General features: G+C 44.6%; 1 protein-coding gene and 1 long non-coding RNA gene across 5 annotated transcripts; both read right to left on the reverse strand.

Moving 5' to 3' along the window:
- Window positions 1-9,647: 9,647 nt before the first annotated feature.
- On the reverse strand, window positions 9,648-73,140 carry N4BP1 (NEDD4 binding protein 1). 4 transcript variants are annotated; one of them, XM_055553848.1, is made up of 8 exons: window positions 72,697-73,140; window positions 71,276-71,296; window positions 34,962-36,655; window positions 28,325-28,455; window positions 26,675-26,771; window positions 24,237-24,344; window positions 22,210-22,317; window positions 9,648-13,160 (listed from the first exon to the last, which is right to left on the reverse strand). In XM_055553848.1, the coding sequence occupies exons 1-8, from the start codon at window positions 72,892-72,894 to the stop codon at window positions 12,602-12,604; spliced, it is 2,916 nt and encodes a 971-aa protein (XP_055409823.1). In that variant the 5' UTR covers window positions 72,895-73,140; the 3' UTR covers window positions 9,648-12,601. The 4 variants fall into 4 exon arrangements, with proteins under 4 accessions (XP_055409823.1, XP_055409824.1, XP_055409825.1 ...); XM_055553850.1 differs by lacking the exon at window positions 9,648-13,160 and adding an exon at window positions 17,199-20,437; XM_055553849.1 differs by lacking the exon at window positions 71,276-71,296 and having other exon boundaries at window positions 9,649-13,160.
- Window positions 61,811-68,628, reverse strand: LOC129632339 (uncharacterized). The gene is made up of 4 exons (XR_008704472.1): window positions 66,854-68,628; window positions 63,733-63,833; window positions 62,724-62,792; window positions 61,811-62,424 (listed from the first exon to the last, which is right to left on the reverse strand). It is a non-coding gene; the product is annotated as an uncharacterized LOC129632339 (long non-coding RNA).
- Window positions 73,141-102,099: the final 28,959 nt, after the last annotated feature.

Below are 102,099 nucleotides of genomic sequence, written 5' to 3' on the forward strand. Positions count from 1 at the left end.
CCCCGGCTCCTGGCTCTGAACTAAGCTCCCCTCCGTCTTAGGCAGGGAAATATTCAAGTGACCTCTGCTGTCAGGCTTCACCCAGCTTCAGGGATGCTGTTAGCCGGCCTGACTCCCACCAGCTTGGAGCCCTGACTCCCCACTCCAGAGCAGCCTGGCTGGATGCAGGTCTTCTGGGATCCCTAGGGACTCCAGGGAAGGCCGCCTTGTCTGGCATCTAGGGAGGTGACTTGCAGGGGCAACCAGGTGGTTGGAAAGAGCATGTTGGATTTTGTTTTGTTTTGGGATCGCGTGTGGGAAGACAAGAAACGGCAGCCTTTGTTGGGGAGGTGAACTTTCCCTGGGCGGTGGCTGTCTGAGCTTTGGGAGCCCCTGGGGGTGCTGTCTGCGCCCTGCCCAGCAAGCCTGGGGGAGGGGCTCCCTCTGATGCCATGGCCTCTGCATGTAGCTCTATTGTCCTGGAATCTCAGAGCAGCAGGGCTGGAGGGGATCTCTGAGATCAGGTGGGCCAACAATTCCCTCCACCCTTGGAAAACCTGAGGCCCCACCACGCTGTCCTCTAAGGGCAAAGCAGCCGGAGGATTTATGTAAACATGTAGCCTGGGGTCTGCTCTCCACTGCTGTCTACACTGGAGGATGTCTAAGCATCCCCAGAATGCAGAGGTCAGGTCCGTGACTCACCTGAAGCCCAGGGGAGGAAATGAGTGGCTGTCTGATTTCCAGGCAGAGCTCCTCAGAGAGGCTTTGTGGATGAATAGGGGGCTTTTTGGCAGGACTGCGTGCTAGACGGTCGGCCAAGGAGGGGAGGGGCTGGGCTGTGGGCTTTGAAGGAGGAAGAGGGAGGGGCCCCAGAATGGGAAGCTGGACTTCTGGAGGATGGCGTATTCCCCTCATCCTGGAGAACCGGCTCCAGGAAGCTGCTGGTCCTCTGTGGCCCTACTGTGGAGCCACACTGTTTTTGGCATGCAGACCTGGGTCTAGAGATGTGGGTCTGTCTTTGAATGGCCCTCATCTTCCTAAACCAGGGCCCCCAGCAAGGAACACCCCAGCTGGGTAGTGGGACCTTGTCCCCATGGATCCAGATGGCAACGTTCTGCAGTTCTTGTACAACCAGAGGCAGGGGAAGACACCTTGATCATGGCAGATAATCTGGTCTCTGCAACCTTAGCAAATGGGGCCCCAAAAGGACTTAATTTTATTTAGAAAGACCAAGAGATGTCATCACGAAGTGCCAAGAAATACAGTATTCCTTTTACGCAGGGGGCCTCGGGGGATTTGCACCTGTCAGAGAGATTTTACCAGGTTCTTCACCAGGTCCAGGTCAGGGGATTTCTCGGGGCAGCTCTTAGCTCATGCTTAGCTTAGGTTCCCTTCTGGGATCTCCCTCTTTGCCTGGCACCACCTTGCCCATCCCACCCCCTGCCTTCTCTGGGGGTCTTTTTCGCACCCCTGGGTGGGCTCAGTCCTCACTCCACTACCTCTAGGCAGGTGGTTCTCAGACCAAGGGGCATGGATGCTTCTGTCTCCCATCACCCACTCTTGCCCCATCCAGCCCATCTCCACTCAGCAGCAGATGAAGCCTGTTGGAACATCTGTTTGATTGGGTTACTCCCTGGCTTCACAGTGCCCTCAGGCTCAGAGCCCAAGCCCACACACCCGACCCCAGATCCCTGTGTTCTCTGCCCCACCCACCTTCCTGGCCTCACTTTCTGACCCCGCACACCCTCGTTCTAGGAGCACAGGGCTTCTCCTTGGTGCTCACATGCACTCGACTCCTTTCTACCTCAGAGTGGTCCCTATGCTCTCTCTCTGCCTGGAGTGTTCCTTCCTGGAATCTGGCTGACTCCAGAGCATCCTGCAAGGCTTGCTTCTGGGATGTATTGACTCTTTTCCAAAGAAAGCTGCGTCTATATATCATATACATACATATGTACATTAATATTATATATATATATATATATATATATATATATATAAAATAGGCTTCCCTGATGGCTCAGCTGGTGAAGAATCTGCTTTCTATGCAGGAGACACAGGTTCAATCCTTTGGTTGGGAAGATTTCCTGGAGGAGGAAAATGGCAACCCACTCCAGTATTCTTGCCTGAAAAGTCCCATGGACAGGAAGCCAGGCAGGCTACCGTTCAAAGGGTCACAAAGAGTCAGACTGAATAACTAGGCATGAGCATGCTCTATGTATTATATATATCCATCCCTCAGGTTCTTACCAGATGCCACTGATGCTTCTTTTCCAAGGGGTCAGAGTCTCTGTCTCCTGCACTTAGACCTGGCTCCATCTTTATAACTGCTTCAACCAGAAGAAAATGTCAAAGTGACACTATATGATTTCTGAAGATCCTTTCAGAGCCATGCGGTTTCCTCCTGGCTCTTTCTCTCTTGGGGTGCTTATTCTTAGAACTCGGGTATCATGCTGTGAGGAAGCCCAGGCCTCAGAGAAAGACCACAGGAGTGTCCTAACCAACAAGACAGGCTCACATAAGAGTGAGTGAGCGTTCAGATACTTCCAGCACCCAAGCTTCAAGTCCTCCAGCTGAGTCCCCAGGCATCATAGAGATAGGCCACCCCCACTGGGTCCTTTCTTTCTACATTTCTGATCCAAAGAAACCATGAAAGATAGTAAAAGATCATTGCTGTTTAAGCCACTGTATTTGAGGGTAATTTGCTGTGTAGCAACAGATGCATTGGCCAACTCCGTGGTCCTGCCCTCCCTGTCACGTGCACACAGCAGCGTTGTCAGGATGGCTATTTGCATGCTTTTGTGAGCGATGCTTCCTTTTCCCACTGGAACGTAAGCTCCACGAGGCCAGAACCCTGTCTGCTTTGTCTGTTTTGTCCCCGCAGTGGGCACAGTGCTTGTCTCTGTGTTCACAACATGAGACTTGAACAAAGCTGGTGAGAGGCAGGGACCTGCTCCAGCAAACTCTGGGCAGAATGCCGATGCTTCCAGGAATCTCCTGGGCACCGGCAGGTGACAGTGAGTGAGGAGGTGCCCCAGGATGGCTGGGGACCAGTGGGTGGCAGCAGACGGCAGACCCTGGTGGCCACTGGAGCTGATAGACTTCAGACTCTGGTCCACTTGGCAGCTCCCCCTCATGGCAGAGGATCCTTTGGTCTCTTCCCAGGGCATTGCACAAAACTTGCTGATTCCTGCAGGGGCCTTGGTGCCCCCTCACCCTGGAGTGCTCTGTCCCTCTGCATGCTCCCACAGCCCATGGCTGTTACAGCCTGGCCCAACCCACATGTGTCTTCTCCAGGAAGCCTCCCACCATGGAGTCCCTTATATTTTGGATCACCCTTGTCACTTGTCACAGGATGGTTCATGCACCCAGTGGCCCCTGGTCAACACTAAGGGGAGGCCGGATAAAGTCCTCAGATCATTGTGGGGTACACAACAAGAAAATAGCCTCCCCCAGCATCTTCCCTTGAGACCTTTTCCCAGTCTCCTCTCCTCGGTTGGACCTTGCATCCCCCCATCACCATGGCAACCTGCATCTCATGACAAGCAACAACAGCATCACAGGAGGCCTGGGAGTCGCAGGCCTTTGCCTCCATCTGTCCTCAGAGGTTTCTGCCCCATCTCTTACCTCCAAGGTCTTCCGAATGATTGGATGCCTGCCTGACATCTTGTTTAGGACCAGGGAGAGCACGGTGACCCCTTCTCCTGCATAGTCCCCGTTTTCTTTCTTCTACTTTCCTAGCTTGATGAAGGCCACAGGAAAAAACAAACTGAGATTTACTTTTTGTGATCGTTGAGCCAGCTTTTGTGTCCTTTGGACATTCGAGGAGGAGTCATGGTCCCCACCCCACCCTGCTGCCACCCACTGCCCATCAGGAAGCCAGCTAATCCTTCTATTCTGTTCTTTCAAGGCTGTGCTTATATAGACTTGACTGAATCACCAGCCTGGGAGAGAGGGAGGCAGAGGGTTCTGAGAACCCTGGGGGCTTTGTCCATGAATGAAAAAACACAGGAGGGTGTTTGTTGGGGGGCTGTGTCAGGGACTGATCTGGGTAGATTAGCCAAAGCAGTGTAAAACTCAGCCCCTCTTAAATGGGGAGCCCAGCACCCTCTACCTAACTTTGGTTCCACAGGACCCTTTTGCTCTTCCCTCCACAAATGGTGATACTTGCTTGGCTCATGAGTCGTTCTCTTCAGTTACTTGAGTCCTCCCATCTCCTGGGCCCTGCATCACTCTTGCACACAGACACGCTGCTGAATTCACTCCGCCCGGAGGCCCCTGGGAGCCAGCTGGCGGTGGTGACTCAGGGCAGCACTGCCTATTTCCCCAGAGCATCTTCTCAGAAAGGGACGGCCCTGCCCTTCCCGGGTAGCTTTCTGCACCACCCCCGCCCCAGCTTCTCACACCTGTCTCTGGGTCGCCTCCCAGCCTTCTCAGCGGGGCTTCCGGCAGCTGCAGCTCGCCTGAGCTTGCAGCGCAGCAGGAGTAAGGGCGTGGGGGGGGGGGGGCACCAGAGGACCATGGGATCCCTGGCCTGTGTCCCTCTCCAGGGAACCTCAGAACGATGGCACAAAGGGACTTAGGCACAGAGTTGTGTCTTTCTAATGAGACAGTCACAGCATCTGCATCATCCGGTGTCCCTCCCACGGCCCCACTGGGAGGTGGCAGTGGTTGGCTGAGCTCAGGGGTGGTAACTGAAAGAACGAGGGTGGCATTGAGCCAGGCTGTGCATCCATAGGTTGGTCAGTCACCTACGATGTGGCAAAGAACTCTGATGTCGGGGTGGTGTTAGCGAAACCAATCAGATTTGGACTAGATTAGAGAAAGCAGAAGGACTGGGCAGCTGGGAGCAAGAGGAGACCAGAGATGCCCCCAGAGAGATCCCAGGGCTGAAGCTGCTGCTATTCACGTGACACCTGGGCAGCTCTGGACCTTGAGTCCTAGTGGGTCACAACTGCGCTTCCCTCCATCACTGCCTCTGCCCTGCCCCGTGGCTCCTACCTTGTCCACTGTCTGGCCAGATATACCTGTGTTCAGTGTTTGTTTTATCTGGAAGTTTTATGCTTTTGCATCAAGAGTGGACTTTTGTATATGATATGAGATTTAGGTAGAGGTTTTATTTTTAAAAATTCATTTATCAATGTTGCTGCATGGGCTTTCTCTGGTTGCGGGGAGCAGGGACTACTCTTTGTTGTGTGAGAGCTTCTCATTGTGGCAGTTTCTCTTGTTGCAGAGCACAGGTTCTAGGCACACAGTTTAAGCAGTTGCAGCGTGTGGGCTCAGTAGTTATAGTCATGGGCTTAGCTATTCTGAGACATGTTGGATCTTTCCAGACTAGGGATGGAACCCATGTCTTCAGCATTGGCAGGTAGATTTTTAACCACTGGAGACCACCAGGGAAGTCCAGAGGTTTTATTTTTTGGCTTATGGATTTTCTGTGTTGCATCATAAATTATCACAAAATTAGAGGCTTAAAACAAAACCCATTTATTATCTCACAGTTTCTGTGGGTCAGGAGTCTGAGCTCAACTTAGCTGGGTCATCGTAGGGTCTCGTTGGACTATGTTCTCATCTGGAGGCTTGACTGGAAAGAATATGCTTCCAAGCTCATCCAAATTGTTGGGGGAATTCATCTTGCTGGTGACTCTCAGCTCCTAGAGGCCACCTAGTTCCTAGAAGTCTCTCTCCTGCAGTTCCTGGCTTTGCAGGCTTTCCAAACACAGCTGCCTACTCCATTAAGTCATCAGGGAGAGTCTCTGGAGCAAGTGGGCAGCAAGATGGAGCCTCATACAACATGATGTAGCCATGGGAATGACATCCCATCACTTTGCCATATTCCATTGGTTAGAAGCAAGTCACAGGTACCCATGTACACTCAAGAGGAGGGGTTTACACAAAGGTGTGAACACGAGAAGGCAGGAGTCATGAAGGGCCACCTAAGACTCCATCTGTCACACTGTCATATCATTTAATGAAAACATGATCCTTTCTTCATTGAATTCTGTTTGCACTTTTGTCCAAAATCAGTTGACCATATTTGTGTGAGTCTAGTTCTGGACACTCTTCTATTCCACTGATCTATACGTCTGTCCTTTGGCCAGAGACATAATGTCCTGAGACTAGATTTCTACTAAATCTGGAAATCAGGTATTGAGATTCTTCCAACTTTGTTGTTCTTTTCCAAGATTGTTTTTGGATATTCTAGGTTCTTTTGCTTTTCAACATAAGTTTTAAACTCAGTTTGCAAATTTTTTACCAAAAAAATCCTGCTGGAAGTTTGATTGGAGCTGTTCTGAAGTGATTTATAGAAGTGATAAATCTATAAAAGTGATTTTAAAATGTGACAAGAGTTGAAAACTGATTTGAGTTTACATTGAAAAAACTCCAGATTTCTAGGTTTTCTTGAAAAGCAAAAATAGGAAGATGGGAGCACACCAGGCCTGTAACAACTGCCGCACGGCAACGATCGCCGCTGCTTTGTCCAACGCTCTGCTCCAGCAATGTTGCTGCCCAGCTGGCCCCTTCAGCCCTGGGGTATGTGGTTGCTGCGTTAAGTTCTGGCTTTGGGGAAAGATGCCCTCTTCGATACTCTGCATCTGGTTAATATCTTGCAGTCGTTCAGAACTCAGCTCTAAACTCAGGGTTCCTGAGTGACTCTTCTGGACCTGAACAGGGGGAGGACTCCAGGCTGCTGATCTGGGAGCTCCTTGTGCTTTCTCAGTCCTCGGTCCAGGGCTGAGGGGCTTGTTGGTGTGATTCACGCGGCTCAAGGTCTCTCTCTCACAGAGCTCCCAGAGGGCAGGGACCACGTCTTCTGGTCACTGCTGTACCTTCAGTGCCTGCCATGGTGTCTGCATGGGGAGAGCTCCGTGAACGTCCAATTCAAGGGCAGATGAGCCCTTCTCCTGGGCTGTAGCTAATGAAACTTTAAGCTGCTCCTCACGTCCCTGCTTCCCCTGCACCCCCACCCTCTTGGTCTCACTTGGTGACGTTGTGCCTGTGAAAATGGCCCACCAGGATCCTCGTGCCTCCAGCCTGCGAACTGTTCACTTCTAACAAGACAAACTGGACGCCCAGCCTGCGGCCTCCCTGCCTGACCTAAAGGTTTTAGCTGCTTTTCCTTCTTTTCCTAATTAATTTTTAAATTAAGGCAATATTTATGTACATTAAAACGTAAAAATCTTAATTGTTTAGTCAGTGTTTTGACAGTAGTATACACCTATATACCCACCACTCAAAACAAGATATAAAACAGTTCCAGGGGACTTCCCTGGTGGTCCAGTGGCTTAGACTCCGAGCTCCCAATACAGGAGGCCCAGGTTCCATCCCTGGCCAGATCCTGCATGCCATAGCTAAGATCTGGTGCAGCCAAATAAATATTAATATTAAAAAAAAACAGAGTTCCATTGCCCCAGAAAGTTCCCTCAGGGCTTCCCTTCACCACTACTTTCTGATTGCTACTCCCATAGAGTAGTTTTGCCTGTTCTAGAACTTTCTATATGTAATTCATGCAGCATGTACGCTCCATCTGGCTTTTCTCACTCAGTGTAACGACTGTGGGATTCATACATCCTGCTGCATCACCTGTACAGCCAGAATGGTATTGTCTGAGTATCTGCTGAGTAATATTCCATCGTCTGGATGTTCCACAACTGGTTTGTCACATCACCTTTTGGATGCTTGAACTGCTTCCTGTTTGGGTGATTAGGAATAAGGCTGCTATAGATGTTCTTGTACAAGCCTTTTTGTGGACATATGTGTTCACTCTCTTCAGTAAATACCTAGGACTGCAATTGCTGGACCATAAGGTAGACATTCATTTAACTTTTAAGAAACTTCTGCTTGCTTTCTAAAGAAGTCTCAGTTTATTCTTCCTGCTCTTGGCCTCCTGTTCTCTGGATGAGAAAAACAGATTCCAAGAATCAGCAAAGATCAGACCTGGACAAGTTTTCAGAGGTCAGCCCCCCACTGCTCACCCTGAAGGGGGAGGGGTGAAGTGTGTCCAAGGAAGCCTGGTGAGACCTGGAAGAGCCAGAACTGGACTGGTGCTTACGTGCTAAGTCGCTTCAGTCATATCCAGCTCTTTGCGAAGCTATGCACTGTAGCCCTCCAGGCTCCTCTTTCTCTGTCCATGGGATTCTCCAGGCAAGAATACTAGAGTGGGTTGCCATGCCCTCCTCCAGAGGATCTTCTGGACCCAGGGGTCAAACCCAGGTCTCCTTAATCTCCTGCATTGGCATGTGGGTTCTTTACCACTAGCGCCACCTGGGACTGGTGGCTCCAGAAAAATTTGCTCCTCTTTTCAGCCAGGTTGAGCGCATCTGTTCTTGGAACCAGGTTTCTTGAGAGAAATATATGAATAGAATTGCAAGCTCAAGCTCTGGCCTACTACTCACAGAACACTCACCTGGAAGGAGTAATGGGAGATGCCAGCCAGGTAAGAGACCCAAGCCACAGCTCCAGCAGGACGGATGCCATAGCGCCTTGTGCACAGGTGTGTTCTCCCTGCAGTGCATGTAGGACCTGCTGAATACACAGGACTAGCTGCCAGACGCTGATGTGCTGAGGGACAGGGGCCTTCCTGGGAGACTTCCTGGAAGAGTGGGCATGGAGCTGATGCCTGGAGAACTATCCCTCCCAAATCTTGCAGCAATCTTACTTCCATGGGTCTGTCTCACAGAAGGCCAGTCCAGTAGCAGGGTGGGGGCTCACTTGTTTTACATCTGGGGATACTGATATTCCAAGAGGGAAAGGGACAAGCCCAAGGGAGTTCACAGAAGAGCTGGAACCAGAACTGGTGGTGGTGGTGGTGGTGGTGGTGGTGGAGTTCCTTGACCTGAGAGGAGATGGGCTTGGGAGTGGCAGGGGACTTCCGCCTTCATAGATACCCAGCGAGCAGCCTGCATGGACCTGGAAGTGTGAATTTCCACTCTGGACAGCTGGTTGCAATTACCAAGGGCAGGACGACAGGCAGGCGAGGGGTGCCCTGCCTTCAGAGAAGGGTGAGGGAAGGCAGGGTGCTGAAAAAATGTCCTGGAATGCAAGCCAGCTGGATGGCTCTTCCTTGTATGTTCCAGCTTTTAAAAAAATGAAACTTTGCTACTTTTCTCTGGTCCACACCAATTGGGCATGTGATTCTGAAGACCTCATACAATTTTTAAAAACAAGAAAAAAGTGCTTTTTCTTGGAAAGCAATGGACAAGTGTTTTTCTGTAGATTCACTTGCCAGAGGGGACTCCTGGGTACTCCTGGGCACAGCTGGCTGGAAAAGCCCCAGAGTCCATAGGGCCCCAACCAGCTCTAGGGCACGAGAGTGCACAGGAATCCTGGAAGCCGCCTTTCTGCTCTTTCTCTCCCCTTCTTTTCAAGGGTCCTGGTCTACCCTGTACAGAAGGAAGAGGGTGATGCCTTCTTAAAGCCCATTGGAAGTCAAGGTCGTGGTTACCTTGGTGGGGTGGGGAGGGCACTGGGGGCTCCTGGGAGCTCACGTGTTCTGTTTTTTGTCTGGATGCTGGCGGCATGGTAGCAAACTGACTGTTTATGACTTGTGTGCTTATCTACATGTCAGCCACACTTCAAACAGTTAAAAAAAAAGAAAAAAAACAAGGCCTGAGTTAAATCAATAAATGTTAGCTTCATTTAAAAGAAATAATGTTTCAACATGAAAAAAATCAGATTTAAAATATTTTATTAACAAAAGCTTATCCGAAATCACTTGGTTTGCAAATTTTGCAATGAAACTGCTTTATGAATTAGAGTGATCTCTTTCTTGAGCTTTTTATTTCCCTCATGAATTATATTGAATTTAGTAAAACATGCTGCTTGGCACATAATAAAAACCCAGTAACTTAATAAACAAATGAATTTGGTTAAAACAAAAAAGTTTAAAAAAAGGACAAAGGAATTAAGTCTGTTTGATTAATATAAGGCAGACAACAGGCATTATCTTGCGAAATGGAGATGACCAAAACCGAGGCGTGCAGGAGTTAGGGAGGTTATACACTGTAGTGATTAGGAACGAATCTCTGCCCCTAGAAAAGCCAAATTGCCCTTTTCCCAGAGAGGAGCCAAAGTGCCTTTCTTATACCAGGGAAGGCCCTGCAACTCGGCAGTCACAGGCGGCTGGACAGAACACCCCTCGGTCCTGGCTCTTTAGGGAAGCGACAAATGGAGGGCTCAAGGTGTTGCTGCCCAGCCGTCTTGGGGGAAGGTCCAGGCGTGACCATTTGGTGAAAGGCCACCACATGCTGCTAACAGGTGGGGCTCCTGGGGTGTCTCCTGGGAGCCCAGTGGGGATTCCTTGGGTGGAGCCCATCCCCAGTGACCCCTTCTACCCACCGCAGGAGCAGAGCTGGGTCAGCCAGAAACTTAGGCCAACTTTCCGTTCCAAGAGCCAGGAAGGGCTGGAGCAAGGGCTGTCTGCAAGGTGCGGGTACAGGCTTGGGGAAGGCTTTTCCCAAGAGTGGACTGTGTACCCCAGCTGGCCCCAAATTCAGAGAAATAAGAAGGCAGAACACGTCCCTTAGGACAAAGCAAGCCCTCTTCCCTGATGTCACCAGCCTCCTCTATGGTCTTCCTCTCCAACTGCTGTTCCTCTGCCCTGAGCGCTCTCCATCCACAGCCCCACCCCCTCCACCAGGCTGACCCCCATCCACCACACTCACACTTCTGTCTCTGGTCTCCTCGCCCAGGTAGGCGGTCAGCCCCCTATCATTGCCCATTCCAGCAGAAAAGTCATACTCAGAAGGGACTAGAGACTGACATCAGTGAGTGGATGCATGGACACCCCACTGTGGCTTCCGGAGTCATTCACTGGATAGTCATTCACTGGACAGTTATTCACAGGCGTGTGGACACAAGGGTTCAAGTCTTGGCCCTGCAGGTCTCATCTCAGAACAGCCCTGCCTCCGTTTTCACATCTGTAGGATAGGGGAATCATTTTTGCCTGCCCCAATGGGGAGTTGTAGAGACCCACCCAAGTAGGAAGAGGGTGAACAGCTGCGGATGGGACTGTGAAGGACACCTGGAAAGACCAGACAAATGGGGTCTGGGTTCAATCTGGATGGGGCCGTGGGGAAGGGAGAGGGTCGAGGCTCATGTCGTCAAGTCACTTCCTGTTGGGAGGGCTCTCAACCCCAGGCCTCAGACTTTCCTGGGAGTCACCTTGACAGTGATGGCGGATATGGAGGCCCCAAGGTGGGTGAAGCTGGGACAGTAATTCTGACGGTAATTCTCAGGTGGCAGCGGCAGACGGCTTCGAGCTGGATGCTGAGACTTCCGAGGCAGGAAGCCCCGATGCCACCAGCGCTGTGGCGGATGAGGGCCTCTTCCCATCAGCTGGCTTGTGCCATCAGCCAGTCACCTTCCACTGTCCCCACACAGCACAACTTCCATCTGCTGGTGATGCTCAGACTGATGCTCAAAGCTCATGTTCAGGCCCTGGGCCAAGAAAGCTGGAAGTGTCAGACGACTAGAAACAATCTGAAGGAAGACACCGCCTCTCCCAGCGGGGCAGCAGATGAGATCTGGACGAGGGCTTGCTTCACCTAGCGGCTGGGGGCTGCTGGAGCCCAAGCCCGCTGGCCTCTGCCTGTTGAAATAGGAGGTCTTCATGTGGCGGACTCCTCCTGTCTTCAAGGCATGCATTGACCCTGCTGGGCTCCCAGGCCCTGTCAGCACGTGTGGAGCAGTGACAGGGGTCTACAGGGCGGGTAACGGGTGGCAGGAAGGCCCCTGCTTGGTAGAAAAGAGGCCGATGTGCTAGGAGGTCACCAGGAGCTCCACTCTGTCCTCGTTCAAAACCGTCCCCAGGTGTAAGTAGAGCCGGGAAGCGAGGACACACAGCTGGGCTGGTGGTGGGAGAAATGGCCAAGCCAGCTCCAGCCACTGGTCACAGGAGAGAGGGCCCCATCCCCCCGCTCCCTCTGCTCTCCTCCTGCTCCGAGTGTTGCCTCTGCGGGGCCGAGGATTTGTAAAATACTGGAAGTTGGATGAGACTTTGAGGACGAGCCCTTGCTGGAGCCACATGCGGGAAGGAAGGTGGGTGTCAGGAAAGGGAAGGACTGTCAGGGGCCAGGCCCTTGTCTTGGGATTTCATCCTGGAGGGACCAACTCTTCACAGGATGTCGGTTCTCAGTCAGGGGCTCGCTGGGATCCCTGGGCTTCCATTCACTGATCTCCCCAGTCTGGGGTGAGGCCTGGGCGCCAGCGTATTTACAGCCCTTCCTCCAGGTGGCTCTGATGCACATCAGGATTGAAAACCACCCATTATGAGGGTGGTGCCCTCACTTTTATTCAGAGATGAGGGGACTGGCCTCATCTGAGAGGGTGAGTAACTCCCTCTAGATCACACAGCAAGAAGGGCCAGAGCAGGGCCCACACACCTTCACTGCTAGGGCCGGGGGAGCATGGGGTGCTTTGGAAAGGGCCCTTCTGGCCTCCTCCCCTCCCCCAGCACTGCCCCAGGCACGCAGCGGCTGCTCGGGACAGCTGGGGGACGGGGGAGAGGGGCTGGCAAGCAGAGCAGAGGATTTGGTGCTGGGGCTTCAGCCCTCCGCCCACCACTTACCATGGCCTCAGGTTCCTTAGCCTTAAAATGGGAGTAAGCGGCAGGGCCCTGACCACCTCAGTGGGAAGGGGCTGCAAGGTGGGGGTGGGACCTGCTGTCGCCGTCGAGGGACCCTCTGGTCTGGGAGGTCATGTGAGCCAGTGTCCGTAGCTTCTCCCGGCCAACCACAGGAGGCCCTCTCCTTCCTGCAGCCTTTTTTGGTGGCTGAAACCCTAGACTGATCCCGGAGCCAGACAGGCGGGCAGACAAGCGCATTCTTTTCAGGGGAGGCCCCCTCCTCCTCTCTCTGAGAGCCGCGAGGGGAGAGGGCAGGGCCTGCCCAGGCCTGACCCCAGACTGGGTTTCAGGCTGCGAGGCCAAGTCGGGCTCACTGGGGACCAGTGGAGGGAGTGGGAAGGAAAGCCCCAGAGGCCACTGTCTGCGGCGCGGAGTCTTGTGGGAGGAGGTGGCAGGGGGCTGATTCCAGAAGCCCTGGGGCTCGGGTGCTGCAGCTCCAGGGCTTACTCTGCGTGCTGATGACCAGTTTCTGGGCAAACCCCCTGCCTGCCCAGGCTCCGTTTCCCCGATGACTGTCACCAGCCCTGGAACCACATATGACACGAGACTGGAACCCGAGCTGTAAAAAAGGCTGCTTTCAGTTTCAAAAACCATCAAAGGTCATTCTACTGCTCTGCATCCCCGTAAAGGAAAAGAAAGGAGGGTATGACGCACACAGAGGCGTACTCCAGACAGCGCTTCTACAGTGCTGGTCAACTTAAAACAACAACAACAATGTGTTCCCAGCACCTCCCACAGGAACCAGGCTGGACACGGGCCCCACGCCTCAGGAATGGGGGAGGCAGCTTCCTTCCACAGCCTCCCTCTGGCCAGCGGGCTGACCACCTTGACCCAGGTCACAAGCCCTCTACTCTGGTTACTGGATGGAGGGAGGCAGTCCATCTCGGGTGCCATTCTGGTGGCCAAGTCACCTTGGCGGAGTCTACCTCTTGGGGAGGTGAAATGGCCTGCAGGAATTCAAGTCCTGCATCCTGGAGAGACACACACACACACGAGCCTCCAAGATGGAGACTTCAAAGGAGCGTGGGAGAGGCGGATGAGTCAGGACGCAGCCTGGAGGGGCTGTGTCATCCAGGGGATCAGCGCTCCCTCACTCTGTGGCCAAGCAGTAGTTCTGCTGGCATCCTCCTGTGTCCCTCCCTGCCGAGACCCCACCAGGCACTCAAGGGCACCGAGCGTTATCAGAGGACTGACGTCCTGCCTGGGGGACAGCAGGACCTCTGCGGCCCTGAGGAGGGTCTGGACCACACTCAGGATGAGCTGGCAAGAACAGAGAACATTCAGCATCCGGAAGACAAGGTCTCTGCCTCTGGGATGGCCTACAGGGTGTGAACAGTTTCGTGAAGTGTCCGCCGGGCTGCGGGGCAGAGCCGGTCTTGACTGTCACTGAGGTGGTTCTGTCAGGCGCTGCTCTAGGCCCGTTTCTTCCTCGTGGCAGCCCTGGACTAGCAGGGCTGGCCCCGTCACGGCTGTCTTACCAGTAAGGGCATGGCAGAACATGGAAGGTCTAACTCCCAAGCAGCCGGCCTGGCCTCTGTCCAGATAGGGGACAGAGCAAGGAAATCCACATGAAGGCGTTTGTGAGACACAACCGCAAGAGGATGAAGATGCCCTGGAGGAGCCAGTCTGTGTGAGTGTGGGGGTGGAGTCTCCTGAGATTCCTTGAAAACTGACCAGGGGGACACTTCTGCAGCACCGATGCACTGGTCTTGCTGTGTGTGTGGTCAGTCGCTCAGTTGTGTCTGACTCTTTGTGACCCCCATGGACGGTTGCCCACCAGGTTCCTATGTCCATGGAATTTTCCAGGCAAGAATATTGGAGTGGGTGGCCATTTCCTCCTCCAGGGTGTCTTCCCAACACACGATCAAACCCGGGTCTCCTGCTTGGCAAGTGGATTCTTTACCACTGAGCCACCTGGGGAGCACTGGTCTTTGGGATCTCCCTAAAGATGTGATGAGCCTCCCTTATTTAATCTGCCAAGTGTATGGACACTGATATGTATTTCACTTAAGAGTCTTTGATTTCAAGGGATATAAACCCAACATAAAGAAAAAGTGAAGCATGTCAGGGTAACAGGCTTCTGGGGAAGAGTGTGAGTGCCATCATGTTTCCATGACAACAGGAATCACACTGTCAAGCTTCCGCTTCTCTCCGCCCTGCCTCCCACCCAGGGCAGAAAACAGCCTCCATCAGATCTGAGCATGACACGTCTTAGCCCCCACCACCAGAGGGGGCAATCACAAGGCGTACTCTGACTGGCCTAGATTGGCCACCGTGTGGGCAGCAAGTCAGAGCACACTGTTTGGCTCAGCAGGGGGCAGGTGCCCATTCCCGGACCTGGTGGTGGTAGAGACTTGACAAGAAGGAAAAATGAAGAGTAGTGGGTTCCAGGGAGCAACTGCCGAGAATCTGATACTTGAAGGCCTTGCTGGCTGCTAGATGCCGCTGTCAAGAAGGCACCATCCTCCAGTTCAATTGAGCAGACTTTATTGAGCACCTATTAAGTGCAAGGCACTGCGCTAGGTGCCGTGGGAAACACAGAGAGTGAACACAGAAAGCCCTGCCCACGAGGAGCTCACAGTCTAGAAAGAGAGGTAAGACAGAGCACACAATCAGCCGCAGCGACACCAACCAGAGCGGCAAGTGCCGAAAGCAAGACAAGTGCTGTGGGGTCACAAGACACCATGAGGCTGCTTCTGCTCAGAAGCTTTAGGCAAGGGTACAGAGGACCCAGGGCCGGGCCTTTGAGGGGGAAGCCATCTGGGAGAAAGGGCATTTTTAGCAGAGAAGAGATTCACTCGGAGTGGGAGCCCACAGGTAACTGAGGAAATTGTGCGGCTGCAGTGAGTGGGCAGATGGGCTATACAGAGTGGGCCATCATGTACGACTGGGAGGTAGACTGCCAAGGATACTAAGCTCAGGAAGGTCTAAACTTGATACTCTGGTCAAGAGAGCCACTGGTCACTGCAAGAAGAGGGGTGTGCAGAAGCGTATCTTCAGAAGATAAATCTAGCAGCTGTGCAGTCTCAAGGGGGTAGTTACAGGCAGGAAAGCTGTGAGGTGGGCTGACAGGTCAGAGGCTGATGCCCACAGGGAGGCCATGAGCACAAGATGCGGGGGGGGTGGGGGGGGGCAATGGCCAAAAAGGGACAACGGTGGGTGTGGGGACCTTGTGGCAGAGTGGGTGGGAAAAGACAAGAGAACAGATGCAGGCAGAGGGTCTGGGGGGCAGTGGGTCTGGGGATGTCTCAGGGCTTCTAGGTAGACCTAAATATGCACTCATAAGGGGCAGGGCTGGAGCTGGGAGTCACTTCAGCAAAGAGGGGGCGGTTCGAGTCAAGGAAGTGTGTTGATCTCTAAGGGTGAGCGCGTCTCAAAATGTGGTCCATGGACCACCTGTGTGGGAACCATCCAGGGAATTTGCTGAAATGGCAGATTTCCATGCTTTACGCCAGAGCTACTAAATAAACCTCTCTGGGTAGTGCCCAGTCATCTGTATTAAGAACTGCCCTCCCCATCATGCGTCCCATAGCTGGTCTGAAGTTTGGAAACCACCTGTTGAGCTGGTCTTTCTGCTGAACTGGCCTTTAGGTAAAAGAAGGAAAAGGAATGAAGACTGTTTAGGAGTGAGGGAAATCTCAGAAAATAGGGAAAGTAAGGGTCAACAGATGCAAAGAGTCGGACACGACTGAGGGACTGAACTGAACTACTCCTTGGAAGGAAACTTATGACCAACCTAGATAGCATATTCAAAAGCAGAGACATTACTTTGCCAACAAAGGTCCGTCTAGTCAAGGCTATGGTTTTTCCAGTGGTCATGTACGGATGTGAGAGTTGGACTGTGAAGAAAGCTGAGCACCGAAGAATTGATGCTTTTGAACTGTGGTGTTGGAGAAGACTCTTGAGAATCCCTTAGACTGCAAGGAGATCCAACCAGTCCATTCTAAAGGAGATCAGTCCTGGGTGTTCTTTGGAAGGAATGATGCTAAAGCTGATACTCCAGTACTTTGGCCACCTCATGCGAAGAGTTGACTCATTGGAAAAGACCCTGATGCTAGGAGGGATTGGGGGCAGGAGGAGAAGGGGACGACAGAGGATGAGATAGCTGGAAGGCATCACTGACTCGATGGACATGAGTTTGAATGAACTCTCGGAGTTGGTGATGGACAGGGAGGCCTGGTGTGCTGCGATTCATGGGGTCGCAAAGAATCAGACAGGACTGAGCGACTGAACTGAGCTGAACTGAAGGGTCAACAATGTCATGCTATGGTTACTGAATGTGGACATGCAGATTCAGGATTGGGAAAAGGTTTCTGAATTTGGAAACTGACTGGTCTCCAATGACTTCCCTTGATTCATCCCATGTGATGGGGTGGAGGCCAAGTTTGCAGACACAGAAGTGGAAAGTGGGAAAGGGAAGGAAGGTAGCAATGAACAGAGATCCTTAGGGAAATCAGGTTGTTTTAATCTCAGGATGTGAAATATGTAGGGAATAATGAGAGGTAGATAACGAAGAAATGGAGTAGTCAGAGTAACTAACCAAACAAACTATAGCTGGGAGATGAGAGGAGATGGGCTGAGGGACACAGGATGGAAGAGGACAAGTGGGGACGTAGAAGGGTTGCTGGCGAGGTAGAGGTGGGGAGAAATTCCTTAAGGAAGGCTGTGTCTCAGAGATGTGTGGGAGGCAGGCTGGGCCTGAGTTGGGAGTGGTGCCAAGGCCCAACTCCAGGGTGCCCAGTGCCATTTGCCATGGTGGGGGGAAGGGCATGAGACTCAGTGGGGGTGGGGGTTCAGAGCATCATGGATTCTATGTGAGGATCATATTCCACAAATGCCACAATAAGCCTAAGCAATAAAGCAAGATTATCCCTCCTCTCACTGACACCAAAAGCTACAACAGGTCAGTGGAGTCCCTGGTGACAGTCACACCCTGCTAAGCCTGCCAGAACAATGCTGACCCTTCATCCAGGACGGCTGAGCCTTCTTACTGTTTTTCTAGCCACTGGACTGTAGGGTCTCAAACACTGGCTACTTGACAGAAAGACCAAACCAGTCTTTCTGCTCCCAGGTGGCAGTCTGGGGTGTGGGGAAGAATGTAGGCCCAGAGATCATTCAGCATCACTGCCTACTTATTCTTTTCCGGACAACTTCTCCGAGTCTACTGAAGGAGGGTGGCACCCTCTGCCCTGCCTCCTGCTTCACAGGAATGCCATGGAATACAGGATGCAGAGTCACCTGGAGGAGTTACAGGAAACACTGCTGCAGACAGTCCCCAAGGTGGTTCCAAAAACCTACCAGGGGAGGTAGACCGGGAGTATCAACACTGAGCCTAGTATTAAGAGGAGTCTGAGAACAAATCATGACTTCTTAAAATAATGGTTTGAGAATTGAGCTTTAAAATATTAAATTTAACTATACTTGATAGATTTCAGAAAGAACTGTGGATTCTGTTTCATGTTATAATTTACCAAGGTAAGTAAGTAATGCTTTTCTGAAACTCCTCCCACTTACCTTCTGCACTCTTCCTTCCTGCACCCAAGAAAGAGGAAAGGGGCTGGTGGAGCTCTCAGAGACAATACTAAGATCACAGAGGCTTATGTAATTCAAAGGTCAGGTCACTTCTAGAGCCTAGAAAACTCCTGACCTCTAGTCCTAGCCAGCTCTACCTAGCATCAGTGGTGCCTCAGCCCCCCTCCCAGGAAGACCAGTGGGTAAATCCTGGCAATCAAGGCATGCCCCTCAGGTCCTTCTCTGAACAGGAGCAGTGCTGGATTGGCAAGGCCACTTGACCTGGAAGGTAAAGTCACTGTGAGAGGGACCCAGCCCTCACACCTCTGCTGTTGTTTTTTAAAACCATCATTTGTGAAGCTGAGGCACAGGGGCTGTGACTGAAGTTGCCTTCTGGCCTCCACGTGCACAGCTGGATGACTTGGGTATCCTACCCCCAGATGACAACCAGCTCCACACCAGAATGCATCTTAAAGGCATCCAAGAGAGAAAGTGACTGAAGTCCGAATTTGGCCACCTGAGGACTCTGGACTCACCCCTGGAGGGATGCAGGATCACATGTGCCTAGAGGGAGCACTGGGGGGGAGCCAGCCAGGTCTGCTCATGGCCAACTAAGTCCCTTCACCATGAAGAACAAATCTGCACTGAGTCCTCTGGAATTGTTTCTGGGGGCCACAAGAGATGTGATCTACAAGGCAGATGTGAAACTGATCGTGAGCAGCCTGGGGAAAGAGCAAATATAAAATACAAAGCCCTTTGAAGGTCCAGAGAACAAGAAAGATGTTAACAGTTAATTATCCAGAAAAAGAATTTTCACTGACACAGAATTTAGGCAACACTGAAAACACAATACTAAGATATCAATTCTGAGACAGACCCATAGGAAGGGCAGCTTAGGAGAACACTAAAGAGATTAACACAGGAAAAATAAATACAGGGCTCTGGGCCCCCACAGAAGCTACTAATGCTATTTATTGGCTTGGGTCATTCTTGAGAATAGAAAACCAGTTTTTTGGCAAAGCTGCACAAACTTCACATGGGGCATCTCCCAAGGTTGTGGACACCAAACGACTGTAATAATGATGCTCTTCACTAAACTTCCTCACATCCCACTAGCATCTTCAGAAGCTAAGATGTGACTTCTAGAGTCAGTCAGGGACTGAGTGGTGCGTGTCCCAGCCATGCACGAGGGATCCAGTTCACAGCTGTGGACTTGGGCGCGTCCAGACAGAGGGCACTTGGAGCCTCAGTTCCCTCTTCTGCCAGGTGGGAAGGGAGGAAGGGCTGGACTACGTGGGCTCTCAAGTTTCTCCCAGCTGGATACTCCGTGCGTCTAACTCTGCCCTGGTCATTAACAATGGCTAGGCACAAGGTGCCATCTAGTGGCGTCACTTGTCCACTCTCACAAATGGCTCCAATGAAAGACCCCAGAGGAGCAAAATTAACTCCTACAGACTCTAATTCCAGGGGTGAGGGTAGAGGAGGCCAGGAGGGTGAGCACACTTCATGTCAGTGGACGTGACATAGTCATCTCAAGAAAATATACTTTAAAGAGTTCTTGCTTTCCCTAAGAAAGCAACTTTTTTTTTTTTTAAGAAAGGCTAATCATATTCATTTGTCAATATTTTCAGCATTAAGGAAAATAGTTTAAAAAACATAAAAATGTAAGTGCACTCAAGAGTAACTGCTATTAAACAGTTCTGAACAGGCAGAAAATGTAGACTTTCCTTTTACAGAAAATGTTAAATCCGTAATAGCAGCATAATGTATATATATAAAAAAGCTGGTTTTGAAAACCCAGATTTTTTTTATACACAAAACATCTGTGTTTTTTTTTTCTCCTATACACTACAACAGCATTTCCACTGGGAAATTGGTTTTTTCACATTATGTCACTTCCTGCTGGCACATGCAGATACTAGCTTGAGTGTGTGTCTTCAGCCCAGAGCCCCAGTTCCCAACAGCCTTTAGTCCAATACCATGGCGGAGAGCGCGTTCAGGTCTTTCATGTATGGATGAGCTGCCAAGATCTGGTCGATTTTCAGTTTTTGCTCCGAGTCAGGGAAGATCTTCAGAAGGGCTTCCCTCAGCTCGTTGGTTTCTGCAGGAGATCTCTGTGCTGGCATGGGCAGATTCTGCTGGATGTTGGAAAGGTTGGGCAAAAGTGGGAAGCGGGGTTGCTGAGGAAGCCAGTGGCTGGGTGGGGTGCCCTGAATCCGGGTCGGAGGCTGGTGGCTGGTGCTGGCTGCCTGGGCGCCAGGGACTCTGAAGCTGGGGTCAAACATGCCCACATTTGGCAGGGCGTTGAGTAGGGGCTGCATATCTCTGTGAATGGAAGCAAGCCCTGGTGAGCTAGGTTAGGAGACAAACAAGAAATCTGTCTAAAAATATCTGCTTCTGACTCCAAAACTCAAGGAGCTACTCCCTGGCCTCTGAAGGCAAGAGAAGACTGCAGCCATGGCAGGGAGGGCAACCACCCACAGACAGGCCCGTGGGGATGCCGCTAACACCAAGTCCAGCCCAGTTGTGACAGGGAATGCTGGCTCTTTATGAGCCACTCCACTTCCTGGCCTGCTGCTGTGAGGACTGACCCCATCCAGCTGCTTGGCTCTGAACCAGGGTGTACCAGGAAGCTTTCAAAAGATCTGGACGCAGGACCATACTCTCTTGCAGATTCAGATTCTCTGTGGGGCCAGGCTGATGGGGATCTTTGGGCAGAGAGGCTGCCTCCCCAGCCCCTCAAGTCTGAGTGAGATGTTGGTGTCCACAACTTGAATGCACATGAGTGTGTCTAGGGCATCTCTACCATTAAAAAGACCCCCACCTGATTCTGCTTGCAGTAGAGAAATGGGGCTGCTGAACACTTTTCCCAACTTCAAAAGCTCAGTCCCTCTGTTGGGGGAGGGGGGGTTGCGGCAGGGGGTGCAATGACTAACTTTGTATTCAATGGGTCTTATGTGAGTAGGCAAGACTGACCCTGCTGCCAGGCTGCTGAGGCTGGAGAAGGAGACAGAATTCTCCATTAAATTTGACCCATGGACCCTGATGCTTGCACACAGGCCTGAGGTCTTAAAGCCTAGCAGAGAATTTCCAAGTTAAGACTTTGGAAGAAAAAATAAGATGTATGGCCATTCAGCAGGTGTTTAAAATGGCTACCATTCTCTTGGTGGAGGTAGGTAGAGAAGCAGGACCTTTGGGAACGGAGTGTGTAATAAAACACAAAGGCTCAAAAGAGAAATGATTCACAAGACCTGGGAGTGGAAATCATGCCAGTCTCGTGTGCTGAAGACACTTCTGTGTGAGCCACCTGCCCTTTCCAATCCAAACCCAGAATCCCCCAAAGGCCCTGTCATAAACGGAGAGGATCAGCTCTAAAGTCTCACTGTCTTGAAACGCTGGGGGAGCTGTCTCTCACTTCTTTCAGCTTACACCCCTTTCAGCTGAGAAATACACAGAAATGTAGCTTATTTCACTTTTTAAAAAGAGAAAAGGCCTATCACTGGGGAATATGATCTGTCCACTTAAGAATGGACAATGTCCATTCTTGAGAATTCTGAAAATGGAAACACGTCTTTAAACACACACAAACAAAAAAACCACAATCTACAAGAAAGAAAACCTAAGCTATCAAATTAATTTCAGACAAATATAGAATACTTGCTTCTCTACTCAGTGAGGTAGATAGTAACAGTTTCCCAGGTAGTGATTCCTGAATAGTAAATAAATTCATATAAGCATAAAATATTCAAAGTAAATGACTTGGCAAAATGAATTTAAAAAGATACTCTCACACACACAAAGAACCTAATTAGCATTCACTAGTAAGTGACCCCTAGCAAAATCTGCTCTGTCTTCTTTGGCCTACAGAAAGTCTGGCTCTCCATCCTCTCTTCTGGGATTAAAACCAAATGGACCACAAATGAAGATTTGGTCTCTGGGAGACATTCCACCGATATTTCACCAGCACTAAATTTAAGGCTAGTTTTTAAAATAAAAGACCATTTATAATATTCAGGGAGAGAGTGCACTTGCACTTGAAGCACAAAACAACAAACAAATTTGTAAACACAAGACAATCTGGAAAAGGAAATAAATACCTAAGGAAGACTTCCTTCCGAAGAAATTCTTCTAATCGAGGTCCACTTCTTCCCAGAGGGTCATCAGGAACCATAAATATGTCCCCCACAAAGGTATACTGGAGCAATCTACAACAGGGAGAATAATTACAGTGTGGGAGAAAAAAGTAAATTAAAAGACTGCTTAACCAAATCCATCTGCAATGCAAGAGAGCCCGGTTCAATTCCTGAGTTGGGAAGATCCCCTGGAGAAGGGATAGGCTACCCATCCCTTCTTGGGGTATTCTTCTATCAGTATTTCCTTCTGCCAGTATTCTTGGGCTTCCCTTGTGGCTCAGCTAGTGAAGCATCTGCCTGCAATGTGGGAGACCTGGGTTTGATCCCTGGGCTGAGAAGATCCCCTGGAGAAGGGAAAGGCTACCCACTCCAGTGTTCTGGCCTGGAGAATCCCGTGGACTGTATATGTATAGCGCATGGGGTCACAGAGAGCTGGACGTGACTGAGAGACTCTCACTTAACCACTAAAGCAAAGAAAACCAACACACCCCAGTGAAACCACTTTCTCTTTTGGATACAAATACAACAGAGTAAGAAACTTTTACCTACTGGCTCTCATATTTCTTATCAAGACTTTCAGATTTTTATCTGGGCTTGGGAAGCAGCTTCTTTTCCTAATATAATGTTCAATATAACTTTGAAAAACAAGATGGAAAGACTGTCACCTTAGGATACAATGGGTGCTCAACAAAGGTTTAATTTTTCAATAAGTGAGCTCATAAGCAAACCTACTGATGTCCTTTTAAAAAAGGGAATTAGTGTATGAAGAAATACTGAAGGTCAGTTGAATATGATTTATCAAGTCTAGAAAAATGTTTTAAAAAAAATCCAAATGCCTGATTTGCTGCCTGGATCCTGGTTTCTGCCTTGCTTTATGACTTCTGAAGGCTGGTGTGTGAGGGAGTCTTCACTGCACTTAAACCTTCTATGCACACAGATGAGTGTCCGATAAATACTGACAGTGAGCTCAGGGCACAAATCCAACAGAAACATGTGCTAGAAGATTAATGGCTTGTTAACTGTGCCCAGAAGGTCAAAGACCAATTCTCACTTCAGCTATCACCAAAGTTTCTTAACAGCATATGGGTCAAATGCATATAGTAACTAACTTTCACCTGGGTATCATATTCTAAAACCCTCTAATCAAAAAACATAAATATCAGACAAGAGGCAACCATGAAACCCCCTAGACAGGTAAGTATGTAGTTACACTGGTTATATACCAGTTATACACAATCTCAAGGTATGTTTTTTAGATTTCCGGCATTTATGACTCATCCCTGGCACTACCATAAGACTACTGGTTTTTGGTAAGTACTTGTCAGATGATGCTTGTTTACAGAAAGTCCTGGAAGCCTGTGCTCACTGATCTTAATGTAGCTGAACACACTCAGGGTGTCATCACAAACAGAAAACTTTGTTATTTTGGATATTCAATGTGCTTTCAATTCAGATGACTAAACTTTGATGGTAAAATGCTCAAGAAAAGTATCAGATATTAAAAACTAGAAATATTCTTTCCTTTCCCCAAAGTGAAAACCCAGTCCGCATACTGATTTTGGTACTATCCTCTTGCTGAAATCACAGCTGTTATCAAACTTAGCCTTCATATTTCACTGTTGAGTAAAGCCTGGGGGAGGCCCAATGACTTGCTCAAGTGTCCCTCGGCATCAGGCCACGGTCAAGCTAGGTAGTCATTTCTGCTCCATCACACAGTTAACAGAGTTAACTGGGCCACAAAGATACGCCTCTTGCCAGGGGACACTGGTCTACAGAAGACACCTGTGGGCACCAGAGCACGTTCACACATCACTTGCTGGTGCTGCTCTGTGCCCAGTCCTCCCGCTTCCTGACGGGGGCCAGCTACCCTGTGGATTGGAAGCACAGTCTTATGATACCTTTGGTCTCCTGAACTGCTTCCAAAGTGGACAAAAAACAAACAGTAAACAACAAAAAGCATCTCTGACCAAAGACAAAGAAAAAAGTATTACCTTTTTGTAATTATTTCTCTCCAGGAGACTGACTCGGTCACAAACTCTCTGAAGTTATCATTTGTTACAATTATGCCACCAGTTTTGTCCGCTAAGTGTAGTAGAAACCTATGGTAATGTAAGAGTGGTTAAAACAGGCAAGCAGGCATCCCTGGTTCAGAGTAGCTTTACTATAAAAAACAAAAGGATTTCCTCTCCACAGGGAAATCAAAGAATTTAACCAAGGCTGGGATGCAGAAAAGTTAAGCCCCTGTCAAGTGAACATCAACCTGAAATACTGAACACCTGAAATTACTAGAATGATTATAAATGAAGGCCTGGTTTTCATAAAATCTTTTTAAAAAATAATCTTAAGCATAATTTATACATTTTTCTAGACAAGTTGTATTATCAATAGAGTGGTAATATGATAATGCATGAGGACTAGAGAAGGAGTGACAGAATTGATGCCTGTGAAATCACTATTCAGTTTTCAGTTGCTAAGCTACGGTACTTTGGTTCTAAGATTAGCCTTGCCACAGTCAGCCTTGCATTTTTTTTTTTTAGCCTAAATGCACATTTTCTGCCCTGACTTAAGAAGAGATGTCCAGAACTGCCATTAGGTTTAGTCCAAGTTATAGATCCATGCAAATGAAAATTATGAGAAGATATATGGCGATCATACGGGCTTCCCTGGTGGCTCAGAGGTTAAAGCGTCTGCCTGCAATGCGGGAGACCTGGGTTCAATCCCTGGGTTGGGAAGATCCCCTGGAGAAGGAAATGGCAACCCATTCCAGTATTCCTGCCTGGAAAAGCCCATGGACGGAGGAGCTTGGTGGGCTACAGTCCACAGGGTCATAAAGAGTCAGACACGACTGAGTGACTTCACTTTCACTTTTCACTTTCATATGGTGATCAAAAAGTGTAACAAGTAAACATTACAGAGAATTCTATTTCATTATTCAAGATTATTCATGTTCAAACCCTCTCAATGAGAGATTTGTGAGGACAATATGAGTTTCATCCCCTAGTCAGGATGACCACATTTGTCTGAGGCAATGCAGATAATGAAACAATAAAATAAGTGAAATCACTGAATTAAAGGTGCAAAACAACTGCTTTTATTATCAGTAGGGGGTACTTAAAAGGAGATCAAAAAACAAGCCTCATTAGTTTCAGAAATCTTAGGAAACCTTGATAAGTAAATATGATTTAGCATGAGTATCTTAAATTATTTCTAATTGGCATGAACAGTGAGCAGTAATGTTTGTCCACAAGTATTAACGAAAATAGGCAGTAAAGCTTCTGGGTGTGTACTGTGAATCAGGACACATGTTCACATCCGCTAAAAACCCAGAGAGCCATATAAATTAAGTGAAAACCTAGCTGACATACTTGTGTATGCATTCAAATTCTGTAGGTGTGAGAAGGAAGCTGCTGCGTTAAAAGCATCTGAAGGCACTTCGTGAGCCTGGCAGTCCAACCTGCCTTTTCACGTGAGCTCTCCAGGGTCTCTGCCCAGAATCTCTGGAGCAAGGGTAGTCCCTCCACCCCAATCTTCCAATACTTTCTCACCTATGCCCCTACCCCCAGGTGCCTCCTCCTGCACTCTTTCATGCCATCTCGGATTCTCCCCAGATCTGCTCTCTCATACCAGCCTGGTGAAGGGCAAGGGGTTGTCAGTGAGGAGGCCCTTTGGACCTCTTGCTGAATGTCTGTTCACTCCAAGTTCTCTTCCCCTGCCAAGCTCCTCTTTTCATCTCTCACCCATCTGACCATCATTCACTACCTTGGGTTACAAGCTAAGCACTGTCTTCAACGTGAGGCAGCGCTGTGGTAGAACAATGAGGCAAAAGCCCCAGGAAGCTGTAAGTGCTGGAGGTCAGAGTGAAAGAGGGTGAGGGCAGGAGAGCAAAGAGCAGGAGGCCAGCACTTCAGTTCCCAGACACTCGTCTCAGCACCTGCTATCTGAGCAATGTACCAACCTAAGAAACGCAGCTTATTCCTTTAACATGAGGGGCAGCTGAGACCATCTTCTATTATATGGAAGAAATACTGAGGGCTCAGGCATCACAATGACAGACTAAGTCACCAGCCAGATATAACCAGGAGGAGACAGAGGAAGTGTGAAAAGCACTCTTGAGGCTGCCACACTAAGACAAGACAAACATTACTTCTAGGAAGTATTTAAAAAGACTACAACTCAATATGGGCTTTTTACTTAGAGATTCTCAGCCATGTTTTATTAAAAAAGTTTTTTAACTCAATAGCTTCTTTGGTAATGTCCCTGAGTGTATTAGTATAACCTTAAAGACTATGAATGTTAAAATTCTCAAACTCGGGTCAAGCATGTCCTTTTAAGATGTGGATTCAGGTGCCTGATGAACTGTCTGGTGGAGCAGGTGGCTGGCTCCTCACCACCCCACACCCACTTTAGAAAGGAAAACAGCCTTTCATACCTGTCATCATGAGAAGCAATTCTTTCTCCAAAGACCATCCGTGCAGGAGTTAAAGATAATATTCCAAGCTCCTGGAGCTGGGTTAAGAAGTGCTGTTCTGTTAATGGAATAAGTTGAATACACATTCAGAAAAAGGCTATCTACCCAGATGTTTGAATAAATGAAAGCATCCCCAAATGTTTCACTTGGAGACTTGTGGGTAACTTTTTTTCTATTGACTCACAAAGATTGCATTTTATGAACTTACTGGGAAGGGGGGAAAAATCAAGGAAGACATATTCCAAAACAAATGTAATGTAAAAATTGACTTTAGCTATTTTTTAAACTTAAAAATGTTCAACTTATTTGCTTTGTAAGAAGAATAAACCATAAACCTATACATAAAGGATCTTACTATTAAGAACTTTTTCTCAGCTACATTACAAGCAACAGAGGACAAAGAGAGTGAGGGCCCAAGTCCCTGAGAGAGGGCAGGGGTTGGAATAGAAGAGGGATGCCAGAGAGGCAGACAGACTGTTCTGTCCTGATCCCAAGAAAGGTCTGCTTGGTCCCTATTCCAAAAGTCTGTCAAATCTCCCTCTGATTGCTACCCTATCTAATCTCTTCTCTGTTATTGGTACAAATATTTACTGATTTTCATGGGAGTGGGTCATGACAGAGAATAAAAGAGGGCCAAAACCACAAACGAGTAATAGGCAAAATAGCAGCTACAGGCTCAGGGTCTGAGATTCCCACTACTGCATTCCCTACAATGGTACTCACCACTGACTTAGGCTGAAATGTTCTAACACAGTGCTTTATGGCTCTACAAATGCAAGCACATAAGGCTTACAAGACTCTTTCAGGGATCCTACTGCAAAACGACTGAAATGAGTAGTTCTGCCTCATTCTCAAGGACCCTCTGCTAGGACAAATACACTTCCCCTGAGGAGGGAAGTTGGGATACCTGGGAAGTGTACTTTTACCATTTCTACCTCAACAGCGACTAAGTTTTATTACTTCCTGCTGAATGTGCTGGGTGGGTCCTGTTCTCACCCTTCCTCCTCCCAGTCTACCTTTATTTCCAGGTAGTCTGATGCATCAAGCTGCTTGGCACAACCCTTTCACCAATCTTCCTATTAAGACCCAAGAAAAGAAAAACCTTAACTTTCTCTGGATATTTCAGGATCCACAATAAGTTCAAATCTTTCATGTGTGGCCTGCAGGTCAGCCATGCAGTACCACACAGTGAACATAAATGACTTATATTAAGCTATTAAACAAACTGTTAAAAAGACATCCTATGGGAGGGTTCCAAATTTATCAAATGATCATTTTCAAAAATACTATTTAAAGAGGAAGAAACCTAGCCTCGTAGAAAGACATATTTAATCAACTTTTTAGAAAGTCAAAGAAAATTTTTGTGATATATAATGAAGACTAACTTTTTATATAAACATCTATTAAACTTTCCATCCCTCCCCCAAGTATGTCTTATGCTCTAAAACTCTCTTCAACTGATTTTTTTTTTAAACTGAATGCAACAAATTTAGTTTTGTTTTTAAAGCTGCTGCCTATGGCACATGGCACTATTCTAAGTAGTGTGTGTTGCAATTAAGAGCCAACTGATTACCTAATTATTAGTAACCTGGAAAAATCAGTTTGTCTCACCTGTGACATTAGGATCCCGCCTTGTTCTCCACTGTGGAACAAATACAGTGATGTTTCTGTTGCCGAGCTTCCAAAAATATTCAACCGCAATTGCAATTCCACGACAAGAAAAGAACTTTTTCAGACCATGGCTATATGAAAATAAGTAAAATTTATTTCAGTTGAAAGCATGTTTAAAGCATGTTAAGTTTTACCAGGATAAAGTGAAAAAGTAAAATCCACAAACAACAAAAACAATTAGGACAATATTTCCTTTAATAGTTTGCTGCTTTGCAAAGCCAAGAGAAACCACGACAGGAGATGTGACTCAATAGCTTTATGATTTCGGTTTTATTTTATTCAGTTGATTTGAGTGTGCTTCTGTGGTAGAGGGCAGTTTGAGCTTCGGGGCTATACTTGTTTACTACACCTTTTATGTTTGGTTTTAGATGAAGAGCCCATTCTAGAGAGTCCTAGTTTACTGGCCTCCAAGAATCTTTGATGAATGTTAGAAGGAATTTGTGGCCATAGCAGAAGCAGCTATGATCAGAACGATCCCATGACATGTTCTCACCACCACAGCTTCCAGGGGTTTCAAATATATCTGCCTCCATCCAGGAGGGCTGCATCCCCTCTCTGGACAACTGGGAAACCAACTCAGTTTACAGCTTCCAGGAAACAAGCTGATGGCAAGACTCACATGGAACTACCTGGGGGCCATGGCACATGATTCTTGTGACGGAAGCAGACAGCAAGGGGAAAGTAATTAAACAAGGGACAGTACTGAACACGAGTGAGGGCCAGACACTGCTGCACCACAGAACTGCCAACTCTAAGAGAGGGGCTGGAGCTACGTTCCATGTTTACCAGAACATGGTGGCCAGATCGGGCCCTTACTTTTTAACTCATGGTACAGAGGATTAAAAACTGTTTCCCCACCCCAAAACCAATTTCAAAAGAAATGAAGAAAAATATTTTAAAATTATTCTCCAGCAGTTAAGGAAAAGCAGAGGTTTTAACCCTTTCAACTATCCCCAGTGGTACTGTCCCCAACTAACTCTACGTTTTCATGGAGCAAGAATGGGGTGGACCTGTAACAAGCATCTAACATCCAGAAGAGGGGCTCAGAAATGCCTCCTTTTAGAGGCTAAAACCCACTCTTCTCAGTCAATCATAAATCAGACTCCACAGGCATCAGCTCCACTCCAGGAAATGTACACAAGTAAACAAACCCATTCTTGATGAAATAACTTAGCAGTGGCTTGTTTATCTAAAAGCATTTAAATATGGCAGGAATGTAGCAATATGACATTTGTTACTGGAAAATCGGCTTAAGGCGGGTAGTTTTTGTACAGAGGGTCTTAGTCTTGAGAGACATGCACTAAAAAAGCTTATTAAGTGCCTTCTTAGCTAATTCATCAGACACCAATGTATAAGAACTCTTTTTCCTCTTTTCCTTAAATGTTTCTGTTGACAGCAACAGCAGAAACTAAGTGGAAATAAAGTCTCAGTCCATTCCTTTGGGTCCTGGTGGTTCAGATGGTAAAGAACCTACCTGCAATGCAAGAGACCTGGGTTTAATCCCTGGGACAGGAAGATCCCTGGAGAAGGGATAGCTACCACTCCAGTATTCTTGCGTGGAGAATTTCATGGACAGAGGAGTCTGGTGGGCTACAATCCACAGGGTCACGACGAGTTAGACACGATCAAGCGACTAAAGCTTTTCAAGGAAAAGGAGGGAAATGACAGTAGATAAAATTCTACTGCCCTGGAACTCCTCCCAAGCTTAGAGAGGGAAAGTGGAATTTCTAGAAACATTAGCACGAAAACAAAATTCCAGGGGCTTCCCTGGTGGCTAAGTGGTAAAGAATCCACCTGCCGACACAGAAGACACGGGTTTGATCACTGGTCTGGGAAGACCCCACAAGCCTAGGGGCAACTAGGCTCTTGACCCTGTGCTCTAGAGCCTGGAAGCCACAACTACTGAGCCCATGTGCCAAAACTGTTGAAGCCTGTGTGCTCGAGAGCCTGTGCTCTACGCAACAAGAAAAGCTACCACGAGAAGCCTGCACACTGCAACTAGAGAGTAGCCCTGTTGTCCACAACTAGAGAAAAGCCTGCGCAGCAAAGCCTATCAGCACAGATACAAAAATAAATGAAAAAAACAATAACAACAATTCAAAGGGTTAGCTATCCTCAGTGATAAGAGCAAAACATTTTTAATACCCTGAAAAATTTCTAGAGCTGATTCAGGAATAAATAGCAGTTCAAACTTCTGGTAAAGAACATATGGACTAATTCAGAAGACAAAGCAACAGAAATAAAATCAAGTAGAGCCAAATTATTGGATTTAAAATAATAAGGTCCCACTTTTATTTTCATATCATAATCAAGCAAAAAATGCGCTGTCTCCTAGCCTCTCTGTAATCACAGAAAAGCAACTTGCTGACAGGTAAACACAGACCAAATGTCTTTTTTGACTCAGAGAAAAAGGGTACACATATAATAATACCTCTCTACCCAGGTGAAGGCCAAAGCTCTGGGGCTCCCAGATGCAAATAGAGAATTAACAGATATTAAGCCTGAGAAGCCAGATGTGCAGGCTCTCAAGGGAGATTTAAACTTCTGTTTCCATATACTTGGAGACAAATTACACCATTGTGTTGTTTTCCTCTTCTGTATTATAGCAGACAACTAGAAAGAAGAGGATTCAAAGCAGAGAGGAGATGGGTGATAAATACCTGATAAAACAGATTAAAATGCAGGGCCATCACAGAAGCAGGCAGGGCAGTGTGGGGAAACAGAGAAAAACCCTTTCTGAGATACCCAGGAAAGAGGAATTCTTTTCTGTAGCCTCCATTTAATAACAAGAGCCATGGAACCCTGATATACAAGACTACCATGAAAAAATGGTTACAATATATAGGCAAGTGAACGGACAAACCTCATCTACATGGAAAATGATCTATTCAGATAAGTCAGGTGCTCTTTGCTGAAGTTTCAGACTGACAGAGACGAAATGTTATCTGGCCACTGCGGTGATGTCTAGCCATACACCACATACAATTTCCATTTACTCATCGTTTGACTCATTCACGGTGACAAAGGGGAAAAACCAAGTAGAGATATGCATAATCAGCAGCATTAAATAGGGTATTTCGGAATTTCTCACGGTGTGTTAGAAACTGCAGACATCACACTGGCCTGGCAAATAAATGAGGCTTTGCAGAAACCCAGGGATGAGTGGGCTTGAGTGGCTTTAAGGAAGGGTTCAAACCTATTGCTCAAATACTCAAGTTTCCTTTTTAACTACTTCCCCAACTAGCTGGGTCAAGCTAGTGAGGTTTACTCAGCAGTGCTTAAGCAACTCAGGAGTAATGTATCCAATGGCTCTAAGGTCTAAAAATTTAATCTCAACTTCTGTGGGAAGAGGTGGGGTGTACGATGGCTCTGGAGAACTGTATCATGGGTCAAAATTTTGTAGCTGCATAATCTTGGACAAGATTTTCAAGCCATTTCATGTTATGTATATTACAGATAATTTTTACCTCACAAAACTGGTGTAAAGGTTATGTTTAAAAGATAAAGTCAGTACCTGATATATAACAAGTGTTTCAGTTTTAAGATTCCAAATATTTGTTGAAATGTAATCCAAATTGATTTACTACAGCAACTGGAAGACCAAGCTATAAATAGGTGGTGAAAAGTCATTTAAACAATCCCAATCTTCATTAAGTCTTTAATTCATTCATTCATTCAACACATTGTCACCGAGTGGTTACTATGTGCCAGGCACCATGGACCTTGGGGATAGTTCAGTGAGCCGAATACACATGAATCACTTTTATGGAATTTATAGTCTGTAATTCCCATTTAAACTGAAGCAGCTGATTTAGAATAATTTTTTTTCTGCCTCAAAAAAATTGAGGTGAAATTCACACAATGTAAAATAATCATTTTAAAGTGAATTTAGTATATTCACAATGTTGTGTGACCACCATTTGTATCTTGTTCCAAAACATTTCCATCACTCCAAAAAAAACCCCCTGTACCCATTAAACAGTTTCTTCCCAGAATAAGAGTCAATTTTAATTACTGACATTTTGAGATCTCCATCAAATTAAGTATAAGTCTGTCTGCCTAGGATAATATATCCTTTGTAAAAGAGTTGCTTTTAATTGAGATGTCTATAAATTCAAAGAAAATTAAAATCCTCTCAATCAGCCTATGGTTTCCCTTAGTGCACTAATTCAGTGGTTTTCAAAAGAAATGGCACTGTACTGAACGAGGTTAGGAATTATGTAACAGTGTTTTGGGGTGTCACAATGGCTTGGGAGCATTATGGGCAAAGTAGGAGGGACCAGATATGCAAAAACATCCTGTTCTGTACAGCCAGTGTGACTATAGATTTCAACAGTAGCTCCTCTGAGAAGTACACTAGTTACTACAAAAAGGCTTTTTAAAAGTATCATTATCACCGTTCATTCTATCTTAATTTGCATTTCTTAGTCTTTGAACACCAATTTGGGAAATCTCTCCACATACAGAACAATGAAAAAGGATTAATATTACTCATAATCGTGACCTAAATTTTATATCATCATTAGGCTCAAGAAATTGTAACAATGAGGAACTGCTGTAGGGCTTGGGCTGTGAGTAACTGAAATTGTACTTTACATTTTTACTTAGATAATGCCATACAGTTGTGGGCCATTTGCTGGGTTTCCCCCAAAAGAACTGCCAAAAAACAAAGTGAAATGACAATAAACAGCATTATTTGGAAATGAAGACAACCAGATTACATATTTTTACTGCCTATATTCACTTTTACATGTGAAGTGCTGGCATTTTCTTTTCTTATTTTTGAAAGCAAAGAACAGCACCATTCAAAAAATAAAAATCGAGAATCTTTATATTTAAAAAATAGATACTAAAATATTAAAATATTTATAGATGGAAATGAGATATCTGAAAATTCCTTCAAAATGGGTGAAAGGCAGCAGGTGGGGCACAGATGAAACAAAGTGAAAGGACAGAACGAGACAGGCCTGAGCTGATAATCACTGACGCTAGGAGACGGCACACGCGCATCTCAAATGAATGTGAATCCCAACACGCGTGGAATTTATCATATCATCTTCTTGTGAATTTCTCTGAAAATTGTAACAAAAAATAACAAGTATGTAATAAATGCATAATTTAATAACAGTTTTCAATTCATTTTTCAATTTTAGCAAGTATTCCTGAAAAATCAGGGGATTAATTGATGTTTTAGAACTCCTAGGAAAGAGGTTATATAAGTATCCAGCAATTCAGGAAAGTACATATGACCCTTAAACAACACAAGTTTGAACACAGGGTCCACTTAAACATGGACCTTTTTTCAAGAGTAAATACTACAGTACTAAAAGATATAGAACAGCTTTATGGAGGGCTGACAATAAAGTTAATTCTGACCATGCAGGGGGTCGACAGCCCCCAACCCCACATCATTAGAGGGCCAACTGTATTTCAATTTCTCCTTCATTCCATGTCCAGGTGCCCCTTTTCTTGAATTGCAGCTACTTAAAATGCTAATCCCTTGGACTGCAAAGAGATCCAACCAGTCCATCCTAAAGGAGATCAGTCCTGAGTGTTCATTGGAAGGACTGATGTTGAAGCTGAAACTCCAATACTTTGACCACCTGATGTGAAGAGCTGACTCATTTGAAAAGACCCTGATGCTGGGAGAGATTGAAGGCGGGAGGAGAAGAGAACGACAGAGGATGAGATGGCTGGATGGCATCACCAACTCAATGGACATGAGTTTGAGTGAACTCCGGGAGTTGGTGATGGACAGGGAGGCCTGGCGTGCTGCGGTTCGTGGGGTCACAAAGAGTCAGACACGACTGAGCGACTGAACTGAACTGAACTAAAGGCATCTTCAAAATCAGTAGAGTGACTGGTTTTGAAAACCAGAGAGAGATTTTACCTAGCAGTTGTTGAAACAGCATGATAAAGACGTCCTTTATCTCAGGGCAAAAAGTTGTATCAAGTGAAACCAAGCAGGCTGAAACCCATCTGAGGTCAAACAGCTGGTTCCCAGTGGGCGGAAACCCTGACTCTGACCCCTACATTCTCTTTATATCAAACTGCCCCTTAGAGCTCTAAGACAGGCTAAATAGAAATGATCATTTAACTTAACTATACAAACTTTCAGTAAGAGCAGAGGCCCATAAAGAAACTCAAAACCGAAGAATTCCTTTGAAAGGAAACTGCTGTCACTCTTATCAACAAAAGTATAACAGAAGTACATCATGCCTATTATCACTGCACATTCTAGGGTAAAGACCTGGCATGTTGTACAGAAAAAGAAAAAGAAATCTCATTTTTGTTTTAAGCTTCATCCTTGTATTCAGAACCCAGTGGTGTTAAGACAACATTAAGAACCTGAGGATTTAAGTCTCTATACTGCTTATCACTGGGAAATGCAATGTGAAAAGCCAAATTTTCTATCATTCCCTGTCCTCAGAAATATAGGCTCAGCAGAGTGAAGAAAGAGTCTACAATGCCAGAGAATGGGGTCAACTACACACAGGATAGTTCCTATAAACACTGCAATTCTGAGACACGGCTAAGAGCCCTATTGAAAGCTATAATTTGAAGAGAGTGGACTTACGTAATTGCAACATTGCTTCCATCTATAACAATGTGCTTCAAATCCGTCCTCCCTGGTTCATTTTTTAATTCCAGCTTGTAGGGCACTTTCAGAGTATCTCGAAATCTTTGAACCCCTGTAACTGAGCAATCAATATGCTCAGAAGGTCCCGCCAACCTAGCATCAGTAACTGAAGGTAACAGCTGGGAGAGCGGCATCGGTGGAGAAAGGGGTGGACAGCCGGGCTTAGACTGAGGAGAGCTACAACACCTCGGGCGGTTTTCACAGGCAGACTTCATACTATTTGGAAGCAAAGGTTCTGCTTGCTGCTGCAAACCATTTTCAGGAAAAACCGGAATTCTGGGCTGGTGACTTGAAGCTCCTCTTGAAACAAAACTGACAACTTCTTTGGGACTTGAAGGGACAACAGCGGGTAAAGGGCCATCGGTCTCCAGGTCTATGTTACAAATGTAGTTCTGATTTGAACTCCAGGTTTCTTGTTTCTGTTCTACTGGCACTGTTCTGAAAGTATTAATTTTGCAATTTGAGGTACATGGTTTTGATTCAACTCTGAATGGTAACTGAGAAAAATTTTCCACCATATTTTGCTGTGTGTGAGTTTGTGTTTTCTTTGGAGTGGAATCTGCTGTAAGCTCATTTATGCTGCTACAGACACCTTTATTTTTGGTTCTGCTGGTCTCTGGATACACAGTACCAGGTGAAAGTTCTCTGTCTCCTTGGAATCTTTTATTTTCTTTTTCAATTTCCTCCAAGAGTAATAACGGTTCAGTAGATGGCCCATACTCCCTAATGACCTTTTCAACAATTTCTTGGGAATAGCCCATGGTTTTAAAAAAGTTCACAAGAATGTTGTACTCCATTTCCTCAGTAGTGTCTTTTACGTCTGGACTTAAATTTTCGGCCTCAGTAGAAGAATCAGAGACGTCAATGATTACACTTCCAGCTAATGTCTTACCATCATGTAGAAGCTCTCCCTCTTCAACATTTTCCAAAGAAAACTGTTTCTTGGTATGCCTTTCTTCAGAATCAGAAAACCTCCTTTTGTGACAAACTCTGTCTTTGGAAAGTGCCTCTTCATCTGGCGTTACACCATTTATTGGAACAAAAAGTACATCTTGTGAACTAGAAAAGACTGTGTCCATTTGTTTTGTGAGCTCAGAAACGGGAGTCCCCGCTTTATTTCTTGCATCTTCCTGCAAAACAATTTCATCTCTGGAAATAGTCAGCCCTGTGGCAGCATTCTGCATAAACTCTGCTTGTGTAGAATCTCTAATTTCAACAACATCATCATCTCCTGTTTCAAATAGATTCTCCTCACCTTGGGTGAGTGCCAAGAGTTCTTTTTTCAAGGAAGTGGGTAAAATTAACAAATCCATTGTGTAACTGTCTGCACGGGCTTCAACAAATTGTTTAAATTCCCTTTTTACCTCTGATTCTTTCTGGCTGTTGGGTAGGTTCTCATTATTCTCAAAGAGCTTTACAAACTGCTGAATGTGACTCCGAGCCATGACCACAGCTTCTGCACTTCCTCTGATGCCAAGGAGACCGATGTCGAGAATGCAGAGATCGGCACAGGTGTCCTGAATCAAGCTCTTCAGAAACAGGCTCTGTGCCCCAACAAAAATGCAGTGCATGGCCTTGGGGTAACATTCTCTTTCTTCTAGTTCAGGTTCACAGATTCCTTTAATATATTCCTGTAAAGAGAAGAGAAGAAATTAGATCAATTTATAAAAGCACTTTACAGCACATATGATGTTACATACGAAATACAAATACCAAACCTTACAAAAGTCAAAAGCCTGCTAATATCTTTGAAAAAAATACCATGTTTTTAAAATAAAAGATATAAGCTGTTTAATTGTTTTCAGAGGAACTGAAAACTCTGCATCTAAGCGTAAAAGGCAGGTATTTGTAACATTTTCAATAGTGTATCTTGCAATGCAACCTTTAGGAGTTTGCCCAGCTGCACAGTCGACAATGACCAAGCCTGGATTTATTTACGCCTATAAAGAATAAACATCTTTGCTTGCTACTAGCTGTCATTTATTACTACTATGACATAATTCAGAGAGGACTTAAGTCAAAGGATTTACTCTAAAACAAACCCTGGCTTTTTCTTTGCAACTACTGTTTCCAGATAAAACAGACTGACTTTTGAAGGCATTTAAAACAAGATCAGTTTAACAACAAAAATTTTTCTAGCTGGCTGGAACAATGTATATACCCTATGTAATTTTATGTCTGTTTTCTGTCATTCTTAGATGTAGATCTAAATATAAAGAACCAGAGAATGCTGACTAGTACCACCATTCTCAGATATAAAGCTATAGTTTCTAGTGAAATCTGGTACTGAAAGAGGCCTGTACGAGGTAAGAAAGGGAACTGGGTTCTTGAGCAATTTGGTTGCCAGTGGAAGGAGAAGTGTGAATCAAGTAAACATGTGAGCCCTCAGATCCACAGTGGAACATAGTTGTTAGTAACTTGGGCACTGGAGTCAGTTCCCAGGCTCAAATTGCAGCCATACAACTGGTGACCTTGCTCAAGTTACCTAACCCCTCTCAGCCCGGTTTCTGCAACTATGAAAGAGAGAGAGGGAGGCTAGTGCAATTTCAGAGGTGCTGTGAAGAAATTCAATTTAATAATGAATGTAACGTTCTAACAACAGGGTATCATAAGTGCTTTCCAAATAATAAAAACACTGTTACTTTAAATTACTAGTGAAAGCTTTCTGGACAGACAGCCTGGGGATACCCAATCTAAACTTTAAACTAAAATTAGATTGGTGTTATCCAAAATGATGCCATTTAAAAGTTCAATCTATGTAGTTATGAGGCTTTACAAACCTGCACCCACCATGTATACGTATTACAACGGCCACATAACTTCTACTATAATTTATATACAAATGTGTACATATTCCATGCTTAAACAATTGGAATACAAACATAGGAGATGTTTGTATTCCTGATGAGGAGATGAAACATAGGGAATACAAGGAAAACAACAAGGGGAAAAGCTCGACCTAAGTAGTATAATGTTCAGTCATGAGTTCTTTACTTCCTTAGGTTCCTTTGGATAAACCTGGAATATTTGTGGGCTTGTTAGTAAAGAATAAAAATAACTGATGCTGGACAGAGGAGCCTTAAAAAAAAAAAAAAAAAAGAACAATTTATTAGAGCTACTTTTGTGAGAGCTGAACTATAAAGAAAGCTGAGTGCTGAAGAATTGATGCTTTTGAACTGTGGTGTTGGAGAAGACTCCTGAGGGTCTCTTGGGACTGCAAGAAAATCAAACCAGTCAATCCTAAAGGAAATCAGTTCTGAATATTTCATTGGAAGGACTGAGGCTAAAGCTGAAGCTCCAATACTTTGGCCACCTGATGTGAAGAGCTGACTCCTTGGAAAAGACCCTGATGCTGGGAAAGATTGAAGGCGGGAGGAGAAGGGGATGACAGAAGATAAGATGGTTGGATGGCATGACCGACTCGATGGACATGAGTTTGAGTAAACTCCGGGAGTTGGCAATGGACAGGGAGGCCTGGCGTCCTGCAGTCCATGAGGTTGCAAGGAGTCGGACACAACTGAGTGACTGAACTGACTTTTGTACCATGGTAATTGTGTTAAACACAAAATATAGTTATCAACTGTCCTTTTTCCCTAGATGTACAAGCAGTGTTAAATATTAATGTAAGCGTCTTTTTAAGATTTCCAAATGGGCAACATTTTACTATCACTTGTTTGAACTTATGTTGCATGTAGACTCTGGCCTGAAGTTTTTATTTTGAAATTGCAAAGAAAACTTTATTTTGAAATCTCAAAGGAAGTTGTAAAGATAGTACATAAATGTTCTGTGTACTCTTTACCCAGTTTCCTCCAATTATTACATAATACATATTAATAACTTCAGTACAAAATCAAAACCAGGACATTTACATTTATACGGTGAGTGTATATAGTTCTATGCCATTTTATCACAAGTATTGCTGTTCAGTCACTCAGTTATGTCTGACTCTTTGCAATCCCATAGACTGCAGCACGCCAGGCTTCCCTGTCCTTCACTATCTCCCAGAGTTTGCCCAAACTCATGTCCATTGAGTCAGTGATGTCATTTAACCATCTCATCTCCTGTCGTCACCTTTTCCTCCTGCCTTTAACTGTTCCCAGCATCAGGGTTTTCCCCCCTATTGAGTCAGCTCTTCACATCAGGTGGCCAAAGTATTGGAGCTTCAACTTCAGCATCAGTCCTTCCAATGAATATTTGAGATTGACTTCCTTTAGGATTGACTGGTTTGATCTCCTTGCAGTCCAAGGGACTGTCAAGAGTCTTCTCCAACACCACAGTTTGAAAGCATCAATTCTTTGGCACTCAGCCTTCTTTATGGTCCAACTCTCATATCCATACATGACTAGTAGAAAAACCATAGCTTTGACTATACGGACCTTTGTCAGCAAAGTAATGTCTCTGCTTTTTAATACACTGTCTAGGTTTGTCACAGCTTTTCCTCCAAGGAACAAGCGTCTTTTAATTCACAAGTATAGATTTCATGAAAACATCACTTCAATCAAGATACAGAATTATCACACTACAAAGATTTCCTTCATGTTATCCTTTTATAATCACACTTTACTGTACTTCCATCTACTATCCCTACCCTTGGCAACCATTAATCTGTGATTTTGAGAATGTTATATAAAACAGATTATACCATATGTGACTTTTGAGACTGGCTTTTTTCACTCAATGTAACACTTTAAAGTCCATCCAAGTTGGTGCATGTAAAACCAGTTCATTTCTTGTTAATACTGAGTACTACTGTACAACATAGATTATTTACTTGGTTGCGTCGGGTCTCAGCCATGGGACATGGGATCGTCGTGTCACGTGGGATCTTTTGCTTCAGGCGGCACACAGACTCTTCTAGTTGGCGTATGCAGGGCTTAGCTGCTTTGTGGACCTCCCCTGCATCGCAAGGCAGATTCTTAACTAACGGACCACCAGGGAAGTCCTCTTAACTAGTTTTCTAATCATCTGTCTATTGAGGGACATTTCAGTTACTCCTATTTGGGGCTATTACAAATAAAGATGCTCTGAACAATCATGTACAGGTTTTAATGTGGACCTACATTTTCATTTCTCTGAAATAAACGCTCAGGAGTGCAACTGTTGGGTGGTATGGTAAGTACATGTTTAGTTTTACAAGGAACTGCCAAAGTATGTTCCAGAACGACTAAGCCATTTTATGTTCCTATTAGCAATGTATAAAAGATCCACTTTCTCTGCATCCTTCCCAGAATTTGGTATTGCCACTAGCTTTTATTTTAAAAATTCTAGTAAGAGTTTTTCCCATGTAGTTCAGTTAGTAAAGAATCTGCCTGCAACGCAGGCGAGCTGGGTTCGATCCCTGGATCGGGAAGATTCCCTTGAGGAGGGCATGGCAACCCACTCCAGTATTCTCACCTGGAGAATCCCATGGACAGAGGAGCCTGGCAGTCTACAGTCCATGGGGTCCCAAAGAGTCGGACACAACTTAGCAACTAGACCAAACCAGTAAGAGTGCAGTGTATCTCATCATGGTCTTTGCCATTTCCCTAATGGCAAGTGATGTTGAACATTTTGCATATTCTGTTTACCATCTATAGTCCCTCCTGGGTGAAGTGTTCGCTCATTTCTTTTAGTTCACTTTCTAAAAATGGACTGTGTAGATTTTACTACTGAACTTTGAAAGTTCTTCATGTATTCTAGACATGAATATTTTGTGAAGAGGCTGGCATTTTTCTCTCCTATAGCTTGTGTTTCATCCTCTTAACAGGATCTTTTGTGACGGGAAACATTTTTCATATTAATGAAGTCCGTTTATTGGTTTTTTCCTTTACCAAGCCTTAGCTCCCAAAGACTTCTTGTGTGTTAGCATCTGAAAGTTTTACGTTTAAATCTAGAATCCATTTTGAGTTAATTTTAGTATCAAATGCAAGGTTTAAGCCAAGGTTCATGTTTTTGGTTGTGGATATCTAGCTGCTCTAGCATCATTTCCTGAGAAGACTATCTTTTCTCTGTTAAGTTGCTTTTGTGTGTTCGTCAAATATCAGCTGGCCATACTTGTGTGGGGCTATTTCTGGGTTCCCAATTCTGTTCCATCAACTTATGAATTTATCCCTTCACCAACACTGCACCAATACCACACAGTATCAACTACTGTAATTATATAATGTCTTGAAATTGGGTAGTGACTGCTCCCACATTTTTCTTCTTTTAAAAGTTATTTTCAGCTATTCTACTTCCTTTGCCTTTCCATATCAAATTTTAACTTAATCTTATTTAGCAATTATGTTAAACTTGCACTTTGAGGATAAATTACATCTGTAGACTCTTGCATGAACACGCTGTCTCTTCATTTCTCTAAATCTTTGCTTTCTTTCATCAGTGTTTCATAGTTTTGAGCATACAAGTCCTATACATGTTTTGTGAGGTTTACACCCAAGTTTTTCATGTTTTTGAGTAACTGAACATGGCACTGCATTTTAATTTTGGTTGCTATGTGTTCAGTGCTAATAAACAGAACCATATATCCTGGACCCTGCTGATCCGATTTCTAATTCCAGGAGTTTTCTATATTCCCTGGGGTTTTCCAGTTAGACAGTTACATCATTTAGATTTTTTTTTTTCTCATATGCCTTTTACTTTCCTACCTTGCTGTCCTAGCTAGAACTTTCAGCACTGTGCCAAAGAGCAGTAACGAGAGGTGGCATGCTTCTTTTGATCACAATCTATAAAGAAAACATGCAGTCTTTCACCACTAAGTTAGATTTTTGTATATATTCTTTATCGCATTAAGGACTGTTGTTGTTCAGTTGCTAAGTTGTGTCTGACACTCTTTGATCCCATGGACTGCAGCACACCAGGCTTCCCTGTCCTTCACTATCTTCCAGTTTGCATAAATTCATGTCCATTGAGCTGGTGATGCCATTTAACCATTTCATTCTCTGCCGTCCTCTTCTTTTGCCTTCAATCTTTCCTATAGTCAGGGTCTTTTCCAATGTCAGCTCTTTGAAGCAGGTGGCCAAAATACTGGAGCTTCAGCATCAGACCTTCCAATGAGAATTCAGGGTTGATTTCCTTTAGGATTGACTGGTTTGATCTCCTTGCAGTCCAAGAGACTCTCAAGAGTCTTCTCCAGCACCACAATTCAAAAGCGTCAATTCTTCGGCACTCAGCCTTCTTTATGGTGTTCCGTACACGACTACTGGAAAAACCATAGCTTTGACTAGAGGGACCTGTGTTGGCCAAGTGATGTCCCTGCTTTTTAAAACACTGTCTACATTTGTCATAGCTTTCCTTCCAACGATCAAGTGCCTTTTAATTCCATGGCTGTAGTCACCATCCACAGTGATTTTGGAGCCTAAGAAAGTAAAATCTGTCACTATTTGCACTTTTCACCCCATCTATTTGCCATGAAGTGATGGGACCAGATGGTACCATCTTAGTTTTCTGAATGTTGAGTTTTAAGCCAGTTTTTTTCACTTTCCTCTTTTGCCCTCATCAGGAGGCACTTTAGTTTCTCTTCACTTTCTGCCATTATTAGAGTAGTACCATCTGCATATGCGAGGTTGCTGATATTTCTCCCAGCAATAGTGATTCCACCTTGTGGTTCATCCAGCCCAGCATGTTGTGTGATATACTCTGCATAGAAGTTAAATAAGCAGGGTAATAATTACAGCTTTGTTGTACATCTTTCCCAATTTGGAACCAGTCAGTTGTTCCATGTAGGGTTCTAACTGTTGCTTCTTGATCTGCATTAAGTTTCAAAGGAGGCAGGTAAGGTGATCTGGTATTCCATCTCTTTCAGAATTTTCCACAGTTTGTTGTGATCCACAGAGTCAAAAACTTTAGGGGAGTCAATGAAGCAGATGTTTCTCTGCAATTCCCTTGCTTTCTCTATGATCCAGCGAATGTTGGTAATTTGATCTCTGATTCCTCTGCCTTTTCTAAATCCAGCCTGTACATCTGGAAGTTCTCAGTTCATGTATTGTTGAAGCCTAGCTTGAAGGATTTTTAGTAAGCATAACCTTACTAGCATGTGAAGTGAGCACAACTCTACAATAGAACATTCTTTGGCATTGCCCTTCTTTGGGATTGGAATGAAAACTGACCTTTTCCAGTCCTGTGGCCACTGCTGAGTTTTCCAAATTTGCTGGTATGTTGAGTGCAGCAATTTAACAGAATCATCTTTTCGGATTAGAAATAGCTCATCTGGAATTCCATTATCTCCACTAGCTTTGTTTGTAATTATGCTTCCTAAGGCCCTCTTGACTTCATACTCCAGAAGGTCTGGCTCTATCTGACCAACCACACCATCGTGGTTATCCTAATCATTAAGACCTTTCTTGTATAGTTTCTCTGTGTATTCTTGCCACCTCTTCTTTTTCTTGGGGACAGTTTTAGTCATCATCTCCTGTATAATGCTACAAACCTCTGTCCACAGTTCTCAGGCACTCTGTCTACTAGACCTAATCCCTTGAATCTATTCATCAACTCCACTGTATAATCTGGGGTGCCATCTGCTCCTGGGCAGCAGATTGGTCCTAAAGCAGCGGGCGACAGTGAAGAGGTGAGGTGCCCTCTGCTCCTGGGGAGCAGAATGGCCCAAGGTGGCCAGCAGCAGTTGTGGGGCTGGGGAGCCCTCTGCTCCTGGGCGTCCTCCAATATTGGCCCCAGCCTTCTCCAGATCCCTTCCCGGCGACTCCAGCAGGGCCTCTGCCTCAGCCCCTAGGTGGCACACTGACCAACGCTGAGCGCCAGTGGGGGTTTACGCACTCAAAAAGGCATGGGACAACCAGCGTGCCAGGCATGCCATCTAGCTACATGGAGTAGCTAAAAGGCATGTCCCTGCTAGTCAGGGCCTGATAAAAAACGTGGTCCACTGGAGAAGGGAATGGCAACCACTTCAGTATTCTTGCCTTAAAACCCTATGAAGAGCATGAAAAGGCAAAAAGATACGACACTGAAAGATGAACTCCCCAGATTGGTAGGTGTCCAATATGCTACTGGACGAACCTGCTGGGGAAGAGCAAGAAAACAGCTCCAAAAACAATTAAGAGGCTGAGCCAAAGCGATGACAATGCCCAGCTGTGGATGTGTTTGGTGGTGAAAGTAAAAGTCTGATGTAAAGAACAATACTGCATAGGAACCTGGAATGTTAGGTCCATGAATCAAGGTAAATTGGAAGTGGTCAAACAGAATATGGCAAGAGTGAACATCAATATTTTATGAATCAGTGAACTAAAATGGACAGGAATGAGCAAATTTAATTCAGATAACTATTATGTCTACTACTGTGCGCAAGAATCGCTTAGAAGAAATGAACTAACCCTTATAATTAACAAAAAGAGTCCAAAATGCAGTTCCTGGATGCAATCTCAAAAACAACAGAATGATCTCAGTTCATTTCCAATGCAAACCATTCAACATCACAGTAATCCAAGTCTATCCCCCAACCAGTAATGCCAAAGAAGCTGAAGTTGAACAATTCTCTGAGACCTACAAGACCTCCTAGATCTAACACCAAAAAAAAAAAGATGTCCTTTTCATCATGGAGGACTGGAATACAAAAGTAGAAGTCAAGAGACACCTGGAATAACAGGCAAATTTGGCCTTACAAATTGGTTACAAAATGAAGCAGGTCAAAGGCTAACAGTTTTGCCAACAGAATGCACCGGTCATAGCAAACACCCTCTTCCAGTAACACAAGAGACGACTCTACACATGGACATCACCAGATGATCAATACCAAAATCAGACTGATTATATTCTTTGCAGCCAAAGATGGAGAAGCACTATACAGTCAGCAAAAATAAGACCTGGAGTTGATTGTGGCTCAGATTATCAGCTCCCTATTGCAATATTTAGGCTCAAATTGAAGAAGTAGGGAAAACCACTAGGCCATTCAGGTATGGCCTAAATCAAATCCCTTATGATTATTCGGTGGAGGTAACAAATAGATTCAAGGGACTAGATGTGGTAGACAGAGTGCTGAAGAATTATGGATGGAGGTTTGTACCACTGTACAGGAGGTGGTGACTAAAACCATCCCCAAGAAAAAGAAATGCAAGAAGGTCCAGTGGTTTTCTAAGGAGGCCTTACAAATAGTTGAGAAAAGAAGAAAAGTGAAGGCAAAGGAGAAAGGGAAAGATATACTCAATTGAATGCAGAGTTCCAGAGAATAGCAAAAAGAGATAAAAAAGACTTTCGTGAACAAAGCAAAGAAATAGAGGGAAACAATAGAATGGGAAAGACTAGAGTTCTCTTCAAGAAAACTGGAGATACCCAAGAAACAGTTCCTGCAAAGATCAGCACAATAAAGGACAGAAATACGGCAAGGACCTGAGAGAAGCAAAAGACATTAAGAAAAGGTGGCAAGAATACACAGAAGAAACTGTACAAAAAAGATCTTAACAAACCAGATAACCACAATGGTGTGATCACTCACCTAGAGCCAGACATCCTGGAATGTGAAGTCAAGTGGGCCTTAGGAAGCCTCACTACGAACAAAGCTCATGGAGATGATGGAATTCCAGCTGAGCTATTTCTAATCCTAAAAGATGATGCTGTTAATGTGCTGCACTCCATATATAAAAAAATTTGGAAAACTCCGCAGTGGCCACAGGACTGGAAAAGGTCAGCTTTCATTCAAATCCCAAAGAAGGACAATGCCAAAGATTGTTCAAACTACTGCACAACTGTGCTCATTCCACATGTTAGAAGGTAATGCTCAAAATCCTTCAAGCTAGGCTTCAACAATACATGAACCAAGAACTTCCAGATGTACGAGCTGGATTTAGAAAAGGCAGGGTAAGCAGATCAAACTCCCAATATCCAGTGGATCACAGAAAAAGCAAGGAAATTCCAAACAAAATCTACTTTCGCTTCACTGACTATGCTACAGTCTTTGACTCTGTGGATTGCAACAAACTGTGGAAAATTCTGAAAGAGATGGGAATACCAAACCACCTTACCTGCCTCCTGAGAAACCTGTATGCAGGTCAAAGAACAACAGTTAGAACTGGACATGGAACAATGAATTCATTCAAAATTGAGAGGAGTACATCAAGACTGTATATTGTCACCCTGCTTACTTAACTTCTATGTAGATACATCATGCAAATGCAGGACTGAATGAAGCACAAACTGGAATCAAGATTGCTGGGAGAAAGATCAACAAACTCAGATACAGAGATGATACCACATTAATGGCAGAAAGTGAGGAGGAACTAAAGAGCCTCTTGATGAAGGTAAAAGATGTGTGTGCAAAAGCTGGCTTAAAACTCAACATTCAAAAAACTAGGTCATGTCATCTAGTCCCACCACTTCATGGCAAATAGACTGGGGAAAAGAGAAAACAGCGACAGCTTTCATTTTCTTGGGCTCCAAAATGACTGCAGACAGTGACTGCAGCCACAAAATTAAAAGACGCTTGTTCCTTGGAAGAAAAGCTATGACAAACCTAGTGGCTTCCCTGGTGGCTCAGTGGGTAAAGCGTCTGCCTGCCATGTGGGAGGCCCAGGCTCAGTCTCCGGGTCGGGAGGTTTCCCTGGAGAAGGAAATGGCAAGCCACTCCACTACTTTTGCCTGGAAAATTCCACGGACTGAGGAGCCTGGTAAACTACAGTCCATGGGATTGCAAATAGTCGCACACAACTGAGCAACTTCTCTTGACAAACTTAGATAGTGTATTAAAAAGCAGAGACATCACTCTGCCAACAAAGATCTGTGTAGTCAAAGCTATGGTTTTTCCAGTAGTCATGTACAGATTTGAGAGCTGGACCGTAAGGAAGGCTGAGTGTCAAAGAACTGATGCTTCTGAATTGTGGTGCTGGAGAATACTCTCGACAGTCCCTTGGACAGCAAGGCGACCAAACCAGTCAATCCCAAAGAAAATCAACCCTGAATATTCACAGGAAAGACTGATGCTGAAGCTGAAGCTCCAATACTTTGGACACCTGATGCAAAGAGATGACTCATTGGAAAAGATCCTGATTCTGGGAAAGACTGAGTGCAAGAGGAGAAGGGAGTGACAGAAGATGAAATGGTTGGTTGGCATCACCAACTCAATGGCAATGAGTTTGAGCAAACTCATGGAGACAGTGAAGGACAGAGAAGCCTGGTGTGCTGCAGTTCATGGGGTTGCAAAAAGTCAGACACCACTTAGCAACTAAACAACAGCTACTGTATAATCATAAAGGATTTGTTTCAGGCTGAGTGGCCTAGTAGCTTTCCCCACTTTCTTCAATTTAAGCCTGAATTTTGCAGTAAGGAGCTGATGAGCTGAGCCAGAGTCAGCTCCATGTCTTGTTTTAGCTGACTGTATAAAATTTTTTCATCTTCAGCTACAAAGAACATAATCAATCTGATTTCAGTACTGACTATTTGGTGATGGTAAAGTCATCTCTAAAAGGATCTCCTGTGTTGCTGGGAAAGGGTTTTTGCCACAATCAATGTGTTCTCTTGACAAAACTCTGTTAGCTTTTGCCCTGCTGCATTTTGTACTCCAAGGCCTGGTATCTCTTGACTTCCTATTTTTGCATTCCAATTCCCTATGATATGAAAAGGACATCTTTTTTTAGTGTTAGTTCTAGGAGGTCTTGTAGGTATTTATAGAACTAGTCAACTTCAGCTTCTTCGGCATTAATGGTTGGGGAATAGACTTGGATTACTGTGATGAATGGTTTGCCTTGGAAATGAACTGAGATTATTCTGTCACTTTTGAGATTTGTACCCAAGTACTGCATTTTGGACTCTCCTGTTGACTATGTAGGCTACTCCTTTTCTGCTAAGGGATTCTTGCCCACAGTAGTAGATATAATGGTATCTTATATTCCTACTTGGCTATGAGTATGAACATGAAACTCAAGTGTTGAAACTTGTTAAATGCTTTACTAAATGCACCGATGTAATCATGTCCTGATTTACTTTTTCAGCCTGTTAGCATGATAGATTGCATTAACTGATTTTTCAATACTGAACCAGCCTTGCATCGTGGGATAATCACCATTGGGTCATTGATGTATAATCCTTTTGTAGATTGATGGATTCTACTTGCTATTATTTTGTACCACCTTTGTCTGGTTTGGGCATTGAGAAAACACAGATTGCAAATGAATATAGGAGTCTTCACTCCCCTTGTATTTTCTGCACAAGATTGCATAGAGTTGATGTTAACTCTTAAAAACACCTTGCAGATTTCTCTGCTACAACCTGGGCCCAGTAATTTTTTTTATGAGAATTTTTATATTATTAATTCAATTTCCCTAATAGCTGTAAGTCTATTCAAATGATCTATTTCATATTGGGTAAGTTATGGTAGTTTATACTTTTTTAGGAATTGGCTGATTTCATCTAAGTTGTCAAATTTATGTGTGTAAAGTTATAGGATTTCCTTATCTCTGATGTTTGCAGGGACTGTAGTTGACATTCTGGTATTAGTAATTTACGTCTTCTTCGGTGTTGCTGAAGTCTGTCAGTTTCACTGATCTTTCCCCCAAGAACAAGCTTGTTATTTAATCAAGTTTATCTATTATTTTCAACTTCATTGATCTCCACTCTTTATTTCATTCCGTTTGCTTACTTTGGGTTTATTCTACTCATCTTTTTCCAGTTCCTAGAGGTGAAAGTTAAGATTACTGATTTGAGACTTTTCTTCTTTTCTAATTATGTGTTATATTTCCTTCATCACTGCTTTAGCTACACAGACCTTGTTTCCATAGTGTAGTGGTTATCACATTTGCCTCACATGAAAGGTCCCTGGTTTGAAACTGGGTGGAAACAGACTTTCTCTTTGGGCTTCCCTGGTGGCTCAGAAGGTACAGAATCTGCCTGCAATGCAGGAGACCTGGGTTTGATCCCTGGGTTGGGAAGATCTGCTGGAGAATGGAATGGCTACCCACTCCAGTAATCTGGACTGGAGAATTCCATGGACAGAGGAACCTGGCAGGCTACAATCCATGGGGTCGCAAAGCGTGGGACACGACTGACCGACTTTCACTTTAGCTACCTCTCACAAATTTTGACATATATTATTTTCATTTTCTCTTCAGTTCAATGTATTTTAAAATTTCTCTTCAAATTATCCAATATTTGCTGCTGCTGCTAAGTCACTTCAGTCGTGTCCGACTCTGTGCAACCCCATAGACAGCAGCCCACCAGGCTTCCCCATCCTTGGGATTCTCCAGGCAAGAACACTGGAGTAGGTTGCCATTTCCTTCTCCAATGCATGAAAGTGAAAAGTGAAAGTGAAGTCGCTCAGTCGTGTCTGACTCTGTGCAACCCCATGGACTGCAGCCTACCAGGCTCTTTCGTCCATGGGATTTTCCAGGCAAGAGTACTGGAGTGGGGTGCCATTGCCTTCTCCGTGTCCAATATTTAGAGGTCTGTTGTTGAGTTTTTAAGTATCTGGATATTTTCTTATTATCTTTCTGTTATTCTAGTTTGATTCCTTTGTGATCAGAGAACACATTCCATATGATTTGGTTCTTTCAAATTTGTTAGTTGTGTTATGCCCAGGTTAGGTCTATCTTGATATACATTCTGTAGGCTTTGAAAAAAACGTGTACTGTGCTGTTGCTGGGCAGAATGCTCTATAAACACTGATTAGAACCTTGCTGGTTAACGGTGTTGCGTTCTCCTATATTCTTGCTGATTTTCTGTCTAATGGTTTTATCATTTGTTGAGAAACATGTTGAAGCCTCCAACTCTAACTGTGAATATGTCAATTTCTCCTTTCAGTTCTACCAGTTTTTCATCTTTATTTTGCAGTTATATTATTAGGAATATACACATTTAGCACTGCTATGTATTCTCAGTGAACTGACTCTTCACTCTGAAGGGTATTTTGCCTGAATATTTTATCTGTGTATTGCCACTCCAGCTTTCTTTTGATTAATGTTTACACAGTATATTTTCCCTTTCTTTTAATTTTAACTCACCTGTATCAATGAAACAAGTTTATCCAAGACACCACATAATTTGGTTGTTTTTTAAATCCATTCTGACAATCTCTTTTTAAACTGGTATGTTTAGACTATTTAATTTTAATGAAATTATTGCTAAGTTTGGATTTAAGCCTACCAGTAGTTTGTTTTCAGCTTGTTCTCTATTTTTAATTCCTTTTCCCCTCTCTGGACTTCTTGTGCCTTATACAAACATTTTTTAGTACTACAATTTAATTTATTGCATTCTTTTTTACTGTATCTCTTTATGTAGTTTTTATAATAGTCATGTCAACTACAATATACACTCAATTTTCATAGTCCACTTAAAATCAACATTCTACCACTTCAAGGAGAATGTATAAGCCTTACCACCCATACTATTTTGTTTTTTATTTCCTGTATCTCTATATGTTTTGACATCTTGGGAGGCCTTTCAGACATGGGGAGAGATTCCCCCACCTCCAGCCAGGGTTAGTTGATTCCTTGGAGTTGTGGGCAGCCTGCTTAGAGCTTCCCTTTCACATACACAGGCCCATTTTCCTTATCTAATTCACATACCAAGCCTTGTAACAATCCAAGGCCAGGTACCAAACAACTAAGGACAGCTGCTATGCCCCAAAGCCAACAGGAGTTATCCAGACTCGCCAGTCCTGCTGTGTCTTCCCCTCACTCCTGCTTCCGCATGTGTGCTCAGTTGCGCAGTTGTACCAACTCTGTGACTCCATGAGCTGTAGCCTGCCAGGTTCCTCTGTCCATGGGACTTCCCAGGCAAGAATACAGAAGTGGGTTGCCATTTCCTTCTCCAGAGGATCTTTTTGACCCAGGGATCAAACCTGCATCTCCTACACTGGCAGGCAGGTTCTTTACCGCTGTGGCACCTGGGATTCCATCTCCTGGATATTGTCACCCTGCTTATTTAACTTATATGCAGAGTACATCATGTGAAATGCTGGGCTGGATGGCTCACAAGCTGGAATCAAGATTGCCAGGAGAAATATCAACAACCTCAGATATAAATGATACCACTCTAATGGCAGAAAGTGAAGAGGAACTAAAGAGCCTCTTATGAGGGTGGAAAAAGCTGGCTTAAAACTCAACATTCAAAAAAACAAAGATCATGGCATACAGTCCCATCATTTCATGGCAAATAGATGGGGAAAAAGTGGAAACAGTGATGGATTTTATTTTCCTGGGCTCCAAAATCACTGAGAATGGTGACTGCAGTAATGAAATTAAAAGATACTTGCTCCTTGGAAGAAAAGCTATGACAAACCTAGACACTGTATTAAAAAGCAGAGACATCACTTTGTTGACTAAGGTCCATATAGCCAAAGCTTCGGTTTTTCCACTAGCTGTGTACAGATATGAGAGTTGGACCATAAAAGCTGAGTGCCAACAAATTGATGCTTTAGAACTGTGGTGTTAGAGAAGACTCTTGACAGTCCCTTGGACTGCAAGGAGATCAAACCAGTCAATCCTAAAGGAAATCAATCCCAAATATTCATTGGAAGGACTGATGCTGAAGCTGAACCTCCAATACTTTGGCCACCTGATGTGAAAAGCTGACTCAATAGGGAAAAAAAACCCTGATGCTGGGAAAGACTGAAGGCAGGAGGAGAGGGTGACCACAGAGGATGAGATGGTTTAATGGCATCACCAACTCAATGGACATGAGTTTGAGCAAAGTCCAGGAGACAGTGAAGGACAGGGAAGCCTGGCATGCTGGAGTTGCATGGAGTCACAAAGAGTCAGACATGGCTTAGCGACTGAACAACAGCAGCAACCAAAAATGCCTAGCAAGGGGGAGGCATGCTCTCTTTTCTTGGAAAATGTAAGTAATCAAAATCTTCTTTTAACAGCATTGACTTCTCCATGCCATCACTCTGTCACCTCCATAACTCAAACTCCTGTAGGAACTCATCATATGAGTTCCTTTACCCTTGGTCTACCCTCCTTGTTCTCTTGTATGTTATAGCTATCTCATAAATTACACAAGTATAAAGTTGAAATCCTATCAGACAATGTCATAAATTTCACTTTCAACCACTAACTCAAAGAACTCAAGGGGAGACAGTAATCTATTATATTTACCAGATACAATGTTATCATTTCTGTCTGAAAAGCTTCCTTTAGCAATTCTTTTGTAGCAGGCTACTGGCAATGATTTCCTAGTTTTTTCCTCAGCCAAGAATGCTTTATCATGCTTTATTTTACTTTCATTCTCAAAGAATAATTTCACTGAACAGAGAATTCTTGGTCCTTTTCTTTCACCACTTAAATAATAATGTGCTACTTCTCTGGCCTCCATGGTTTCTGATCATTTACTCACTACAGTTGTTTCCTGAACTTTTTTGTCGCGATGCTTTTTTGATTTTTAATGTCTTCAGTTTTCAGCAGTGTGGTTATGGCATGTCTGGGTGTGGAATTCTTTGAGTTTATTATGCTTGCATTCACAACTTCTTGAATCATTATGTTTACATCTTCTGCCAAATTTGGGAAGTGTTCTGCTATTACTTCTCCAAATATTTTTTTTAGAACCACACTTTGTCCTCTACTCATCTTGTTCAGATTACAAAGTTCACTGAACTCCTCTGTCATCTCCACTTAAAATCTAAGTTCATCCAGAGAGGTGCTATTTAGGTTATTGTAGCTTTCAGTTCTAACCTTTTCATTTGGTTCTTCTTTATGTCTTCTACTTCTTTGCTGAAACTATTTTTCTAATAGCTTTAAGAGTACTTGTGATTAGCCTGTTGAAGCATTTTTATAATACATGTTTTAAATTCTTTGTTAAATAATTTCAACACCTGTGTTGTCTTGGCACTGATGTCCTCTGTCTTTTCTCATGCTGCTGCTGTTGCTAAGTCGCTTCAGTCGTGTCCAACTCTGTATGACCCCATAGACGGCAGCCCACCAGGCTTCCTTGTCCCTGGGATTCTCCAGGTAAGAACACTGGAGTGGGCTGCCATTTCCTTCTCCAATGCATGAAAGTGAAAAGTGAAAGTGAAGTTGCTCAGTCGTGTCCAACTCTTTGCGACCCCATGGACTGCAGCCTACCAGGCTCTTCCATCCATGGGATTTTCCAGGCAAGAGTACTGAAGTGGGTTCCCATTGCCTTCTCCACTTTTCTCATGAGAGCTGACATTTTCGAGGTTCTTCATATGCCAAGTAATTTTGTATTGTATCCATTTTCAATACTGAGTTCTAGCTCATTTAAACAAATCTGTGATGGAAGTCAGCACTTCTGTTCTAGCAGGTATTCAATCTAGTTAGACTCAGGCTGCAAGAGGTACCCAGTCTTCTGTGAGCTGTGGTTCCAATATCAGTTCATTTTTTAAAGCCTTTGCAGCGCTATTTGTATCTGTCCCACAGGTGTGGTACCCAGTGGCCAATCGGGGACCTGGCTGGTGGTTTTCCTATTAGTTCAGTACTCGAAAGTCTTTGCTGTGCTGACAGGGAGTAGATCCACGCATGTGTGTAACTTGGGGATGAGCCTGGGAGATCATAAACAACTATTAGGGAGTCATTTTTCTGAGCTCCTCCCTCTCTGCCATCTTTCTAGTGCTTTCTGGTTCCCTGGGCTCCTCTTTTCAGTCTTCCAGTCAGAAAGCTAGGGCTTTGGTTACCCCATTTTGTTGCACTTCTGCAACTGTGCCTGGGTCCAGCCAAAGGACAGAGAGGGAGAGAAAGCAACAAGACTGGCCCTATCCTCTCAGGACGACAACCCCACCAATCAGAGGGGAAGGTTCTCCTCCCCCAGAATTCTGGCTTCTGCAAGCTACTGCCACCATCATGGGTGTTCAGAACCTGGTATCCAACAGAACGAAGAAAAACATTGGAGTATCTATGATATAGACCTTCACATATCATAGATACTCCATTTACTGTCCCTTGAGTTAAAACTGGAGGGCTTCTCCTGGTGCTCTTTTTATGCCCTAGTGCCCATTTCCGCTTCCAGGTTAGGCTGTCCTGAGTCCAGGATGAGGGATAACAGAGGGGTAAAACTGGTAAACTCACCACTGGTTTGGTTGTACTGTGAACCATGGTCTTCTTTCCCGCTCTGCCTGCTGTTTACTTTTCAGAATTCTCAAGCAGCTGCTCAGTGCATTTTGTCCAAGTTTTAACACTGTATCAGTATGAGTGGCAGGGTGGAGTCTTACTCAGAACTGGAGTTGCTCCCTGCTGCCTGCTAATATGTAAATGCTGCTGCCTATTTAGCATAAGTAAGGTTGAATTCACAGGTGTCAAATATGCTGAGACTACTATGCAGCTACTGGATAAGAAAAAGTTGGTTACATCCACTCAGCAACAGTGAATCAACCTGGAGAGAAGTTTCTTCTCCAGATAACAGACTTCTAAAACAAATATCCTCTTAAACAAGGGCTGATTCTCTACTTGACCTAAAAAGGCCACTTATCAACAGATCCTGCCCAGACACAAAGCTTCCAATCAGTTTTTCAGATTTAATATGAAATATTAAAAAACAAAAAACCTGTCAGAAGAAAGTTTGGCAAACATGAAGACTGAAACGAATAAAGTAGAACACAAAATGGAGGGAAAGTAGGTAATTCAGGGTAGAAAAGAAAACTTCAACAAAATTTTAATTAGTGCTTTCAAACAGATGTAAGATGATAATGAATTCACAAAACAGGAATCAAATGTTTTAAAAAAAAAAGAAAAGAAAAATAATCAGAATAAGAGCATTAGCAAATTAAGAATATGATGGCCAGGGACTTTCCTGGTGGTCTAGTGGTTAAGAATCCACCTTCTAAAGCAGGGGATGTGGTTTGATCCCTGGTTGGGGAACTAAGACCCCACATGCTGAGGGGCAACTAAACCTGTGTCACGACTGGAGATCCCACACGCCACAACTACTGAACCTGTGCGTCTAGAGCCTGTGTGTCAGAGAAGACCCAGTGCAGCCAATTAAATAGTCAAATGTTTTCAAAAAGAGTATAATGGTCAAAATATTAACAGAGTCAATAGAAGAACTGAAAGGCAAAGTGGAAGAGAACCCTCCAAAAGTATCAGAAAAAAATGAGAGAAAAGAAACTTTAAAGGTCTATCAAGGATATCCTAAATCTCAACAACTGGCATTCCAAAAAGACAGGGTGACACTTAATAAAGAAATAACACAAATCATTTCCTTGAACTAAACTATAGAAGACCCCAGGCATAGTTAGTCAAAAAATTACATTAAGTCTTGTTTGGAAGCCAATGCACCCAAATCCCACTTTGAAAGGGTCCACAGAGTATCCAAACATGATGAGTTTTTAAAGGTTCACTAGAGAAAAACCCTGGGTGCAGGGTGGGAACAGGACACGCATAAGAGAATGAACATCAGAATGTCAAATTCTCAATAGCAATTCTGGAAAATTAGGGGAAAAAGGTTAACAATGCATTCAAAACTCTAAGGAAAAATGATTTTCAGTCTATAATGTCCACATTACATACCAAATATAAAGCAGAATAAAAACATTTCTAGCATGCTACAGGCTGAAAAAATTACTCCCACAGATTCTTTTCTTGAGAAACTATTTTAAGATGAAGGCCACCAAAAACATGGGAGATGGAGTAATTAGTAAATTCCATCCAAGAGTAGAATAGAAGTCCACAGATTACAGCCGTGCAGCAGATAAGATGCGCAACCAGTTGACTGGAGGAGGGAAAAGGGCTCTAGGGGTGTTCTCCTGGAAAAAGAGACTCAAAGAATAGTTGATATAAAGGAATATTTATAAACTATTAGAGATGCGCTTAAAGCAAATTTCCTAAGTAGATGAGAAAGGGACAGATAAAAATCCTAGGAAAAAGGCTAAATCAGGAAGAGAACATAATGTAATATATATAGAACTTGCCCTTGCAATGAGTAGTATTCATATATCATAATTATATAAGCTTGCTTTAAGTGAAAAAAAAAAAAGAAAAAAAAGTTGGTTTCTTAGTCTGTTTGAGCTGCTGTAACAAATACCACAGACTGGGTGGCTTATAAACAACGGAAATCTATTTCTCTCAGTTCTGGAGGAGGCTGGAAGTCCAACATCAGGGCACCACCATGCTCAGGTGAGGGCCTTCTTTCAGGCTGTGGACTTCGTGTCCTCATGTGGCGAAGGGCAGTGGAGCTCTCTCAGGCCTATTGTCTAAGGGTATTAATCTCATCCATGGGGGTTCTGTCCTTTTATGACCCAATCACCCGCCAAAAGCCACTCTCCTACCATCACAGCGGGCATTAGAATTTCAACATTCATTAATTTTGAGGAGACACAAATATTCAGACCAGAGAAACTGAGCAAATGGATCTGGTTTTTGCTTCATCATTTTTCTTAAAGAAAGTGAATAATGTCCAATATTGATAAGAAATAGCAGTATATTATTCATAATTATTTAGGTAAACATCAGAGCAAATAGCTAAAAACCGTAGATGCCTTTAGGAAGTTGGGGATGGGGAAGAAACAAAGGGACTGCTATTCTTCACCATAAAAACTTTCAGTAATATCTGATTTATTTTACCCATGTGCAAATATTATTTTATTACCCTCCCTTCTTCCTAATTTTATTTAAAAAATTTAAAAGTGGATATACAACATGCTCTGATGCTGTATGACAAGATTACAGAGGGCCTCAGGAGAGCTCCTGTTGTGTAAGCGCTAGGAAGGCTGGCAGAGACATGCCAATACAAGTAGAGCTGTCTGACATATCCCCAAATAACCGAAACTATTAATGCAAGACTAACTGCATAGGCTTGAGGAAGAACTGTGCTAGGAGCTAATGTGATAGCTTCACCTACCCAAAACTCCTTTCTGTTTGGGTGTTTCCCAAGAGGAATGAGTAGTTATCCTTGAGATTCAGACTCAATTTTTTTTCATAAAAAATTTACTCTTGGGAAATTACTAAGTAGCAACAATTGATTTTTATACTCCAGGAGTGAGAAATAATGTATACAGGCATACAGTGTTATCACATTCTAGACGTTTGGCCATCAGCTGTATTGATAAGAAAGAGTCTGTGGATCCAAGCAGTCATCATTTCCATTTGACTGTATTTGGCATCCGAACATCTCAGTGTTAGTCAAAAACTGTTTTCTTCCATCCTGTAGTGTTAATACTGTTTTACTTTACTCAGGCTTTTAAGGAAAAAAGGTGGGGGGAGAGTATATAATATAATAATATATACAATAGTAACTTCCCTTGCATATGGCAAAATGGATTTCTATTATTCTACTTTCTACAAGTTCAGTTCTTCTTAACTCCATCATAACAATTCATGGATCGGAGAAGCTCCTGGCAACCCCTGCTACTCACAACAGCCAAAAACAGAAAGGATCAAAGTGGCTGTTCCAGAGTATGTGTGCCCTGGGGAAAGGGTTCTTGGCACCACTGTTCACCAGCTACCATCTCTTATTATGGGCACACACTTGAAGGACTTTATCAGCTTGTCTCCCAAATCACATATGGTTTGAAGCAGCTGAATAAAAGTATAAAAGGAACAGCATAGGGTGCTACCTGCAGAGCATGCAACTGCAAATAATTGACAGTACAGGTGCAAAAATAAGGAAGACACAACAGTTGAAAAATGTAGCAACGTGGGATCATCTGTCATGAGTTCGGAGCTGACACACTCTGGCAGGTGCCAGGAGCGTAACTGTGCCCTGGTACAATATAACAGAAGATACACAAGTCAACCACACATCAGTGAGGAAGGAGAAACTACGCAGGCAACGAAGCTTTAATGTACTACGGGCAGAGCTCTAAAATCGTTCCAATCAGCAGTTCTCTACTTTGGCTGTACATTTAAGGATTCTAAAGTTTTCTTGTAACTCAGGATGCTCTTGCATAAATGGTTTGTATGTTATCTCTAAGAGAAAAGAAAGGAGGAAGAGTAATATTTTTAGACACTGACACATGATTCCTACAGAATATATGTAAATTAGAAGCATTAAAATGCCTTGCAGAAAACAAACATTTAATATAAATACCTACAAATCTCTAATGGATCATGATGGAGAGTTCTGACAAATGTGGTCCACTGGAGCAGGGAATGGCAAATTATTTCAGCATTCTGGCCTGGAAAATTCCATGGACTGTATAATCCATGGGGTCACAAAGAGTTGGATACGACTGAGTGACTTTCACTTTCTTCCAACAACACAAGAGATAATTCTACACATGGACACCACCAGATGGTCAATATCAAAATCAGATTGATTATATTCTTTGCAGTCGAAGATGGAGAAGCCCTATACAGTCAGCAAACATAAGACCAGGAGCTGATTGTGGCTCAGATCACAAACTCCTTATTGCAAAATTCAGACTTAAACTGAAGAAAGCAGGGAAAACCACCAGACCATTCACGTATGAGCTAAATCAAATCCCGTATAATTATACGGTGGAAGTGACAAATTGATTCAAGGGATTAGATCTGATAGAGTGCCTGAAGAACTGTGGACAGAGGTTCGTGACACCGTACAGGAGGCAGTGATCAAGACCCTAAGAAAAAGAAATGCAAAGAGGCAAAATGGTTGTCTGAGGAGGCCTTACAAATAGCTGAGAAAAGAAGAGAAGCTAAAAGCAAAAGAGAAAAGGAAAGCTATACCCATCTGAATGCAGAGTTCCAAAAAATAGCAAGGAGAGATAAGAAAGCCTACCTGAGTGATTGATGCAAAGAAATAGAGGAAAACAATAGAATGGGAAAGACTAGAGATCTCTTCAAGAAAAGCAGAGATACCAAGGGAACATTTCATGCAAAGATGGCCACAATAAAGGACAGAAACAGTATGGACCTAACAGAAGCAGAAGATATTAAGAAAAGGTGGCAAGAATACACAGAAGAACTATACAAAAAAAGATCTTAATGACCCAGATAACCAAGACAGTGTGATCACTCATCTAGAGCCAGATATCCTGGAGTCTGAAGTCTAGTGGGCCTTAGTAAGCATCATTACAAACAAAGCTAGATGGAATTCTAGCTGAGTTATTTCAAGTCCTAAAAGATGATGCTGTTAAAGTGCTGTACTCAGTATGCCAACAAATTTGGAAAACTCAGCAGTGGTCACAGGACTGGAAAAGTTCAGTTTTCATTCCAATCCCAAAGAAAGTCAATGCCAAAGAATGTTCAAACTACCACACAACTGCATTCATCTCACACGCTAGCAAAGTAATGCTCACAATTCTCCAAGCGAGGCTTCAACAGTATGTTAACCGCAAACTTCCAGATGTTCAAGCTGGATTTAGAAAAGGCAGAGGAACCAGAGATCAAATTGCCAGAGATCAAACTGATCTGCTGGATCATCGAAAAAGCAAGAGAGGTCCAGAAAAACATCTACTTCTGCTTTATTGACTATGCCAAAGCTTCTGACTGTGTGCATCACAACAAACTGTGGAAAACTCTTAAAGAGATAGGAATACCAGACTACTTTACCTACCTCCTGAGAAATCTGCACACAGGTCCAGAAACAAGTTAGAACTGGACATGGACAATGGACTGGTTCAAAACTGGGAAAGGTGTACGTCAAGGCTGTATACTGTCACCCTGATTATTCAACCTATATGCAGAGTACATCATGCAAAACGCCGGGCTGGAAGAAGCACAAGCTGGAATCAAGATTGCTGGGAGAATCATCAATAACCTCAGATATGCAGATGACACCACCCTTATGGCAGAAAGCAAAGAGGAACTAAAGAGCCTCTTGATGAAAGTTAAAGAAGAGTGAGAAAGTCGCCTTAAAACTCAACTCAAAAAACTAGGATCATGGCATCCAGTCCCATCACTTTATGGCAAATAATTGGGGAAATAATGGAAACAGTGAGACTTTATTTTCTTGGGCTCCAAAATCATTGCAGATGGTGACTGCAGCCATGAAATTAAAAGACACTTGCTCCGTGGAAGAAAAGCTATGACAAACCTAGACAGCGCAGTCCATCTAGTTACCAAAGCTATGGTTTTTCCAGTAGTCATGTATGGATGTGAGAGTTGGACCATAAAGAAAGCTTAGCACTGAAGAACTGATGCTTTTGAACTATGGTGTTGGAGAAGACTCAAGAGTCCCTCGGACTGCAAGGAGATCAAGCCAGTCAATCCTAGAGGAAATCAATCCTGAATATTCATTGGAAGGACTGATGCTGAAGCTGAGGCTCCAATACTTTGGCCCCCTGATGTGAAGAGCTGACTCACTGGAAAAGACCCTGATGCTGGGAAAGATTGAAGGCAGGAGGAGAAGGGGACAAGAGAGGATGAGATGGTTGGATGGCATCAGGACTCGATGGACATGAGTTTAATCAAGCTCTGTGAATTGGTGATGGACAGGGAAGCCTGGTGTGCTACAATCCATGGGTCGCAAAGAGTCGAAACACGACTGAACAACTGAACTGACTCACAAATCTGTAACAGGTTAAGGTAACATTTTAACTTGTTAAGATAACATGTCTCTATCTGACCAGCAACATTAATAATACTGCTAGAGAATTAAAATAACCATTTTAACCATTTTTCCCAGTGCATTTCCAACATTTGCTTTCTGTTCCATCTTTCCTCTCAATTTTATTTCTGAAATGTCTACAAGTTCTTCCCCAGGAGGAGTACCTGAATTACCCTGCAAGGACTTCCTTGCATGCTCACTCTGAGTGTACTTCTAGGGACAGTGCTAGGAGCCACACTTCACCCTAGTGTTCACCCCCATTACAACTGTAGGTCTCTCAAATGCTACAGCTTCCAAAACTGTCAGTTCTCCTGAGCAATTTAATCTTCACTCTTAACCAAGTAAGCTCTTTGGGTCTCCAATGTCATTTCTGTCACTCTCCTTACTCTTAGTAAATGAGCCGGGAATGTATGAATTCCTTTGACTGCCTCTCTGCTTTCATCTAAACATTCTACCTTTCATAAACCCTTCTCCTTTTTTCTCCTTCAAAGCCATGCCATTTTCTTAGACCTTGATTCATCACTCCCCCTTCATCCACCCACCCATGTCCCTCTGTCTACAAACCGGCGTGGGTCTCCTTGATCCTAAAAAAAAAACACTTCCTTCAGCCCAACTGCGCATGCATAGAACCACTCTGTCTTTTCCTCTTCACACTTTCTGAAAAAGTATCCCAAACCCCATTCCCCATCAACCCCTTGAAATCTGGATTCTGCCCCCATTCAAACTGAAACCACTTTCCTGAATGACTAAAGCCTATCTTTCTATCCCCCCAAATCCTTTGCTGCCTTTCCCTACTGTACCTTAAATGCAGATATTACATAAGGTTCTGTCTTGGGCCTCTCCCTCAATTATACTCTAATAGGCTCTTTTAAGTTCCAAAGATAACTTTTACTTCTCTGGCAGTAACTCCAAATGTCCATCTCTAGCCCTTAATACTGTTAGGCTGCAGACTATCCCCTGGGCATTTCCACCTATTCAGTTTCACACATGAATCTAGTCTGTAGGAATCTGATTTTACAATCTGATCACGTGGCAACCTGTCAGGAGGTAACAGGGAACCACTTTTTGTGGCATGACAGACTACAGGAATATCTGGTTTTAGCTTTCTGTTCTTTTGTTTGTGCAAGAACATGTTTCAGGCCCACTGACAGAATAGCCCTTATGAAACCTGTACCAGTTTTGTGGTTTTGGATTACTTTTCGACCTGTGGCTAAGATCAGGGAACCAAAGCTAAAAGTTTTCTGTGTCTCTAAATAAGGTGGAATCAAGACTGCCGGAAGAAATATCAATAACCTCAGATATGCAGATGACACCACCCTTATGGCAGAAAGTGAAGAGGAACTAAAAAGCCTCTTGATGAAAGTGGAAGTGGAGAGTGAAAAAGTTGGCTTAAAGCTCAACATTCAGAAAACGAAGATCATGGCATCCGGTCCCATCACTTCATGGGAAATAGATGGGTAAACAGTGGAAACACTGGCAGACTTTATTTTTTTGGGCTCCAGAATCACTGCAGATGGTGACTGCAGCCATGAAATTAAAAGACGCTTACTCCTTGGAAGAAAAGTTATGACCAACCTAGATAGCATATTCAAAAGCAGAGACATTACTTTGCCAACAAAGGTCCGTCTAGTCAAGGCTATGGTTTTTCCAGTGGTCAGGTATGGATGTGAGAGTTGGACTGTGAAGAAGGCTGAGCGCTGAAGAGTTGATGCTTTTGAACTGTGGTGCTGGAGAAGACTCTTGAGAGTCCCCTGGACTGCAAGGAGATCCAACCAGTCCATTCTGAAGGAGATCAGCCCTGGGATTTCTTTGGAAGGAATGATGCTAAAGCTGAAACTCCAGTACTTTGGCCACCTCATGCAAAGAGCTGAGTCTTTGGAAAAGACTCTGATGCTGGGAGGGATTGGGGGCAGGAGGAGAAGGGGACGACAGAGGATGAGATAGCTGGATGGCATCATTGACTCGATGGACGTGAGTCTGAGTGAACTCCAGGAGTTGGTGATGGACAGGGAGGCCTGGCGTGCTGCGATTCATGGGGTTGCAGAGTCAGACACGACTTAGAGACTGAACTGAACTGAAACGAGAAAAAGAATTTATTTCTTCATGGTGTGAATGTGAAATATATTCCTATCTCCAGGAGTTATTAATAAAGTAGATAATAAAGATTCCTAAAGAACTTCTGTTCAAGTTGGTTTATAGAGAACAACAAGCTTTCACATAAATCTATATTACTCCTAGAAAATAAAGAAACTAAACATCTGAACTTATAATGAGTTAACTTCTTAACGACAAAAACAACCTAAAATGCACAGAGGCTGAAACTGCAAAGGCATTTGTTTTTAGAATATAAATTCATGTTTAAGAAAAACAAACCCTGGTGGTCCAGTGATTAGGACTCAGCACTTTCACTGCCGTGGCCTGGGTTCAGTCCCTGGAAGAGAACTAAGATAATCCAGGTCATATGGCATGGCTAAAAAAAATCCTTATACAAATCTATCTGATTTGATCATTTTAATGCTAACTTAAAAACAGATGTCCTTTCTCTGATTTTATCAGTGCAGAGTACAATGCATGCATAAGTTTTTTTTTTTTTTTTTTTACTTTAAGGTTTTCCTTTCATGAAAAGACTGATTATGCGGAAGAAAAATGTACATATTCAACTACACTGAATTATAACTTTTTTATATATATCAGAAGTTATATGTTGCTCAGTACTTGTCAGTTTAAGCATACTATCCAATATCCTTACTTAACTTTAAGCCCCTGGTTGGACTAACAGTAAATGGTTCCCTAATGGACATTCTTTGGATACATGGCTAATTTCCAAGTGAGAGACGCCAAGCATAGTTTAAACACACACACTACATGTTTTCTTTTTAATATAAGCACAATGTCATTATTGTACCCAACAAAATGAATAATAATTCCTTAGTATCATCTAATACCCAGTCTGTATTTAATGTCTTTTTCCAGTTGTTCTGCTCTAATTAGTCTGATTTTTTTCCCCACCATAATTACACAATTAAGTCTTGCCTTGCCTAGTACGTCACACATATAGAATTAGTATGCACTTGTTTTGTGTAAGACTGTTCTCACTTGGCATAATATTTCTGAGATTCATGCATGTTACTGAATGTCTGAGTAATTTGTTGTTTTCTATTACTTTGTAGTATACCACTCTGAAAGTCTTCTACACCTAAACTATCTTTGATGTTTTGCAAAGGTCACTAGGCAATCAATCACAGAGATTTCTCTTTCACCTCATAAGGATGCTAAAACTATTCCTTTCTTTGGGGCACTCGGAATTTCTTAAATTGCGAACATTTATTAACTGTGTCAAATCAAAAGGGAAACTTGGTCCACTTTTACTGAGTCTCCTCACCTTTCATGGCAATGTAGTTATTTGCACAGGACTGTGAAGAATCTGTCCTTCCTTCTACCAGGGCAAAATCAGACAAATTCATCATGCAACCCAGGCCATACCTACAAGGTCATATTTAAGAATAAATTTCATTTAATCAGGTATGGCAAGGTTACCATTAAAACACAAGGACTGTGGCACACATGCAATATAAAAACAAAAACCCCTTCCTGGTAAGCCAGAAATTCTAGCATATTTTGGAAATCTTGAGGAGAGAAGAATTCATCCAAATGTATAAATGCTACAGGTGAAATATGCAGAAACGATTTTCTTGATTTTTTTTTTTTTTGGGTGAGGTTTGCTTCCTAGCTTTAAAACAGAAGAGCCAAAAGAGGCAATTAAAAACAAAAACAAATAATAAGTACTCGGCTACTGAAAAGGCAACCTAAGGCTCCTTATGAAATTTCCAGAGAGGATAATTCTCTAGTCTTAGCTGTTGCCATATCTCCTGCCATACTCTACATACAATCAGGCTAGTCTGTAAGTATATGCATTCACGTGTGTGATCAAAAGTAATCCTTGAGGCTATTTACGACTAAAAGGGGCACAAATAACACAAATTACAGAAACTCTGGAATTAAGATAAAAGAATAGCTGCAAGCTCTTTCAATGCCATACTAGAGAACTATCTAGCAGCTCTGTCCAACCAAGGGCCATTTAATAGCTGGAGCAGCACCATCCAACAGAACTTACTGTAGTGACACATGTTCTGCATCTGCACGTCCAAATCGGTATTCCACTACTATGTATGGCCACTGAGCACGTGAAATACAATGACGAAATGAGTATTTCATTTCATTAATTAAACAGCCAAATGTGGTAATGGCCACATATTGGACAGTGTAAATCCAGACTTCAAAGTATTTTTGTACAGGCCCAAAGAATTGTTTCTAACTTTTAAAGGGTTGTAAAAAGAAAAAACAAAGAAAAATATGAGACAGAGACCCTGTCTGGTTCACAAAGTCTGAAAATTTATTATCTGGCTCTTTATGGAAAAAGTTTGCCCATGTATGTATGCTCTAGGAGTATGTGTTTTTTTGACATACTATCTTATATTGAAAAAAGCAAGAACACATTAACTTGCAGATTTTTGTCCAGTAAAGGCACAGATGATTTCTGAGATAACCTCCAAAATCACAGTTTCATTATCCTATACGATATGAACAAGTTTTGTATCCAGTCCAGCAGTCTTATTCCAACATTCTTTTTTCAGTACCTCTGATCATATCTTCTGTTTCTTGAACCAGTTCTCCTATGCAGCTAGTTATCTCACAGACAAGTTAAATAAATGTTTGATGTGTGCTCACTTTGTATCTTTAGAAATTACACTTAAAAAAAATGAAACTAAAGTGCTCATTTAAAAAATTCCTATTCATGAAAACAAAACTAAAAAAAACATTGGGGATTCAGGGCGTATTTTAAGAAGTAGATGACATGATGCAGCAGTCCTTCCTATTGTCTACCAATATCCATGTTCTGCTTCTTTAACAACAGAATCCAGATTTTGTTCAGGGCAGTAATGTATCTGGTTAAAACTGAACATTTCCTAGCTCCTTTTCCATATTGGCCATATGACATCATCCTGGCCAACAAGACATAAGGAAAAGTCTGCTGGGATGTTGTTGAAAGCTTGTGTCTTCTTTCTTCCTTCCTGAAACAGAGACGTGGTGGCTGGAGCTGCACAGTTATTTTGTGACCGTAAGGGAAAGGCCAAAAGAACTGCAGAGGCCTTGACCCTGATAGCTCCTAACTACTACTCAGCTTGAATTATTGTTTAAGATTTCTTATTGTGTGAAAGAAAACTAAACCATTTTGTATAGATTTCTGTCACTTCAGCCTAATCTTGATCTATCTATCAGCCTATTAGAGATAATACCATCAGCATTAACCTAAACTATCTTAATTTTAAAAATGCCCTAAAAATAGGGTTAATAATGAAACACATTGTGAACTAAACATGCAGGTTCAAGAATGGATATGGATCCCAGGTGACTGGTAGACAGTTTCGAAGAAAAGGTGCCATAATCACAACTGACTTTTACACAGAAAATTCAGATGTGAATCTACACAGCTCTTACTCATCAATTAATGTAACTAATTCTATTAGCACTAAAATTGAACACAATTTTCTCTAAGTTGAAAGGAAACTCTTAAATTAACAAAAGAAATTATTCTGGACTTCCCTGGTGGTGCAGTGGATAGGAATCTCCTCCAAGGCAGAGGACACAGGTTTGATCCCTGGTCTGGGAAGATTCCACATGCCAAGAAGCAACTAAGCCTGTGCCCCACTAAGCCAGCAAGTCACAAATACTGAAGCCTGAGCACCCAGAGTCTGTGTTCCACAAGAGAAGCCGCCGCAATGAGAAGCCGGCACATCACAGCGACAAGGAAGAGAAGCCACCATTCACTGCAACTAGAGAAAGCGCATACAAAGTAACCAAGACCCAGTGCAGCCAAAAAAAGAGAAATAATTTGGTTTCTTTAAACAAAAGGATTTTCCTATGTTGTTTCCATAAGACATAACTGATTTTTTAAAAAGCAGATCTTTAATTACGGTAAGGATCTTCCCCCATAACTGTTTTTGAAATGCAAGATTTCTAACTTCACCGAACAAAATATCCCTGATTTAATTAAAACCCTACAATACTCTAGCTGGTAAACAAATCAGGAAGAGGAAACTACAGTCATAAGCAATCACTTTGACCCTAGTACGAGCAGTGAGAGTATCCCGTATTTCAACATTCTGGTATAACCCCAAAATATTAACCATTAAAAAGAGAATGAACAAATCACTTTTTCTTAAGAAGATGATTTTCACAACCATAGTCAGTTAAAAATTATCATTCCAGGAAATGCAAAAAGGCCTCCTTTTCTGGTAAAATCAAAACAAAAACTGTCATACCCATTACATCTATGGATTATTTCCTCCATGAACAAATCTATTGTTCAAGAATCCGTTCATGAAACCAGATACCAAATTCCTCTAACAAAAAAGGAAATTAAACAACACAGGGTGCATTTTAACCCTCTGAAGTCAGTGAAGTAATATACACCACTTCTACTGGAATTACATTTTCTTTACCCTTATCTTTCTCCTCTCTTACTCCACAAATATGTGAGCAAAAACTCAAGTAAAGACAATCACCAACTCTTCGTAAGACTCTCTCTTTTTCCTCCCAAATTAAAAGCAGGTTGGATGTTAAGTTTACTTTACCACAGCTTCTCAGGTGTATGTATTTAAGATTGATAAGTCCTCCAAATTACCCTCCTTATAAGTCCTCCAGATTGATGGTTTTGGTAGGCCACTGGCTATGCTTTATGGTGGCTATTCATTGCCATGAAGTAATGCCTGAAATAACACCAACTGATGGGCAGCTGTAGGTAGCAAATTCAGTACCATAAAGGCTCATGGAGAAGTCATACAACAAGCAGCCATGCTGTTTACTTCCAATCACTCCTGTGTTAACCTCCAGGACAGGCTCCTAAGCTCACAAACTAACTCTAGCACCCAACTCCCTGCTATGGACCTCAGTGACCTCAGCACTGCATTATCTCTAGATGTCACACTCGATCATCCTTTAGCCTTTCATTTCTTTCTGTAAGTTAAAAAGAATGCTTTCGCTTTACCTGTGGCCACTGAGGTACCACCCCTTGGTCCTCAGAATCATCCTCAGAAATCTTCCATATCCAAGATTCTGATCTCTGAGCTGCCTCTCTAACGACCACCTCTAGAATTCTTCGACACTGACTGAACTTGTCCTCTGCCTGCAGGATCCCCTGAGTCTAGGAGGGGACTCAGTTGAAGGTCCTGTCCCTTCCTTGATTCTTACAGTTCTTTATGTCCTTTCTGCCTTCACCTCCCTCCTCTCTGGTCTGAATGTCTCAAGCTACTGGTCCACTGATAGTAGAAGGTAAGTCTTAAATTATTCTTGGACTGTCCTAGATGATCATTCAGAAACACTTCTTGGGCCCCCATTTGCTATGCTATGCTAAGTCACTTCAGTCGTGTCCGACTCTGTGCGACCCCATAGACGGCAGCCCACCAGGCTCCCCCGTCCCTGGGATTCTCCAGGCAAGAACACTGGAGTGGGCTTCCATTTCCTTCTCCAATGCATGAAAGTGAAAAGTGAAAGTGAAGTCGCTCAGTCGTGTCCGACTCTCAGCGACCCCATGGATTGCAGCCTACCAGGCTCCTCCATCCATGGGATTTTCCAAGCAAGAGTATTGGAGTGGGGTGCCATTGCCTTCTCCTTGGGCCCCATTTAGCCTTCCTCAATTGCACCTTAGACTCCTGCAGTCTTTATGTGCTGGCTTCATCAACATTCTGAGTGCCAGAAATCATCACCTACTTGAGAATTTCTAGATCAAGTGATACAATAAATTCAAACCATCTAATTTTCCCTGGTCCTTACTTCAATTCCAGTAGTTTTTTGGTTCCTTTCCAATGCACTTCCAACAGTTCCACTGCATCTATGCTAACTTACTGCACTGTCTTCAGGTTCTTACCCTCCCTCTTTGGGTGTAAACTGGTATCCTATTTTACTAAGACAGTACTGCTGCTGCCGCTGCTAAGTCACTTCAGTCGTGTCCGACTCTGCGACCCCACAGACGGCAGCCCACCAGGCTCCTCCGTCCCTGGGATTCTCCAGGCAAGAACACTGGAGTGAGATGCCATTTCCTTCTCCAATGCATGAAAGTGAAAAGTGAAAGTGAAGTCTAAGCCTTCAAATGCCCTCTTTCTCAAATGGAAAAAAATGTGTATCTTTATTCATCTTGTCTCCTACTATCTAAAGCAGAGGTCCTAAAAATGTAATCCAAAAGCTGAACCTGGTCCACTGACATGTTATCCGAGATTGATTTTTATTTTTATTTTTCAGAATATGTACTTTAAAAATATAGTGGTGTAGAACTTTTATTGAGCTGTAATTCACAGCATGTATGGTTTTCAAAACATAGATTAGTTGTCTCTTAAAACAGACTTCCCATTATGAAATGCAGACGTCTGGCTTCCTTTGGGTGAGCAGATCAGACATCACCAGGCCCACACTGTGCACGAGCACCCTGGTTCACCAGTTCCTTCCCACCAACCAGCCACTTCCCCATGCAGTCTCCTCACCTGGTCCCAGGGGCTCTTTGATTTAAAGGAAGGATCTAACTCTTTGCACTCTCGGGAGCTGAGATCTCTTCAGCCTCATGTCTCCCCACCAATGCCAGACTCCAAGGATCCCACCCTTGCTTTGCATCTTTGATTTCTTTGTCAATTGGGCAGCTCATATCAGTGCCTCCACTTCCTCTCTGAGAGTCAATCTCCTTTGTTTCCATGATGTCTGCCACCTTGGACCTCAGTCCCCTCCCACTGGTCCCTTACACACAATGCCCCTTCTGGTTTCCCTCTCACTTTCAGACACTGCTTCTCTAGCCCCTGTAGTACTGTCACATTGCTATAAAAGCTGCTAAACACTTATCCACCAGCAAGTAGTACTAAGCAGCATAAAACAAGTGGTACAAACACTGACGATGCAGGCAATGCTTAGAAATGTAAATCTGAGGGCCTTACACCCCCTTGGGCAGAGCAACCCTTCCTTTCCCCTATTAATATAACACACTGCACATCCACTCTAATAACGTTTCTAACTTTGTCTCCCATATTAGGCTTATTAGGCTGTGGGTTCCTTGAGGTCAAGAGGCAACCTAACATACTTCTTGGCACAGAAGTTTTAAGTATGGGAAAGCTGATCCCACCAACCTACAGATCAAACAATGTATCTGCCATCCATCCTTTCTGCACTGGGGCTTCAAATCTCTCCCTCAGTCCCTACATACACTTAGTTGCCAGTCCTAGTGAAACCTCCTCACCTATTCATGTCTAGTTCTAAATGGGATCAATGTTCTCTCCACAGTTGGGTCTTAACTGTCTTCAAATACAGAGTTTCAAGCAAATCCTTCCTTTCCCTAAATCCTCACTGACTCCCTACTGATAAGGCCCAACTGGCCTGCATTTGGGTCCCTGGAGGGTTCACCTCTCACCTTGACACTTCCTAACCAAACACTCCATGTTTTTCTGGCTTCTAGGTCCTTGCATGCAACCATTTCTACCTGGGAATGTCCTGGTTCTTCAAAGACCAGCTCAAGTGCTACTTCCTCCAACAAATTCCCCTTTGACAAAAGTGGTCACTCCTAGAGCATGTGCCTTTATAAAAAAAAAAACTTCCCAGAACGTTATCACTTTCTACCAGAGGCCACACCTCACTTCTCCATGGAGCCCTAACTAAACCTCCACATTCTCCTTTACCTGAGCATTTGCTGAAGAGTAGCGAATTAACATTTTTAAAGCAGGAAAACAACATGAACCATTTGATGAGACCCAGAAAGTTGCAATTAATCAGAGACTCTACTTCCCTGGTGGCTCAGTGGTAAAAAAAAAAAAAAAAAAAAATCTGCTTGCAAATGCAAGGAGATGCAGGAGACATGGGTTCTAATCCCTGGGTGGGGAAAAGCCCCAAGGAGAAGGAAACAGCACCCCACTCCAGTATTCTTGCCTGGAAAATCCCATGGACAGAGGAGCCTGGTAGACTACAGTCCATACGGTCGCAAAGAGACAGACAGAACTAAGCACATACACATATCAGCTAAAAAAGCTTCAAAAAGTCCTTCCCCTGAATCTTCCTTCTCCTAAATCTTTTCCTCCACAGCTTAACTTAAAATATTGATGTTGAAGTTTGTTCTCCTATTCTTACATTTTTTTGGCTGCACTGCATAACATGCAGTATCCTAGCTCCCTGGCAAGGAATGAACCACGCCCCCTGCCTACAGTGGACACACAGAGCGCTAACTACTGAAACGCCAGGAAGCCCCCGCTCTTAGTTTTTAGAAATCAAGTACATTTTTAAAAAATCAAGTCTTCTCTTCTCAAAAGAAGGTAAAGCAAACTCCAAAACGAATTAACGAGAACAAAGCCTTTGAGTACGGCATTCAACTCTTACCCATAACTCTCAAGGGGGAAAAAAAAAAGTATTTCTTACAAGTGGGAAGGCTGGATTATGCACAACACATATAACAAAGATAAATGGGCAGGTGACACATACTTAAAGGGCAGGTGACACATACTACCAAGATAAGGTAAGACACACCTTTTCCAATTAGCTTATGCTGAGTTGCACAGCAGGGACAGGCAAGAGGACTGGAGCTGGGAGGGTCTGGCAGGGTTTTTCTGCAGAGCAAAAGCAGCACTTTCCAGTGAGCCATGAGGGAAGCTGAACTTGGAGCAGGCAGAGTACGCAATAAAAGCAGTGTAGCAGTCAAACTACAGCTGAGTTTTAAGCTGAGAGATGCTAAGGCAGAAAACTGCAAAAATAAAGTAGGCTTGGATTAATAAGTGTTTTGTAAATCAGAAAAGTTTAGAGTGAAATGAGCTAGGCAATAGGAGACTTCTTGTGGGAAGATTAGTCTCATGCAAGTTGTAGCGGGGAGAGAGGGAAGGCAATGAAATAGAAAGGGCACATACCAAGAAAGAAGGTCTTAAATGCTGCAAAAGTAATGGAAAAGAAAGGAATGAATGCATGGAAGAGACTTCAGAAGTCTATTACACAACTTAGTCATGTCAAACTTTTCAGCCCTGGTGAGTGGGAAGAAACTGAGTAGCTGGAGGAGAAAACCAGGAGAGGACTGGGAAGAAGTTAAGACCAGCTGTCTGAAATCAGGAAAGTAATTAAAAGAAAATCAAGAACAGCAAAGTAAACTTAATTCAACATCTGCAGTGCTTTAAGCTTGGAGAAGAATCATACAGTTAAACGTCCTATCTTCTCTAAACACATTAAAAGCAAGCAACCAGGTTTTTTTTTTTTTTCCCTTTAAGCTAAGAAAAGTCAAGAGTTACAGCTAATCAGATTCTTCAAGGGCATTGTGAAATTTCTGAAGGAGGACACGAACAAAGGATCCCCCCACCCCCAGTGCTCATCATTTTGAAGATGGTATCAAGAACAAGGTCTCTGGAAACAAACTGCCTCTGTCCGAGTTGTGACTCTCCCACTTACTTGATGGGAAAAACTGGAGAAACTTGGCTGGTGGGGGTGGGGTAAGGGTGAGGGGAGGATATACTCTTGCAGTATTTTGGCTTGCGGAGGGAAGGGAGTAGCTGAAGATATCTAAAGTAGGTATAAGTCTGAAATGCTGATTTAGAGAGAAGGTGAGTCACCTCTCCGAAAGTTTCAGTTTCCCCAGCTGTTACAGACAGGAAGATAATAAAATCTACCTCACTGGATTTTTTTTTTAAGGGCTGCAACTGATAATCCTTCTGAAGTATTACACATAACGTCTGATGTGCTATAACCATTCGATAAATGTTAGTGGCACACAAGATCAATACGAGGAATCATGCTATTTTTAGCACCATTATTAAACATTCCTTCTCTTTTTGATGTTCTCTGAGTACTGCACTACTACGATGGTTTTGTCAGATTCTCAGAGGGACTGACATCCCTCGAAGGGTCAGAATCCCTGTAGCGGAGGCCTGGGAAGAGAAGAGTGGCTGAGGTGGTGGGCCCGGAGGTCGCGCGCCCAGCCAGCAGGCCCTACGCACCAGCCCGCGGGCTGAACAACAGGCAACACTCTCGACGCCTTCACTCCGGGCCAGCCTCTGCACATCGCCTAGGCGAATCCTCGCCACAGCCCTTCGAGTCAGGTGCTTTCGTCAACGCCAGTTTACACATAGGGAAACTGAGGCGCCTGGGATGAAACCGCTAGCCAAGGTCACATGGTTCGAGAGCCGAGGCTCGGAACGGCGCTCTCAACACAGCGCCTGGCTGCGGTCGCGCGGGGAAGAAGGGGGTGGGGCGCCCAGGGGACCCCCGATTAACCCAAGGCCGCGCGCGCGGCAGGGGGCCGGACCCGGGAAGGCGATCTGGCGGGGGCGGCGGCCGGACTCACCTTGGCGCTGTGCACCGCCTCCTGCGCCCCGCGGAGCTGCAGCCAGATGCGCGCGGGCAGCGGTTCCTCAGCTCCGAGCGCGCCAAGCACGGCCAGGCTCACGCCGAACAGGCCCTCGATGCGGCCCCGGCTCCTCTCCAGCAGCGCCGCCTTCTCGGCCGGCGCCGTGAACTCGTCCAGCACGGCCCGGGCCGCCATGGCGGGCGCGGCCTCCCGCGGCGGCGCCGGGGGCCGGCGGCGGCGACGCCCCCTCAGCGTGCTGCCGCTGCACCCGAGCCCGTCAGGCGGCGTCGGCCTTTTCGGCCGCCTCGCCCCGGCCCGCGCCCCGCCGCCTGGCCGGAAGGCCAGCTACACCATCCCGCTGCGGCCGCCGCAAGTGGGCAACTGAGGGCAGATAGCCCCTTCACCGCCGCCGCCGCCGCCGCCGCCGCCGCGGGCCGGGCCCCGCCGCCGCGCATGCGCCCCGCCCGCCGCCGTCATTGAGAGTCGCCACCCCCTGGGGGTGGGGGCGGGCGTGGGGGCGGAGGTGATAGAAGTGGACGTCACGCTCAGTCGCCATGTTTGTTGTTGGCACAACGATGGCGCTCGAGAGCCCCGGGTGGTGTTTGGTGAGAGCACTGAGGCTTTTGAGTGGCCTGGTGGCTGGTGAATTAATGGTTTCTCAGATGGGGAAATTGAAGCCCCGAGACAGTACGGGAGACTGACCCAGTGTCACGCTAGGGATTTGGCTTGCTTTCAGACATTTTGAAGCCCAACCTAGGGCTCTAGCAAATTGAGTTATCCAGCTTCTCATGAGTTGATAGATGGTTCTCTTTTCCTCCCTCCTCCTCTCACTCGCCTCTCTCCTCCTCTCCTACCCCCTCCTCCCCGCTTCCTTTGTTTTCCCTCTTTCCGTTGTTATTTCAGTAAAAATGGTAACAGGAAGATAAGAAAGTGGGGATAATGTGTATGGAGAATTGAAAAAGAAAGGAATGATGAAGGAAAAGTCAAAACAGTGTTTTCTTTTGGGAGGGTAGGAGGAAGTGTTATAAGGAGAGGTACAAGACCTGGGGGATTAGGGGCTCCTGTGTGATTTTTTAACGTGGGACGTGGGCAAGGACACTCTAAACCCTCTTGGGCTTTAGAAATCTGAGTTGCTCCCAGGTTATCTCCGAAGTCTTTTCCAGATTTTATGTTCTCTGACTCCATGAAAACAGATTGTGGAAGATAAAGTGGTTTCCTTTCTCTGTCCTAAATGTTGTCATATAATAGAGACTTCGGGACTGTGAGCATATTACTTGTCTAACCCCACATTTTCTCATCTGTCAATGTGCATAGCAACAGTACTTCCTGCTGTTACGAAAATGAATATAGTACCTAAGTGAGCATGCATTATTAGCTATTATTATTGTTAAATTAGCAATATATTTAGGGCTCTATTTTCACAGAAAAGCTTTGTGTGGATTATGCAGCCATGTTGAATTAGTGAGCCTGGGGGCCCCCTTGCTCTGTATGGATTACCCCTTGAGGAGAAAGAAGGGGATCTAAACATGTTGCCGTTGGAAAGGCCAAAGGGGAAAGGTCTTGGTGAGAGGGATTACCCAAGGTAAAACCTCTCAAGAATCCTGGCTGCTGGGGTTTTCCATATGCCTCAGAAGTTCAGACAGGTGTGGCCCCCTGGTACCCCGCCGAAGGATGACTCAGCACAGGGAAGAGAGCCACTAGGCTTAACAGACGCACAACTTCCTGCTCCCCTGGGCTTTTCCCTAGGTATCCGCACAGCCCGCCACCTTCATCCATCAGGTGGATGACCTGAGATTGGCTGAGGCAGGTCAGGTGGAGAGCAGTGGCCTCCCAAATAGACTGCTCTCAGAGCTGGAGTCAGCACAGCGTGTTATTTCCTGTCTTCTCAGTGTCCTCACCTTAAATGGAGTTGCTATTGTTCAGTGATCCGAAAGGGCTTTCCCCGGGTGGTTCCTGTTAGCTCCCAACGACTTCCCTGCTGGTGAGTCTTAATTGCTTGTTAGGACTGAGAGAGACACTGCTTTGAAAAGCATACTACAGCTTCTTCTCTTTCCCCCACCAAAACTCACCCTGAAACAGCTTAAGTAGTGCATACACACAACCATAAAAGAAAGTTGGGCATTTGGACTCTGTTCAGAAGTCATTGGGTTCGTGTATCAGCAGAGATACAGCTTTGGTGTGTGTTTTTTTTTTTTTTCCCCTGGTTAGCAGACTTGCCAGTTCCCATCCTGGTCAGCATTTCCCTTTAGGGAACTCTCAAGGTTTCCTGAGTATAGGGAACAAGGAGAGAGAGAAATCCCCTTTTAAGAAACTCCCTTGCTCCCTGCAGTTTCTGAACCACAACTTCCATCTGTTGGTCAGCCTTGACTACCTGGCTGGTTTCTCTCACCCATGACAACTGGCACCAGGGAAGAGACCTTCATGGAGTCTATTCTACATTACAGATGCTGTAGCAGTTTTTCTCTAGTCTCCATAGCAACCAGTGAGAGGGTGTTGAGGGAATCACTTCTTTCCCTTTGCCACGTTTTCACGGGAGGGGAGGCGGTGTATTCCCCTTTTTTCCAGCAGGGTTGACTGGAAGAACAGACGCAGTGCCACTTGCCCACGCTCCACCAGGGCAGGAGCAGAACTTGTCAGACCCCACCAATTGCCAACTTTCCGAGAAGATCTCTGCTCCCAGAGAGGGTGTGTCTGCTGTCTGTGGTTGCTGACTATGTCAGTGACTGGGTGAAGTATTGTCACCTCAGCCACATCCTCCAGTCCAGCCTCGTCAATAGTAAAGACGACTCTTTGATCTCTACCTGTCTGACACCTGCTTTTATTTCTCAGTTCTGAACGCAAGAGGGGCAGAAAGAGTGTTTATTGGTTTCTGAAAACTCCAGCAGTGGTTGCTATTTTTATCGTGCTTATTTTAAAGATGAGGAAAGAGAAGCATAGAGAGATTCTGGAATGTTCCACAGAGCTGGTAAGTGAAGTAGTAGGAATAGGCATTTGAATCTAGGCAGTCTGACTCTGTACTGAGTGCTGTTATGTGCAATGGGCCCCCTTTTCTGCCCCTATGCAAAAGTAATGAGAAATGAAGTATTTCCTGCCATATCAGTAGACAAGGATATCACCGTCTTCAGTGATTGCAGCCACCACTGATGGTGAGCCCTGAGGGAACTCAAGAAGGAAAGAATACCTGCCACCTAGTAGCCATCAGACCTACAGTGAGCCCTGAGGAAATTCAGGATGTGAAAACAGGATACTGACCCCAGATAGGTGAGGTGCATGTCAAAGGAATGATTCCAGTGAGCCTCCACTCTTGCATCTTCCTTTAATTAACAATCTTTTGATGTTCACATTACCTGCCCTTTGTTGCAGAACTTCTATATAACTTGGTTCCTGCCTTCGCCTCTCTCAGGGCTACTTGAGATGCTGCCTGTCCTAAATATTCCTGCCAAATGAAACTTAACTCTCAGCTTTTAGGTTGTAAATATTTTTTTTACTTTGACAGTAAGCAAGAGAAGACAATATAATCTCATGTGTGTGTGTTAGTTGCTCAGTCATGTCTGATTCTTTGTGACCCCACTGACTGTAGCCTGCCAGGCTCCTCTGTCCATGGAATTCTCCAATCAAGAATATTGAAGTGGGATGCCATTCCCTTCTCCAGGGGATCATCCGAACCCAAGGATTGAACTTGGGTCTCTGCATTGCAGGCAGATTCTCTACTGTCTGAGCTACCAGGGAATCCCACCAACCCCCTAATGTTTCGATCCTTCTTACCTCAGGATGCTGTCAAAATAGACAGACTTACACCTGTCATATTGCTTGGTTCACCCACTAATCTGATAAACAGACTCAAGATGACAGGTCTTCCTGGGTTCTTTACTTTGGTGTAATAACACCCAGGACTTTAGAGTAAGAAACAGGAATACAACTGTGCTTAGCCACACACAAATTTTAATACATTGGCAAATTGTTCAGTGTTTCTGATTTCCCTTGTCACTAGTCCAAGTCATGTCATCTCTCCCATTGACAGTTGTAGGGGCTCCTTCACAATTCTTCCTGGCCTGTCTCTAAATTTCAGGAGCGATGACTGTTACAAGATTGGGAGAAATTATTTACAAGTATTGATGCTGTGTCTAGAGTTCTCTTCTCAAATAGCAAATTTCGTCAGTTAATCTCATGCTTAAGACCTTACAAGAGCTTTGCAATATGCTCAGAGTAAAATTCAAATTTTTTACCTTGATTTGCAGCACTTGCAAGATCCATCTGCTTACTCCTCTGCTCCTCTCTCCACTTGGCCTAGCTTACACTGCCTGGGGGTATTTGCACAAGCCATTACTTCCTCCAGCTTTTTTTCCCACCAAGTTAACTCCTGCCCATCCATCAGATCTCAGTTCTGGAGTGATTTGTTCCATAATTCATTCACTGGTCTCTGATGAGTCAAGTCCCCTGGTCCCAGGCTTCCGGGTCACTGTGGCCCTCTCACAGCACTAGGACCAGTTTTTACACGTATTTGTGTGACATGATTGGCCCATGCCCATCTCCAGGTGTCATCAGACCTTCAGTTTCATGGGGGCAGTGACTTGAGACTGGATTGAGCTGGAAGTAGTCCAGGAATGGTGAGTAGCCCTTCATGGCTGGAGTGTGCTGTGAGGCAGGGGGCACCCACAGGTAAAATAAGGCTGTGCTATGCTGTGCTTAGTTGCTCAGTCATTCAGTTGCATCCAACTCTTTGTGACCCCATGGACTGTAGCCCACCAGGCTCCTCTGTCCATGGGGATTCTCCAGGCAAGAATACTGGAGTGGGTTGCCATGCCCTCCTTCAGTATATCTTCCCAACCCAGGGATTGAACCCATGTCTCCTGCATTGCAGGTAGATTCTTTACCAGCTGAAGCACTAGGGAAGCCCCAAATAAGTTTGGATCCTTCAGAACCTGGTGGGCCAGTTACAGATGCTGTGTTTCATTTTTAAGTGCAGTGGGAAGCCTTCCCAGGTTTTTAAACAGCAAGCGCATTTGTTTTATGTTCCACGATCTCTCGCCTTTCCCTGGGGGAGGAAGCCTGGGGGAAAAGGCAGCGGGGTGAACCTGGGAAAAGCATTCAGGGGATATGGGTCTAGGCATGCTCAGTCACTTCAGTGTCGGACTCTGTACAACCCTATTGACTGTAGCCCGCCAGGCTCCTCTGTTCATGGGATTCTCCAGGCAAGAATACTGGAGTGGGTTGCCAATGCCCTCCTCCAGGGGATCTTCCTAGGGATCAAACCCATGTCTCCTGTGGTTCCTGCTTTGCAAGCGGATTCCTTATCGCTGAGCCAGCGGGGAAGCCATGGGTCTAGGAGGGAGATGACAGTGGCTTGGACCAGGAACACTGGAATGGAGACAGAGAAGGGGAATTTGAGTGGGATTTTGGTGGTGGAATCTTGGCATTAAAATGAAAGGACTTCAGGACTTCCCTGGTTGTCCAGGGGCTAAGACTCCAGTTCCCAATGCAGGGGCCTGTGTTTGATCCCTGATCATGGAACTAGATCCCACATGCCGCAACTGAGAGTTTGTATGCCAAAGCCAAAGGATTCCAAAAGTGAAGTGAAGCTCACTCAGTTGTGTCCGACTCTTTGCGACCCCATGGAATTGTCCATGGAATTGTCCAGCCCAGAATACTGGAGTGGGTAGCCTTTTCCTTCTCCAGGGGATCTTCCCAACCCAGGGATCGAACCTAGGTCTCCCGCATTGCAGGCAGATTCTTTACTGGCTGAGCCACAAGGGAAGTTCCCAAAAGATTCCAAGTGCCACAATAAAGATCAAAGATCTCCTGTGCAGAATCTAAGACCCAGTGCAACCAAATAAATAAATCAGTTCAGTTCAGTCGCTCAGTCATGTCTGACTCTTTGCAACCCCATGGACTGCAGCACACCAGTGTTACTTGTCCATCACCAAATCCCAGAGCTTGCCCAAACTCATGTCCACTGAGTCGGTGATGCCATCCAACCATCTCATCCTCTGTTGTCCCCTTCTCCTGCCTTCAGTCTTTCCCAGCATCAGGGTCTTTTCCAATGAGTCAGTTCATCGCATCAGGTGGCCAAAGCTTCAGCTTCAGCATCAATCCTTCCAATAAATAGATAAAAATAAATATTTTTTTAAAGTGCAAGGGGCTCTTTCCTGCTTCTGCTACTTCTCATCATGTACTTTTCTGCCTCTATAACTCCTTTGCATTTTTATTTTCCATGCTATTGAAGCTCCCTTAACATCAATTTAATGTGCTACAACTGGTACAATATTGAGGAGGAGTTATTTATAAAACTCAGTCATCTTAAGTGGGAACACAATTTCTGGACCATATGCTACTACAAATATTGCCTGCCAGCTCCCAGATGCTCCTAATTCACAGTATTTTCCCATCATTCTTTACAGCAGGGTTTCTCAACAATGACGCAGTCAGTATTTGGGGCAGTTAATTCTTTGTTGTGGGGGCCTATCCTTTGAATTATTAAATGTTTGGTAGCATCCCTGGCCTCACTCACTGGATGCCAGTAGCACCATCCCACCTCACTTGTGACCACAACAAAAGTGTCTCCAGATATATTGCCTGAGGAAGTGTGTGTATGTGTGGTGCGGGGGCTAATCCCACCAGTACCTCTAATGAGAATGACTGGGCTACACAACAAGTTCAGGGAAAGCCCTGTCTCTGGGGCTGAGCTAATGGAAATTCAGATTCCATCTCCTCCTGCCTTCTGCATACTCCCTGTGGGACACACACACACACACACACACACACACACACCCCGAGAGTAATGAAAGCTCCCTGAGTTGCTTTTAATTTGTTCTCCTGTCTGTATCAAATGTAGAACAGCAGAGTTCAAGAGAGTTCTGGTCAGTCATGTGTCCACCAGGCAAGTGGCTGAGCAACTCAGCTCTTATCACTGCATCTCCTCAACTTATCTGTAGAACATGTTCTTGCCAGGACTACCTGCCTTTAAATACAATCTTAAATCGCACTTCTTTCTTGAATTCTTATTGGCCTGTTCAACTTCCTGTAGTTGGTGAGGGCAGTTGCATGACTGTTTAATTCATTCATTCTGCAAATATTTACTGAGCTCCTACGATGTGTCAGGCATTGTTCTGAGTCCTGGGATTACAGCAATCAACAAAGCAACGTGTCTGCTCTCATGAACTTAGTAGAAGGGAAGAGACAATGAATGAATGAATTATTGAATGATACAGTGTGGGGAAGTATCTGTAGGCGTTTGGAGGGCTCAATATTCCATCCGCCATCTGTTGTAAGCAGTCTTCAATTCTGGCTCTTCCCTCCCTGTCTGCATAGACTGCTCTTCACATCAAGACTCTGGGCTGGCTCTGTGCACTGACCCATAGAATTCAGTAGGAGTGATAATCCAGGGCTTCTAGGACCAGTTCTTAAGAAGAGTGTTGGCAGACTTCCCTGGTGGTGCAGTGGATAGGAATCTGCCTGCAAATGAAGGGGGCATGGGTTCGATCCCTGGGCCAGGAAGATTCCACATGCTGTGGGACAACTAAGCCCATGCGCTGCAACAAGAGAAGCCACCACAATAGGAAGCTCAAGCACTGCAACGAAGAAGAGCCCCTACTCACTGCAACTAGAGAAAGCCCGCTCAGAGCCACAAAGACACAGTGCAACCAAAACTAAAAACAAATAAATATGTAAATAAATTAAAAAAAAAAAAAAAGATTGTCGACTTCTACTTCCTTCCTATTTGAACACTTGCTTGTGGAAAAGTCCTTCTTGGAACTTGGTTACCATGCTGAGAGGAAGCCCAAGCAGCTATATGGAGGAAAGCCAAGACCCTCCCCCAGAGCCCCCCATCCAGGCCCAGCAGACAGCTCCAGATGAGTTCCCAGCTAGTGGCTAGTGCCAAATACCAACCATGCAAGTGAGGCCATTTTGGACTTTCCAGCTGGTCCATTGTTCCAACTGACAACCTGGGAAGCAAAAGAACTATCTGGTCAACCCACAGACTCATGAAAAATAGTACATTCTTAATTTAAGCTCCTGAGTTTGGGGTGATTTGTTGTGCAGTGATAGGTAAAAGAAACACATCTAAATCCATAACCAATTGACAGGTCAACATAAGAGCAATAGATACTTAAGCTTATAACTAGCAATGTTGACTGAAGGCTATGTCTAGATGTTGCTTTACTCATGAACTACAGAGTCCAGTGGCTGGCGCGGCTGGATGCCCTCGGGCCTGCTCTTCTTCCCCCTCCATCCGGGGTAGGTGGGAAGCCTCTTTTGTGAGACCGAGACCAGAGAAGAGGGCTTACTTCCTGCAGAAAGGTTGGCTCCCCAAGAAGGGGACAGAGCCGGGCCTCCTCAGTGTCTTCCCCCAAACTCATCCGTCAGGCAACTCAATCCTTCCGTGGGGAACAGGGAGTGACGGGTAGGGCGACAAGCCAAGAGAGATAGTCTGCTGATCTCCCTCCACATGGAAGTATAAAAAATGGAGAAAAAGAGTTTCCCGACAGTGACAAGGATTCTGCAAAGGAGAAGCTGTGTTTGTGCTATTTACACAGCTATGGTTTTTCTAATAGTCATGTATGGATGTGAGATTTGGACCATAAAGAAGGCTGAGTGCCAAAGAATTGATACTTTTGAACTGTGATGCTAAAGAATACTCTTGAGAGTCCCTTGGATAGCAATGAGATCAAATCAGTCAATCCTAAAGGAAATCAGTCCTGAATATTCATTGGAAGGACTGATGCTGAAGCTGAAGCTCCACTACTTTGGCCATCTGATGTGAAGAACCCACTCATTGGAAAAGACCCTGATGGTGGGAAAGATTGAAGGCAGGAGGAGGAGGGGACAACAGAGGATGAGATGGTTGGATGGCATCACCGACTCAATGGACATGAGTTTGAGCAAACTCAGGGAGATAGTGAAGGACAGGGAAGACTGGCGTGTTGCAGTTCATGGTGTCGCAAAGAGTTGGACACGACTTGGTGACAGAACAACAACAACACACAGGCTGGACAGGGAAGGCCTCTTGGAGAGGCTGACATTTGAGCAGAAACATGGATGGGGGTGCCATGGGGACATCTGGAGAAGAGCTTCAGATGTCTATCTTCTAGACAGAGATAGTGGTTAGTGTGTTTGCAGAGCAACAAGAAGACCCGTGTGCCTGAAGCTGGGGAGTAAGGGTGAGAAGAGAAGGGATTGAAGTTGAGAGGTGGGCGGTGGCTGGAGCATGGGGGGCCAAGTGAACCGGGGAAGGATGTTGGATTTTATTTTACATGAGATGGAAAGTCTTCGGAGAATGATCAATGTTCCTTGATAAATGAGGTCTCCAAATCACAGAGGCAAGGGCTTCAGCATCCTGGTAATTAGATTTTCCATTTGTGGGAGGCATGGTTGAGCTGGGGAAGTGGGAGGTAGGAGGGGCTGTAGGGTTCAAGTTCTGGGGAGGCCACCAAGTTGGGGGTTGGATGGGGAGCCTCTGGGTGCTCAACCTTAATCAGGTTTAACACCTGGCTGGTTAGGCTTTCGGAACAAAATGGCCCAACAAAAGGTGTTTGCTTTGTGGGACCTCTGGTCTGAGCTATATGGGCAGTGGAATTTCAGACAAGAAACTTCACACGAGTGCCTGTAATGTTCAGGGTGTTCTACAGGGTGGGAGGGAGGAGGCAGCGATGACTCAAGTGGGCTCTGCTTGTCTTCCTGGAGAAGGAGAGGGAAGTTGATGTCTCCATAGTGGAAGGGAGGGTGCTGTCACCGCCATGAGGGGGTGCTGAGGGGCGCTCAGAGGATGCAGACCACATATGAGGAGGGGATTGGCCGAAATTGCTGTGGCGTGGAAGATACACTATACAAACTTATATGTATATTATATACGCTATTTTTCCAAATACTTCTTGCATGCTTAACCCTACATGAGGAACTGAGCTGTGCACTCAGCACTTAAAATAGTAGGTGTTCTGGAAATTGTTGATTGGCTGACTCTACACAAACAATTCTATTTAGCCCCCACAAACAACTCTAAGAATCAGACATCATGCCCATTTTACAGATGAGGAATCTGAGACTTAGCGAGGTGAAGGAACTCGTCTGGTTTCCATCATGAGGAAGGGATAGAGACAGAACTGGCAGAGCAGGTCTGGAATATTGGAGACTTCTCTGCAGAAGCAGAAGGGTGGAGGCCTGCCTTCATTCCACTCTAACACTCTGGCTGGGCGACTCTAAGGATCTCCTTACCCTGAGATGTTATCTTGCTTTCCATAAGAACTCCAGGGTGGGGCAGGCTCACAGGAAGCCAAGCCTCCACCCTTTTCCTCCAGCTTTCCAGAGTAAAAAAGAACTTGCAGTTTCTGGAAATATGTGCGCACTGCAGGAAGGACATGGGCTATCCATCAAGGCTCTCTTTGTTCTGCATCCGGGTAAAAAGTGTAGCTTCCTCTCTCTCCAGCTCCCCCTGCCTCCTTCTCCCCCATCCCTGCTTCTGTCTCCTCTCATTCAGAATTCCTGGGCTAGCTTGTGCTGGAATCTCAGTTTTTCCTAAAGTGTGGAAAACATGATGCTGCTGCTATGGCAAAAAATTTTCATTGGGGAACAGCCAGACCTCTAAGTAATCATAATTGTTAAGTATTTATTTTTACAGTCCTGTTTTGGCAAGAAATATTGGGCTTCTAGTTATTATAGCAATAAAATGTTTCCTGTATAATTATATTTAACTTTAAAAAGTGAGTTGATTTTAAGACGGATGATAACCAGATAATAACTTGGGTGATGTGGAGATAACGGCCAGAATCAAGAAGAGGGATGTAAAGGGCTGGATGTGGGAACTGCTCATCTTAGTTCAGAACCCAGCACACCTTCCGGTAAGCAGGGATGGGCGAATAGTGGAAATCTTTGAGCCCAGTCGGTGGGTCGTATAGCCTGCTCCATAACTGGAATCTGGGCTCTGCCCTTCCTCTTGGGGGCCCAACTGAGCCTCCCTGTCCTGTGCTGAGTTCCCCTTTTCTGCAATGAGGAGGTTGGCGCCCTTCCAGCCGACGCCTCCTTCTTTCCCTCTCCTGCCAGCTCTAGAGTTTAGACCAGGAGACGGTGTAACGGGAACCGACTTCACGGTTCACATGCACACTGGCTTCCTTTATAAGGTCCCTCCGCACCCGGCAACTCTGCTCTCTCTAGGAAAGGCTGGTACTCAAGGCCTTCTAAAGCACAGGGCGCCACCTGCCGTCTCTATGGCGCAGTGCAACCGCCAATTTCGAGCGCCCTTCCTGCGGAGGCAGAGGATGAAAATCCCAGGGAAATTCCGAGGCGCAGATCTTTTGGGAGCAGGTGGCAAGGCCGAAAGGGAATGCAAAGTAAACAGATCCGGGTGATAGGCAAAAAAGCCTCCCACGGCGGGACGGGCCTCGGAGGGAACCGAAGAAAAGTGGGCGGCAGCAGCAGCAGCAGCCCCGTCCCGCCGTACTTTTCTCTGACATAAACGCTTACACCTGGCACCCGCAGGCGAGCAAGGGGGCACTGGGTCTGTTCCCCACCACATCCTCCGTGTGGAGAGAGAAGCTGGGGAGCTGCACCAGAAGCTCAGTAAGTGGATGATGAATGAATTTAATTGGGACAGTGCATTCTTTTTGCTACTTTAAGTGGAGAGGAAGGCGATGCAAGATCCAAGGTACAGAAACGGCAACCCCCCTCTCCACCCCCGGCAACACACACTGAAATCGTTCCCCAAAGCTCTCTTTCTTAGCAGCCTCAGCTAGCAGGCTGGAACTTCTCTGCATCCAGAGTGACATCTCCATTTCAGTCCGCCTGGGCCTGCCACCTCTTGCCCCGCTCCCCCCAATCCCACCCCCAGCACCCCACCACCTCCACTTAGTGGTAACTTGAGCAAACAGCTCAAAGTCCAGTTAGGTTTTGCAGCTGTAGGCCGGGATGCCCCCGGGAGCACGGGCTTTCCACCTTAGGCGTTCTCTCACTTTGGTCTGAGTTGTGGTGGGGATGGGAGGGTTTGGCATTTCGATGGAATGAGGGTGGGGGGCGGCGGACGTTAGAATTGGAGTGTTCTGGTCTCACCCGTAGATTATGGGGCAGTGGGTTTGGGTCCCGGAAGTCACCCCTGCAATGATTCTTTGCAGTGTCCTCCAAAGTTTGCACACCACTGCACTGGCCTGAAAGGCACTTCTTTGTCCAAGCTTCTTCCAGGTATGGTGAAAAAATAACTGATTGTGGATGGGAAACTTCCTACGAGGTAGTACACCAGGACATTATGAGAATTCTCATTTAAAACTCACCACTGCCCTTTGAAGGGGCTTCCCAGGTGGCTCGGTGATAAAGAATTCGCCTGTCAATGCAGGAGATGCGTGTTTGACTCCTGGGTGGGGAAGATCCCCTGGAAAAGGAAATGTCAACCCACTTGAATATTCTTGCTTAGAGATTCCCCATGGACAGAGGAGCCTGGTGGGCTGCAGTCCACGGGGTCACAAAAGAGTCTGACACGGCTTAGCAACTAAACAACAACTGCCCTTTATGTGGGCACCTTCTTTCTGTACATTTTAAAGAAAGAGGAGATCTAAAGCTTAGAGGATTACTTGATTTGCCCCAGACGAGTAAATGGCAGGGGGAGGCTTGGAATTCAGTTCATTTTGATTTCAAGGCACATGTTCTTTTCCCTCAACTTGTCCCAATACAGTGATTTTCTTTATTCATATTATTTGGGTATAATGATTTTAAAGTTAGTTTTTAAAACAGTCAATACAGGTATGTGGTTCAACAATGTTTTAAAAGATGTATTTATTCGTGTGTCTATGGCTGTGCTGAGTTTTCAGTGCTGCATCGGCTTTTCTCTGGTTGCAGTGAGAGGCCTACTCAGGCTGCTCGCTAGTTGTGGTGTGCGGGCTTCTCGTTTGTTGCGGAGCACGGGCTCTACGGTGCATAGGCCTCAGTGGCTGCAGCTCCTGGAGCTCTAGAGCACAGGCTCAGTAGTTGTGGCACTCAGGCTTACTTGCTCCCAGGCTTCTGGGGTCTTCCGAGACCGGGGATCGAACCCATGTCGCCTGCACTGGCAGGAGGATTTTAACCACTGAGCCACCAGGGAAGCCGTCAGCAATTTTCTGAAGCATTAATACTAAAACGTATTCAGCACATTGCAAAGCAATGTCAATACACTTAACAGTCCTAACCACTGTGCTTGAAAATTTTAAGATGGTGAATTTTATATGTGTTTTTTTTATCTATTCCTTTTTATGTATTTATTTTTTAATATGTGTTTTTTTTTAAACCACAATTTTTAAAAATAAGCATTCTGTGGAAGGATTCTCTCTTGCCATTGTCCCCTGTTGTCTAGTGACCCCTCACCATGGGTAAGCATTGCTGTCAGTTTCATATAAATCTTTCCTTTTTGAAGCACACAGGAGTAAATACAAATACACCCTATTCCTTTCCTTTTTGCACAAAGAATAACAAACTATACATACCAATCTGCATCTTGTTATTGTCCTGGGACACTATGTCTTGGAGATCTTTGTAAATCAGAACAGCAAGGCCCCTCATTCCTTTTTAAAATTAACTAATAATGAAAAAATTTAAATTAAGGTATAACCAACATATTATGTTAGCTTCAGGTGTACAACATAATGATTCAACATCTGTATACATTAACTACAGTAAGTCTATAAGTTAGTTACAATAAGTCTAGTTAACATCCGCCACCTTACAGGAATTTCTTGTGGTGAGGACTTTTAATATTAATTCTCTTAGGGACTTTCATATATGTTCAGTACAGTATTAACTAGAGTTGCCATGCTGTACATTATACCCCTGTGAAAAGTGAAAGCGTTAATCGTTCAGTTGTGCTGATTCTTTTCGACCCCAAGGACTGTAGCCCACCTGGGATTCTCCAGACAAGAATACTGGAGTGGGTTGCCATTCCCTTCTCCAGGGGATCTTCTTGACCCAGTAATCAAACCTGGGAATCCCACATTACAGGCAGATACTGTCTGAGCTACCAGGGAAGCCCCATATCCCCACGACATCTATTTTATAACTGGAAGTTTGTACCTTTTAACCCCCTTTGCCTGTATTTTCCACCCTCCCACTCCCTGCTCTGCAGATATGGGTGTGGTTTTTGTTTTTGTGTTAGATTTCACATATAAGTGAGATCATATGATGTTTGTCTTTCTGACTTATTTCCCTTAGCCTAATACCCTCAAGGTCCACTCACGTCAAATGGCAGGATTTCCTTGTTTTTTTTAATGACTGAGTAGTGTTCCATTGTGTACATACAAATTCACATCTCCTTTATCCATTCATCCATGGACACCTGAGTTGTTTCCACATCTTGGCTATTGTATAATGAATAATGCCGCACTTCCTTGCCTTTGTTAGCTGCTTGAGTTGGTCACTGTACAATGGTTGCTCTCACCACTCCCCTGCCGATGGGCGTTAAGGTTATTTCCAGTTTCCTGAAGACACAAGAAACTAATAACCCAAAGGAACCCATTCAGCTTACCCAGAGTTTAAACCATGACATCAGAATAAAATGTACTGTTTAGACTCACCCTTGAAAATGGACAGGCCCACGTTCAAGCCTTGACCCCTTCCCTCAGTAAATCCCAGGTTGGTTTTCCTCCAGTACTGGAATGGATCACGTGATATAGGGTATCAGCTGTGCCTTTAGGGACCTTGTGGTCCAAACCAAGCGTCTTCACACGGTGCAGTCACCCCACACCATGAGAGGCTTATGCCACAGAGGCTCCTGCAGATTCACAGGCCCCCTCTCAGGCTCTCTCTGGGCTTGTTGTGAGGCAGGAAATAGACGGGTCCTAGGCTGCGCACCAGAATTCATCCCCTGTGGACAGATTGTCTAAAATAGCAGGAGGGAGGAAAAGCTCAGCCCTGCCCAGATAAGAGGTAAAAGACCACATATTCTTCATTCTCAAAGTCAAGGAGACCTTCCTGACCACACAAGTGCAGAAAAGCTCCTTGAAGATCAAAAAGGGAGAAGGTGCCACCCCATAGTAGGTGATGCCAACCTACTCATAGGTCTCTTTCCTAGAATCCGTCTTGGCCAAGAGATGCCCAGGCACACATGGAGGAGCCTGCGTGTGTTAGTCGCTCAGTCGTGTCTGACTTTTTGCGACCCCATGGATTGTATAGTCCATCAGGCTCCTCTGTCCTTGGGATTCTCCAGGCAAGAATACTGGAGTGGGTTGCTATTCCCTTTTCCAGGAGATCTTCCCGAACCAGGAATCGAACCTGGGTCTTCTGCATTGCGGGCAGATTCCTTACAGTCTGAACCACCAGGGATAGACCAAATACAGGCTCAGAACCAGGCAAAGCATGATGATTGGCCAGAGGACACTGGAAGAAATGCCCATAAGTGATTCAAACTATCACAAGAGTGCGGCAAGTCTCTTTTTCTGAGCCCACCCCTGTGAGTTTACCCACGGGTACGCTTTTTCCTCCTAATAAACACTTGTTTCACTACTTTCCATCTCTACGTGGAAATTCATCTCTACACAGCTGATGGGTCATGGTCTTGTCCCTGGCCGTGGATCCCTGGTGTTCTCGTGGTTAGGATGCAGTGCTCTCCCTGCCTTGGCCTGACTTCAATCTCTGGCCAGGAATCGAATCCTGCTTTAAGCCACTGCAGGCCAAGACTGCCAGAGATCAGCTGGGTGGGGTGGTGGGTGGAGTCACTCAAGGTATTAAACGTTTTTTGTAGGGGGAGGATGCACACAAGTGAATTCATATAAACTGCTCACAGACGTGCTGGGGTGCCACCTCTTTCAGTGCCACATGGGGTCACTCCATGAGTGCTCTGATGGCCCTTCCACTAGCACTTTCTTCCACAGCTCCCACTGAACTGTGAGCTCCTAAAAACCTGAAGTGGAGACTCTGTTGTCCCTGCTGTTCTCTCAGCTTTGGAGGAACCACCTGGGCACAGGCAACATTGAGCCCTGATCATGTTCCGGGTGCCTGCTCAGCACCTTATTCAAGCGCCTCACTTTGTCCTTGTAACAACTCCCTGAAATAGGTGCTATCGTTAGCCTCAGTTTTGAAATGAAGAAAATGAGGCACAGAGAGGTCAGGCCACCTGGCAAAGCCACCCAGCTCCTAAGTGGTAGAGCTGAGGTTGTGAGTCTGGGGAGTTTGGCTCCAGAATCCGTGCTCTTCACTGCTCTGCTGCCTCTGTGGCCTCTCCTGTTTGTCCCGGAAAGTGAAGGAGGAAAGCTGGGCCACGTTTAAACTTTGCTTTAGCAAAAGTGTATTGCGAGCCTCGGATCTGGGGCTAATTAGCTGTTATGACTCTGGGATAGTTACCATTTTTGTTTCTCATCCATAAAGGAGGGATGGTAGTACTGATTGCATGGTGCTACTGTGAGGCCTTGAAGAATCAATTCCCATCAGGAGCTTACACACAGTAAGTGCTCAGAGTGTATGCTGCTCTCTTCTCCAGGCAAAGGGCCAGGTCCTTTAGGGTCTTGGTACTCAAGGTTCAGCGGTGCAAGGACCAGCAACGTAGGCATCCCCTGAGAGCTTGTTGTTCAGTTGCTCAGTCGTGTCTGACTCTTTACAACCCTGTGGACTGCAGCACACCAGGCCTCCCCATCTCCCGACACTTGCTCAAACTCATGTCCATTGAGTCGGTGATGCCATCCAACCATCTCATCCTCTGTCATCCCCTTCTCCTCCTGCCCTCAATCTTTCCCAGCATCAGGGTCTTTTCTAATGAGGCAGCTCTTCACATCAGGAGGCCAAAGTATTGGAGTTTCAGCATCAGCATCAGTCCTTCCAAAGAATATTCAGGACTGATCTCCTTTAGGATGGACTGGTTTGATCTCCCTGAAGTCCAAGGGACTCTCAAGAGTTTTCTCCAACACCACAGTTCAAATGCATCAATTCCTCAGCACTCAGCTTTCTTTAGGGTCCAACTCTCACATGCATACATGACTATTGGAAAAACCATAGCTTTGACTAGATGGACCTTTGTTGGCAAAGGAATGGCTCTGCTTTTTAATATGCTGTCTAGATTTGTCATTGCTTTTCTTCCAAGGAGCAAGTGTCTTTTAATTTCATGGCTGCAGTCACTATCTGCAGTGACTTTGGAGCCCAGGAAAATAGTCTGTCACTGATGGGCTTGTTAGAAATGCAGAATTCCAGGTCCCCATTCCCAGACTAGCTGAATCAGAACCTGCATTTTAGCAGGGTCCCCAGGAGATTTGCATATGTATTAATGTTTGTGAGAGGGGCTTCCCTCCTGGTCCAGTGGGGACCTGCTCCGGATGTAGGGGACCTGAGTCTGATCCCTGGTCAAGGAACTAGATCCTGCACACTGAACTAAGTCATATGCCACGACTAAAGATTCCACAAGGAAGATCTTGCATGGCACAGCAAAGATCCATGTGCCATGGCTAAGACCCAACCTGGCGCAGCCAAATAAATAAATAAAGGTAAATATTAAAAGGAAAAAAGAAGAAGAAAAGTCTGAGAGTCTGCTCTGCGGCAGTGTCTTTCAGTCGCCCTTTTCAGTCACCCTTTTCGGTCACCCTTTCGGTCACCCTTTTCCCTCAGACTCCTTCCAGGCCAGACTCCTGACCCCTCACCACAGGGTGTGTGTGTTTGGCGGGGGCGGCTGGACCATCTAGTTTTACCAGCTCCTTCAGCCTTTTCTGAAGCTTGGGGACCAGCCAGTCTTGGGAACATAGTTGTAAGAGCCAGCAGAGATAAATGAATGAAGCAGTTTCTTCACTTTTGATGTGAGCAGATTCTTCACTTTTGGCTGTAGTACCCAGACTTTTTCATCTTTTTCTGTGTGTCTTTCATCCTTGCCCAATCTGGCATTTTGAGAAATGAAGCTTTATCTGTGACTCAGGAAAGAATGGAGGCCAGAGACAAGAGTGCCACCCTGTGGCAAGAGCCTGGCATTACCGCTCAGAATGCCACTGGGGAGAATGAAGTCGGTCTGTGGTAACAGGATAGTTGATAGCTACATCCTACTGAGCCTTTCGTATACGTCATACTCTGTGCCAGGTCCTCCTCGTGGATTAGCTTATTTGAAGCAGGTACTGTTGCAACAGGTAATGTAGCAGGGCTGCGGGAGCAGAGATGAAGAGGGATGAAGCAATTTGCTCAGGCTCCCTGGGAGGTGAAGGCCGGATCTAGGCGGGAACTCAGGGTAGCCTGGCTCCAGAGCAAACAATTCTTACAGTTGTTTGTTTGTTTTTGTTTTTTTGAATGCTTATGTATTTATTTGTGTGGGGTCTTGGTTGTGGCACACAGGACCTTCAATCTTCTTTGCAGCATGCAGGATCTTTTTTTTTTTTTCTTCTTCTTCTTCAGTTGCCACACATGATCTTTAGTTGAGACATGTGGGATCGAGTTCTCTGGCCAGGGATTGAACCCTGGCCCCCTGCAGTGGTAGCATGGAATCTTAGCCTCTGGACCCCAGGGAAGTCCCCAGTTCTAACAGTTTTTGATATATTCCCTCTGTAGCAAGAGAAGGAGGCCTTTCCGGTGTCGACCCCCCCATTTTAGACTGTCATTAGACCTGTGCTATTCTATTTACTGGAGCCATACCGTGAGCACTGGGCCAGGAGTCAGAGACCTGGGTTCTGGCATGAGTGCCCTTCTCTCCTACCCAGGGAGTCGCAGGCAAGTCATTCACCTGATCTTTCTGAGTTTGTAGGACAGCGGGTAATAAATACTATTTGAGCTGTTGACCTCATAGAATCTCTCCCTGTTCCACAGGAAGGCAGCATCCACACACCAAGGCGAGAGGCCTCAGGAGAAATCAGCACCCGCCAACAACTTGATCTCAGACTTACAGAACTGTGAGGAAATACACTTCTGTTGTTTAAGCCTTCCAGGCTGTGGTAATTGGTTATGGCAGCCCTAGCAGACTAATATAAGCCCCCAAAGCAAAAACCTCAGTCTAGACAGAGCATGTACAGTGGAAGCTCTATTTGAAAAATGAGAAAATGTGTTATTAACACATATACCCATGATTTTGTGGTTATTATTGTTTAGAGTACATTAAGTTAAAAACTAATAAACTGGAGACTTCTCTGTCCAAATGGCTAAGACTCTGTGCTCCCAAGGCAGATGGCCTGGGTTTGACTCCTGGTCAGAGAATTAAATCCACATGCTGCAACTAAAGATCCTTGTATGCTGCAACTAAGACCTGGTGTGGTCAAGTAAATCGATATTAAAAAAATAATAAATTGATATGAAGTTGATTTAAAGAAAATTAGGTTAGTTGGAGTCCAAAGTCAAGTGGGTCTTATGAAGCACCACTATGAACAAAGCTAGTGGAGGTGATAGCATTCCAGCTGAGCTATTTCTCATCCTAAAAGATGATGCTGTAAAAGTGCTGCATTCAATATATCAGCAAATTTGGTGGCTCAGACAGTAAAGAGTCTGCTTGCAATGTGGGAGACTGGGGTTTGATCCCTGGGTTGGGAAGATCCCCTGGAGAAGGGAGGGGCAACCCACTCCAGTATTCTTGCCTGGAAAATCCCATGGATAGAGGAGCCTGGTGGGCTACAGTTCATGGGGTTGCAAGGAGTTAGACATGACTGAGCAACTTCACTTTCTTCTAGCAGTGGCTGCAGGACTGGAAAAGGTCAGTTTTCATTCCAGTCCCAAAGAAAGGTAGTGCCAAAGAATGTTCAACCTACCACACAATTGCACTTATTTCACATGCCAGCAAAGCAATGCTCAAAATTCTCCAAGCTAGGCTTCCACAGTACGTGAACCAAGAACTTCCATATGTTTAAGCTGGATTTAGAAAAGGCAGAGGAACCAGAGATTCAATTGCCAACTTCCGCTGGATCACAGAAAAAGCAAGAGAATTTCAGAAAAACATCTACTTCTGCTTCATTAATTACACTAAAATCTTGACTGTGTGGATCACAACAAACTGTAGAAAATTCTTCAAGACATGGGAATACCAGACCACCTTACCTGCCTCCTGAGAAATCTGTATGCAGGTCAAAAAATAACAGTTATAACTGTTTATGGAACAATGGACTGGTTCGAAATTGGGAAAGGAGTATGTCAAAGCTGTATCTTGTCATCCTGCCTATTTAACTTATATGCAGAGTACATCATGCAAAATGCAAGGCTGGATGAAGCACAAGCTGGAATCAAGATTGCCAGGAAAAATATCAATAACCTCAGATATGCAGATGATACCACCCATCTAGTCAAGGCTATGGTTTTTCCAGTGGTCATGTATGGATGTGAGAGTTGGACTGTGAAGAAATCTGAGAGCCGAAGAATTGATGCTTTTGAATTGTGGTGTTGGAGAAGACTCTTGAGAGTCCCCTGGACTTCAAGGAGATCCAACCAGTCTATTCTAAAGGAGATCAGTCCTGGGTGTTCTTTGGAAGGACTGATACTAAAGCTGAAACTCCAATACTTTGGCCACCTCATGCGAAGAGTTAACTCATTGAAAAAGACTCTGATGCTGGGAGGGATCGGGGGCAGGAGGAGAAGGGGATGACAGAGGATGAGATGGCTGGATGGTATCACCGACTCGATGGACATGAGTTTGAGTGAACTCTGGGAGTTGGTGATGGATAGGGAGGCCTGGCACGCTGCAGTTCATGGGGTCGCAAAGAGTTGTACATGACTGAGCGACTGAACTGACTGACCACCCTTACGGCAGAAAGCAAAGAGGAACTACAGAGCCTCTTGATGAGGGTGAAAGAGGAGAGTGAAAAAATTAGCTTAAAACTCAACATTCAGAAAACTAAGTTCATGGCATCTGGTCCTATTACTTCAGGGCAAATAGATGGGGAAACCATGGAAACAGTGGCAGACTTTATTTTCTTGGGCTCCAAAATCAGTGCAGATAGTGACTATAGCCATGAAATTAAAAGACGCTTACTCCTTGGAAGAAAAGCTATGACAAACCTAGACAGCATATTACAAAGCAGAGCCATTCCTTTGCCAACAAATGTCCATCTAGTCAAAACTATGGTTTTTCCAGTGGTCATGTATGGATGTGAGAGTTGGACCCTAAAGAAGGCTGAATGCCAAAGAATTGATGCTTTTGAAGTGTGGTGTTGGAGAAGACTCTTGAGAGTCCCTTGGACTGCAAGGAGATCAAACCAGTGAATGCTAAAGGAAATCAACCCTGAATATTCTTTGGAAGGACTGATGCTAATGTTGAAGCTCCGATATTTTGGCCACCTGATGCGAAGAGCTGACTCATTAGAAAAGACCCTGATGCTGGGAAAGATTGAAGGCAGGAGGAGAAGGGGACAACAGAGGATGAGATGGTTTGATGGTATCACCAACTCAATGGACAAGTTTGAGCAAGCTCTGGGAGATGGTGTAGGACAGGGAAGCCTGGCGTGCTGCAGTCCATGGCGTCGCAAAGGACTGAGCGACTAAGTGCAATACAAGGGAATATGCAATAGCAGTTCAGCAGGATAAGGAAGGTGTATTCACATGACTGCCGCCGGAATGCTAAGCTGAGGACTGGCTGTTTCTCTGAGAGGCTTAGTGTCGAGTTGTGCCCTCCCCCACAAAGGGCTACATCTCTGCTTATGGGTCTGAATGAAATTGAATATTAAAATGATTGAATACAATGAATGTATCGAAGCTGCTTCAAACTGCCAATTCCACCATAGACTGGATTATACAGAAAAGAGGAAACAAGGCCAAAGAAAAGGACTTGGAGTGTTAGAAAGGGAATTCCTGTGAAATAAGGTGCCTGCTCCATGTGCAGGCACACGCATCAAGGGAGGAGAAAACTGTCCTGTCAAGATCCGTTGAGGAAACAAGCTAAGAGAGAAAATGCAGGAGGAGTGGGGCAAAATGCCAATCTTTTACAATTGCTTGTGCTAGTCGCTTAGTCATGTCTGACTCTTTGGGACCCCATGGACTGCAGCCCACCAGGCTCCTCTGTCCGTGGGATTCTCCAGGCAAGAATACTGTAGTGGGTCACCATTCACGTCTCCAGGGAATCTTTCTGACCCAGAGACTGAACCTGGATCTCCTGCATTGCAAGCAGATTCTGTACCATTCGAGCCACTAGGCTCTTCACAATTGACAAAGGGCCCACAGGTCTGTTTTCTTTATTTTTTAAAAGAATTGACTTATTTATTTAATTTATTTGATTGTGCCGGGTCTTAACTGAAGCATGTGGAATCCAATTCTCTGACCAGGGATCAAACCCTGGCCCCCTGCATTGGGAGCGAAGAGTCTTAGCCACTGGCCCATCACAGAAGTCCCAACTGTTTTCTTGACTGGATTCATCGGTATTAATCCCCTGAATTAAGAACCGTGAGTTCTGTGGTTAAGCTGGATGAGACGGGAACACAGAGCACTGTGCTCTCCTGCACCTCCCTTCTCAGTCCCCTTGGTCCAGCTCCAGCCTTGTCACTCCAGCAAGCTGTCCTCTCCAAGTCACGAGGGCTTTTACAGACGAGAAGCCAAGGGCCACAGAGTAAAGCGCCTTCCTTGACTAAGGCTGCCCAGCTGGGGGTGGGAGGTGGGTGGTTAACGCTGAGGGGATTTTGGTTCCTCACTCTAGGTCTTGTTGCTGCTGCTGCTACTGCTAAGTCACTTCAGTCGTGTCCGACTCTGTGTGACCCCATAGACAGCAGCCCACCAGGCTCCCCCGTCCCTGGGATTCTCCAGGCAAGAATACTGGAGTGAGTTGCCATTTCCTTCTCCAATGCATGAAATTGAAAAGTGAAAGTGAAGTCGCTCGGTCGTGTCCGACCCTCACCGACCCCATGGACTGCAGCCCACCAGACTCCTCCATCCATGGGATTTTCCAGGCAAGAGCAGTGGAGTGGGGTGCCATTGCCTTCTCCACTAGGTCTTGTTACAACCTAGTATTTTCCTTTCTTTACATATTTGCAAGACAATTTTTTTTTCTTTTTTTTGGCTGTCCCACTGGAATTATATGACTTTAACTCCAGGAATTGAACCCATGCCCTCAGTGTGAAAGTACAGAGTCCTAACCACTGGACTGTTAGAGAATTGGCTGCAGGACTACTTGTATGGATGAGACACTCCACTGTCTGGGCAGCTGGAAAATCTGGACTCACTGGGAGAAAAGGCCAGAAGAGGGTGGAGGTTGCAGGAGAAGGTAGGGCCAGAGGCAAGTTTCAACTCTCTTATCTCAGAAAGGAAGTTGTCCTGACTTCCTTTTTTATTTCAGTGGCGTCATGCTTTAAGTCTCCGGGCCTGAGATATTTTTAAAGCCAGCTTTATTGAGGTGTAGTATTCATACAATAACATGCATCCCTTCTCTGTGTGCAGTTCCACGGGTGTTGGCCACTGTTTACACCCAGGCGTCCACTGCCACCATACTCAGATATAGAACACTGACATCACTCCACACCTCCTTGTGTTCACGGATCTCCTTTCTGCTACTGAAGATGTGATTTGCCATTTCTAGAGCTTCTGTAAGGAGAATCCTGCATAACGTACTCTTTTATGGCTGGCTTTACTTTCCCAGCATGTTTTGAGACTCATATAGATCCTGTGTGTTCATTTTGTTTCTGACTGGATTCTGTTGTATTTTTCTAATTTGTTTATTCATTTATTTCTTGGTAGGCATTTAGGTTGTTTCCAGTTTTTAGACAATATGAGTGAAGCTGTCATGACCATTCCTTGTTTAAGATCTTGCGTGGACACGCACTTCCATTTCTCTTAGGTAGGTACCGAGGAGACATATGATAACAGGTAGCCTTTAAGGAAAATGCGAAACTACATTCCAAGGAGACTTTTTTGCATTTCCATGAGCAATGTATAAGAATCTTGGATTGCTCCACATCCATACTGATGGTGCGTAATGTTGGTCTTCCCTCCCCCCCATTCCGCCCTGCTTTTATTTATTTGGTTTGGCCATGCTGCACTGGCATGTGGCATCTTAGTTCCCTGACCAGGAATTGAACCTGCCCCACCCTCCACTGCCCCCTGCCCCCTGGCCCCGGCACCCCCGGCCCACCGCCCTGCCCATCCCCTGCCAGAGGAAGTTCAGAAGTCCCCAGTCTTTTTAGTATTAGCTGTTTTATTGAATGTGCACTGATATCTTTCCATTTTGATTTTAATTTGGACTTGCTTGATGACTAATGATATTGAGTATCTTTTTGTGGGCTTATTGGTTATTTTTATGTCTTTTTTTGTGGTGTGTTTACTCACATTTTTTTTTTGGCTCAGTTTTTATTGGGCATTGTTTTATTACTGAGTTGTACGCAACTTCACTTTCACTTTTCACTTTCATGCATTGGAGAAGGAAATGGCAACCCACTCCAGTGTTCTTGCCTGGAGAATCCCAGGGACAGGGGAGCCTGGTGGGCTGCCGTCTATGGGGTCACACAGGGTCAGACATGACCGAAGTGACTTAGCAGCAGGAATTTTTTAAAACATTCAGTTCAGTTCAGTTCAGTCACTCAGTCGTGTCCTACTCTTTGCGACCCCATGAATCGCAGCACGCCAGGCCTCCCTGTCCATCACCAACTCCCGGAGTTTATTCAAACTCATGTCCATCAAGTTGGTGATGCCATCCAGCCATCTCATCCTCTGTTGTCCCCTTCTCCTCCTGCCCCCAATCCCTCCCAGCATCAGGGTCTTTTAAACTCTTCACACGAGGTGGCCAAAGTATTGGAGTTTCAGCTTTAGCATTAGTCCTTCCAATGAACACCCAGAACTGATCTCCTGTAGAATGGACTGGTTGGATCTCCTTGCAGATCCTTGGGACTCTCAAGAGTCGTCTCCAACACCACAGTTCAAAAGCATCCATTCTTTGACGCTCAGTTTTCTTCACAGTCCAATTCTCACACCCATACATGACTACTGGAAAAGCCATAGCCTTGACTAGATGGACCTTTGTTGGCAAAGTAATGTCTCTGCTTTTGAATATGCTATCTAGGTTGGTCATAACTTTCCTTCCGAGGAGTAAGCGCCTTTTAATTTCATGGCTGCAATCACCATCTGCAGTGATTTTGGAGCCCCCCCCCCAAAATAAAGTCTGACACTGTTTCCACTGTTTCCCCATCTATTTCCCATGAAGTGATGGGACCAGATGCCATGATCTTTAAAACATTATCTGGATACTAATCCTTTTTCAAATATATATACTGTATTTTCTCTCACTCTGTGGCTTGCACTTTCATTTTTTAAAAAATATCTTTAGAGGAGCAGGAGTTAAAATGTTTCTTTTCTTTTGCCAAGTGGATTCTCAAGATTTTATTTTCACATTTTCTTTGGGTGTTTAGGAAGCGGGAAGGCTATTTATTTTGTCACATAACATGCTCTGGTCCCCAGTCGTCCTCTGGCCAAGTCCCCTTTGCTGTAAGTGTTTCACTGCACTGTGTGGGAGGGAGCCATCTGTCCCCCTGACTCTCTCCTGGTCAGTAATGCCAGCTAGGAAGTGCCTTGGCCCAGACATCTTGGCTGCAGAGGAGAGGGACCAAAGATGAGTCCTGGGTCAGCAGGGTAGGCTCCTTCCCTGCTGGGGCCCTACCTTTGCAACATCTGACACTGACACTGTGGATCAAAATAGAAACATCCTCTTCTTTTTCTCCATAGCACTTGTGCTGATTTTGTAATCTTATCTTGGTGGGTTTGTGTATCTGTCTTTCCCCCCTTGACTGTCTCTGAGGACAGGGACCTTGTCTATTTTTATTTTTATTTATTTGGCTGTACCAGGTCTTAGTTGAAACATGTGGAATCTTCTCTCTTCATTGTGGTATATGGACTCTCTAGTGCAGCGTGTGGGATCTAGTTCTCTGACCAGGGATCAGACTCTGGCCCCCTGCATTGGGAGTGCAAAGTCTTAGACACTGGACAACCAGGGAAGCCTTCCTTGTCTGTTTTAATGTCCAAAAATTTGCAGAATAGTAGTGAGTTTCACAGCCCTACTTGCCTAGCACTGTGGTAAGCAGGCTGACAGTTCCCATTCTCAAAGTCCACAAGGAGTTCTGACTTGTGACTGAGAAGGGTCCCTCGTTTTTCTCTGTCCTTAGACCAGGGCACACATGCTTGTCATTTATAAGCAGGAGTCAGGGAGAACCCCACCTCTTGGGCATGTGCCTGGGGTCCTTTCCTTGGGAAACACTGATTTTCATCTTTCCCCTTTTCCCCTTGTGGATCCCCTGCTGGTCTGTTAGGTGATGAAGGGTCTCATCACACTTATTTGCTCTTTCCCCGTCCTCTGTCTCCACTCTTCTTTTTGTCTTTCTTCTGGGGTCTTTTCCTGCCTGCAGCAACTCCTTGCTTCCCTCTTTCCAGCTATAAGATGTGAGGAAGACCTCAAAGACCCACCAGTAGACAAATTCATTTGCAAAGACAATAAATTTAAGCATGGATGACTATATGTACAAATTCCAAAAGGATTATTCATTCTTTTCAAAGCAACCAATTAAACAGTGTTCCTTGCCTGTATTATTAACTTCCTTAAAATTTATTGCCATCTGTTACAGTGCAAATGTCAGCCTCAAATTTCACATCAAGTGCACAGGGCTGAGACTTAGACTTTCTGGGTGGGTTAACCTCAAGTAATTCCAAAGAACTTCAGAAATGGAAAGTGAAGGCATATCTAAGGAATTTTTACATAACCCTGGAGGAGTTTTTAATTTTGATGAAGTTTAATATTATCTTTTTTTTTTCTTTTAAGATTTGTATCCTATTGAAAAAAAATTTGCCAATTTACTTCAAAATTATCCATGTCTTCTTTTAGAGCTAATGATCTATTTCAGGTTATTTTTTTGTGAATTTTGTGAGGTTGCCTTTTCGTTTTGTTGATTGTTTCTTTTGTTTACAGAAACTTTTTAGTTTGATGTAGTTCCACTTGTTTATTTTTGCTTTTCTTTGCTGTGCTTTTGGTGCCATATCCAATAAATCATTGATAAGACCCAAGGAGATTTTCCCCTGTATTCTTCTAGGAGTTCTGTGGTTTCAGGTCTTACATTTAAGGCTTTAAATTATTTTGGATTACTTTTTGTGTATTATAAGGTCTAATTGCATTCTTTTGCATGTGGGTATCTAGTTTTTTTTTTAAACATCATTTACTGCATAGACTATTTTCCCCTATTGTTGTTCTTGGCCCCTTGGTCATAAATTTGTTGACCATATATGTGTGAGTTTATTTCTGGGCTCTCTATTTTGTTTCATTGATTTATGTGACTACTTTTATGCAAGTACCACACCATTTTGATTAGTATAGCTTTGTAATATAGTTTTGAAATCAGGATGTGTGATACTTCCAGGTTTGTTCTACTTCTATAGATTGCTTTGTCTATTCAGGGTCTTTTATGGTTTTCTCATGCATTTGGGGATTTTTTTGTGTGTGTGAAAAGTGCCCTTGGAATTTTGATAGGGACTGCATTGACTGTAGATTGCTTTGGGCGGTATGGACATTTTATCAATATTAATTCTTCCAATTCATGAACATAGAATATTTTTATATTTATTGTGTCTTCTTCAGTTTCTTTTATTAATGTCTTACAGTTTTCAGTGTATAGGTCTTTCACATCCTTGATTAAATTTATTCCAAATATTTATAGTTTGATGAAATTATGAATGGGATTATTTTCTTAATTCCTCTTTCTGATGGTTTGTTGTTAGTATATAGAAACACAACTGATTTTTTAATATTAATTTTGTATTGTGTAACTTTACTGAATTAGTTTATTAACTCCAACAATTTTTAAGTGGAGTCTTTAGGGTTTTCTGTGTCATATCATCTGGAAATAAAGACAGTTTTATTTCTTTCTTTTTCATTTTGATGCCTTTTATTTATTTATTGGGGAAACAGTGTCAGACTTTATTTTTCTGGGCTCCAAAATCACTACAGATGGTGACTGCAGCCATGAAATTAAAAGACGCTTACTCCTTGGAAGGAAAGTTATGACCAACCTAGATAGCATATTCAAAAGCAGAGACATTACTTTGCCAACAAAGGTTCGTCTAGTCAAGGCTATGGTTTTTCCTGTGGTCATGTATGGATGTGCGAGTTGGACTGTGAAGAAAGCTGAGTGCTGAAGAATTGAGGCTTTTGAACTGTGGTGTTGGAGAAGACTCTTGAGAGTCCCTTGGCCTGCAAGGAGATCCAACCAGTCCATTCTGAAGGAGATCAGCCCTGGGTGTTCTTTGGAAGGAATGATGCTAAAGCTGAAACTCCAGTACTTTGGCCACCTCATGTGAAGAGTTGACTCATTGGAAAAGACTCTGATGCTGGGCGGGATTGGGGGCAGGAGGAGAAGGGGACGACAGAGGATGAGGTGGCTGGAAGGCATCACTGACTCGATGGACGTGAGTCTGAGTGAACTCCGGGAGTTGGTGATGGACAGGGAGGCCTGGCGTGCTGTGATTCATGGGGTCACAAAGAGTTGGACATGACTGAGTGACTGATCTGATCTGATCTATTTATTTTTATTTTTTATAGCCTACTTGTTCTGGCTAGGACTTACAGTACTATGTTGAATAAAAGTGGTGAAAGTGGGCAACCCCATTTTATTCTTGATTTTAGAGGTAACATTTTGAACTTTTTCATTATTGAGTGTGATGTTAGCTATGGGCTTATCATATTGGCCTTTAATATGTTAAGGCACATTCATTCCATCTGTACTCAGTTTGTTGAGTTTTTTTTAGTATCATTAATGGATACTGAATTTCATCAAATACTTTTTGTGCATCTATTGAGATGATCATGTGATTCTGCTTTCTTAGCATATTAGTTATACTTCTTTTTCAATAATTTGTAGTGATTACCCTAGAGTTTGCAATATACGTTTATAGTCAATCCAACTCTACTTTCAAATAACAATTTTTCACCTCGTAGGTAGTGTAAGTACTTAAAATAATAATAAATTAATCTTAATTTCCCTCTTCCCTTCCTTGTATTATTGCTTTCATTCATTTCACTTGTGACTAAGCATACATAGCATGTATATGTTAAATATATGTAAGCATCCATAATTGAATACATTTTTGCTATTATTATTTTGAATTTTTTTCATAAATCAATTAAATAAGAAAAATGATTTAAAAATTACCTTCACTAATCCCTTCTTTTCATACTGTTCATACTGTTCATGGGGTTCTCAAGGCAAGAACACTGAAGTGGTTTGCCATTCCCTTCTCCAGTGTACCACATTCTGTCAGATCTCTCCACCATGACCCGCCCATCTTGGGTTGCCCCACGGGCATGGCTTAGTTTCATTGAGTTAGACAAGGCTGTGGTCCTAGTGTGATTAGATTGACTAGTTTTCTGTGATTATGGTTTCAGTGTGTCTGCCCTCTGATGCCCTCTTGCAACACCTACTGTCTTACTTGGGTTTCTCTTACCTTGGGCGTGGGGTATCTCTTCACGACTGCTCCAGCAAAGCGCAGCCGCTGCTCCTTACCTTGGACAAGGGGTATCTCCTCACCACTGCCCTTCCTGACCTTCAACATGGGATAGCTCCTCTA

This window comes from Bubalus kerabau, chromosome 17, assembly GCF_029407905.1.
Source record: "Bubalus kerabau isolate K-KA32 ecotype Philippines breed swamp buffalo chromosome 17, PCC_UOA_SB_1v2, whole genome shotgun sequence".
NCBI classification, from domain to species: Eukaryota; Metazoa; Chordata; class Mammalia; order Artiodactyla; family Bovidae; genus Bubalus; species Bubalus kerabau.

Bases quoted from the DNA above. Each gene is read 5' to 3' on its own strand.
- N4BP1 (XM_055553848.1), bottom strand. From the start codon at position 72,894: ATGGCGGCCCGGGCCGTGCTGGACGAGTTCACGGCGCCGGCCGAGAAG. The intron at 22,318-24,236 runs GTAATACTTTTT...TCCCTGTTGTAG, and splicing joins AGAGAAATAATTACAAAAAG to ATTGCTCCAGTATACCTTTG. The intron at 13,161-22,209 runs GTATTTATTTCC...CCTTTTTTACAG, and splicing joins CGGAAGGAAGTCTTCCTTAG to CTCGGGTTCCAGTCTCGTGT.